Source organism: Salmo trutta, chromosome 20 (genome assembly GCF_901001165.1).
Source record: "Salmo trutta chromosome 20, fSalTru1.1, whole genome shotgun sequence".
Lineage (NCBI taxonomy): Eukaryota > Metazoa > Chordata > Actinopteri > Salmoniformes > Salmonidae > Salmo > Salmo trutta.
Genome location: NC_042976.1, coordinates 18,957,356 through 19,101,534, shown reverse-complemented (window position 1 = coordinate 19,101,534; position 144,179 = coordinate 18,957,356). Strand labels below are relative to the sequence as shown.

The window sequence follows — 144,179 nt, the reverse complement described above, 5'->3', positions numbered from 1 at the left end:
TGAAAATAGTCAATGTAGGTAAAAAATGTATATTGATTTAAATATTTTGTGTTGTCTTGATCTAATATTCTAATCTACAATTAAATATGCATTAAAGATTAGTCTGAACATTCTCACTCTGCACATGCTTTGGGAGGGGTTTCCCAATAGCACTCTGGCTCTCTGATCATCTTTTGTCCTTATCTGTTCAGAATTCTCTCCCTCTCTCTCACTCAGATTAAGGAAGAGTTCAGAAGAATTACAACTGTTACTCTTGAGTCCACCTTTATCCAGAAGCTGGATGAATTTACACCAAAACTATTGGACTTGTTTAAGTCAAAAGGAGGTGCTGTAAAGGCAGACATGCAGAAAATCCTTGAAGTTCTGTACGGGGTATGCACAGTAACACCTTTACAATAGTATATAGGTTATACTGTATATTTATTTGCCGGTATTAAATGCAATTATTTGTATAACATCATATTACAGTGCAACACCATCCAGGAAAGAAGAGACAGTGTGATCCGTGGCCTGATCATATAACTCTGCGAGAGGGTTGAAGACCTTATCACAGAATACAAGGTAAAGGTTTTTATTTTTATATCCTTATTAATCTCTAAATGAGGTATCTTCCCTCTCTCTCCTCTCAAGTTGCACAGTTAATCTAGTAGCCTAGTCTGTTATTTCTTATTTTTTTCACTCAGGATGCAGACGACACCATGATCCGAGAGGACCTCGTTCAGCATGTGATGAATGTGTTCACTGTGAAGGATCTGCACCAGAATATAGAGCATGGGATCTGCATCGAAGGAGCAGAGGTCCTGGCTGGTATTCCCAGTGTTACAGTCATGTACGTTGCTTATGGACCTCATCTATGGCTTAAAACTAAGGTACCCCAAAGAACTGAAATATACCTTTGATGTGTTCCAAAAAGTATTTTTGGAACTTGATGATCTCAGGACCTCCCACGGGTCCAAACTCTAAAGATTAAGTTACTTGTTTTCAGAGATATCTAAAGATATCTATGAGACCTCTCAAAGGGTCACTCACAAACTGTGGTCTAAACCCTACTCACTAAGCTGAAAAGCTAGTTGCTAGGTGGTATAGGAGCTACAGTTTACATCATGCTCTTTGTTAGGTGAAGTCATAAGAGACATTGTCAATTCCTGTTTAAGAAAACAGCTTTGTTTTAAAACTTACTCCACATGCACTAGTGGATATCTGAGATGAATTGTCAGGTGCAAGCTATCTGGACGTAACTTTACCTAAGGAAGCAAGGTGGAGTTACACCCAGAATGCTTATACCTGTCAAAATAATATGTCCATATGGGCTTCACTAGTGCATATGGTTTAGGTTTAAGGGAGAATTTGGCATATATTTTGTAACAATATGTGCAATGTATGTTTTGAAAACCCATGTTTTGATTAATCTTTAACAGTTTGAATGAGGTTGTATTTGAGTTAAAGTTCGTATTGTGTTTTGTGTAAAGTCTATTAAGACAAATGGTTGATTAACGTTTCTGTTAAAATATCAGTTTGTTGTTAAGGGGCACACAGACCACCAGAAAATTCTTGACAAACTGTACAAGATGTGAGGTCAAAGTGCTAATCCCAAACTATCACCTAAACTTTTTGAAGTTGTGAAGATCTAAAATGATTTGTAGTCAGGTGCAAGCTATCTGGATGTAACTTTACCTAAGGAGGCAAGGTGGAGTTATACCCAGAAGGCTTACAGATTACAAAATACGATTGCCTAAGGAGTAGGGTTTCAGGGGCAATTTGAGATTGAAGTTTGAAGAAATTATAAAATGATAACATTTATTTTATTCAAAATAAAGGTGTGGAAGTTTGAAGTTGAACACTGTTGTTTCTTTTTGCATATTCCCTTGTATAGAAATAATATTTTTTTTGTAAATGATCCCATATATTATCCCATGTATATTGAGGTAACTATTTACATCAGCTTTTTAAGTATAGTTGTGAGTATATATTTGAGTAGTAGGAACCCAATTTAAATACATTTTACTAACCTGAGTACCATAAGTAACTGAGCAAATAGAATATAATTTATGATACTGAGTAAATTCTGCAAATTAAACGTACAATATTAGTTCTGTAACTGATTACATTAAGTATATCAAACTTATAACATTAGTTCTGGGACTTGAAGGATTTAAGCAGGTCAACAACAAAAAACTGTTCTGAACCTGATAAAATTAAGTTGAATGAAAGGAATTTTTGAGATCCAGTTAGTTGATTGCACTTCATATATTTGAGTTTGTAATGTACTAAAAGCGAAGTATATTATACTTAAAATATCCTCCTTGTTGGATTTACTTAAAAAGCTGATGCAAATATTTACCTACATTTTTTTAAAGTAAAAGGGACACAATATTTTGTACAGCGTAGGAGGAATTAAACTGGATGAGGAACAGCCAAACTCAGCTAACACAGTGAGGTTTCTGAAGACAGTTTACTGTCAAAAGTCATACACCATGTCAAGACTGAGCACAGAAACAAGACACAAGGTAGTTATACTGCATCAGCAAGGTCTCTCCCAGGCAGAAACTTCAAGGCAGACATGGATTTCCAGATGTGCTTCTTCAAAGAGCTTGGACAGCACAAAGAAACAGGCAACGTTGAGGACCGTAGACACACTGGTCGTCCAAGGAAACTTACTGCAGCAGATGAAAGTCACATCAAGCTTACTTCCATTTGCAATCGGAAGATGTCCAGCAGTGCCAGAATTGGAAGAATTGGCACCCATCTACTGTCCGGAGAAGTCTGGTCAGAAGTGGCCTTCATGGAAGACTTGCAGCCACAAAGCCATACCTCCAATGTGGAAACAAGGCCAAGCGGCTCAACTATGCATGAAAACATAGGAACTGGGATGCAGAAAAATGGCAGCAGGTGCTCTGGACTGAAATTTGAAATATTTGACTGTAGCAGAAGGCAGTTTGTTCACCGAAGGCCTGGAGAGCGGTACACAATAGAGTGTCTACAGGCAACAGTGAAGCATGGTGAAGGTTCCTTGCAAGTTTGGGGCTGCATTTCTGTAAATGGAGTTGGGGATTTGGTTGGAATTAATGGTCTCCTCAATGTCTAGAAGTACAGGCAGATGCTTATCCATCATGCAATACCATCAGGGAGGCATCTGATTGGCCCAAAATGTATTCTGCAGCATGACAACTACCCCAAACATACAGCGAAGTCACTAAGAACTATCTTAAGCATAAAGAAGAACAAGTTGTCCTGGAAGTGATGGTATGGCCCCCACAGAGCCCTGATCTCAACATCATCGAGTCTGTCTGGGATTACAAGGAGAGAAGCACCTGAGGCTGCCTAAATCCATAGACGAACTGTGATTAGTTCTCCAAGATGTTTGGGCCAACCTACCTGACGAGTTCCTTCAAAAGCTGTGTGCAAGTGTACCTAGAAGAATTGATGCTGTTTTGAAGGCAAAGGGTGGTCACACCAAATATTGATTTTATGTAGATTTTTCTTCTGTTCACTCACTTTGCATTTTGTTAATTGATAAATATAATCTATTAACATATCTATTTTTGAAAGCATTCTTACTTTACAGCATTTTTTCACCTGCCTAAAACTCTTGCACTGTACTCTATATTTAAATGCTAATAAAATACAAATAAAATGTACATGAAATGTATTAAATATAACATTTGTAAAATATGTTCATGAAGTACAATTTAAGTATATTTAAATATATATATTTTATTTATATTTTATATTTTGGGACTAACGAGTATTGCGATACTGGAATCCCGGTCCTACTATAGGTCGAAATAACACTCTGAAATGGTGAAAACTATGATAATGCGCTTTTGTGTAAGAGCTGTTTGAAAAAAATGCCTAGAATTTCAGCCTGTTCAGGTGGGATGGAACTTTTGGCCCACATAATGACGTCACAGCGTGATCTGATTACAATAGACCATATTTACAATGTGTAGGAATGCTGGATTGATGGAGGTAGATATAGTCCTATATATATATATAGGACTAAGGTGGCTAGGCGACAGGATATACTGTAAGATAAAGTAGCAGCAGCACTTGTACTGTATGTGAGAGTGTGTGCGTGTGTGTAGAAAGGTATAATGCATTTGTAGGGCCCTTTGCAAAATTAAAGGTCAATAAAAACATTTTTAAGGTCAATAAATATACAAAGTCAACTCAGATAGTCCGTGTAGCAATTTTGTTAGCTATTTATCAGTCTTATTGCTTGGGGATTGAAGTTGTTCAAGAGCCTGTTGGTGTCAGACTTCATGCACCGTTACTGCTTGCCGTGTTGAAGCAGAGACAATAGTCTGTGGCTTGGGTGTTTAGAGTTTTTTATAATTTTCCGGGCCTTCCTTCCAGTATGATATACTGTAGATGTCCTGGATGGCAGTGAGCTCAGCCCCAGCGATGTACTGGGCTGTCCCCACTACCCTCTGTAGTGCCATGCGATCGAGGGCAGTGCTATTGCCATACCAGGCAGTGCTGCAGCCAGTCAAGATACTCTCAATGGTACAGCTGTAGAACCTTTTGAGGATCTGAGGGCCCATACAAAACTTTTTCAACCTCCTGAGGGGGTTCACGACTGTGTGCGTGTGTTTGGAACATTTTAAGTATTTAATGGTTTGGACACCGAGGACCTTGAAGCTCTTGACCTGCATCTCTGCAGCCCTGTTGATGTGGCTGGGGGCGTGCTCGCCCCCCCCCACCCCCCCCACCCCCCAGTTTCCTGTAGTCCACGATCAGCTCCTTGGTCTTACTGATGTTGAGGGAGAGGTTGTTGCTCTGGCACCACATTGCGAGGTCACTGAACTCCACCCTGTAGGCTGACTCATCATCGCCGGTGATCAGGCCTACCACCGTCATATTGTCAGCAAAATGTATAATGGTGTTGGAGTCGTGCCTGGCCATGCAGACGTGGGTGAACAGCGAGTACAGGAGGGGACTAAGCACACACCTGTGGGGCCCCTGTGTTGAGGATCAGCATGGCGGAGGTGATGTTGCCTACCCTCACTACTTGGGCTCAGCCCGTCAGGAAGTCCAGGATCCAGTTGCAGAGGGAAGTGTTCAGACCCAGTCCTAAGCTTTTTGACAAGCTTGGAGGGGACAATTTTATTGAAGGCTGAGCTGTATTCAATGAACAGCATTCTCATATAAACTCAGCAAAAAAAGAAATGCCCTTTCACTGTCAACTGCATTTATTTTCATCAAACTTAACATGTGTAAATATTTGTAACATAAGATTCAACAACTGAGACAAACTGAACAAGTTCCACAGACATGTAACTAACAGAAATGGAATAATGTGTCCTTGAACAAAAAAGGGGGGTCAAAATCAAAAGTAACAGTCAGCATCTGGTGTGGCCACCAGCTGCATTAAGTACTGCAGTGCCTTTCCTCCTCATGGACTGCACCAGATTTGCCAGTTCTTGCTGTGAGATGTTACCCCACTCTTCCACCAAGGCACCTGCAGGTTCCTGGACATTTCTAGGGGGAATGGCCCTAGCCCTCTCCCTCTGATCCAACAGGTCCCAGACGTGCTCAATGGGATTGAGATCCGGGCTCTTCGCTGGCCATGGTAGAACACTAACATTCCTGTCTTGCAGGAACGAGCAGTATGGCTGGTGGCATTGTCATGCTGGAGGGTCATGTCAGGATGAGCCTGCAGGAACGGTACCACATGAGGGAGGAGGATGTTTTCCCTGTAACGCACAGCATTGAGATTGCCTGCAATGACAACAAGCTCAGTCCAATGATGCTGTGACACCCGCCCCAGACCATGACGGACCCTCCACCTCCAAATTTATCCTGCTCAAGAGTACAGTGGTGTGGGTCTAGGCCACCCCTGGGGCAAAAGTGTGACACCAATCAGGCCCCTGAGGACTGGAGTTGCCCAGGCCTGGTCTAGTGTCTGGAATGGTGGAGTTAATGTGTGGCATAACCAGCCTCTCAAAGCACTGCATGATTACAGAAGTGAGTGCTCTAGGGCAATAGTCATTGTGGCATGAAGCCTTAGAATTCTTGAGGACAGGAATGATGGTAGTCATCTATTAAAACATACAGAGATTACAGGTAAACATTTCTGTGAATAATGTTTATTTATTTAACTAGGCAAGTCAGTTATGAGCAAATTCTTATTTACAGTGATGGCCTAGGAACAGTGGGTTAACTGCCTTGTTCAGGGGCAGAACAACAGATTTTTGCCTTAGGGATTCGATCTAGCAACCTTTCGGTTACTGGCCCAATGCTCTAACCACTAGGCTACCTGCCGCCCAATATGCCTGCCAGCTGTTCTGTGCATGTTCTGAGAGCGCGCTCTGGAACTGGAATACCGTCTGACCCTACAGCCTTGTGGGTGTTTATCTGATCAAAGACCTTTCTCACATCGTCCTTGGAGAGCGAGATCACCCAATCCTCTAGGTCGGTGATGGCCCTCACACCCGGCACGATGTTGTTGTTGTCAAAGCGTGCATAAAATGTATTGAGTTCGTCTGGTAGAGAGGCATCGTTGGACAGATCACGGTTGGGTTTGCCAGGATTCTGCTGAGGACATAGCGGGACTTCTTGTACTTATTCCTGTCCTCGGCCATAGCCTCAGGGTGGTAGCCCTGTCCTTTAGTTTAGCTCCAACTTCTGTGTTAATCCAAGACGTTAGATTGGGGAAGCGAACCCTCACTGTGGGGACAACGTCACATTTTTTATACCCATTTTATACCCAGTTTACCCAAATACTTATTTCCCTCATTAAAATGCAAATCAATTTATAACATTTTTGACATGCGTTTTTCAGGATTTTTTTTGTTATTCTGTCTCTCACTGTTCAAATAAACCTACCATAAAAATTATATACTGATCATTTCTTTGTCAGTGGGCAAATGTACAAAAGCAGCAGGGGACAAATACTTTTTTCCCCTCACTGTATGAGATTTTTGTTGTTTTGAATTTGGCGCTCTGCTATTTCACTGGCTGTTGGCGAGGTGGGACGCTACCGTCCCATATGTCCTAGAGAGGTTAACCCAGAAGCCAGCCGCACCAATGTGTCAGAGGAAACACAGTACAGCTGGCGACCGAAGTCAGATCGCATGGGCCCGGCTGCCACAAGGAGTCGCTAGAGCGTAATGGGACAAAGTCATCCCAGCCGGCCAAACCCTTGCATAACCCAGACGACGCTGGGCCAATTGTGCGCTGCCTCATGGGTCTCCTGGTCGCGGCCGGCTGCGACACAGCCGGGATCAAATCAGGATCTGTAGTGACGCCTCTAGCACTGCGATGCAATGCCTTAGACCGCTGCCCCACTCGGGAGGCCTCGTCGATGCATTTTCTAATGAAGCCGGTGATGGAGGTGGTTAGCTCGTCAATGTTATTGACAGAATCTCAACACATATTCCAATCAGCACTAGCAAAGCAGTCCTGTAGCATAATCTCTGATTCTGGTGACCATTTCTCAACGGAGCGAGTCACAGGTACTTCCTGTTTGAGTTTGATCTGGTCAACAGAATCAGAGATTATGCTACAGGACTGCTTTGCTAGCGCTGAGTCATGATCTGATTTGCCGAATGACAGACGAGGTAGGCCTTGTATGCTTGCTTGTGGGTAGAATAACAGTGGTCTAGGACTTTATTGCCCCTAGTGGCGTTGGAGACGTGTTGATGGATGTTGGGCATCATGCGTCTCAGTGACGTAGAATTAAACTCATTGGCACCCAGAAAAGCAGCCTCTGGATGTAGGTTTTCTTGTTTGTTTTTAGCCTTGTACAGTTCATTAAGACGGGTGAACCATGGGTTGACACTTCCACCACACTGGAGTTAGCACACCAGTTGGTGTTGATGTAGAGGCAAATGTCCCCCCTCGATTTCCCCAACTCCACTGTCATATCCGCTCGGTGAATGGAGAATCCATTCATAGCCATGGGATGTATCTTGTCCGAGAGCCATGTTTCAGAAAAGCAAACAGTATTGCACCTACGAGAGTCTCGTTGGTAGCAAATCCTCGATCGGAGGTCATCCTTCTTATTATCAAGTGACTGGTCAGTAGAATGGAGTGAAGAGGTGGCCGGTTTTCCCTTTGCCTTAACCTCGGCAAGACTCCTCTCTTACCTCTTTAACACTGCCGGATTTCGCTGGAAAGCAAACAATTCACTGTTTGACTTCAAAACTGTGGAGCTGTACAACCATACAGCGAGAGCACATTGTGGAGTTGACCAGTGAGGTGCGCAATGTTAATTAGCGGCATGGGACCCAGCTTCTGCTGCCCAAAATGATTGCTCATGAAGGAAGTTGGGTTTTCCATTTCAACACCAGTTTCCTGGAACCCGCACATTGAATTTACGGGAATGATTTTCGAGTGATTACATTTTCTCTTTTAGGAGTTTGATTATCCCGTGCAACTGAGCTTGCGCTGTTTCCAGGTCATGGAGTCGTACCTCTGTCACATTTCCTGTCTTCTCCAGACTTTCCAATAGTTTAATAGGTATCCACTTTAGCAGTGAGCACTGTCAATGATTCATTTAACGTTTTTAATTTTAAGTGAGGGAGAGCTAATCTCCTCATGAATAAAATCTTGTATAGTAGCGGCCAGCTTTTTTGTTGTTTTCTATGTTCCCAGTATGTTCCCACAGTTGAATTGTGGACAGACAAATTGTAGCTGCTGAAGCGAAATGCACCTGGTAGTTTTTTCTTGTCACACAATGAATGTCCCACACCTTAATATGATGTTTATTATTGATAAGTTTTAGGAAATAAGTCAGTTAATTCATAGAAATTTGCAAAAGAAAGCCACTACAAGGCCACGCATTTCAATGCATGCCACCGGTACAGGTATCGAAATTGCGATATTGACATGCGCAATATCCATATCGCAAGAGGCTGAGATATTTTGAAATGCCACTTAGCCGTAATTTCAGTTTTTTTTAAACTTCTGATTTATTGCTCAAGTTGACAGAGTTCTCTCTCTGTCTCACCTTTTCCACTTTCCACTTTGCTTCTTAACCTCTCTGGGGTATGTGGGACGCTAACCAGTGAAATAGCAGGGCGGCAAATTCAAAACAACAAAAATCTCACAATTCAAATTTCTCAAACATACAACTATTATATCCAATTTTAAAGATACACTTCTCGTTAATCCAACCACATTGTCCGATTTCAAAAAGGCTTTACGGCGAAAGCATAACATTAGATTATGTTAGGACAGCACCTAAAGAAGAAAAACCACACAGCCATTTTCCAAGCAAGGAGAGGCGTCACAAAAACCAGAAATACAGCTAAAATTAATCACTAACCTTTGATGATCTTCATCAGATGGCACTCATAGGACTTCATGTTACATAATACATGTATGTTTTGCTCGATAAAGTTCATATTTATATCCAAAAAAAACCATTTTACATTGGCGTGTAATGTTTAGAAATGTTTTGCTTCCCAAAACCTCCGGTGAACGAGCACATCAATTTACAGAAATACTCATCATAAACGTTGATAAAATATTCAACAGTTATTTAAAGAATTATAGATACACTTCTCCTTAATGCAACCGCTGTGTCAGATTTCAAAAAAGCTTTACGGTGAAAGCAAATTTTGCACTAATCTGAGTTCAGCGCTCAGTTATCAAAACAAGCCATACAGATACCCGCCATTTTGGAGTCAACAGAAATGACAATTACATTATAAATATTCACTGACCTTTGATCTTCATCAGAATGCACTCCCAGGAATCCCAATTCCAGAATAAATGTTTGTTTTGTTCGATAAAGTCAATCATTTATGTCCAATTAACTCCTTTTTGTTCGCGCATTTAGTCCACTACTCCAAATGCAAGAAGCGCGCACAAATGTCACGACGAAAAGTCAAAAAAAGTTATATTTACGTTCGTAGAAACATGTCAAACGATGTATAGCATCAATCTTTAGGATGTTTTTATCATAAATCTTCAGTAACATTACAACCAGACAATTCCAATGTCTTCAAAAAAGAAAAGGAACACCGCTAACTCTCACGTGAGGGCGCGCCACTGAACTCATGTCATTCTCTCAGTCATCTGACTCCAGGACCTCTTATTCTCTCACAGTAGAAGCATGAAACAACGTTCTAAAGACTGTTGACATCTAGTGGAAGCCTTCGGAAGTGCAAAATGAACCCTAAGTCACTGTATACTGTTTAGGCAATCAAATGAAAAACTACAAATCTCAGATTTCCACACTTCCTGGTTGGATTTTTCTCAGGTTTTTGCCTGCCATATGAGTTCTGTTATACTCACAGACATCATACAAACAGTTTTAGAAACTTCAGCGTGTTTTCTATCCAAATCTACTAATAATATGCATATCCTACCTTCTGAGCCTGAGTAGCAGGCAGTTTACTACGGGCACACCTTTCATCCGGACATCAAAATACTGCCCCCTACCCTAGAGAAGTTAATATGAATCCATATTTTCTATATTATACTATTAATTTGTTTAAATTGCTCTCTACAAAACGCTAGTTAGTTAGTCTTAGCAATCGGCAAATGTGCCTAAAGAAATGTGCTAGCCCCTAATGCTAATCGCTGGCTAACTAAATCCACTGAGATGGGGCAAATCTTGCTAGCAAACTTTTTCTCTAATACAGGCCGGTACCAGGGGGGAGTGTATCACTATTGTTAGAGGAACAGGTTGTTCATAATCAGAGAGGTAAAGGAAAATCATATTCTAAATTATTTGTCTGAAATGTACTTTCCTCCCATATCTTTTAATTTGTTGTCATGCCAAAAAAAGCTGCATTCCAAGTGCGTGCTGTATTCCAACCACAAAATTAGAATGAACATTCTATTTCTATGACTCCAACAGTTTACCCAAGTGTTTTGAGCTACACTGAGTGTCCGAAACATTAAGAACTCCTGCTCTTTCCATGACAGACTGACCAGGTGAACCCAGGTGAAAGCTTTGATCTCTTATTGATGTCACTTGTTAAATCCAACAGTCAGTGTAGATTAAGGTTAGGAGACAGGTTAAAGAATGATTTTTAATACTTTTTTTAAGCCTGTCATGTATTAATTATGCCAGTGTTCATTTCTCCGATCAATGTTAGATATAGTCTAATGAAATAAACATTTATATTGAATTGAACCGACAATCTTGGTGCAGCTAGCCTAGCACCACCCAATCTTTACCTACCGAATCACAAACCCAGGACACAATCACCTCATCATGCAGTAACCACACTCTCAGCCTCATAGACTGTACTCTCACGACCACAGGTGTGAGATGAACGGAGGGAGGGAGCGAGTGAGGAATCCTTCATTAAACACAGGATTAAATTATTGATGCTGGTAGGATGTATTAAGAGGTAATGGGCCAAATCGTATCAAGCTATGAGATGTCAATAGTACTCAAGTTTAGCCTGTTGGCACACTGTTTAGAGAGGAGAGACCCTTTGTGTATGTGTGTGTGGTGTGTATTTGCGTGGTGTGTGCGCGTGCGTGTGTGTGTAATTTCAGCGTTTTGTTCTCTCTGTGCCTAATATCATTGTGAGCTGGTTAGGTCTTCTACTAGAGAGACAGGCCGTCTCTGTGTATCACACATGGCTGATAGACACCAGTTAGTGCTGTGTGTGTCCTGCTGCCTTGTGCTACATCCCACACATAGACAGGAAGCAGACAGAGGGCCGGAGTGAATGTGTGTGGCGTGAGTGTGATTCAGCATTTGTGCGTGTGTGTGTGTGTGTTGGAGCAGGGCCCGTAATGGCTCATTGGGCCCTGCTTTATATTCAGAAGGCACAGCAGCAGACACACTGCTCACAATTACACTGCATCATTGCCTTGAGAACGACTCTGCTCAACAATGCCTGATTACTCCATCACACAACTCAACTGAGTAGGTGTTCTTATGTTCTGAATAGGCAGGGTTTTTTTAATCTTCATGGCTTTTATGCAACTTAATTTGTCAGTTGTAAAACTTGAAAGTGTCATCATCAAGACCATCAAGACCTTAACAGCAGGTGGTAGCTACTTGTTCATTTAAAAGCACAGGGATTAGAACAAACAAGATTGAATTGTGTTATTATCATGAGAGTGTTTATAATGATTTTGTTCTGAGCGTGTGTGGGTGTGAGTTGAGACGAGTCAAGCTATATTGTATATCTCATCTTAAGTTATGAGTGTGACCAGTGATACTAGGGCCCAATCCCAGATGACCCCTAGACCCTACACACTATGCACTTGTTCAGATCTAAGAGAGCCAAGGTGGAGCTAGGGGGTTAATTTGGGATTGGAGCTAGGGCGTAGGGTCTGGGGGTTCATTTGGGATTGGAGCTAGGGCGTAGGGTCTGGGGGTTCATTTGGGATTGGAGCTAGGGCGTAGGGTCTGGGGGTTCATTTGGGATTGGTGCTAGGGCGTAGGGTCTGGGGGTTCATTTGGGATTGGGCTTAGACCTAATGACTGACCCTCTCTTTGCAACTCTCTCTAGGCCTTCCACAGTGGTGTGACTGTAGACCAGATCCACCATCTGACTGCCACAGACAAGACACTAGCTACGACGCATCACAGAGCTGGAGCAGCACCTGAGCCAGTTCAACAGGTAGAAAATCACACACACGCAGGCACGGCGGCACACACATACACACACACGTGCATGCACAGTGGCATACAGTGGCTCCACCTCGTTACTGTTATGAAAATAAACTTGATGCAGTGAACACTTCCACCACTAGGTGGTGGTATGAGAACATAGTTGAACTGAAACTGTCAGTCCAATGTGTCTTCCTTCTTTTTCTTTTTGCATAAACATTTTATTTCATTTTTTTCGTCTTTAGCACAAAACAACCAATGCATTAAACAAAACCAACGCATTAAACACAAATACATAGGGAGTTTTTTTTCCTGATAAATGAAATGTTATTCCATGCCCATGATATTATTTTACGTGCCCTTAAGGAAACACAGGAATCGTTCCCATTTATTTTTGGAGTCTGTATTATTTTTTATCCAGCCTCTTTGCTAACATAAATTCACGCGATGTTGTTTTGACAAACATATTCATCAACTCCGTGAACACTGGGTCATTAGAGGTTTTCTAATGTTTCAGGACCAGCCTTAAGAAAGACACAATACCTAAACATAATATTTACATTTCCTTCTGGTTAATCCCTCTTATTTTAGACTTGTCACTCAACAGACACAGTCTTGGTGACCTAGGTACTTGCAATCCAAGGCCGTCTCCTATGCACTGTAAGGCTTTGTCCTGTAGGGGGTAAACAACGGCATTCCCATAGTACATGTAGGAGTGTTCCTTTGGCCCTTCACATGGCCAACACACATTATCCTGCGAGAAACCCATCCTATGTAACCTTAGGGGAGTGAGTACATTTTTTTTTTAAACATTAAATTGTATGCCTTTTCTCTTGGATTCTCAGACATTTTGCACAATATTTGAAATAATATAGAACCATGTTTTCTTCTCTATCTTGTAAATCCCTTTGCCACACAATTGTCAGATTTTCACAGATATCATTATTAACAATTAACAGCATTTTGTAACATAAAGAAACTTACAGTGAAAATAAATATTTTACAACATTGTTGCCTTTTGACATAATGGCAGCACCTAGTGTTGACACACAGCTTTTAATGTCCATATATAGGATCTCCATACATCATTATAGCAAATGTTATACTTATTCCCCATTTGGTTTTCCTAATTCTTGTGCAGGTCTCTCTTTTTGAGATATATATATATATATATATATATATATATATATATATATATATATACTGCTCAAAAAAATAAAGGGAACACTAAAATAACACATCCCAGATCTGAATGAATGAAATCATCTTATTAAATACTTTTTTCTTTACATAGTTGAATGTGCTGATAACAAAATCACACAAAAATAATCAATGGAAATCCAATTTATCAACCCATGGAGGTCTGGATTTGGAGTCACACTCAAAATTAAAGTGGAAAACCACACTACAGGCTGATCCAACTTTGATGTAATGTCCTTAACACAAGTCAAAATGAGGCTCAGTAGTGTGTGTGGCCTCCACGTGCCTGTATGACCTCCCTACAACGCCTGGACATGCTCCTGATGAGGTGACGGATGGTCTCCTGAGGGATCTCCTCCCAGACCTGGACTAAAGCATCCGCCAACTCCTGGACAGTCTGTGGTGCAACGTGGCATTGGTGGATGGAGCGAGACATGATGTCCCAGATGTGCTCAATTGGATTCAGGTCTGGGGAACGGGCGGGCCAGTCCATAACATCAATGCCTTCCTCTTGCAGGAACTGCTGACACACTCCAGCCACATGAGGTCTAGCATTGTCTTGCATTAGGAGGAACCCAGGGCCAACCGCACCAGCATATGGTCTCACAAGGGGTCTGAGGATCTCATCTCGGTACCTAATGGCAGTCAGGCTACCTCTGGTGAGCACATGGAGGGCTGTGCGGCCCCCCAAAGAAATGCCACCCCACACTATGACTGACCCACCGCCAAACCGGTCATGCTGGAGGATGTTGCAGGCAGCAGAACGTTCTCCACGGCATCTCCAGACTCTGTCCCGTCTGTCACATGTGCTCAGTGTGAACCTGCTTTCATCTGTGAAGAGCACAGGGCGCCAGTGGCGAATTTGCCAATCTTGGTGTTCTCTGGCAAATGCCAAACGTCCTGCACGGTGTTGGGCTGTAAGCACCACCCCCACCTGTGGACGTCAGGCCCTCATACCACCCTCATGGAGTCTGTTTCTGACCGTTTGAGCAGACACATGCACATTTGTGGCCTGCTGTAGGTCATTTGGCAGGGCTCTGGCAGTGCTCCTCTTGCTCCTCCTTGCACAAAGGCGGAGGTAGCGGTCCTGCTGCTGGGTTGTTGCCCTCCTACGGCCTCCTCCACATCTCCTGATGTACTGGCCTGTCTCCTGGTAGCACCTCCATGCTCTGGACACTACGCTGACAGACACAGCAAACCTTCTTGCCACAGCTCGCATTGATGTGCCATCCTGGTTGAGCTGCACTACCTGAGCCACTTGTGTGGGTTGTAGACTCCGTCTCATGCTACCACTAGAGTGAAAGCATTGCCAGCATTCAAAAGTGACCAAAACATCAGCCAGGAAGCATAGGAACTGAGAAGTGGTCTGTGGTCACCACCTGCAGAACCACTCCTTTATTGAGGGTGTCTTGCTAATTGCCTATAATTTCCACCTGTTGTCTATTCCATTTGCACAACAGCATGTGAAATGTATTGTCAATCAGTGTTGCTTCCTAAGTGGACAGTTTGATTTCACAGAAGTGTGATTGACTTGGAGTTACATTGTGTTGTTTAAGTGTTCCCTTTTTTTTTAGCAGTATATATATATATATATATATACACAAAAGTACACTACCGTTCAAAAGTTTGGGGTCACTTAGAAATGTCCTTGTTTAAAGAAAAGCATTTTTTTTGTCCATTAAAATAACATAAAATTGATCAGAAATACAGTGTAGACATTGTTAATGTTGTAGATCACTATTATAGCTGGAAACGGCAGATTTTTTTATGGAATATCTACAGAGGCCCATTATCAGCAATCATCACTCCTGTGTTCCAATGGTACGTTGTGTTAGCTCATCCAAGTTTATCATTTTAAAAGGCTAATTGATCAGTAGAAAACCCTTTTGCAATTACGTTAGCACAGCTGAAAACTGTTGTTCTGATTTAAAGAAACAATAAAACTGGCCTTCTTTAGACTAGTTGAGTATCTGGAGCATCAGCATTTGTTGGTTCCATTACAGGCTCAAAATGGCTACAAACAAAGACTTTCTTCTGAAACTCGTCAGTCTATTCTTGTTCTGAAAAATGAAGGCTATTCCATGCAAGAAATTGCCAAGAAACTGAAGATCTCGTACAACGCTTGTACTACTCCCTTCATAGAACAGCGCAAACTGTCTCTAACCAGAATAGAAAGAGGAGTGGGAGGCCCCGGTGCACAACTGAGCAAGAGAACAAGTACATTTGTGTCTAGTTAAGAGAAACAGACGCCTCACAAGTCCTCAACTGGCAGCTTCATCAAATAGTACCCACAAAACACCAGTCTCAACGTCAACAATGAAGAGGCGACTCCGGGATGCTGGCCTTCTAGGCAGAGTTGCAAAGAAAAAGCCACATCTCAGACAGGTCAATAAAAATAAAAGATTAAGATGGGCAAAAGAACACAGACACTGGACAGAGGAACGCTGCCTAGAAGGCCAGCATCCCAGAGTCGCCTCTTCACTGTTGACGTTGAGACTGGTGTTTTGCGGGTACTATTTAATGAAGCTTCCAGATAATTCAGTTCATAAAATGTATGCCCTGCTAGAGCTGACCCGGGCAGCTGTATGTGCTGTTATTGTGAAGTGGAAACATGTAGGAGTAACAACGGCTCAATGCGAAGTGGTAGGCCACACAAGCGTAAAAATCATCTATCCTCGGTTGCAATCCTCACTACAGAGTTCCAAATTGCCTCTGGAAGCAGTCAGCAACAAGAACTGTTCGTTGGGTGCTTTATCAAATGGGTTTCCATGGCCGAGCAGCCGCACACATGCCTAAGATCACCATACGCATTGCGCACTCCTCCACCTCATCTCTCCTCCACCTCATCTCTCCTCCACCTCATCTCTCCTCCATCTCATCTCTCCTCCACCTCATTTCTCCTCCACCTCATCTCTCCTCAACCTCCTCTCACCTCCACCTCATTTCTCCTAACCTCATCTCTCCTCAACCTCCTCTCACCTCCACCTCATCTCTCCTCATCCTTATCTCTCCTCCAGTGCTTAGCCATTCTGGATAGCTCCAAAGCCAGATTGTACAGTTCCATATCTCGGAGTCCTAACCCCGCTCTTTCTATAGGTGCGTTACTTTTCTGCATACTGATGCGTGGTCTTTTTCCCTCCCATATAAAGTATTTAATAATACCACTTTACTACTTAAAAATTTATGATGGAAGGCATATCGGTAGCATCATTGAAATATAGTTAAACTTAGGAACAGCCATCATTTTAATAGATTTTTTTCCCCCATAAACTAAGATTTAACAACTTCCACTGGTCCATGTTTAGTCAAATAAATTTGAGGACTGGACGTATATTAATATCCACTTACTTATCTAATGCTGACGTCAGTAGAATTCCCAGATACTGTAGGGATGTCATCATGATGCCCTCTAGTTGATTCCCACTACTCTGTCCCTCCTGCTATAGTAATACACTCCACCTCCTTTCCATCCCTCTCAGCCCGTCCTCATCTCCTCATCCATTGTCTTAGCACAACTCTCTCCACCTCACTCTCTCTCTATCTCCCTCTCTCTCTTTCTCTCTCTCTTTCTTTCTCTCTCTCTCTCTCCCTCCTCCAGTCTTTGTCACACTATCCATCTACCTCTCCTCTCCTCTCTTCTCATTTTTCATTATGACCCTCTTGCCATAGCTCTGCCCAGGTTGTTACTATAGGGGGATGGAGATATGGAGCAGCTGATGCAGAGCAGACACAGGTGTGCTTCAGGCATGTCAATTACCTGAGTCACACAACCCATGGCTTGGCTGTGTCGTGTGTGGTTGTCTGTATTCTACCAGCAGAGAGCCCCTACCTTTACACACCCAAAGAAACACACACACACACACACACACACACACACACACACACACACACACACACACACACACACACACACACACACACACACACACACACACACACACACACACACACACACACACACACACACACACACCACTATACCACCAGGGATATTCACATAGTCTACTCTTAAACATGTCTTGTGATTCACTCTTACTGGAATTTAAAACACTCTTGACATTTTCAACATGGTTATGCTGTGAGCTCTTTAATAATTCAGCCGTGAAGGAAAAGAAAAGCACAAGCAAGGTTTTCTTTCCTGTTTTTTGCTTTCTCAGTCTTGGTGGACCCTCACACATTTCTCAGTCTTGGTGGACCCTCACACATTTCTCACATAAAACTTGTATTGATTAGAATGTGTTTTTAAGCGGTTCCACTCACTGACCTTGTGCAGAGGGAGGGGCTCTGGGATGGTTTATTTACGTGTTATTGATTAGCTCTCCGGCTCTCCTCTCTGGATGAATATCTTCTTACCAAATTGCACCCTATTCCTTTTAGTATCTCTATAAAGGGAATAAGATGCGTAGACATTGGTCAAAAATAGTCTGCTATGTATGGAATAGGGTGCCATTTGGGATGCCTCTGTTGACTCTGTAGTCAACACCAACAAACAGGTGTTAATGCCCAGGTTATTGTTGGGGAGATGATTATTACTTAGTGTGTTTAGTTTTTGAGACGGTCAGCATGGACTTTGACGAATCTTGGAATGAATCTTGGACATCACACAACAAGAGGTGAGAGGTCAACACACACGTGCAAACGCACACACCACATACATACAGTCAAAAGTTTGGACACACACCTACTCATTCGAGAGTTTTTTTTGATTTTTTACAATTTTCTACATTGTAGAATAATAGTGAAGACATCAAAACTATGAAATAACACATATGGAATCATGTAGTAAACAAAAAAGTGTTAAACAAATAAAAATATATTTTATATTTGAGATTCTTCAAAGTAGCCACCCTTTGCCTTGATGACAGCTTTGCACACTTTTGGCATTCTCTCAACCAGCTTAATCTGGAATGCTTTTCCAGCAGTCTTGAAGGAGTTCCCACATATGCTGAGCATTTGTTGGCTGCTTTTCCTTCACTCTGTGGTCCAACTCATCCGAAACCATCTCAATTGAGTTGAGGTCGAGTGATTGTGAAGGCCAGGTCATCTGATGCATCACTTTCCTTCTTGGTCAAATAACCCTTACATAGCCTGGAGGTCTGTTAGGTCATATGTCCTGTGGAAAAACAAACGCTAGCCACTAAGGGCAAACCAGATGGGATGGTGCATCGCTGCTGAAAGCTGTGGTAGCAATGCTGGTTAAGTGTGCCTTGAATTCTAAATAAATCACTGACAGTGTCACTAGCAAAGCACCCCCAAACCATCACACCTTCACATGCAAAGATCATCCGTTCACCTACTCTGCGTCTCACAAAGACATGGTGCTTGGAACTAAAACTCTGAAATTTGGACTCATCAGACCAAAGGACAGATTTACACTGGTCTAATGTCCATTGCTCGTGTTTCTTGGCCCAAGCAAGTCTCTTCTTCTTATTGGTTTCTTTGCAGCAATTCGACCATGATCAGACCATGGCTGAATTGCCATGCCTGCCTGATTCATGCAGTCTGCTCTGAAAAGTTGATGTTGAGATGTGTCTGTTACTGGAACTCTGTGAAGCATTTATTTGGGCTGCAATCTGAGGTGCAGTTAATTGCTGATTTCTGAGGCTGGTAACTCTAATGAACTTATCCTCTGCAGTAGAGGTAACTCTGGGTCTTCCTTTCCTGGGGCGGTCCTCATGAGAGCCAGTTTCATCATAGCGCTTGATGGTTTTTGCGTCTGCACTTGAAGAAACTTTCAAAGTTCTTGAGATTTTTCGGATTGAATGACCTTCATGTCTTAAAGTAATGATGTACTGTCATTTCTCTTTGATTATTTGAGCTGTTCTTGCCATAATATGGACTTGGTCTTCTACCAAATAGGGCTATCTTCTGTATACCAAACCTCCGTCCCATCATCCATAAAACATGACAACACTCAGACCATGTTTCTGTCACGGACAGAGACAATAATGATTACATTATGATACAGCCTATGGGCCCTTAATAAGGAATGGTGTGCTATTTGGGATGCGATCTCTAACCCTACCGTCACACTCTGGTCAAAAGTAGTGCACCATGTAGAGAATTTGGTACAATTTAGGATGCAGAGAGAGAACACTGTGAAGCTGGGATAGAGAATTAGTGACGGACAAATAGGCTACAACCATGGTGAGGAATGTCTAATGTATTAACCTCACTTCTTCATGCAAGCCTTTCAATAATTCAGACTGTACTCTCAATAGTTGCAACCAGCGTGTGTGTGTTTGTGCTTGCGTGTGTGTGTGCCCGCCATCATGCATGTGCATACGTGTGTATTAATGTACAATATCACAATCACATTTAAGATGGAAGCAATAGCACATTGTTTGGTTTCTCTCTAACGTACCTGTTGGATGTGTTTTGATGAAAATATGCTGCCTGAAAAATAACCAACTGAAAATGAACCTGCGGCAGAGGAATGAAATATGAGAGAGAAACGGAGAGAGAGAGGGGTGGAGAGAGAAAGAAAGAGAGAGAGTGAAATGGTTGCAGCTTATTACCAAGTTAGTTTTCATGGAGATAACGAAGACCCTAAGCTATTCATCCCCAAACCCAGGGAAATGTAATTAATTCACCACTCATAGTGATGCACACACACATTGATTGCATAAATTCACTGCTCACCGACTCCACTCTTCCATGGATGAAACATCTTTCCAGTCCCGCTGTTGACTTCCATTTATACATAACACTGAAAACTGCATGCTTTCCTGCTTTCCACCCTCAATTAATGCTGTGAAAAGTAGCCACGACTCTCTCTCTCTCTCTCTCTCTCTCTCTCTCTCTCTCTCTCTCTTCTCTCTTTCTCTTCTCTCTCTCTTCTCTCTTCTCTCTCTCTCTTCTCTCTCTCTCTCTCTCCTCTCTCTCCTCTCTCTCCTCTCTCTCTCTCTCCTCTCTCTCCTCTCTCTCTCTCCTCTCTCTTCTCTCTTTCTCTTCTCTCTCTCTTCTCTCTTCTCTCTCTCTTCTCTCTCTCTTCTCTCTTCTCTCTCTCTTCTCTCTCTCTTCTCTCTCTCTCTCTCTCTCTCTCTCTTCTCTCTCTTCTCTCTCTCTTCTCTCTCTTCTCGCTTTCTCTTCTCTCCTCTCGCTTTTCTCTCTTCTCTCTCTCGCCTTTCTCTCGCTTTTCTCTCTTCTCTCTCTCGCTTTTCTCTCTTCTCTCTCTCTAAGCAGTGAGATGAAAAAAGGAATTGTCATGTCCTCTTAATGATCACGGTGTTATGTTGACGCAGTAGAAAGTTCTTCCTTACACACATACACACACACACACAGCAGATGAGAGGGGGTTGGACTGGTGGTGCTGTCACTGATCCTCTGGTTAACACACACACACACACACACACACACACACACACACACACACACACACACACACACACACACACACACACACACACACACACACACACACACACACACACACACACACACATACACACAAAATGTTTCTTAGTTGGATATCCTGACTCAAAGATTTATTTCTCTGCTCTTTTTCCTAATGCCTCATTATATTAAATACGTTTTTAGATATATTTTAAAGTGCTATCAAAAAAAACATTGGAACCCAATGTTTGTTTTGATAGCACTTTTGTGCCTAATTGCACCCTATTCCCAGTATAATGCACTGCTTGTCCCCAGATCCCATAGGAAATGGGGTGCCATTTGTGACGCTCTGTGTCTGGCTGTCTGTAGCGGTGGCGTTGGCGCTGCATGTTTAGTTCGTAGCTGAACTGTATTGGAGCCCAGAGGAGAACGTGCTCAGAGCATTAAACCAAAGCCTTGTAGCCTGGTTTTAGTGAGCAGATGTAATACCCGTTGTATGAGTCTTGAATGGCACCCTATTCACTATATAGTGCACTACTTAATACTGCAATAAATAAGAAATAGGTTGCCATTTGGGATGCACACATTGATTTTTTCCATCCAGAGGAATGTAATCCAGTTAAAGTGGAGATGGGATCATCCTGGTGATTAACTGGTTGTTGATTCAGAGAGATAACAACCATCATCTCTCCTCTCCTCTCCTCTCCTCTCCTCTCCTCTCCTCTCCTCTCCTCTCCTCTCCTCTCCTCTCCTCTCCTGGCGTGCAGCTGTTTCAATTGTTGAAATTCATGATGAAACCTTTCTGAACCTTTCAGGTCGATATTGTAAAACTTACCTGGTTTAATGAAATATATTAAACATTTTAACAGCTCAACAACCACGCAGTAGCCTATTCACAACCAATAGTACATTTATTTCACCTCATTATAAAAGTAAAACATATTTTTGTGTGATTCAAGAGACATTCTGGATATAAATAATGTTGTAAACTGACTACATTCCTACTTCTCTACCATGAGTCTCCAGGGCTGAAAAGGCAGCATTGTATCTGTAGGTGGTCAAATCCCCAATAACCTGGCCATGCCTCTGCACCTGAACGGGGCCAAGATCCTAGGAACCAAACCCCCTGCAGATTGACTGGGTTGAGCAGTGATCTGTGTTCTCCACCATCCCGGATGAACTGGGGGTTGCCCAGGCCCTATGGAAAGCCTTCAATCAAACTGGCCACTTAGTATCAGAAGTGCCGAGACGTGTGGACATAGACTGTAGTGCTGAAACGTGTCTGAATATCTGCTTCATTAGTGTTGCACTGTTGCTGGCTCTCAGCTGGGCCTACAGGGAGAGAAGTGGAGAGGGGATAGGCTGCCTTGGCTTAGACAGAGCTACTGTAGAAGAGAGAGGGAGAGAGGGGGGGAAAAGAGAAAGAGAGAGACAGACAGAGGGAGGGGGGACAGACAGAGAGAGGACAAGTCTTCCCCCTAGATACTTTCTACACATTCCATCTTTCTACCTCCATTTCTCTCACTCTCCTTCCATCTCTCTTCAAATCTCTCTCTCGCTCTCTCTCTCGCTCTCTCTCTCGCACGCTCTCTCTCTCTCTCGCTCTCTCTACCGATGCAATACATTTAATAAATACCAATGCCACTCTATATGTCCAAATAGAAAACAAATGTTAGAGTAATTGATTGCATCTCAGAAGAATAAATAAATACCACAGTCAGCGTAAAGGAAACAAAATGAAATGCAAATTGAAATATGAAGGAGAGGTATAAAAAGCAACGAGAGACTGATTAGCTAAAGCTGAGGCTCAATTTAGCTTTTAATATTTTGTCATGGCTACCACTGCTGCTCAATTACCAGAAAAGATGCATCCTGGGAAGAACACAACTCAACAGTGTTAACAATGTGTGTGTGTGTGCGTGCGTGTTAATGTGGTGCTGGTATTGGAGAGATCTGGATTGCTCATTTACACATAATCAAGCAACAGCAGGTGTTGGTTTTAATAGGCGTTGGAAGCGTATTGGGCGTAGATCTCCAGTATGTATCGGGGGCTAGGCTCAGCCTGTCTGGTGTAACTCTCCTGTCTTATTCAGTGTCCTGTGTGATCTTAAGTATGTTCCCTTTAATTCTACCATCTCTCTCTCTCTCTCCCGGAGGACCTGAGCCCTAGGACCATGCCTCAGGACTACATGGCCTGACGACTCCTGGCTCTCCTCGTCCGCAGTCCACCTGGTTGTGCTGCTGATTCAGTTTCTGCTGTTCTGCCTGCGGCTATGGAACCCTGAACTGTCCATCGGACGTGCTACCTTGTCCCTGACCTACTGTTTTTGACCCTCTCTCTCTCCCTCTCCCTCTCTCTCCCTCTCTACAGCATCTGCTGTGTTGACCTCTGAATGCTTGGCTATGAAAAGCCAACTGACATTTACTCCTGAGGTGCTGACCTGTTGCACCCACTACAATCACTGTGAATATTATTTGACCGTGCTGGTCATCTATGACATCTTGAAGAACAATCTGGCTTTAATGGCCATGTACTCTTATAATCTCCCCCCGCCACCCCTCAGAGCCTGGTTCTTCTCTAGGTTTCTTCCTAGGTTCCTGCCTTTCTAGGTAGTTTTTCCTAGCCGCCGTGCTTTTATTAAACTGCATTGTTGGTTAGGGGCTTGTAAGTAAGCATTCCATTGTAAGGTCTACATCTGTTGTATTCGGCGCATTTGACTAATATAATTTGATTCGATTTGACACACTCACACACACACAAATGCTGCAGATTGTCTTGTTTGTGTCCAAGGTCCTCAGTGTGTGTGTGTGTGTGTGTGTGTGTGTGTGTGTGTGTGTGTGTGTGTGTGTGTGTGTCTGTCCTGTTGTCGTCCTCCTCTCCCACTCTCTGCTCTATACTGCAGGGCCTCAGGCCGGGCTAGTCTGGCCCCTCAGATCTTTTCGTCCCCTTTGAACTTTCCCTCTGACATGTCAGTCAATGGTTTTAGTGTGTTCTCTTCTCAAACACAATCTACACACCACACACCACACACCCAAACCACACACACCACTCACCACAGACCACATAGTGAATAGGGCTGTGACGATACAAGTATCGCAATATTTTTATCCATTAAAAAAATGGAAAAAACATGACGCAGACCAAACACTTTGGTCCTTTAAAAACCTGTTGTATGTAAAATATTACTTGCTATGGCTTTGAATAGAAATAAATGTGACTCTGAATGACAACATGTTTCCAACATTAAGGCTGTTTTCTTAAAGAAGTTAAATAATGCGTCGTGTTTTGTTTCCTTGTTACGATACTAATGAGTATTGCCATACTGATATCGTCCCAGCCCTAACAGTGAAGTGTAGGAGCTCACTGTCTGTCTGTCCGCCTGTCTGTCTCTATGTATAACTAATCATTATTAGCTTGGATGATGATGCAGTTTGGACTCACACTAGACATACATTGTTTGAGTTAGTCGTAATTCAAAGGATGAAAGCACTAAGACAAGGATTGATTGTGATATATGCCCATTTAACAAATGCTTTTGTCCAACGCGACTACAGTCAGGCGTGCATACATTTCATACGGGTGGTTCCAGTGGGAATCAAACCCCTAATCGTGACATTGCGACCAACTGAGCCACAGAGGAATCTCTGCACCTTGAAACTCCTATAAAGTACGTAGCTTTTTAAAGACAGGTGGCTGGTTGGTTGGCCATATGTGTGCCTGGCAGCAAATCAAAATCAAATCAAATGTATTCATATAGCCCTTCTTACATCAGCTGATATCTCGAAGTGCTGTACAGAAACCCAGCCTAAAACCCCAAACAGCAAGCAATGCAGGTGTAGAAGCACGGTGGCTAGGAAAAACTCCCTAGAAAGGCCAAAACCTAGGAAGAAACCTAGAGAGGAACCAGGCTACGAGGGGTGGCCAGTCCTCTTCTGGCTGTGCCGGGTGGAGATTATAACAGCACAGTCAGGCCATAGCAGTTGTGACTGACCCTCTCCTGTCTCTTTAGTTTATGGCTACATCCCAAATGGCACCCTTTATAGTGCGTTACTTTGGACCAGGGCCTATGGGGAAACCCATAGGGTTCTGGTCAAAAAGTATTGCACTATGTAGGGAACAGGGTGCCGTTTGGGACACAGAATATCCCCTCTCCCCCTGGCTGCGTTCAGCAGCAGCTGGATGCCCAGCTACCTGGCCAACAGAAGAAGGGAGAAAAACATAAATACAACCAAATACTTATTATACATTCTAAAGACGGAATCTCTTTTCTCTTTTTCTTTACTTTTTTGTTTTGCTGTTGAATTTTTTTCTCCTCCTAATAATAATGATGCAACTGGGAGATATCAACAATCGAGCGAAAAACCTTGTTATGTTTCCAATTATTTTCCTCTTGTTTTCTTTCTTTCTCGCTCTCCTTTTCTTTTTTTCTTTTTTTCTTTCTTTCTTTCTTTCTTTCTTTCTTTCTTTCTTTCTTTCTTTCTTTCTTTCTTTCTTTCTTTCTTTCTTTCTTTCTTTCTTTCTTTCTTTCTTTTTTTCTGTCTGTCTGTCTGTCTGTCTGTCTGTCTGTCTGTCTGTCTGTCTGTCTGTCTGTCTGTCTGTCTGTCTGTCTGTCTGTCTGTCTGTCTGTCTGTCTGTCTGTCTGTCTGTCTGAACCAACCAACCAACCAACCAACCAACCAACCAACCAACCAGTGAACATATCGTGAAGAAGAGATGAGTGGCTTCTTGGAGGCTACTTAGGGGTCTCAGGTAAGCCAAGGAATGTATTTAACTACTTCCAAAATGGTACCCTACTTCTTGTACATGTTTCCATAGTAGCTAGGTGAGAAGACCATTAGATGGAGCATGCATCCCAAATGGCACCCTATTCCCTATTTAGTGCACTACTTATGACTGGTTAAAGTAGTGCACTAAATAGGGAACAGGGTGCCATTTGGGGTACAGCCTCTGTCTAATGGTCTACTCACCTAGCTACTGTGGACACACACGTACGCACACACACACTCCCTCTGAATGCTGGTGGTCCACTTGGCCCCTCAACATGCCCCTGCCTGGGGTTTACAGAGCAGCCGGCCTCCCTGTCGTGCTGCCCACACCACATCAGGCCTGGTCCTTCTCTTCCTCCCTCTCAACACATTCAGCTCTGAATTCAAACTGAGTGAAGCATGCATGCACAAACGCACAAACACACACATCAGACACGCATGCAAGCAAGTACCCACCCACACATGCGTACACACATACAACAGGAACGCAAGTACACACACATGCATTTTTTGACCTGCGACAGAGCACACCCCAAGAGCACGTCTAAAATGATATCTTATTCCCTACATAGTCCACTACTTTTGACTAGAGGCCTATGGCCTATAGGGATTAGGGTGCCATTTGAGACACACACTGTATTTGTTATATCTGATATGCCCTGCTGCTGCTGTTCTTATTCCTACATGAGCATCTAAGGGTCATCACCAAGTTCATCTATAGAGCCAGAGGTGGATGATGTGGCCAACATGGGACAAGTGAGCCAGTTTGATGTATCACACACATCACTACAGTGCTATGTGCACTATATGCTACTCAGCAGAAACTTTTTCCCCAGTGCCTTGCAGTTCAGTGAGTTCATGTCTATATTTTCATTATGTGCATGTGATCCCTGCTGGAACTGAACCCACAACCTTGACATTTGATCAACTTAGTCACACATGACCTAGATGTGTGATCTCTCTGCCTCACATGATGGAGCAGGTAGAACAAGTGGGGGCTTTTATAAAAGCTCTCCTCTCCTCCCGTTCCTCTCCTATCCTCCCCTTCCTCTCCTCTCCTCTCTTCTCCTCTCCTCTCTTCTCCTCTCCTCTATTTCCTAAATGAAGTGCAAGGTGAAGGTGAATGATTTGTATGCTTCAACAAGCAAAATACTGACATAGCGTCACACTTAGACTGTAATGAATTTGATTAATTCCACATCAACATAGTATGCCCTAATGATAGTACTACAGTCTGGCTATTTTGTATTTTTACCTCCACATTTGTCTCATTATATCTTCTTTTATCCATGACACATACTACATGCCATTTAGCGACTTGCATTGTAGTAAGTGTGTGCATTCATACATTAGTATGTCTATGTGACCAGACAACCATGTTGGTCTGTCTTCCCTTAACCTTTTACTGTAGTAGGCTAAATCAGGGTCACACAGAGTGATTATTGGTAGTCTTAAACAAATCTACTTTGAAACAAAAGTATACACCAAACACACATGGTTATAGGCTTAAAAAGAAGAAGACATGTACCATGTCAGATATACACTCTTAGAAAAAAAGGGGTTAACTAGAACCTAAAAGGGTTCTTCATCTGTCCCCATTGGGGACACCTTTGAAAACCCTTGTTTGTTCCAGGTAGAACCCTTTTGGTTCCAAGTAGAACCGTTTTGGGCACCACATAGAGGTTTCTACATTAACTTCTTTGGGATCTGGGGGCAGTATTGAGTAGCTTGGATGAATAAGGTGCCCAGAGTAAACTGCCTGCTACTCAGAAGCTAGAATATGCATATAATTAGTAGATTTGGATAGAAAACACTCTGAAGTTTCTAAAACTGTTTGTGAGTATAACAGAGCTCATATGGCAGGCAAAAACCTGAGAACAAATTCAACCAGGAAGTGGGAAATCTGAGGTTTGTAGTTTTTCAAGTGATTGCCTATCCAATATACAGCATCTGTGGGGTCATATTGCACTTCCTAAGGCTTCCACTAGATGTCAACAGTCTATAGAACATTGTTTCAGGCTTCTACTGTGAAGGGGGAGAGAATAAGAGCTGTTTGAATCAGGGGTCTGGCAGAATGTCATGAGCTAAATCACGCGCACTGCCGTGAGCGTGAGCTGCGTTCCCTTTCATTTCTAAAGACAAAGGAATTGTCCGGTTGGAATATTATTGAAGATTTATGATAAAAACATCCTAAAGATTGATTCTATACATCGTTTGACATGTTTCTACAAATTGTAATACAACTTTTTTGACTTTCCGTCTGGACTTAGTGCCTGTACATTTGGAATAGTGAACTGAACGCGCAAACAAAAAGGAGGTATTTGGACATAAAGATTAACTTTATCGAACAAAACAAACATTTATTGTGGAACTGGGATTCATGGGAGTGCATAACGATGAAGATCATCAAAGGTAAGTGAATATTTATAACACTATTTCTGACTTTTGTTGACTCCACAACATGGCGGGTATCTGTATGGCTTGTTTTGGTGGCTGAGCGCTGTACTCAGATTATCGCAAGATGTGCTTTCGTCGTGAAGCTTTTTTGAAATCTGACACAGCGGTTGCATTAACTTCTATGGGCGACGTGGGATGCTAGCGTCCCACCTGCGGGACACAGCCAGTGAAATATCAGGGCGGCAAATTCAAAACAACAAAATGTCATAATTCAAATTTCTCAAACAGACAACTATTTTACACCATTTTAAAGATACACCTCTCCTTAATCCAACCACATTGTCCAATTTCAAAAAGGCTTTACAGCGAAAGCATAAAGTTAGATTGTGTTAGGACAGTGCCAACACAAGAAAAACCACACAGCCATTTTCCAAGCAGGAGAGGGGTCACAAAAACCAGAAGTACAGCTAAAATTAAGCACTAACCTTTGACGATCTTCATCAGATGACACTCCTAGGACTCAATGTTACACAATACATGTATGTTTTGTTCGATAAAGTTCATATTAATATCCAAAAAACCCATTTTACATTGGCGCGTGATGTTCAGAAAATATTTTGCCTCCAAAACTGCCGGTGAATCAGCACAACAATTTACAAAAATACTCATCATAAACATTGATAAAATATTAAACTGTTATTCAAAGTATTATAGCTAAGAAGCGCTCGTCCCGCATGCGAGATCAACATCCAGCGAAAAATCATATCGCCATATTCATAACCGAACCATAGCAAAATGTAATAATTTTTTTTTCTCAAGTATAGGACTATTTTATATCGTTTTATAGATACACCTCTCCTGAATCGAACCACATTGTCCGATTTCAAAAAGGCTTCACAGCAAAAGCAAAACATTAGATTATGTTAGAGGAGTATATCGTCAAAGTAGCCACATAGCCATTTTCCGACCAACCACATGCATCACCAATAACCAAAACACAGCTAAAATTAAGCACTAACCTTTGACGATCTTCATCAGATGACACTCCTAGGACTCAATGTTACACAATACATGTATGTTTTGTTCGATAAAGTTCATATTAATATCCAAAAAAACCATTTTACATTGGCGCGTGATGTTCAGAAAATATTTTGCCTCCAAAACTGCCGGTGAATCAGCACAACAATTTACAAAAATACTCATCATAAACGTTGATAAAATATTAAACTGTTATTCAAAGATTTATAGCTAAGAAGCGCTCGTCCCGCATGCGAGATCAACATCCAGCGAAAAATCATATCGCCATATTCATAACCGAACCATAGCAAAATGTAATAATTTTTTTTTCTGAAATATAGGACTATTTTATATCGTTTTATAGATACACCTCTCCTGAATCGAACCACATTGTCCGATTTCAAAAAGGCTTTACAGCAAAAGCAAAACATTAGATTATGTTAGAGGAGTATATCGTCAAAGTAGCCACATAGCCATTTTCCGACCAACCACATGCATCACCAATAACCAAAACACAGCTAAATGCAGCACTAACCTTTGACAATCTTCATCAGATGACACTCCTAGGACATCATGTTACACAATACATGCATTATTTTGTTCGATAAAGTTCATATTTATATATAAAAACAGCATTTTACATCGGCGCATGACGTTGAGAAACTATTTCCCCTCAAATGCATCCGGTGGATCAGCACTACAATTTACTAAATTACTATTCGAAAACATTTTTAAAATGTAACATTGTCATTCAAAGAATTATAGATTAACATTTCGTGAAAGCACCCGCATTGCCAGATTTAAAAATAACTTTACTGGGAAATCACACTTTGCAATAAAAGGGGATGCTATACTCAGAAAAATAGGCTAGCGATACAGGTCAGCGCCATCTTGGAACAATCGAATATCAAATCTACTCTTGTATACTATTGTAAATATTCCCTTACCTTTGATTATCTTCATCAGAAGGCACTTCCAGGTATCCCAGGTCCACAACAAATGTAGTTTTGTTCGAAAAAGTTAATAATTTATGTCCCAATAGCTTCTTCTTGTTAGCGTGTTCCAAAGGCTACTCAAAATGTACCGTAGTGCGCGGGACTTCTCGTCACGAAAGTGCAAAAAAAAATATTTAAGTTGGTTCAAACATGTCAAACGTTGTATAACATAAATCTTTAGAGCCTTTTTCAACCAGAGCTTCAATAATATTCAAGGGGGACGGTTGCATTGTCTTTCTAAACGTTTCAAAAGGGGAGGGTAGCCAGGGGCGCCCGCGTCATAATGGTAATGGCCCTCCCCCTATGACCAAGTTCCACAGCCTCTCATTCGGTCAGTTTGTACTGTAGAAGACTCAAACCACTTTGTAAAGACTGGGGACATCTAGTGGAAGCCATAGGAAGTGCTCAATGAATCCTAACTCACGGTGTGTTTTATAGGCAAAGTGCTGAAGTTGAGTCCGCAAATCAGATTTCCACTTCCTGTTAGGATCTGTCTCGGGGTTTTGACTGCCATATGAGTTCTGTTATACTCACAGACACCATTCAAACAGTTTTAGAAACTTTGGGGTGTTTTCTATCCACATCTACTAATTACATGCATATCCTAGCTTCTGAGTTTGAGTAGGAGGCCATTTAAAATGGGCACGTATTTTTTTCAAAAATCGCTGTAGCGCCCCCTATCCTTGGCGTGCGTCAAGAGGATAAACATCTCCTTTATGCTACCGCTGTGACATATTTTTTTTAAACTTCATGGGGAAAGCACACTTTGCAATAATCTGAGTACGGCGCACAGAATAATACATCAGGCAATACAGATACCCGCCATTTTGGAGTCATCTAAAATCCTAAATAGCATTATAAATATTCACTTACCTTTGATGATCTTCATCAGAAGGCACTTCCAGGAATCCCAGGTCCACAATAAATGTTGTTTTGTTCGATAAAGTCCATAATTTATGTCCAAATACCTCCTTGTTGTTTGCGCGTTCTGTAAGCTACTCCAAATGTAGGAAGTGCGCCGAAAATTTCACGACGAAAAGTCTAAAAAAGTTATATTTACGTTCGTAGAAACATGTCAAACGTTGTATAGCATCAATCTTTAGGGCCTTTTTAACATAAAACTTCAATAATATTCCAACCGGACGATTCTAATGTCTTGAAAAACATTATGGAACACTGTGACCTTATCACGTAAAAGCGCGCCAATGAACTCATGTCATTTTCTGAGTCACCAACTTCCCGGCCTTCTTGTTCGCTCTCTGTTCACTGCAAAAGCCTGAAACAAGGATCTAAAGACTGTTGACATCTAGTGGAAGCCTTAGGAAGTGCAAAATGAACCCTATGTCACTGTGTGTTAGATAGGCAATGACTTGAAAAGACTACAAGCATCAGATTTCCCACTTCCTGGTTATATTTTTCTCAGGTTTTTGCCTGCCATATGAGTTCTGTTATAGTCACAGACATCATTCAAACAGTTTTAGAAACTTCAGAGTGTTTTCTATCCAAATCTAATAATAATATGCAAATATTTGACTCTGGGCCCGAGTATTAGGCAGTTTACTCTGGGCACGCTTTTCATCCGAAATCGAAAATACTGCCCCCTATACCTTAAAAAGTTAAGGAGAAGTTTATCTATAATCCTATGCATAACACTTGTATTTTTCATCAAAGTTTATGAGTATTTCTGTAAATTGATGTGGCTCTCTGCAAAATCACCGGATGTTTTGTAGGCAAAATATTACTGAACATAACGGGCCAATGTTAACTGAGATTTTTGGATATAAATATGAACTTTATCAAACAAAACATACATGTATTGTGTAACATGAGGTCCTATGAGTGCCATCTGATGAAGCTCATCAAAGGTTAGTGAATCATTTTATCTCTATTTATGCTTTTTGTGACTCCTCTCTTTGGCGGGAAAATGGCTGTATGTTTTTTTGTGACTAGGCGCTGACCTAACATAATCGTAAAGCCTAACATCACCGTAAAGCCTTTTTGAAATCAGACACTGTCACTGGCTTAACAAGAAGTGTATCTTTAAAATGGTGCATAATACTTGAATGTTTGAGAAATTTTAATTATGATATTTCTGTTGTTTTGAATTTGGCGCCCTGCAATTTCACTGGCTGTTGTCGAGGTGGGACGCTAGCGTCCTACATATCCCGGTTAACAAAAAATGCTTCTACCTGAAACCAAAAAGGATTTTACTTAGAACCAAAATTGATTCTCCTATGAGGACAGCCGAAGAACTCTTTTGGAACCCTTTTTTCGAAGAGTGTACAGTTGACATTCATTCAATTTTGAGTTTGCATCTCAATATTACACTTTATATACATAAAATAAGACTGAAATATAACAAAACTGTTTGACACCGGATTTTTGTAGTTAAAAAAAAGTTTGTCAAAAAAATATTAATATCCCACCTATGAGGCCAAAGAGGGTGTTTTTGGTTACTGACTGCAGGGCTACCTTGGGACATGTTAAACTATGAATCTGGTTGTTCAATCCTGTTGCTTTCTTCCTTAAGAGCAGTTCATTGATTGATTGATCGATTTGATCATTAAAAGTAGTAGACTGCCCAAGCCAGAGACAACATCACATACATTAAACGTGATTGAGGAAAAAAACACCATAAAGCCCAATGTTAATTCCAATGTGGGCCTCTTTTACAATGCAATGGTCCATAATGAGATACTGTAATATCCCATGGTTAGCATATGTGGAAATCTCAACAATTAAATACAAATGTCAAAGCTAGTGATTAGTTAGGGATGAAACATGATAACAGAGGTATGGGTCTCAGGGGAGGTTTGGCCTCATCTTTAGTTCAATCGGAATATCTCAGCATTATTCCCCTAGTGTTATGTCTTCATTGGATCTGCCATTGTAATGTTTTGATGTTCATGCATTATTAAGACTCTCTCTCTCATGGCACCGATGCAATACATTTAATAAATACCAATGTTTTGGTATTCATACATACCTCTTTTACCTTCTACATGACCGATTCATTCCATTGACTGAATGAACCAAACAGGTCACATTATTCACTGTGTGTGTGGGTGTGTGTGTGACCATGAGCAGAGCTGGCAGGGATCTCATTATGTCTTCCCCCATCTTAATTACAGGCTTTTGTCAAGAATGTGTGTGTGTGTTCCTCAGGAAGCTGTGTGTGTGTGTGTGTGTGTGTGTGTTCGTCAGGAGTGTGCTGCTAATGAGTGCAGCAGTTAGTGGGTGTTTAATATGTACTAACAACAGCACAGTTCATTGAAACACTACTCCCTTTGATTGGTGTGAAGGGGAGGGGGTGGGAGAGGTAATCTGTTAGCTAATAGTTTCAGTGGTAAATTGGCAAAACAGATACTTTGTGTGCATTCAAAATGCCTCCCCATATAGTGCACTAACTTAGACCAGAGCCCTATGGGACCTGGTCAAAACTTGTGCACTACATACCCACCGTAACTTCTCCACTATGCAATCTGGTTTCCGAGCTGGTCATGGGTGCACCTCAGCCACGCTCAAGGTCCTAAACGATATCATAACCGCCATCGATAAAATACAATACTGTGCAGCCGTCTTCATTGACCTGGCCAAGGCTTTCGACTCTGTCAATCACCACATTCTTATCGGCAGATCAACAGCCTTGGTTTCTCAAATGACTGCCTCGCCTGGTTCACCAACTACTTCTCAGATAGAGTTCAGTGTGTCAAATCGGAAGGCCTGCATTTTGTTTGACTTGCATTTAAGAGCAGTTAGAGGCCATGGAAGGAGTGTTGTATGGCATTGAATCTCGTCTGGAGGTTTGTTAGCACAGTGTCCAAAGAATGGCCAGATGTATACAGAATGGTGTCGTCTGCATAGAGGTGGATCAGAGAATCACCAGCAGCAAGAGCGACATCATTGATATATACAGAGAAAAGAGTCAGCCCGAGAATTGAACCCTGTGGCCCCCCATAGAGACTGCCAGATGTCCGGACAACAGGCCCTCCAATTTGACACACTGAACTCTATCTGAGAAGTAGTTGGTGAACCAGGCGAGGCAGTCATTTGAGAAGCCAAGGCTATTGAGTCTGCCGATAAGAATGTGGTGATTGACAGAGTCGAAAGCCTTGGCCAGGTCGATGAAGGTGGCTGCACAGTACTGTCTTTTATCGATGGCGGTTATGATATTGTTTAGGACCTTGAGCTTGGCTGAGGTGCACCCATGACCAGCTCGGAAACCAGATTGCATAGTGGAGAAGTTACGGTGGGATTCGAAATGATCGGTGATCTGCTTTATTAACTTGGCTTTCGAAGATTTTATAAAGGCAGGGCAGGATAGATATAGGTTTATAACAGTTTGGGTCTAGAGTGTCTCCCCCTTTGAAGAGGGGAATGACAGTGGCAGCTTTCCAATCTTTGGGGATCTCAGATGATATGAAGGAGAGGTTGAATAGGCTAGTAATAGGGGTTGCAACAATTTCTGTGGATAATTTTAGAAAGATAGGGTCCAGATTGTCTAACCCAGCTGATTTGTAGGATCCAGATTTTGCAGTTCTTAGCTGTCTGAATTTGGGTGAAGGAGAAGCGGGAGGGGGGGCAAGTTGCTGCAGGGGGTGCTGAGATGTTGGCCAGGGTAGGGGTAGCCAGGTGGAAAGCATGGCCAGCTGTGGAAAAATGCTTATTGAAATGATCGATTATCATAGAGTTTTCGTTGGTGACAGTGTTTCCTATCCTCAGTGCAGTGGGCAGCTGGGAGGAGGTGCTCTTATTCTCCATGAACTTTACAGTGTCCTAATTTTGGGGGGAGTTAGTGCTACAGGAAGCAAATTTCTGTTTGATAAAGCTAGCCTTAGCTTTCCTAACTGGCTGAGTATGTTGGTGCCTGACTTCCCTGAAAAGTTGCATATCGTGGGGGCTATTTGATGCTAATGCAGAACGCCCCATGATGTTTTTGTGCTGCTCAAGGGCAGTCACGTCTGGGGTGAACCAAGGGCTATATCTTTTCTTTGTTCTACATTTTTTGAATGGGGCATGCATATTTAAGATGGAGGGGAAAGCACTTTTGAAGAGCAACCAGGCGTCCTCTGATGATGGGATGAGGTCAATATCCTTCCAGGATACCCAGGCCAGGTCGATTAGAAAGGTTTGCTCACTGAAGTGTTTTAAGGAGCGTTTGACAGTGATAAGGGGTGGTCGTTTTACCACGGACCCATTACGCACGCAGGCAATGAGGCAGTGATCGCTGAGATCCTGGTTGAAGACAGCAGAGGTGTGTTTAGAGGGCAGGTTGGTCAGGATGATATCTAAGAGGGTGCCCATGGTTATGGATTTAGGGTTGTACCTGGTAGGTTCCTTGATGATTTGTGTGAGATTGAGGGCATCTAGCTTAGATTGTAGGACGGCCGGGGTGTTAAGCATATCCCAGTTTAGGTCATCTAACAGTACTAACTCTGAAGATATATGGGGGACTGTCAATTCACATATGGTGTCCAGGGCACAACTGGGGGCCGAGGAGGGGTCTAAAACAAGCGGCAATGGTGAGAGACTTGTTTCTGGAAAGGTGGATTTTTAAAAGTAGAAGCTCGAATTGTTTGGGCACAGGCCTGAATAGTATGACAGAACTTTTTGCCCCTTTCTGCCCCTTTGGCAGTTCTATCTTGGCTGAAAATGTTGTAGTTGGGGATGGAAATTACAGGATTTTTGGTGGCCTTTCTAAGTCAAGATTCAGACACAGCTAGGACATCCGGGTTGGCGGAGTGTGCTAAAGCAGTGAATAAAACAAACTTAGGGAGGAGGCTTCTAATGTTAACATGCATGAAACCAATGCTTTTATTGATACAGAAGTCAACAAATGAGAGCGCCTGGTGAATGGGAGTGATGCTGGGGGCTGCAGGGCCTGAGTTAACCTCTGCATCACCAGAGGACCAAAGGAGGAGAAGGATAAGGGTACGGCTAAAGGCTAAAAGAACTGGTCGTCTAGTGCGTTCGGAACAGAGAGTAAAACGAGCAGGTTTCTGGGCACAGGAAGAATAGATTCAAGGCATAATGTACAGACAAAGGTCTGGTAGTATGTGAGTACAGTGGAGGTAAGTCTAGGCATTGAGTGACGATGAGAGAGGTTTTGTCTCTAGAGGGACCATTTAAGCCAGGTGTGGTCATCGTATGTGGGGTGTGGAACATAAGGGCTAGCTAAGGCATATTGAGCAGGCTGGAGGCTCTACAGTGAAATAATACAAAAATTACTAACCAAAACAGCAATATACAAGACATATTGACATTAGGGAGAGCCATGTGTAGCCGAGTGATCATAGGGTCCAGTGAGTACCTATGCGAACTGGAGGCACGGCGATTCAGACAGCTAGCAGCAGGCTAGCAGGTGGGCCTCAGGGGGACGTCGCAACAGGAGAATCTGTTGAAACCCCCTCGGATGGTAACGTCGGCAGACCAGTCGTGATTGATCGGCGGGGCTCCGTGTTGGCAGCAAAGGGTCCAGGCCAATTGGCAGAAGAGGTATTGAAGCCCAGGAATTATCTGATGGAATTCTTTAGCTAGCCGGGAGAATGGCCTAGCTCGAGGCTAGCTCCAGGCTAGCCTCGAGTGCCTCCAGTGCTTGCTTCCGAACAGAGACGTTAGACAGGGGTAGCCACTGGGATAGCAGCTAGCTAGCTGCGATGATCCGGAGTAAAGGTTCAGAGCCTGTGGTAGGAATCCGGAGATGTGGTAGTGAAAAGCAGTCCGATATGCTCTGGGTTGATATCGCGCTGTGCAGGCTGGCAGGAGTTGCCCGTGCTGAGGCTGGCAGTCCACGTTAATGGTGATGACCGCTAGCAGTGGTTAACTGACTACTAGCTAGTTAGCTGGCTAGCTGCTGAAAGGGGTTCCGGTTCAAATGTGTAAAATAGCAGATTCATACCACATTGGGTGAGGCGGGTTGCAGGAGAGAGAGTATGTTCAGTCCGTAGATGGAAAATGAGATTAAAAAATAATACAAATATATACGAATAAAAGCAATATATACATGGGACGAGACAAGACAATCAAAACAGACATCCCCACTGCTACGCCATCTTGGAATTTTGCTGGTCGGAACAGGGGAACAGAAAGAAAAGAAATATGGTTTGTTCTGGTTGTAAACTCTTCTCAGGTGCTGGCCCATGCTATAACATGTTATAACCTCTTTTCAGGTGCTGGCCCATGCTATAACATGTTATAACCTTTTCTCAGGTGCTGGTCCATGCTATAACATGTTATAACCTCTTCTCAGGTGCTGGCCCATGTTATAACGTGTTATAACCTCTTCCCAGGCCTCACCATGCTATAACATGTTATAACCTCTTCTCAGGTGCTGGCCCATGCTATAAGATATTATAACCTCTTCTCAGGTGCTGGCTCATGCTGTAACATGTGTTATAAGCTCTTCTCAGGTGCTGGCCTTGCTATAACATGTTATAACCTCTCCTCAGGTACTCGCCCATGCTATGAAAATAAATAAAGAGAGTCGCACACTCATATATATATATAACTCCCAGTAATTTATTGGATCAAACACCAACGTTTCGGCATCACTGTGCCTTCTTCTCAGGTACTGGCTCATGCTATAGCATAGGATGTGGAGGTTGCTGCGGTCCACTCTGGAGATGCCACCCTTACACTGCCTACCCAGAGTATCAGCCAGGGGGCCCTAGAGAAGGTCAGTGTGTCTGTCTGTGTGTGTCTGTATGTGTGTGTGTGTCATTCTGCTTCCTTACCATCCTACTAAGGGCTCATTCACTCAAAAAATGCCTCTCATCAATCATGAAAGTGTGGGTGGTGATGAAAAGTTTGTAAGATGTTAGATTGTAGGCCTGCCTATATTTAGTGGCACTCCCTGACAGGGAATACATTATTTGGCAGTGGTTTATACTGACATACCACTACTGTAATCCATTGCCCAGGCTGAATATGCAGAAAATGTATACTGAGTTAGAGGTTTATCTTTGATGGAAGCGCCATATTTAAGGTTGCGTTCCAAATGGTACCCTATTACCTATAGTGCACTATCTTTGACTAGGGCCCACAGGGTAGTGAATAGTAGTGCATGTTGAGAATAGGGTGTCATTTGGGACACTACCTTAGTATTTGTCCCCCATTACTCTCAGGTGAAGACTGCCACATGGAAAATTGCAAAGGCTTTTGAGATCTCTGGACCATTCAATACTCAGTTCCTAGTGAAAGTCAATGACGTCATGGTAAGAAATGGTTTGTGTGTGTGTGTGTGTGTGTGTGTGTGTGTGTGTGTGTGTGTGTGTGTGTGTGTGTGTGTGTGTGTGTGTGTGTGTGTGTGTGTGTGTGTGTGTGTGTGTGTGTGTGTGTGATACATGACAGAATGCATTTCAGCGAGCAACATATGATGGATTGACGTTTTCACAGTCACAGTCGTGGAAAAATTATATTTGGTCATGAATTGAAATACGGAACCTCAGTGTGGGAGGGTCACAGTGAATTACAAAGGAGAATAGATAGATAGATTTAATTATGAATACTGTTCTGAAATGTCATTTGTCAAATGTGTCTATTTGCTGGGTTAAACAGGTCACATCTCTGTATTGGGTTCATCGTTTTCTTTTTTAAAGTGTTCTTTTAGTCATTCAATAAACATGTAAAATAAACTTGGAAATTTTAAAACGAGAGGTGACCTAATACTCTTTTTACAGTATGGTTCAGGTTGGCACTATAGTTATCACTGTAGTGGGGAAAGGGTATACATACACTACAGTATGTATGTAAACCCTGGGTAATAGTTTAAAGCTACATCCACACAGACCATCAGAGACAAAACAGACAAAGAATCAGAAACTCATTCAAAATAATAATCAATCAATCAATCAATCAATGAAGCCCTTTTTACAGTCTTTTCGAATGAGAATCTCAGTCATAATGTGTGTGTTCCTTCCCTCTTTGGCAGGTGATAGTGTAACCTGAGAGAGTCCTGCTCCATCGGCGTGGACTTGATTAGCATGGCTACACTGGTCATGGTGGGTCAACCCCAGGACGAGGTTGCTCTGCCCTCTCAGGAGAACCCCATCGCTGTCCACTATGTGGGAATCAAGGTGAGTAGAGTTTCAAAATGCCAGTAACCTTCCCAAAATTCCCAGGTTTTCCTGACATCCCAGTTGAAGGTTCCTGGATTGCCTGCTTATTACCTCCTGATTCCAGGAATCTTCCAACCGGGATTTCTGGAAAAACCTGGGAATTTGGGGAAAGTTAGTGCAATGTAGCAACCTTAAAGTTGAGACTGCACGGCTCTGTCCCAATAACCACGCTAGCACACTACTTAGGTTTCTTCAGTGACGGTAGCTATCATCCCTGTCTACTATGTGGGAATCAAGGTGACCGACTGTGTGTCTTTGGGCTGGTGTCCCTCAAAATAGGATCAACAGAGCTGGAGCACAGTGGATAAAATGGCCAAAGACTGACAGAAATGGATATTTCCTATGTTAACATAACATAATGCCATTTAGCAGAGACTTTTATCCAAAGTTATTTAAAGTCATGGGCGGCCCCAGCGGGAATCAAACACACTACACACTTGGCGTTGCAAGCGCCATGCTCCACCAACTGAGCCACACAAGACCACACATACTCTCGAAACTGCGACAGGGATGAGTGACTGAGTGAGATTAAGACTATTCTTCGAATACAACACTTTCAGTGTAAATTCCTTAAGTAGCATGTGTTTTAGTCTAGAAGTGGGTTTAATCTTGGTCGGAGGAACCGGCCCTTAGTGTCTTACCTTGCAATACAGTCTTTTGAATAGTCTTAGAGACTAAATACTAAAGAGGAGACAAGAACCTCTCCTATTGCCATTTCTACCTATTCTAGCCTCTATAGTAGTTTTAATAATGTCCATGTCTTCCTTGGCCTGGCATGGCCTGGCCTGGCCTGCAGTGAACTGCTGGGGACTATTGTAATGCTTTATTAAGCAGGATAGAAAGCTGCTTCACCCTATTGTAAGGCTTTATTAAGCAGGTTAGAAAGCTGTTCCACGCTATTGTAATGCTTTATTTAGCAGGGTAGAAAGCTGTTCCACACTATTGTAAAGCTTTATTAAGCAGGTTAGAAAGCTGTTCCACACTATTGTAATGCTTTATTTAGCAGGGTAGAAAGCTGTTCCACACTATTGTAAAGCTTTATTAAGCAGGGTAGAAAGCTGTTCCACACTATTGTAATGCTTTATTAAGCAGGGTAGAAAGCTGTTCCACACTATTGTAATGCTTTATTAAGCTGGGTAGAAAGCTGCTTCACACTATTGTATTGCTTTGTCAAGCAGGGTAGAAAGCTGCTTCATACTATTGTAATACTTTATTAAGCAGGGTAGAAATCTGTTTCACACTATTGTAATACGTTATTAAGCTGGGTAGAAAGCGGCTTCACACTATTGTAATACTTTATTAAGCAGGGTAGAAAAGTTCCAGGAGGTGTGATAGATGTACAATACCATTAGACACAAGTATTATTAGCCACATGTAGACTATTAGGTTATATGACACTGATGCTTCCAATGAATAGGGGTGGAAAAGAGACAATTAAGATAAGTATATCCCTGTATTTCTGTGCTGAATTCCTTAGACCCTAAGGGTGCTTCCCAAATGGCAACTGGCCTATTCCCTGCATAGTGCACCCAATGGGCAGCTGTGTATAGGTAACAGGGTGCCAGGGCCCTGGACAAAAGTAGTGCACTATATAGGGAATTTGAGACTCTTAATTTGAGACTCTTAAGTGTTAAAGCAGTGTGACTAACTAAACTAATCTGGTAGATTGGAATGTGTGAGTGGTGTGTGAGTGTGAAGCCAGCCAGCCAGCCAGCCAGCCAGCCAGCCAGCTGGTGCTCAAACACTGTTTTCTCCCAAACTAATTTCCTGTTGTAATTACAAAGGAGAGGCAGCACAATAGCTGTGGTGGGGAGGGAAGGAGGGGGGATGAAATAGGCAAGGTATAATCCCTGTCTCCTCTCCTCTCGCTAACTTCTTAATATCCAAGCGAGTGTTGAGGAGAATTTTAAACGAAGTCTCGCTTTCGCTCTATGTCCATCCCTCTCCTCTTTATCCTTCACCTCTATCTCTGTCTACCACTTCTCTCTCTCTCTCCTTTCTCTCCCTCTCTCTCTCTCGCCTCTCTCTCTCCCTCCCAGCCAACCCAAGTCCCCTCCTCACTATCACATTGTCACTGAACGAGGCATCCTGTCTCCACAACATCCTCTCAACCTCGTACACACACCAACCCTCACCAGACAGACAGACAAACCAGCAGTCAGACCGACAGGCTAGCTAAACGGTGTGCCTGTTAACATATGCTCCCATCTCGATGGCAAGCAGAGACAGTAAACACAATGAAATGCGTCAATACATTATGCAGTCTTCTCCCACTCTCATCTCCCGTCCAAGACGATCTCACTTCTCTCGACTCCTCTCTCAGCTTCTCTGCTGATACCGACAAGCAACAAAACTCTCCCTCCACCCTGAGAGACCAGCAAGGCTGTGTTTTAACTGTTTTTCCTCTTCTCCTTCTCTCCCTCCCTAAATCCCATCCTCTCTCCCTTCCCTTCCCTTCCCTTCCCTTCCCTTCCCTTCATCCTCCTCTACCCTCCTCTACCCTCCTCTCCTCGTCCTCCTGTTCTGTCCCACCCATCATCCCCTCCTCCCCTCCCTCCATTCCTTCATCCCATCTTCTCTCAAGCTCAAGAAAGATGCTAGAACTAAGAAGCTGGGTATTTTCTTGAACCTATTAAGTCACTGTTGTGTAATCAAATGTCAGCCTATTCCCTATATAGTGCACTACTTGTTATAGACTCTGGTCAGCATTAGTGAACTATACAGTAAACAGTGCATTCAGAAAGTCGATGAGATTGGGAGCATGCTCGGTCCTCGTTTTCCTGTAGTCCACAATCATCTCCTTTGTCTTTATCACGTTGAGGGAGAGGTTGTTGTCCTGGCACCACACGACCAGGTCTCTGACCTCCTCCCTATAAGCTGTCTCGTCGTTGTTGGTGATCAGGCCTTACACTGTTGTGTCATCGGCAAACTTAATGATGGTGTTGTAGTCGTGCCTGGCCATGCAGTCATGAGTGAAGAGGGAGTACAGGAGGGGACTGAGCACGAACCCCTGAGGGGCCCCTGTGTTGAGGATCAGCGTGGTGGATGTGTTGTTACCTACCCTTACCACCTGGGGGCAGCCAGTCAGGAAGTCCAGGATCCAGTTGCAGAGGGAGATGTTTAGTCCCAGTATCCTTAGATTATTGATGAGCTTTGTGGGCACTATGGTGTTGAAGGCTGAGCTGTAGTCAATGAATAGTATTCTCACATAGGTGTTCCTTTTGTCCAGGTGGGAAAACGCAGTGTGGAGTGCAGTAGAGATTACATAGTCGGTGGATCTGTTAGGGTGGTATGCAAATTGGAGTAGATCTAGGGTTTCTGGGATAATAGTGTTGATGTGAGCCATGACCAGCCTTTCAAAGCACTTCATGGCTACAGACGTGAGTGCTACGAGTCGGTAGTCATTTAGGCAGGTTACCTTAGTGTTCTTGGTCACAGGGACTATGGTGGTCTGCTTGAAACATGTTGGTATTACAGACTCGGACAGCTAGAGGTTGAAAATGTCAGTGAAGACTATTGCCAGTTGGTCAGCGCATGCTCGCAGTACACGTCCTGCTATTCTGTCTGGCCCTGCAGCCTTATGAATGTTGACCTGTTTTAATTTCTTACTCACATCGGCTGCGGAGAGCGTGATCACACAGTCTTCTGGAACAGCTGGTGCTCTCATGCATGTTTCAGTGTTATTTGCCTCGAAGCGAGCATAGAAGTAATTTAGCTCGTCTGGTAGGCTCGTGTCTCGGCTGTGCTTCTCTTTGTAGTCTGTAATGGATTGCAAGCTCTGCCACATTCGACGAGCATCAGAGCCGGTGTAGTACGATTCGATCTTAGTCCTGTTTTGATGCTTTGCCTGTTTGATGGTTCGTCGGAGGCCATAGCAGGATTTCTTAGAAGCTTCTGGGTTAGAGTCCCTCTTTTTGAAAGCGGCAGCTCTAGCCTTTAGTGGATGTTGCCTGTAATCCATGGCTTCTGGTTGGGGTATGTACGTACGGTCACTGTGGGGACGACTTAATAGATGCACTTACGGATGAAGCCAATGACTGATGTGGTGTACTCCTCAATGCCATCGGAGGAATCCCGGAACATATTCCAGTCTGTGCTAGCAAAACAGTCCTGTAGTTTAGCATCTGCTTCATCTGGCCACTTTTTTTTTTGATCGAGTCACTGGTGCTTCCTGCTTTAATTTTTGCTTGTAAGCAGGAATCAGGAGGATAGAATTATGGTCAGATTTGCCAAATGGAGGGCGAGGGAGAGCTTTGTACGCATCTCTGTGTGTGGAGTAAAGGTGGTCCAGAGTTGTTTTCCCTCTGGTTGCACATTTATCATGTTGATAGAAATTTGGTAAGACCGATTTAAGTCTCCCTGCATAAAAGTCCCCAGCCACTAGAAGCGCCACCTGTGGGTGAGCATTTTCCTGTTTGCTTATGGTGGATTACAGCTCATTTAGTGCGGTCTATGTGCCAGCATCAGTCTGTGGTGGTATGTAGACAGCTACGAAAAATATACATGAAAACTCTCTAGGTAGATAGTGTGGTATACAGCTTAACATGAGATACTCTACATCAGGTGAGAAAAACCTTGAGAATTCCTTAGATATTGTGCACCAGCTGTTATTTACAAAAATACATAGTCCGCCGCCCCTTGTCCTACCAGACGCCGCTGTTCTATCCTGCCGATACAGCGTATAACCAGCCAGCTGTATGTTGATAATGTCGTCGTTTAGCCACGACTCCTTGAAGCATAAGATATAACAGTTTTGAATGTCCCACTGGTAGTTTAATCTTCCGTGTAGGTCATCACTTTTATTTTCCAAAGTTATTTTCGGTCTTGAGAGATGGTAGCAGCAACATTATGTACAAAATAAGTTACAAAAAATGCAAAGAAACAAAAAAAGAAACACAATTGGTTAGGAACACGTAAAACGTCAGCCTTCTTCTCCGGCACCATCTTAGCACAAGATGATCATCCTGGAGATGTTTCTACAACTTGATTGGAGTCCACCTGTGGTAAATTCAATTGATTGGACATGATTTGGAATGGCACACACCTGTCTATATAAGGTCCGACAGTGGACAGTGCATGTCAGAACAAAAACCAAGCCATGAGGTCGAATTAATTGTCCGTAGAGCTCCGAGACAGGATTGTGTCGAGTCACAGATCTGGGGAAGGGTACCAAAAAATGTCTGCAGCATTGAAGTTTCCCAAGAACACAGTGGCCTCCACATCATTCTTAATTGGAAGATGTTTGGAACCACCAAGACTCTTCCTAGAGCTGGCCGCCCGACCAAACTGAGCAATCGGGGGAGAAGGGCCTTGGTCAGGGAAATGACAAAGAGCCCGATGGTCACGCTGACAGAGCTCTGGAGTTCCTCTTAGGAGATGGGAGAACCTTCCAGAAGGACAACCATCTCTGCAGCACTACACTAATAAGGCCGTTATAGTAGAGTGGCCAGACAGAAGCCACTCCTCAGTAAAAAGCACATGACAGCCTGCTTGGAGTTTGCCAAAACGCACCTAAAGGAACTGTCTGATGAAACCAAGATTGAACTCTTTGGCCTGAATGCAAAGTGTCACATCTGGAGGAAACCAGGCACCGCTCATCACCTGGCCAATACCATCCCTACGGTAAAGCATGGTGGTGGCAGAATCATGCTGTGGAGATGTTTTTCAGAGGCAGGGACTGGGAGACTAGTCAGGATCGAGGGAAAGTTGAACGGAGCAAAGTACATAGAGATCCTTGATGAAAACCTGCACACAGCCAAGACAGATTGGCTTCGAGACAGGTCTCTGAATGTCCTTGAGGGGCCCAGCCAGAGCCCGGACTTGAACCAGATCAAACATCTTTGGAAAGACCTGAAAACAGCTGTGCAGCGACGCTCCCCATCCAACCTGACAGAGCTTGAGAGGATCTGCAGAGAAGAATGGGAGAAACTCCCCAAATACAGGTGTGCCAAGCTTGTAGCATCATACCCAAGAAGACTCGAGGCTGTAATCGATGCAAAAGGTGCTTCAACAAAGTACTGAATAAAGGGTCTGAATATGTTTTTTATTTTTAATAAATTTGCAAAATTTTCTAAAAACCTCTTTTTGCTTTGTCATTGTGTGCTATTTTGTGTAGATTGATGAGATTTAAAAAAAATCTATTTAGAATAAAGCTGGAATGTAATAAAATGTGGGAAAATTCAAGGGGTCTGAATGTTTTCCGAATACACTGTATATGGGGATAGGGTGCCATTTTGGACATAGAAGAACTAACACACCCTGGCTGGGAGCTTCCAGAGTGGTGTTTCTGAGTGGATGAGATAACCTTAATCATTACCTACAACTCCATTCACTCTCCAGGATGGATATAGTCTAGTCAGTGCATTTGAATACATACATAGACATGTATATTTAGATATCTGACGCCTTGCACAAAAGCACAAATCAGAAAAAAATATATTGTTTTCCGACTTTACTGTGTGGATCGAGGCTCTGCTGGAGCGTGTGGGTGTGTGTTTGTATGCATGTGTATCCAGCTTGTTATTGTGATATTATTCACTGCTGTGTCGTATACAGTTGACCCCTTGCGGTCGGGTTGGGAGGATGGGGCAGGAAGGAAGACCTGGTTTCCATGACAACCACGGTCATCTCCGAGAGACAAACGTTTACATAACCCCATAGAAATTGAATTAATCGAACGGGGGTAAAAAGACCCTAGGAACACGGCATATGTATTTTCTAGTATTTATATTTCTACGCACCCCTTACTCACATAGCAGCTACTTTTCTTTTCCACAATTCTTTGGATGTCTGTGAATGGGAAAAAAAAGGGACTAGACCAGTTGGACTTTCTGAGTGTTACAAAGCTTAATGAAACCTCTCTCTCCCTCTCTCTCTCTCACTCTCTCTCTCTCTCTCTCGCACTCTCTCTCTGTTTCTCTCAACAAAGCATCAATAGGCAGATGAATCAGAGTAGTGCTAGTGTGTGATCCCCTCGTCATTCCACATCTATCTCTACATTAGCATGCAAATGCACAGTGTAGCGCGGCATATTGAGGGAAGATTAGATAGCTAGCGTGGTTCAAGGATGAATCCTCCCCTGTGGACTGTAATGCACAGAGACAGAGGAGTGTGTGTGTGTAGGACTCATGTTCTCATGATGAGGTAGCCCTGCCTATGTTCAAAATCAGTGTCACCCCCTGCCCAAGAGGGAATATGCTCTTGGCCAAGTCGTTAAGACATTGGTTTCCTGAGTGTGACGTGCTGCATGATTGATCCAAGAGTTTGAGATATTTTCCACCTCTAGTTGGCAGCCTTGTCATAAAATGTGTTTATTTGAAAGCACGTCCTGGTGCTCCATCTCCTCTCTGTTGTTGGGTGTATTAAATGAGTGTTATTGCTTTTCCACTCACAGGTAACCTGACAATGCTGATATAAGGATTTAAATCACCAAAACATACAGTACCAGTCAAAAGTTTGGACACACCTACTCATTCAAGGGTTTTTCTTTATTTGTACTATTTTCTACATTGTTGAATAATAGTAAAGACATTGAGACTATGAAATAACACATCTGGAATCATGTAGTAACCAAGGAAGTGTTAAACAAATCTAAATATATTTTATATTTTAGTTTCTTCAAAGTAGCCACCCTTTGCCTTGATGACAGCTTTGCACACTCTTGTCATTCTCTCAATTAGCTTCATGAGGAATGCTTTTCAAATCAAATTAAATCAAATGTTGTTGGTCACATACACATGTTTAGCAGATGTTGTTACGGGTGTAGCGAAATGCTTGGGTTTCTAGCTCCAACAGTGCAGTAATATCTAACAGTTTCACAACAATACACACAATACACACAAATCTAAAGTAATGGAATTAAGAATTTAAATATTTCCAACAGTCTTGAAGGAGTTGCCACATATGCTGAGCACTTGTTGGCTGCTTTTCCTTCTCTCTGCGGTCCGACTCATCACAAACCATCTCAGTTGTGTTGAGATCGAGTGATTGTCGAGGCCAGGTCATCTGATGCAGCACCATCACTCTCCTTCTTCGTCAAATAGCCCTTACACAGCCTGGAAGTGTGTTTTGGGTCACTGTCCAGTTGAAAAACAAATGATAGTCCCACTAAGCGCAAACCAGATGGGATGGATTTATCGCTGCAGAATGCTGTGGCAGCCATGCTGGTTAAGTGTGCCTTGAATTCATTGACAGTGTCACCAGCAAAGCACCCCCCACACCATCACAACTCCTTCTCCGTGCTTCCCAGTGGGAACCACAAATGTGCATGTCATCCGCTCAGCTACTCTGCATCTCACAAAGACAAGGTGGTTGGAACCAAACATCTCAAATTTGAACTCATCAGACCAAAATACAGATTTCCACCAGTCTAATGTCCAGTTGATGTTGAGATGTGTCTCTTGAACTCTGTGTAGCAATTATTTGGGCTGCAATCTGAGGTGCAGTTAACTCTAATGAACTTATCCTCTGCAGCAGAGGTAACTCTGGGTCTTCCTTTCCTGTGGAGGTCCTCATTAGAGCCAGTTTCATCATAGCACTTGATTGTTTTTGCGACTGAACTTGAAGAAACTTTCAAAGTTCTTGAAATATTCTGGATTGACTGACCTTCATGTCTTAATGTAATGATGTTCTGTCATTTCTCTTTGCTTATTTGAGCTGTTCTTGCCATAATATACTGTATACCACCCTTACTGTACCTTGTCACAACACAACTGATTGGCTCAAATGCATTAATTAACTTTTAACAAGGCACACCTGTTAATTGAAATACATTCCAGGTGACTACCTCATGAAGCTGATTGAGAGACTGCCAAGAGTGTGCAAAGCTGTCATCAAGGCAAAGGGTGGCTACTTTGAAGAATCTCAAATATAAAATATTTGTTGATTTGTTTAACACTTTTTTGGTTACTACATGATTCATATGCGTTATGTCAAAATGTTGATGTCTTCACTATTATTATACAATGTAGAAAATAGTAAAAAATAAAGAAAAACCCTTAAAAGTCTGTCCAAACTTTTGACTGGTACTGTGTGTGTGTGTGTGTGTGTGTGTGTGTGTGTGTGTGTGTGTGTGTGTGTGTGTGTGTGTGTGTGTGTGTATATATATATACTGCTCAAAAAAATAAAGGGAACACTTAAACAACACATCCTAGATCTGAATGAAAGAAATAATCTTATTAAATACTTTTTTCTTTACATAGTTGAATGTGCTGACAACAAAATCACACAAAAATAATCAATGGAAATCCAATTTATCAACCCATGGAGGTCTGGATTTGGAGTCACACTCAAAATTAAAGTGGAAAACCACACTACAGGCTGATCCAACTTTGATGTAATGTCCTTAAAACAAGTCAAATTGAGGCTCAGTAGTGTGTGTGGCCTCCACTCGCCTGTATGACCTCCCTACAACGCCTGGGCATGCTCCTGATGAGGTGACGGATGGTCTCCTGAGGGATCTCCTCCCAGACCTGGACTAAAGCATCCGCCAACTCCTGGACAGTCTGTGGTGCAACGTGGCGTTGGTGGATGGAGGGAGACATGATGTCCCAGATGTGTTCAATTGGATTCAGGTCTGGGGAACGGGCGGGCCAGTCCATAGCATCAATGCCTTCCTCTTGCAGGAACTGCTGACACACTCCAGCCACATGAGGTCTAGCATTGTCTTGCATTAGGAGGAACCCAGGGCCAACCGCACCAGCATATGGTCTCACAAGGGGTCTGAGGATCTCATCTCGGTACCTAATGGCAATCAGGCTACCTCTGGCGAGCACATGGAGGGCTGTGCGGCCCCCCAAAGAAATTCCACCCCACACCATGACTGACCCACCGCCAAACCGGTCATGCTGGAGGATGTTGCAGGCAGCAGAACGTTCTCCACGGCGTCTCCAGACTCTGTCACGTCTGTCATATGTGCTCAGTGTGAACCTGCTTTCATCTGTGAAGAGCACAGGGCGCCAGTGGCGAATTTGCCAATCTTGGTGTTCTCTGGCAAATGCCAAACGTCCTGCACGGTGTTGGGCTGTAAGCACAACCCCCATCTGTGGACGTCGGGCCCTCATACCACCCTCATGGAGTCTGTTTCTGACCGTTTGAGTAGACACATGCACATTTGTGGCCTGCTGGAGGTCATTTTGCAGGGCTCTGGCAGTGCTTCTCCTGCTCCTCCTTGCACAAAGGCGGAGGTAGCGGTCCTGCTGCTGGGTTGTTGCCCTCCTACGGCCTCCTCCACGTCTCTTGATGTACTGGCCTGTCTCCTGGTAGCGCCTCCATGCTCTGGACACTACGCTGACAGACACAGCAAACCTTCTTGCCACAGCTCGCATTGATGTGCCATCATGGATGAGCGGCACTACCTGAGCCACTTGTGTGGGTTGTAGACTCCGTCTCATGCTACCACTAGAGTGAAAGCACCGCCAGCATTCAAAAGTGACCAAAACATCAGCCAGGAAGCATAGGAACTGAGAAGTGGTCTGTGGTCCCCACCTGCAGAACCACTCCTTTATTGGGGGTGTATTTGCTAATTGCCTATAATTTCCACCTGTTGTCTATTCCATTTGCACAACAGCATGTGAAATGTATTGTCAATCAGTGTTGCTTCCTAAGTGGACAGTTTGATTTCACAGAAGTGAATATATATATATAGCAGTGTGTGTATATATATATATATATATATATATATATACACACACTGATGTTATGGATGAGTGACTCAGGCCTGGTCCCAGCCAGCTACACTAAAGCTGAATTGAAGGATCTGTAAAAGGCTGATGCATTAATATCATAAAGGATCATTGATCCAAGGACTAGCCTCCCATGGCTGTGACAACACTTCTGATGGAAAATTAAAAGTGTGTCTGTGTGTATCTGTGTGTACCTGAGTGAACTACAGAGAGGGCTTGTATTGAGTAAGGAAGGCCTTTCTCTTCTATATGTGTCTGTGTTTTTATCGTGTAAAGGGAGATATGGATGAACAGGGTGTTATGAGCTCTCTGTAGAATCTGAAGCCCCACACCCCCCCTCTTCCTTTTCCCTCTCTCTCCTCCCTCTACATCTTCTCACTCTCTCTCTTCCCCTCTCTTTCTCCCTCTCTCTCTCCTCCCTCTACGCACTCTCAATCTTCAACCTCTTTTTCCGCTCTCCCCTTTCCCCCCTCTCTCCTCTCTCTCCTCCCTCTACATCCCCCCACTCTCACTCTTCAACCTCCCCCTCTCTCTCACCCTCTCTCTACCCCCTCTCTCCTCCCTCTACATCTCCCCACTCTCACTCTTCAACATCTCCCTCTCTCTTCCCCTCTCTCTACCCCCTCTCTCCTCCCTCTACATCTCCCCACTCTCGCTCTTCAACCCCCCCCTCTCTCTCCCCCTCGCTCCTCCCTCTAGATCTACCCACTCTTGCTCCCTGTCTCTCTTCCCCTCTCTCTCTCCCTCCCTTTCCTTTCCCCCTCTCTCTTCTTTTTCCCTATCTCTCTTCCTCCTCCCTTCTCTTCACCTCTCCTCTCTCGCCCTCTTCCTCTTCCCCTCTCCTCTCTCTCTCCCACTCTTCCTCCTCTCTCTCTGGTGACATTGTGGCTCAGACTCAGACTCAGACTAAGCTGTCTGTCTGTGTGGAAGTCCTTTAAGGGTGATAAGAGATGACAGGGGTTATTTCTCATCATGGCGTCCAGCTCCACATGTCACTCGTGCTCAGTGCAGGTCTGATGGGAGAATACGTCTCGCTTTATGAAGGCCTAGTACCCCCCCAGGAGAATATGTCTATCATTATGAAGGCCTAGTACCCCCCAGGAGAATATGTCTAGCGTTATGAAGGCCTAGTACCCCCCAGGAGAATATGTCTAGCATTATGAAGGCCTAGTTCCCCCACAGAATAATGTCTATCATTATGAAGCCCCCCCCCCGCCCCAAGATAATATGTCTATCATTATGAAGGACTAGTACCCCCACAGGAGAATATGTCTAGCTTTATGAAGGCCTTGTACCCCCCAGGAGAATATGTCTATTCTCCTATTCTCCTCGCCACTATGGAACATACTGGGGCTGCACTGGCTTGTCTTCACCCACAAACACACACACACACACACACACACACACACACACACACACACACACACACACACAGAGAGAAAACAATGCAGTGAAGAAAACACTCTGAGTTGATAACAACTTCTTTCTTCCTAAACTCTTAGTTTTTTGTTTTTAACAAAGACAATATTTTCAATGAAAAGTAGGCATTGGTCTGAATCCAAAAAAGAAAGGAAATTCACATGAGCGCCACAATGCCTACTCCACCCATGCTCTACCAAGGTTTTCCAACAAATTAGGACAATTAGGAGGCCTGCGTCTTGTGACCGTAGCGTACATGTAGGTATGTACGGCAGGACCAAATCGGAAAGATAGGTAGGAGCAAACCCATGTAATGCTTTGTAGGTTAACCGTAAAACCTTGAAATCAGCCCTTGCCTTAACAGGAAGCCAGTGTAGGGAGGCTAGCACTGGAGTAATATGATCAAATCTTTTGGTACTAGTCAAGATTCTAGCAGCCGTGTTTAGCACTAACTGAAGTTTATTTAGTGCTTTATCCGGGTAGCCGGAAAGTAGAGCATTGCAGTAGTCTAACCTAGAAGTAACAAAAGCTTGGATTAATTTTTATGCATCAATTTTGGGCAGAACATTTCTGATTTTTGCAATGTTATGTAGATGGAAAAAACCTGTCCTTGAAACAATCTTGATATGTTCGTCAAAAGAGAGATCAGGGTCCAGAGTAACGCCGAGGTCCTTCAGTTTTATTTGAGACGACTGTACAACCATCAAGATTAATTGTCAGATTCAACAGAAGATCTCTTTGTTTCTTGGGACCTAGAACAAGAATCTCTGTTTTGTCTGAGTTTAAAAGTAGAATGGTTGCAGCCATCCACTTCCTTAAGTCTGAAACACAGGCTTCCAGCGAGGGCAATTTTGGGGCTTCACCATGTTTCATTGAAATGTACAGCTGTGTGTCATCCGCATAGCAGTGAAAGTTAACATTATGTTTTCAAATGACATCCCCAAAAGGTAAAATATATAGTGAAAACAATAGTGGTCCTAAAACGGAACCTTGAGGAACACCAACATTTACAGTTGATTTGTCAAAGGACAAACCATTCACAGAGACAAACTGATATCTTTCCAACAGATAAGATCTAAACCAGGCCATAAGTTGTCTTTGTATGCCTATTTGGGTTTCCAATCTCTCCAAAGAATGTGGTGATTGATGATATCAAAAGCAGCACTAAGGTCTAGGAGCACGAGGACAGATGCAGAGCCTCGGTCTGACGCCATTAAAAAGTAATTTACCACCTTCACAAGTGCAGTAAACTTCTGACCCACTGGGAAAGTGAAAGAAATACAAGCTGAAATAAATCATTCTCTCTACTATTATTCTGACATTTCACTTCCCTAAAATAAAGTGGTGATCCTAACTGTGGTGATCCTAAAACAGGGAATTATTACTAGGATTATATGTCAGGAATTGTGAAAAACTGAGTTTAAATATATTTAGCTAAGGTGTATGTGTATGTAAACCTCCAAAAATCAACTGTGTACAGTTGAATTCGGAGGTTTACATATACCTTAGCCAAATACATTTAAACTCAGTTTTTCAAAATTCCTGACATTTCACAATTCTTAAATGTGTTCATATTATGGCAATAACAGCTCAAATTAGCAATGAGATACGACAGTCCTTCATTACTTTAAGACATGAAGATCCGTCAATGTGTAATATTTCAAGAATTTAGAACGTTTTTTCAAGTGCTGTCTCAAAAATGGTTAAGGGCTGTATTGATCTGGCTCTCATGAAGACCGCCACAGGAAAGGAAGACGCAGAGTTATCTCTGCTGCGGAGGTTAAGTTCATTAGAGTTACCACCTTCAGAAATTGCAGCCCAGGACGAAGGCCAAACAAACATGTCCACAAAACACAGGGTTGAAACCCAAACAAGAGAGTCAGGAGTACCTCGAATAAATAACACAAACTCACAGCACAGGTAACCACATGCACCAACGGACATGGGAACAATAATGGACAGCACCATGGTGAACAAAGGGCACAGATATACAAATACAATCAGTGGGAATAGGGGCCAGGTGTGTGCAATGAAAGTTCCAGCAGGATCCGTGACACAGACACATCTCAACATCAACTGTTCCAATGAGACTGCGTTAATCTTGCCTTCATGGTTGAATTGCTGCAAAGATTCCACTATAAAAGGACACCAATAAGAAGAAGAGAATTGCTTCGGCAAAGAAACACGAGCAATGGACATTAGACAGGTTTAAATCTGTCCTTTGGTCTGATGAGTAGGTGATCTTCGCATCAAATCATTTATTTGTCACATACACGTGTTTAGCAGATGTTATTGTGAGTGTAGCGAAATGCTTGTGTTTCTAGCTCCAATGGTGCAGTAATATCTAAGAAGTAATATCTAACAATAGACACAATCTCAATTAAAGGAATGGAATTAAGAATATATAAATATTTGGACGAGCAACATCAGAGTGGCATAGACTAAGATACAGTAGAATAGGACAGAATACAGTGTATACATATGAGATGAGTAATGCAAAATCTGTAAACATTATTAAAGTGACTAGTGTTCCAATTATTGAAGTGGCTAGTAATTTCAAGTCTACGAATTGGGCAGCAGCCTCTAATGTGCAAGTGATGGCTATCAGTCTGATGGCCTTGAGATTGAAGCTATTTTTCAGTCTCTCGGTCCCAGCTTTGATGTACCTGTAGCCTTGTGCTTAGAGTGTTGGGCTTGTAACCGGAAGGTTGCAAGATCAAATTCCCGAGCTGACAAGTTAATTATCTGTCATTCTGCCCCTGAACAAGGCAGTTCCTAGGCTGTCATTGAAAATAAGAATTTGTTCTTAACTGACTTGCATAATTAAATAAAGGTAAATAATAGTGGGGTAAACAGGCAGTGGCTCGGGTGGTTGTTGTACTTGGTTATATTTTTGGCCTTCCTGTGACATCGGGTGCTGTAGGCGTCCTGGAGGGCAGGTACTTTGCCCTTGATGATGCATTGGTCAAGCCACACCAACCTCTGGAGAGCCCTGTGGTTTCGGGCGGTGCAGTTGCCGTACCAGGCGGTGATACAGCCCGGCATGTGTAGTTCCCATAGTTAAGCATGCAGGAGGACGTGTGATGGTGTGGGGGTGCTTTGCTGGTGACACTGTCAGTGATTTATTTAGAATTCAAGGGACACTTAACCAGCATGGCTACCACAGCATTCTGCAGCAATACGCCATCCTATCTGGTTTGCGCTTAGTGGGACTAACATTTGTTTTTCAACAGGACAATGACCCAACACACCTCGAGGCTGTGTAAGCATTCCAGGTGAAGCTGGTTGAGAGAATGTCAAGTGTGTGCAAAGCCTTCATGCTTCTCATCGGACTGGTGTTAGCTAGGTAGCTACAGCGGCTAGCCTGTTACTAGCTTGCCACTGCAATTGCACAGCAACCGAGTTGTAGAGCTCTGCACGCGCATTAATTTTAAGCCCTACCCAAATCCCGCGACATTCAGGCCCTCCCTTACACAGGCCCGGAGGCTTCTGGCAAATATAAAGCCTGGCACTGCCCAAAATCCAAAATAACTTCCTCCATTAGTAAATCAGTCACTTTCTCCCTGCGTGCAGGCACCTCACTCTGCATGCACTCTGCTCATGGTGGCTCAGAGTCTGTGAGTAACCATAGCAATGGCTCCTCTTGGGCTGTTCAATGAGACATTAGAGCAGTGGGGTGTTAGCTACTTGTCATTCTAAACTCAGAAAAAACTCAAGGAAGATTATTATTTTCTGTGAAATAATCTCTCCTGTGTTATATTTGACAAGGTTGACACACTTCTGATACCTTGTTATGATCTTAGTCAGATACTGTATGACTGTACAGTGCAGCTGAGCACGATCAAATGGTTCAGCTTCAAAATGTTAGTGATGAATTTAGTGATAACCGAGCCCTACCCGTATCCTAGTTATTGATGAAAAAAAACAGGCCCTACCCGGCCCTAACTCAATGTATAATGTCGGGGCCCGTCGGGCTTGGGTTGAGTAGCAGAGCTCTACCGAGTTGCTGGTCCCTGTTTTAGAACTCTGAGACTCTGTTGAAAATATATTAGCATTGTCAGAAATGCTACAAAAAGGTAGCACATCGTTGTTCTCAATGGACAGAAATGAGCATGTGAGAACAATAAATTATACATTTAATAAAAACTGTCGCACCCCTAAAAGTAGTCAATCTGAAATGTATTCGGATTGGAATAATATTCTGACTCAGGAGGCGTGCAGATCATCCACCGCTTCTGAGTATGTTATTCGCTAATTTTCACTTTATGAACACTATAGTCTCGTTTTAATCCGACACCAGAATTTGAGCTACTTAGGTGCAGAAAATACTCTGAAAACTCAATTGCTGATGACCCTATAAAAAAATCTGGTATGTGGTTCTCGGCCAGACGGCTCTGGGCGGCAGGGACAGACATGGACAGACATGGCGCCAACAGACATGGCAGCTCTGCATTTAGTTCCAAAGCAACTTTGCAGTATTTGTTTTTTTTTGTGTTATTTCTTACATTATTAGCCTCGAATGTTTTTTGTGTTATTACATACAGCCGGAAATAACTTTTGGATATAAGAGAGCGGCGGTAACTCACCAGCATTCGGACCAGGAATACGACTTTCCCGAATTGGATCCTTTGTTCCAAGACACCGCCAATGGAGATATTCGGATTGGACTTCTATTCTGACTCAGGAGGCGTGCACATCATCCACCGCTTCCGAGTATATTACTCGCTAATGTTCAGTCTTTTGAGTATATTACTCGCTAATGTTCAGTCTCTGGACAATAAAGTAGATGAGCTCAGGGCGAGGATCTCCTTCCAGAGAGACATCAGACTGTAACATACTCTGTTTCACGGAATCATGGCTCTCTCCGGATATACTGTCCCTGTCCACACAGCAAGCTGGGTTCTCAGTACATCGCACAGACAGCAATAAAGAAATCTCCGGGAAGAAGAAAGGCTGTGGTGTGTGTATCATGATTATCTCATAATGGTGTGATTGTGATAATGTACAAAACTCAAGTCCTTTTGTTCACCCAACTTAGAATACCTCACAATCAAATGCCGACCGTATTACCACCCAATTCTCTTTGGTTATAGTCACAGCTGTGTTTATTCCCCCTCAAGCTGATACCACGACGGCCTTTAAGGAACTACACTGGACTTTGTGCAAACTGGAAACCACATATCCTGAGGCCGCACTTATTGTAGCTGGGGATTTTAACCTGTTAGGGTATAGGGGGCAGTATTGAGACTTTTTTGAAAAAAGATGTGCCCATTTTTAAATGCCTCCTACACCTACCCAGTAACTACAATATACATATACTTATTATATATGGATAGAAAACACCCTAAAGTTTCAAAAACTGTTTGAATGGTGTCTGTGAGTATAACAGAACTCATTTGGCAGGCAAAACCCTGAGACAGATTCTGACAGGAAGTGGATACCTGATGTGTTGAATTGACTTTGAGCCTATGCCATTGAAAAACAAAGGGGGTGAGGTATATTCTGGCACTTCCTATTGCTTCCACAAGATGTCCCCAGCCTTTACAAAGTGTTTTGAGTGTTCTACAGTGAGATCTGACCGAATAAGAGCCACGGAACGTGATGGTCCATCATTCACCCTGGCGCGCGATTTGATGGTGGGTACTCTCATTCCGAAACGTTTTAAAAGAAAACCCAATGGTCCGCCTTGAATTTTATTCATGTTCTGGTTAAAAAAGGCCCTAATGATTTATGCGATACAACGTTTGACATGTTTGAACGAACGGAAATATATTTTTTCCGTTCTTGAAGTGAAGTGAAGTCCGGCTGGCTTAGATCATGCGCTACAACACGGAGGTTTTTCGACATAAATGATGAGCTTTTTTGAACAAAACTACATTCGTTATGGACCTGGGACTCTTTGGAAGTGACATCTGATGAAGAGAATCAAAGGTAATGGATTATTTATATAGTATTTTAGATTTTAGATTCCTCCAACATGGCGGTTAGTCTGTATCGCGATGCGTATTTTTCTGGCGCAGTGCTCAGATTATTGCAAAGTGTGATTTCCCAGTAAGGTTAATTTAAAATCTGACAAGTCCATTGCGTTCAAGAGATGTAAATCTATAATTCTTTGAATGACAATATAATATTTTAGCAATGTTTTCTAATATTAATTAATTATTTTGTCGTCATGACTTGACTGCCGGTATTGGAGGGAAACGATTTCCTGAACATCAACGCCATAGTAAAACACTGTTTTTAGATATAAATATGAACTTGATAGAACTAAAAATGCATGCATTGTCTAACAAAATGTCCTAGGAGTGTCATCTGATGGAGATTGTAAAAGGTTAGTGCATAATTTTAGCTGATTGTATGGTTTTGGTAAAGCCTGTCTTTGAATCGACAATGCATTGCACACCGCTATTGTCAATGTACTCTCCTAACATAACCTAACTTTATGCTTTCCCCGTAAAACCTTTTTGAAATCGGTAAACGTGGTTAGATTAAGAAGATGTTTATCTTTCAAAGGCTGTAAGTTAGTTGTATGTTTATTTGTACATTTATTTGGTTTCAAATTTGCCGCTCTTGAAATGCACCTGCTGTTGATAGGGTGCGCCACAGGTGGCACGCTAACGTCCCAGGTAGCCTCAAGAAGTTTTAACAAAGCAAATTTGAGGAAAATGCTACCAAAGTTCTATCAACACATTGACTGTAGTACTCACTCTGCTAAAACGCTCAATCACTGCTACTCCCCCTTCCGGGATGCCTACAAGGCCCTCCCTTCGGGAAATCGGATCACGACTCCATTTTGCTCCTCCATTCCTATAGGCAGAAACTCAAACAGGAACGGCCCGTGCTAAGGTCTATTCAATGCTGGTCTGACCAATTGGAATCCATGTGGACTGGGAGATGTTCTCGGTAGCCTCTGAGAATAACTTTGACGTATACACGGACACGGTGACTGAGTTCATCTGGAACTGTATAGGAGATGTTGTTCCCACTGTACCATTAAAACCTACCCAAACCAGATACCTTGTATAAACGGCAGCATTCGCGCAAAACTGAAAGCGTAAACCACCTCATTTAACGATGGCAAGGTGACTGGGAATATGGTTGAATACAAACAGTGTAGTTATTCCCTCCGTAAGGAAATCAAACAGGCAAAACTTCAGTACAGAGACAAAGTGGATGAATGTGGCAGGGTCTACAGACAATCACTGATTACAAAGAGAAAACCAGCCACGTCGTGGACACTGACGTCTTGCTCCCGGACAGGCTAAACACCTTCTTCACCTGCTTTGAGGATAACACAGTGCCACCGACATGGCCTGCTACCAAATCAAATCAAATCAAAGTTTATTTGACACGTGCGCTGAATACAGCAGGTGTAGACCTTACAGTGAAATGCTTACTTACAGGCTCTAACCAATAGTGCAAAAAAGGTATTAGGTGAAAAATAGGTAGGTAAAGAAATAAAACAACAGTAAAAAGACAGAATATATACAGTAGCGAGGCTATAAAAGTAGTGAGGCTACATACAGACACCGATTAGTCAGGCTGATTGAGGTAGTATGTACATGAATGTACAGTTAAAGTGACTATGCATATATGATAAACAGAGTAGCAGCAGTGTAAAAAGAGAGGTTGGGGGGGCACACAATATAAATAGTCCAGGTAGCCATTTGATTACATGTTCAGGAGTCTTATGGCTTGGGGGTAAAAACTGTTGAGAAGCCTTTTGTCCTAGACTTGGCACTCCGGTACTGCTTGCCATGCTGTAGTAGAGAGAACAGTCTATGACTGGGGTGGCTGGGGTCTTTGACAATTCTTATCGCCTTCCTCTGACACCGCCTGGTGTAGAGGTCCTGGATGGCAGGCAGCTTAGCTCCAGTGATGTACTGGGCCGTACGCACTACCCTCTGTAGTGCCTTGCGGTCAGAGGCCTGAGCAGTTGCCGTACCAGGCAGTGATGCAACCAGTCAGGATGCTCTCGATGTTGCATCTGTAGAACTTTTGAGGATCTCAGGACCAATGCCAAATCTTTTATGTTTCCTGAGGGGGAATAGGCTTTGTCGTGCCCTCTTCACGACTGTCTTTCGTGTTTGGACCATTCTAGTTTGTTGCTGATGTGGACACCAAGGAACTTGAAGCTCTCAACCTGCTCCACTACAGCCCCGTTGATGAGAATGGGGGCGTGCTCGGTCCTCCTTTTCCTGTAGTCCACAATCATCTCCTTAGTCATGGTTACGTTGAGGTATAGGTTGTTATTCTGGCACCACCCGGCCAGGTCTCTGACTTCCTCCCTATAGGCTGTCTCGTCATTGTCGGTGATCAGGCCTACCACTGTTGTGTCATCAGCAAACTTAATGATGGTGTTGGAGTAGTGCCTGGCCATGCAGGGTGAACAGGGAGTACAGGAGGGGACTGAGCACGCACCCCTGGGGAGCTCCAGTGTTGAGGATCAGCGTGGCAGATGTGTTGCTACCTAACCTCACCACCTGGGGGCAGCCCGTCAGGAAGTCCAGGATCCAGTTGCAGAGGGAGGTGTTTAGTCCCAGGATCCTTAGCTTAGTGATGAGCTTTGAGGGTACTATGGTGTTGAACGCTGAGCTGTAGTCAATGAATAGCATTCTCACGTAAGTGTTCCTTTTGTTCAGGTGGGAAAGAGCAGTGTGGAGTGCAATAGAGATTGCATCATCTGTGGATCTGTTTGGGCGGCATGCAAATTGGAGTGTGTCTAGGGTTTCTGGGATATTGTTGTTGATGTGAGCTATTACCAACCTTTCAAAGCACTTCATGGCTACAGACGTGAGTGCTACGGGTCTGTAGTCATTTAGGCAGGTTGCCTTAGTGTTCTTAGGCACAGGGACTATGGTGGTCTGCTTGAATCATGTTGGTATTACAGACTTAATCAGGAACATGTTGAAAATGTCAGTGAAGACACCTGCCAGTTGGTCAGCACGTGCCTGGAGCACACGTCCTGGTAATTCGTCTGGCCCCGCAGCCTTGTGTTTGTTGACCTGTTTTAAGGTCTTACTCGCGTCGGCTACGGAGAGTGTGATCACACAGTCGCCTGGAACAGCTGATGCTCTCATGCATGCCTCAGTGTTGCTTGCCTCGAAGCGAGCATAGAAGTGATTTAGCTCATCTGGTAGGCTCGTGTCACTGGGCAGCTCGCGGCTGTGCTTCCCTTTGTAGTCTGTAATAGTTTGCAAGTCCTGCCACATAAGATGAGCGTCGGAGCCGGTGTAGTATGATTCAATCTTAGCCCTGTATTGACGTTTTGTCTGTTTGATGGTTCGTCGCAGGGCATAGTAGGATTTCTTGTAAGCTTCCGCACCTTAGAGTCCCGCACCTTGAAAGCAGCAGCTCTACCCTTTAGCTCAGTGCGAATGTTGCCTGTAATCCATGGCTTCTGGTTGGTGTATGTATGTACAGTCACTGTGGGGACGATGTCCTCGATGCATTTTTTGATAAAGCTAGTGACCTATGTGATGTACTCCTCAATGCCATCGGAAGAATCCCAGAACATGTTCCAGTCTGTGCTAGCAAAACAGTCCTGTAGTTTAGCATCTGCTTCATCTGACCACTTTTTTATTGACCGAGTCACTGGTGCTTCCTGCTTTAATTTTTGTTTGTAAGCAGGAATCAGGATAGAGTTGTGGTCGGATTTACGAAATGGAGGGCGAGGGAGAGCATTGCACGCGTCTTTGTGTGTGGAGTACAGGTGTTCTACAATGTTTTCCCTCTGGTTGCACATTTAACATGTTGATGGAAATTTGGTAGAACTGATTTAAGTGTCCCTGCATTAAAGTCTCCGGCGGCTAGGAGCGCCGCCTCTGGGTGAGTGGTTTCCTGTTTGCTTATTTCCTTAAGCAAGGACTGTGGGCTCTCGTTCTCCATTGCCAACATGAGTAAGACATTTAAGCGTATTAACCCTCGCAAGGCTGCCGGCCCAAACGGCGTCCCTAGCCGCGTCCTCAGAGCATCCGCAGACCAGCTGGCTGGAGTGTTTACGGACATATTCAATCTCCCCCTATCCCAGTCTGCTGTCCCCACTTGCTTCAAGATGTCCACCATTGTTCCAGTACCCAAGAAAGCAAAGGTAATTGATCTAAATGACTATCGCACTCACTTCTGTCATTATGAAGTGCTTTGAGAGGCCAGTTAGGATCATATCACCTCTACTTTACCTGACACCCTAGACCCACTTCAATTTGCATACCGCCCCAATAGATCCACAGACAATGCAATCGCTATCGGGCTGCGCACTGCCCTATTCCATCTGGACAAGAGGAATACCTATGTAATAATGTTGTTCATTGACTATAGCTCAGCATTCAACACCACAGTACCCTCCAAGCTCATCATTAAGCTAGGGCCTTGGGCCTGAACCCCGCATTGTGGGCTGCCCCCAGGTGGTGAAGGTAGAAAACAACACCTCCACTTCGCTGATCCTCAACACTGGGGCCCCACAAGGGTGCGTGCTCAGCCCCTTCCTGTACTCCCTGTTCACCCATGACTACGTGGCAACGCAGGCCTCCAACTCAATCATCAAGTTTGCAGACGACACAACAGTAATAGGCCTGATTACCAACAATGACGAGACAGTGAGGAGGTGAGGGCCCTGGTGGAGTGGTGCCAGGAAAATGACCTCTCCCTCAATGTCAACAAAACGAAGGAGCTGATCGTGGACTTCAGAAAACAAGAGAGCACACCCCTGTCCACATTGACGGGACCACAGTGGAGAAGGTGAGAAGCTTGACGTTCCTCAGCGTACACATCACTGAGAATCTGAAATGGTCCATCCACAGAATGTGGTGAAGAAGGCACAACAGCGCCTCTTCAACCTCAGGAGGCTGAAGAAATTTGGCTTGGCAACCGCAACCGCAGGGCTCTCCAGAGGGTAGTGTGAACTGCCCAATGCATCACTGTGGGCACACTGCCTGCCCTCCGGGAAACCTACAGCACCCGATGTCACAGGAAGGCAAAAAAGATCATCAAGGACATAAACCTCCCCGAGCCACAGCCTGTTCACACCGCTCCCATCCAGAAGGCGAGGTACGCACAGGTACATCAAAGCTGGGACCGAGAGACTGAAAAACAGCTTCCATCTCAAGGCCATCAGACTGTTAAATAGCCATCACTAGCTGGCTACCACCCGGTTACTCAACCCTGCACCTTAGAGACTGCTGCCCTGTATACATAGACATGGAATCACTGGCCACTTTAATAATGGAACACTAGTCATTTTAATAATGTTTACATACTGCTTTACTCATTTCATATGTATATACTGTACTCTATTCTACTGTATTTTAGCCAATTCCAATCCGACATTGCTCGTACTAATATTTATATATTTCTTAATTCCATTATTTTACTTTAGATGTGTGTGTATTGTTGTGAATTGTTAGATACCACTGCACTGTTGGAGCTAGGAACACAAGCATTTCGCTACAACCGCAATAACATCTCCTTAAATGTGCATGTGACCAATAACATATGATTTGATTTGTTGTGTACCTCCAATCAAGTTGATTTGCAAATTTTCTTTGACATTGGTGTCACATTTGCTTAGATATGATGGTAGTGAGATTCGAAGTTAACATAGAGCTTTAACCAATGCATATTAATTTGCCTGCCTGCATCCGGCTGGTTGGCTAGCTGTTTGTAATTCAATCCCAATAGCGAATCATACATTTTTTGGAGTGGTGGTGTAATTTAATAGTTATGTTGTAAGGGTCATTGTCCGTGATATTACTGCCTTGTTTTTCTCTAATCAGACTGAAATTAGAGACGGACGCTAGTGTGAAGTCAGCATCTATCTCTGTGTGTATGTGTGTGTATGTGTGGGTGGGTGGGTGTGTGTGGGTCTGTGTGTGTGGCTGCAGGTACTAGGGACAGAGCTGGGGGAAGTGTGAAATCAGCATCTATCTCTGTGTGTGTAAGTGTGGGTGTGGGTGTGCGGGTGCAGGTACTAGGGACAAAGCTGGGGGTAGTGTGAAATCAGCATTAGACTGAGGATGTGTTTCTCTTCTACCTTGACCTTCTAATGACCAGCCTACATGGCTGTGAATCTGACATGCTTTTACAAACCTGATTACTTGGTCCTGGTTAATCACACAACTCTGCTGTTGATCTGGCTACGGAACACAGGATGGGAGGGGGAGGGGAAGGAGAGGAGAGAAAGGGGAGGAGAGGAGGAAATAACGCACAGATTGAATCCTAGAGAGGTGTTTCTTCTGTGCCTCCGTCTCTTGGCGGTCGAAAGCAAATCAAAGGCTACCAATAGTCAGAGACTTAGTCTGCATCCCAAATGGCTCCCTATTCCCTATGTAGTGTACTACTTTTTACCAGGCACACTAATCCCTATGTCTTTTTTAAAATGTTATTAAACCTTTATTTAACTAAGCAAGTCAGTTACGAACAAATTCTTATTTACAATGACGGCCTACCAGAAGGCAAAAGGCCTCCTGCGGGGACGGCGGTTGGGATTAAAAATATAATTTTTAATAAAAATATAGGACCAAACACACATCATGACCAGAAAGACACCACAACACTACATAAGTGAGAACAAAGACAACAAAATTCCAGAAAATGATGTCATGGCTTTAGAAGCTTCTGATAGGCTAATTGACATCATTTGAGTCAATCAGAAGCTTCTAAAGTCATGAGATCATTTTCTGGAATTTTCCAAGCTGTTTAAAGGCACAGTCAACTTAGTGTATGTAAACTTCTGACCCACTGGAATTGTGATACAGTGAATTATAAGTAAAATAATCTGTCTGTAAATAATTGTCGGAAAAATGATTTGTGTCATGCACAAAGTAGATGTCCTAACCAACTTTCCAAAACTATAGTTTGTTAACAAGAAATTTGTGGAGTGGTTGAAAAACAATTTTTAATGACTCCAACCTAAGTGTATGTGTCAGGCGTGTGCGTACTTGTGCTGAAGTCAGGTGCAGGAGAGCAGAGAATTGTGAACTATATTTCGGCAGGAGAGATATACAGACGGACGCAGCTGCGTCCAAAAACCTCCAGCCAACAAGGCAAAGTGTAAAACGCGCAAAACAGTCACAACACATCAAATGTATACACGGGAAAAACACACGCAAGCCTAGTGCGTACAAAAACACATAACACACAAACAATCTTACACAAAGACATGAGGGGGAACAGAGGAATAAATACATGTAGTGTGATTGGGGAATGAAAACCAGGTGTGCAGGGAACAAGACAAAACAAATGGATACATGAAAAATGGAGCGGCGATTGCTAGAAAGCCGGTGACTTCGACCGCCAAACGCTGCCCGAACAAGGAGAGGAGCCGACTTCGGCGGAAGTCGTGACAGTACTTAAACTTCCGACTTCAACTGTATATATATACATGTATATATTTGTCATGTGAATGCTGTATATAAAAGTACGATGTATGTAAAATGTAATTTGTCAAATGTATGTAAATGTAACAAAAAAGCTGTAGCACATTGTGATTGTTTATAAAAAATGTTGTTTTGCTCGTGTTTCTCTATTTGTATTTCTGCTTTTATGTTTTATATTTTAATGATCTGCTATTAATAAAATAAATAAAAATAAACCAAGTACAATTGTTAAAAACTAATCAAATTAATCAGTTGTGAAACTGAGGAATCAAACAATAAGTGCTATTGGTTTTTACTAACTAGTTACTCTTTTGGTTGAAAGAAGTGTTCAGAAGAAAATAACTCTGATAACAACCACAGGTTAATGGGCTCTACCCAAGGGTAACTATTACCAGACCATATTGTGGGAACCTAAGGGGAAACCTAAGAGGAGCTCTGGGGTAACTGTGTTAAAGGCACACTTAAAGAGGCGTTGGAAGTCTAGGCTGCATAGCTTCAGTCCTCCACCAGACGAAGTGCCGAACTCGTGCTTTTAACAGAAAGCCAACTTGGTTAAAGCCCCTTACAACTTGGTTAAAGCCCCTTAACAGAAAGCCAACTTGGTTAAAGCCCCTTACCTGACGGGTTGGCCCATCCTTATGTACCACCTCCCCCTTACCAAAACTCAGGGCCTACAGAAACTCCTCTGAGTCTAGTGGGACCTCCCAAAAGGAAAAGGGAGGCCACAGGACCGAAAAGGGGGATTGTGCCCAATAGTACAGAAATGCCTCGAAGTCTAGTGGGTCCTCCAAAGAGGAAGAGGGAAGCTGCAGGACTCATAAGGGGGAGTATGTTTCTGGGTGAGAGGAGAGTGAGAAAGGGAGTGAATTGAACGAGGAAGGATGGAGGGGGAAGTGGGAGACGAGCCGTCAAACCACAGTTTGGTGGGCACCCAGCCTTGGCACGGAACTCGAATCAAACAGACAAGAGACAAACAAAGGCAGAGGGAGTGATAAGGACAAAAGGCCATTGACAAAAGGGGCCCACCCCAAAAATAAATCTCACTACTGTGCCCCTAGAGATAAATGTGGAACCACATACCTAGGAAATGAAATTAACACGAAGGAAGTGGGGGTCCCCTGATGTATGTTCAGGGCCAAGGGTCAGTCCAGGGGTATGCTCAAGGACAACCTCAGGAACCCACTACCCCTAGTGTGGCATATTATACAAACAAGGACGACCCTGATGATGATGTGGATAATGACAGACAGGACAGAAGGAGACGTCCACGGCGCAGACAGGGTGAAAATGGGGGACCCTCCAAGACCCCCGAGATGCCCGGGCACTCCTTTGCCCTCTGAAGAAGAAAAGGAGGAGGAAGAGAGGGACGTAGGAGAGGAGGTACTAACAGATTCCAATGAAGAAATCTTGGGTACCCCTGTAGGCGATTGCCGCTCCATCATTAGGGGTGCTACTAAGGCAACATCAAAATATAAATAGCAAAACCCTAAATGACTAGTAGGAAACATGCACTTAATGCCTACCTGGGGACGGGGATGGCACCGGACGGTACACTCTTAGAAAAAAGGGTTCCAAAATGGTTCTTTGGCTATCCCTATAGGAGAACCCTTTTTGGTTCCAGATAGAAACATTTTGGGTTCGGTGTAGAACCCTCTGTCGAAAGGTTTCTACATTGAACCCAAAAGGGTTCTACATGGAACCAAAAAGGGTTCTTCTATGGGGACAGCCAAAGATAGCACCTTTTTTTCTAAGAGTGTAGGGAATACTAAATATGTTTCCAGAACCGAACAGCCCATTATTATCCCTCCTAGATCATGGGTAAATAAGATGGATGGAGGAACTTGTGAAACAAGGTTTACATATTGTAATCATGTGTATTTTGCCGAAGGCGAAGGATGGGTTGAGGTCCAACATGATTATTGTTTTTCTTCAGATTGATTTGATTTTGTAGTGTTGGGTTCTAATTTTTCTGAGTAAATAACTCACGGACAGTAGAGAAGCTTAACCAAGTTTAATTCTTCCCAAAGGGTTGACACAGCTGTATTCAGACAAATACATGTTCCCACCATCACAAGTACATATACTCCACGCAACATGCTTCTTTACAGAGGCGTCTGTGTCCCCTTTCCCCTGAAGTGTGCACTCGCATGTGTAAGACTATGGGATGGGCCATGGTCAAAATTAGTGGGATATATATAGGGAATAGGGTGCCATTTGGGACTCAGTCCCTTTGTTGTGTTGTTGGCCAGTTCTGAAGGCTTCAACTTTCTTACTACAATAGCAATGTGAATGTTACAAGGACCTCAGTTGTGATATTGAGCACAGTAAGGGTTGAATATCCCAGAATCGGAAGAAAACCTGGGAATTTCCGGACAATCTGTACCTAGGAGAAACTTGACCCCAGAGGATTTAATAGGCAGCCGTAGCCCTTTCCTGCAGTCTAATGACCAAATGGCCCTCTAATGGCCTCGTGGTTGGAACGTTATTCATATTTTTCATAATTAATAAACATTAAAAACAAAATAAACACAGAAAATCTGGTGTTTCTATGCCAAACTATTTTGTTATATTTCAGTCTTTTGTGATGTATATAAAGTGTTGTATTGGGATGCAAACTCAAAATTGAATACAATTGAATCAACGATATATATTTTTAAGCCCATAACCATGTGTGTGAGGTGTATACTTTTCATTCCAAGTAGATTTGTTTAAGACTACCAAAAAACACTATGTGTGACACTGGTTTAGCCCATTGCACTAAAAGGTTAAAGTAACGCTTCTATACCAAGATATTAATTTATCTAATGAGCTTCAGTCTTAAAAAAAGGATATAAAAATGTACAGTTATTTTGGTGACAATGTTAATTATGAACAATGCTAGCAGCAGATTAGTTATATTAGTTATATTTTAGATGTATTTGCGTGTCCATGTTTAGAAATAATGTCAGTTTACATTTCATACTGCTCTCTCTTTTAAAAACATCTACATTCTGCAAACATATTCCAATAAAATAAAAACAGTATTGACCTTGTTTGAGTTGCAGTCCATTTTTTCCCTAATGTGTATATTATCCCTGTATATAGGAAGTTTTAAGGCCCTGCCTGGTGCATGTTTTGTGTAAGGACAGACGCTGGGAGACGATAAGCATGTACAGGGAGTCAATATTTAATAAATAACTGACATGAAACAAAACACGGACAGTGTCTGGACAAGGGAAACATGACATTCATTCTGACAGCAATATTAGAAGCATCAGGGAGTTTTATTGTTTTGGTTGGTGACGTCGGGTCCGGGTGCCGCTGCCAAGGAACCGGGGATGTCTCAGCTGGCTTGTCAGGGTTCCATGCCTTAGCTGGCTCGAGAGGTGTCGCCCATCTTCCCCATTATCCCCAGTGTATTCATACCTGTGTTCTCTGTTTGTCTGTTGCCAGTTCATTTTGTTCGTCAAGCCTACCAGCGTTTTTCCCCTTCTTTCTGTCTGTTTCTAGTTTTCCCGGTTTTGACCATTCTGCCTGCCCTGACCCTGAGCCTGCCTACCATTCTGTACCTTGTCAGCATTCTGTAAGGACAGACGCTGGGAGACGAGAAGCAAGTACAGGGAGTGAATATAAATAACTGACATGAAACAAAACACGAACAGCGTCTGGACAAGGGAAACATAACGACATTAATGCTGACACGGGGATGAAACTGAGGAATAGACAGATATAGGGGAGGCAATCAATAAAGTGATGGAGTCCAGGTGAGTCCAATGAAGCACTGATGCACGTAACAATAGTGACAGGTGTGCGTAATGATGGGCAGCCTGGCGCCCTCGAGCGCCAGAGAGGGGGAGCGGAAGAAGGCGTGACAGTACCCCACCTCTCTAGGGGCGCCACCCTGTGTCCCACCTGGACGAGCCTGATGGGCCGGCCGAGGCATAGGACCCGGACAAGCCGGCTGAGGCATGGAAGCCCGACGAGTCAGCTGAGGCGTGGGAGCCCGACGAGCCGGCTGAGGCATTATGTGGGATGGGAGCCTGCCGAGCCAACCGAGGCAAGAGGGGCTGCAGGAGCAGGCGTGACGTTTTGCATGTTTTAGTCGTATCTCCCCTGACCTGGAACAAACTACTAACCAGGTGTGTACATGATTGATTGATTGACTTGTTATTAAAATGTCTTGCATCTTTTAGATACCTAGCCCATATGGGCTTCCGTATTTCTGTACCAAATGTAGATGACTGTGTACTTTGCCTGGAGCTGGGAGGAGATGACTAAATCACTAAGCCACAAATACCACAAGGCATGAATATTCAGAGGGATGGTGTGACGCGTATGAGAGAATATGCTGGTGCTGCATTGGTCTCTAGGTTTCAAGGAATGTTTTTACGTTTGTAATGGTATTCATGTATGTCTATCACTTCACTACAGTTCAACTTAGACAGGGCAACATGTGGTGACAGGAGTCTCAACATGTTCAGTTAAAGTCTGAGTTCCATCCCAAATGGCATAGTACACCAGAGCCCTGGTCAAAAGTAGTGCACTGTATAGGGAATAGTGGCTTTGTCTCTTCTAGTAAATATATTTATATGACTGTCCCCTTTCTTCGAAAGAGACATGAGAAGGTACTGATCTTAGCGCTCTGTTTGTGCCGCTGCTTTTCCAAGAAAGGAAAATAAGATCTGCTAATTGATATTTGTTTTTCACGCTGAGCAAAGTTAATTAGGGGAGATTAAGTTGAGCCAATGGGGTAAATTGAGCCAACCTTGTTTCTAGGAAATCATATACAAAATGTATAATTTGACCAAATATACTGCTCAAAAAAATAAAGGGAACACTTAAACAACACATCCTAGATCTGAATGAAAGAAATAATCTGATTAAATACTTTTTTCTTTACATAGTTGAATGTGCTGACAACAAAATCACACAAAAATAATCAATGGAAATCCAATTTATCAACCCATGGAGGTCTGGATTTTGAGTCACACTCAAAATTAAAGTGGAAAACCACACTACAGGCTGATCCAACTTTGATGTAATGTCCTTAAAACAAGTCAAAATGAGGCTCAGTAGTGTGTGTGGCCTCCACGTGCCTGTATGACCTCCCTACAACGCCTGGGCATGCTCCTGATGAGGTGGCGGATGGTCTCCTGAGGGATCTCCTCCCAGACCTGGACTAAAGCATCCGCCAACTCCTGGACAGTCTGTGGTGCAACGTGGCGTTGGTGGATGGAGTGAGACATGATGTCCCAGATGTGCTCAATTGGATTCAGGTCTGGGGAACGGGCGGGCCAGTCCATAGCATCAATGCCTTCCTCTTGCAGGAACTGCTGACACACTCCAGCCACATGAGGTCTAGCATTGTCTTGCATTAGGAGGAACCCAGGGCCAACCGCACCAGCATATGGTCTCACAAGGGGTCTGAGGATCTCATCTCGGTACCTAATGGCAGTCAGGCTACCTCTGGCGAGCACATGGAGGGCTGTGCGGCCCCCCAAAGAAATGCCCCCCACACCATGACTGACCCACCGCCAAACCGGTCATACTGGAGGATGTTTCAGGCAGCAGAACGTTCTCCATGGCGTCTCCAGACTCTGTCACTTCTGTCACATGTGCTCAGTGTGAACCTGCTTTCATCTGTGAAGAGCACAGGGCGCCAGTGGCGAATTTGCCAATATTGGTGTTCTCTGGCAAATGCCAAACGTCCTAGACGGTGTTGGGCTGTATGCACAACCCCCACCTGTGGACGTCGGGCCCTCATACCACCCTCATGGAGTCTGTTTCTGACCGTTTGAGCAGACACGTGCACATTTGTGGCCTGCTGGAGGTCATTTTGCAGGGCTCTGGCAGTGCTCCTCCTGCTCCTCCTTGCACAAAGACAGAGGTAGTGGTCCTGCTGCTTGGTTGTTGCCCTCCTACGACCTCCTCCACGTCTCCTGATGTACTGGCCTGTCTCCTGGTAGCGCCTCCATACTCTGGACACTACGCTGACAGACACAGCAAACCTTCTTGCCACAGCTCGCATTGATGTGCCATCCTGGATGAGCTGCACTACCTGAGCCACTTGTGTGGGTTGTAGACTCCGTCTCATACTACCACTAGTGTGAAAGCACCGCCAGCATTCAAAAGTGACCAAAACATCAGCCAGGAAGCATAGGCACTGAGAAGTGGTCTGTGGTCCCCACCTGTGTCTTGCTAATTGCCTATAATTTCCACCTGTTGTCTATTCCATTTGCACAACAGCATGGGAAATGTATTGTCAGTCAGTGTTGCTTCCTAAGTGGACAGTTTGATTTCACATAAGTGTGATTGACTTGGAGTTACATTGTGTTGTTTAAGTGTTCCCTTTATTTTTTTGAGCAGTGTATTTAGGAAGAGGTCATCATTTCATGGAGCCTGTGAAGGAAGAAAACACATGGAAAAAGGGGTAAGCAAGTTAGGACCAAAAAACTGATTTTCCCGAAGTCAAATACATTTATTGTGTTAGAGGTTTCATAATGCTTGTGTCTAAATTCTCTAAAGTAGATCATTTGAAGATTGTTCCATACATCAGTTGGGGTCTCTCTATAAGCTTCAATATGAGGCCCTAAACCTAGCATGAAAGTGCATCCTTGTAGCTGTGAGGACAAATAGAGTCAAAATGTTTGCTTTGGGTAAGTTGAGCCAATGGTCATGGGGTAAGTTGAGCAAATGGCAAGTTGAGCAAATTGAAGTGTTTTCATCCCAGGTGTAATGCAAGGCGTTATCGCTGGGATATGAGGTAACAACAGGGCCTGGCCTATGTTAAAAGTACAAAATGTTAGTTAGGTGTTAAGCCTGCTTCAAATGATTAAAATACAAAGAAAGTGGTTGTGATTATGTTGAATTGTGTTTGGGAAATATAGATAGACATGATTTTAAAAACATAGCGTTAATATTTCATTCAATACAGACATTTGTAGGCGGCTCAACTTACCCTGTCCCGCGGCTCAACTTACCCTGTCCGCGGCTCAACTTACCCTGTCCCGCGGCTCAACTTACCCAGTCCCGCGGCTCAACTTACCCTGTCCCGTGGCTCAACTTACTCAGTCCCGCGGGTCAACTTACCCAGTCCCGCGGCTCAACTTACCCTGTACCGTGGCACAACTATCCAGCGGCTCAACTTACCCTGTCCCGCGGCTCAACTGTCCCGCGGCTCAACTTACCCTGTCCCGCGGCTCAACTTACCCTGTCCCGCGGCTCAACTTAGCTCGTGGTAAGTTGTGCCAAGAGACCACTTTTTTTTTGGACAAGCCATGTTTAAAAACTGTAATGTTTACATCATGATTATTTCCAGGAATACACAACATCCTGAAATATATGTAGATATCTTTGTTAGAAAGAATACTATATTTACATTAATGGAGTGATGCTGAATGTAAAAATTCTCAACTTACCCCACTAGGAGAGGAGGGAGAGATGGAAATGTACGTGGGGCCCTGCCGGGCCTAGCTACTGAAATGGCCCCTGCTTCATGCAGATTTGATTGGCATGCAGCTAGAAAAGGTGTGTGTGCTAAAGGGTAGATTATAATTATGCATAAAACATACATTAAGAGGAAGTGGTATGCATGTAGGTCTATGTGTGTGAGGGTACAAATTAGTGGATAGCAGGTCACACACACAGTCGGGCCTGAATTACAGTTGAATACAAGAGCATGTATATTTCCACGGACTGTAATGTTCCATGTGGGTTTTGTCGTTGTCATCTGTGTAAGACTCGTTATGTTCTCAGTAAGTACCTCCTCTGACTGTGAGACACTAGCCATTAGCTTTAATGCTTTCCCTCAGCAATGATGATTGCACAGCTTAGAGTGTGTTCCAAATAGCACTCTGTTCCATATATAGTGCGCCTTTGACCAGGGCCCTATGGTTAAGTATTACAGGGTAAAGGGAATAGAATGCATTTGGAATACAACTGTTTCCCCAGCTGCCGTGGGGTTACACTTTCCATCACATTTACCTACGCAAAGGGAGGTTTGCCATATGCCTGAGTCTCTCTGCTGTTACAATACAGCCATCTGTTGTCTGACAGGTTATATGCAGCTCAACTAATGTTTCCTGACATCGTTAACACACACACACGCACGCACGCACACACGCACGGCACACACGCACGCACACGCACACGCACACTCATCAGCTGAGCCACACGGACCACCATCTTTCTACTACACTCACCATCACTATCAATATCATTAGATAGGCCCACCAGTGAACCGACCCAATTGTTGAAGACCTCTCAAAGGCAAGCTGAAGCTGGGTAAAAGGGGGAATCTGGGATTCAAACAACAAGAAAGGCTCACTTTTTTTAGTAATAAGTTGAGCTTCAAATAATTGAGTAAAACAAGCAGATTTTTGGGATTCGGATGGGTTATGACAGTTGAACTAAGCTCATGATGCATTTTTAAGTTATATTCTTCAAGAATCAATGTCTATATACTGTATCATTTATTTGAAAGTCCATAAATGGATGTATCAATCCCAGATTGCTCCTTTAAGCCTTATTTAGATTTAGCTCTCTGTAATGCTGTCTGTGCCCCAAAAGGCACCCTATTCCCTATGTAGTGAAGTAGTGCACTATATAGTAGTGAAGTAGTGCACTACATAGAGAATAGGGTGCCATTTGGGACGCCACCGGGTCTTATATTTTAGCTAAGCTACAAAAGCGGGAATCAGAATCATGACTAAGAAGCTCATTTAGGCTACCTTTATTTAACACAACCTAAAAACCCACCAAGTCTCTTGACTCCTTAGTAGAATCTTACTTACAGGAGAATAGAGGAACTGGCGATCCTTTCTGTGTATCCTCTAGCCCATCCAGATCCATACTTCACCCCCCTGATTCGTTACACTCTACCCATGTCCAAAATGGCACCCTATTCTCTTTATATTTAGGCAATAGGGTGCTATTTTGGACAATACACTCTATGTTTGTTCACATGTTACTGTAATTACCTCTGAATCAAATCATGTACCAAGGTAGAATCTTATTTAGCTCGCTTGACGTGTACACTTAAACGACTCGCCGTTTCAAATTACAGTCTTTGTGTTTACGTTCCATTCTAATTAGCTGTACTTTGTGGGGAGACAAGCAAGAAGATGCGTTCAGCCATTTCCCTTTGTAAAGTTTCAAGGCGAGGGTTTTTAAAATTGTGCATTTTGCAATTAGCATGACAAAATGGTGTTGGGGTTTGATCAAGTCCCTTCTTTAGCTGGAAAAGGTGCAATTACACATAATAGAGAATGTGTTTTAGTATTCAGATGACGATGGATTGAGTAAGATATTTCACTACATGCTCCTGTAAGGCCTTATATACCTCAAGCCTCTCCTGGAATGCCAAAGACCAGCTGTGCTCTGTGTTCTCTGTTCTTAACTCTAGCAGGGAGGGCCAGTGCTGTGTAAAATTATTACGTTTTAGGCTGGTAAAACTGTGGTAATTCTGATGAAGGTCATTGAAGGACTAAATGCCATGATTTCAATGTCTGGATTTTAAAAAGTATCAAAAAGTCTGCTATCCTGCTCACCCTAAATTGTACTAGCTCTGATGATGATGACGGTGGTGAGGATTATCTTTAAGTTATTTTTATATGTGTCAAGCGGTACTGTAGGTAAACTGAGGACTCATTGTCTTGAACTAACAATAATAATGTGATCATTGGACAGAATGGGTGAGATGAGCTCATATGAAGAAAAGACTACCCAGCTAGCACATTTGGTTCCTTCGAAGTTGTGGGAATGTACATTTTTGGTTTCATTTGGTTCTGTGAACAAAGCCATATGTTTCCTGACTAGTACGAAAAAGGAACCTTTTTTTAAATTCTGAGAACAGAACTGAAAATGTTTAGGTTACAGGAAGGTTCTGAGAATGTTTTATTATGGCTCCCTGAAAGCTTTCCTGGTAGGTTTTATTGACACTCTGAGAACGGATATTATAGGTTATTTGGATGTTTTTGAAAAACTTCCTTAGAACTTTCACTGAATGTTTCAATAAGACTGCTAGCTTAGTTTGCAGGAACTTGTTTTTAACTTAATCACAAATATGACACATGGAAATTCATTTCCTGTAAACACATGTTTTTTGTATTGTGACATGGCATCAGTGAGATTCAAACCTGTAATCATCTGTTCTCTATCCATGGAATTAGTCCACTTTACCTTTTTTTAATTAGGTAAGTCTGTTCTTATTTACAATGACGGCCTAACCTGGCCAAACCCGGACGACGCTGGGCCAATTGTGCGTCTACCTATGCCACTCCCAATCACAGCCAGAAGTGATACAGGGGCGGCAGGGTAGCCTAGTGGTTAGAGTGTTGGGCTAGTAACTGAAAGTTTGCAAGTTTGAATCGCCGAGCTGACAAGGTACAGATCTGTTGTTCTGCCCCTGAACAAGGCAGTTAACCCACTGTTCCTAGGCTGTCATTGAAAATAAGAATTTGTTCTTAACTGACTTGCCTAGTTAAATAAAGGTAAAATAAATAAAAATACACCCTGAATTCAAACCAGGGACTGTAGAGACACCTCTTGCACTGAGATGCAGTGCCTTAGACCGCTGCGCTACTCAGGCGCAAGATTGATTGTAGGGTGCGTTCGTAAATTCGCTCTGGCTACCTACTCTGATTTCAGAGCACTCTCGTCTGAGTGTGCTAGAGCACAGAATAACTGATGAATTCATGAATGCTCAACACCTGTTGAATATGGCCGGTGTCAGTAAACTTCTGCTAAAAGTATTAATTCAATTGTTGCCAGCAGCACAGTTACAGTCACACAGCCTAACCAGCTCTGAGTAAAATGGTCAGAGTGAGGTGTTCTCCCATTTGTTTCTTGAAGTAGCTAGCAAGCTAGCCATTGTTAGCCAGTTAGCTTGGGTGCTTTACTGCCATTGTGAGGTCAGAATGCTCAGATCAACCCTACTCCTCGGCCAGAGCTTCCAGTGTGAGCTCTGAACGCTCCAAGAGTGAAATGCTCTGAATTTACGAACGTACAATCTGACAATGCTCTGAATTTATGAACGCCCAGAGTACGCTCTGAGCACACTCTGGCACTACAGATTGAATTAACGAACACACCCATAGAGGGAATTTTGTTGATGCTGATAACAGAATGTTTAAGTTTTTAAATAACATTCTTAGAACATTCTCTGTTGTCTTGCGGTTTTTACGTAAAGTTTTATTAACATTCTCGGAACAGTTTGAGAACATGACTTTAAATAGAACCATGAGGAAACATGTAGGAAAGTACTGATATTCCCACAGAAGAACGTTGTTAACATTCTATGAACTATTTGAGAACATTCCCAATGTCAAACCAGTTGGAGAGCATTCCTAGAACATCACCAAATGTACATTAAATGTAACCATGTTTGATCTTTTAAGTTCCTTAAAAGTGCTGTGAAAGTTACAACGCCAAGCACTTATCCTGCACCATTCCCAGAAAGTTGTGGGCTGGTTGTATGCAAAATTACCATAGGACAACAATGGTCTCACCAAGCTCTAAGAAACATATGGTTCTCAGAACGTTATGTGATAGCTGGGTACTTTGTGTGTCAGTGCAAGTGGTGAGTTCAGAACACCATAGCATATTAAATATTCAACAGGATCCCACTTACGTAACTGTCAAAAGAGGCATTTTTCTTTTTTTAAACTCATTAGATATGAATCCAGGGCAAGTAAATATTTCACCGACCATAGGATACTGTTGTGTCTGATCTGTCCCTCCATCCATCCCTCTCTCCCTCCATTCCTCCAACCTTCCCTTCATTTCACCCATCCCCCCATCACTCCATCCCAAATCCAAATCAAAGTTTATTGCTCGTATACACAGATATGTAGGTTTTATCACAGGTGCAGCGAAATGCTTGTTTTTTGCTCCAACCTTCCCTCCGTCCCTAAATCCCTTCATCCATCCCTTTATCCCTCCATTCTCCTCCTTTGTCCCTCCAACCCCCCATCCCTCCATCATTCCCTTTAACCCTCCCTCCATACCTCACCCCCTCCTCCTTTGTTCCACTTTAGCCAATCCCTACTCTTCAGAGGGGGCTCGGCTCAATCGGATGTCATTTTCAAAGTATGTCAGTGATTGTGGTTGGTAGTAACTCCGCTACTATTTTAAGCATTTACCTCACTTACGGTATTGAGGAAAAACATTGAAATAGCTTTCTTTAGACTGGCGTACTAGGAGGAAATAACACTCTTGTCATCATGGCACAACTCAGTGGCCTTGCCTTGCTCAGTGCTAAGCTCAAAGGCCTTGTGGTTAGAGTGTTCGTCCTGAGATTGGAAGGTTGAGGGTTTGAACCTCTGAAAACAAAAAGAAATGGGACCTGATGCCTTTGCTTGGCACTCAGCATTAAGGAGATCGATTGGGTGTAAGCCCTGCGACATACTAGCGTCCTGTCCAGGGGGTGTACTTGTACATCAAGCTGGCTAACGCCACAGAAACAGGAGAGGCTCCTGCACTATGGAGTGTTCTGGCTCTGACAAGGCTTATTTACTTACATCATTTCACAATGTCACATCGGGGGTCATATGTGCATACCAAGCTTCAAAGAGTAGGATTACTGATCTAGGATCAGGTTCTCCCCTGTCCATCTCATCTTATCCATTATGATCTAAAAGGCTAAACTGATCCTAAATCAGCACAATTTTTATGCGCTACGCGCTTCAGCACTCGGTGGTCCCGTTGTTTGAGCTTGTGTGGCCTACCACTTCACGGTTGAGCCGTTGTGGCTCCTAGACATTTCCACTTCACAATAGCAGCACCTGCAGTTGACCGGGGCAGCTCTAGCACGGAATACATTTGACAAACTGACTTGTTGGAAAGGTGGCATCCTATGACGGTGCCATGTTGAAAGTCACTGAGCTATTTAGTAAGGCCATTCTACTGCCAATGTTTGTCTATGGAGATTGCATGGCGGTGTGCTCAATTTTATACACCTGTCAGCAACGGGTGTGGCTGAAATAGTTGAATCCATTCATTTGAAGGGGTGTCCACATACTTGTGTATATAGTGTATGTCTCTTTGGTTCTACTAAAGGACAAAACAATACAATTGAATATCGTGTTACAAAACTCTGAAGAGTTAAAAGAAAAAAAGAAAAAGGGAATGGAGGGAAAAGCAGCATCCTCCATTTCCACAGCAGGCAGATAGTCTCAGACATTTTCAATTTAACACTCCCTGGCTATGAGGAACAATAACATTTATAACACCTCCCAACGCCATAGCAATGGGGTGGCAGGCCCAGGAAGGTACTATATGACAGGGCAGTGTAGCACAGCGAGGCGAGGCAGAGGGTGAGTAGTGCCCTGCCTGGAGGAGAGTAATGGCTGCTTGCAGACAGGAATGAAAGTCTTAATGAGATCGGATTGCTCATCGATTACTCTCGTTAAGATACAGATGATACTCACTATTCATACTCAGCACTCCCTTCCCAGTAGAGGATGAAATATAAGATGTCAGTCAGCACAGCAGCACCTAGCGCTCTAATATACACCCCAATCCCCTTACTCCTCTCCTTCCCTCCCCTTCTCTCTTCTCTCCTTTCATCTCCTCTGATGCAAATGTTTTTTTTCTGTTATTGAAGAGGTGCCTGGATCCATTCAATTATAAGCAAAAAGTTTGTCTCAGACAGTGTTTGCCCTGCGTGTCTGCCCAGAGCAGGAGGAGGAGGGAGAGAAGGAGGATGGAGAGAAGGAGGATGGAGAGAAGGAGGATGGAGAGAAGGAGGATGGAGAGAAGGAGGATGGAGAGAAGAAGGAGGCCCAGCTAGCACATTTGGTTCCTTGGAAGTTGTGGGAAGGTACGTTTTTGTTTTCCTAATGGTTCTGGGAACGAAGCCAAGTATCCTGACCGGTAAAACTGATCGTTTTTTCAAACATTCTGAGAACCAAAGTGAACATTTCACCGGTTCTGGCTGCAGTGAGGTTCTGAAAACGTTTTACTATGGTTCCCTGAAAGTTTTCCTGGAGGTTTTATTAATGTTCTGAGAATGGAAATTATAGGTTATTTGAAGGTAATTAAATAATGTTCTGAAAGCATGTTTCAATAAGACTTTCAATAACACTGCTAGCTTAGTTTGGGTTAACTGTTTGAACTCCAAGCACAGATAGGATGCTGAGAACAGAATGCATTTGTTTTTAAATAACATTATTAAAACGTTCTCTGAATGTTACTAAAGTTGTCTTGTGGTTTCTATGTAAAGTTTTCTTAACGTTCTCGTAACAATTTGAGAAAATGACTTTAAATAGAACCCTGAGGAAACCTGTAGGAAATGTTCTGCTGAAGTACTGAAATTCCCACAGAAGCAGTTTTCCTCTCATTTCTCCCCCATCTTTCCATCTCTTCTTCCTTCTTTCCATCTCTCTTCTCCCCTCTTCATTTCCCTTCCCCTTTCTCTGCCTCTCTTCACTTCTCCCCTCTCCTCCCCTCTCTTCACTACTCTTTCCATCTCTCTTCTCTCCTCTTCTCTTCTCCCCTCTCTCCAATTCTCTTCTCCCCTCTCCTCCCCTCTCTTCACTACTCTTTCCATCTCTCTTCTTCCCTCCTCTCCTCTTCTTCCCTCGCTTCACCTCTCTTCTCCCCTCTTCTCCCCTCGCTACACCTCTCTTCTCCTCTTTCCACCTCTCCTCACCTCTCTTCTCTCCTCTTTCCAACTCTATTTTCTCTTCTCTCCTCTTTCCACCTTTCTTCTCTCCTCTTTCCATCTCCCTTCTCTCCTCTTTCCACCTCTTTTCTGTCATCTTTCCACTGCTCTTCTCCCCACTTCTCTCCTCTTTCCACCTCTCTTCTCGCATCTCTCCTCCCCACCTCTCTCCTCTTTCCACTTTTCTTCTCTCCTCTTTTCACCTTTCTTCTCTCCACCTCTCTTCTCCCCACTTCTCTCCTCTTTTCACCTCTCTTCTTTCCACCTCTCTTCTCCCCACTTATCTCCTCTTTCCACCCCTCTTCTCTCCTCTCTTCTCCCCACTTCTCTCCTCTTTCCACCTCTCTTCTCCAGACTCTGTCTATTGTGCTAAGTGTGTGTAGCAGCTGATGGATTGTGTCAGATAATTGACCGTAGAGCAGGTAATCAATGCCTGCACAACAACACTTTCAAGAACACTGTTCCCTGACATGAGACAGTCACTCCTTCACTTCACACACATGCATGTGCATGCAACCTCTCTCTCTCTCTCTCTCTCTCACACACACACACACACACACACACACACACACACACACACACACACACACACACACACACACACACACACAATCAAATCGTCTATATTTTCCTGCCATCTGACATAGTAAAGACAATATTTAATCATATAGATTGGCATCATGACAATTTAAATCACTTACAGTACATGTTGGACTTTATCTAATGTGAATATACTGTATCTTACTTCCTTCATCGTGGATTTATTTTTCCTTTCACACAGCAACGTTTGGAAATAATATTGTTGCCGGGTTTCTATATTAATTGCAAAGAAAACATGTTGGCGTTGCAGAATAGAATTTTTGTCCGTTTTGAATAACAAAATGATGACATTGCTATAACAGACCCCTATTGCTTTACTCTGAGAACTGCCAATGCATTATTGGAGAGAGAGAGAGAGAGAGAGAGAGAGAGAGAGAGAGAGAGAGAGAGAGAGAGAGAGAGATGCACTATATAGGGAATACAATAGGGTGACATTTGCAACATTGATTTCTCTTCTCATTGACTGCGGCCCAAATGGCACTCTATTCCATATATAGTGCACTACTTTATGGGCCCTGTTCAATTAGTGCAATGAATATAGGGAATAGGGTGCCATTTGGGACACAGCCTTTCTCTCATAGCAATGTTGTAGTTGAGTCTCCCATCAAATGGTCTCCCGAGTGGTGCAGCGGTCTAAGGCACTGCATCTCAGGGCTGGAGGTGTCACTACAGACCCTGGTTCGATTCCAGTCTGTTTCGCAACCGGATGTGAAGTCCCATAGGGCAGCACACAATTAGCCCCGTGTCGTCCGGGTTAGGGTTTGGCCCGGGGTAGGTCGTCATTGTAAATAAGAATTTGTTTTTAAATGACTTGCCTAGTTAAATAAAATAAAATAAAAAATCTCTAGCCCTGCTGCCTCAATTGGTTGAGGGAAGACCTGTTTTTAGACTGTTAAAAATAACATTATATGCGTTTCTCTGTCCATGTGCTTGGAGAAAGGAAAGAGTAGGGCATGTGTAGAGCAGGCTGAGGTGAAGTGTGTTTTGTAGGTAGGTAAACATTAGACCTGGGTACAAATCAATCTTTCAATTACTTTGAATGTTAGCTTGAGCCCGCTTGGAGTCCCAGATGGGCATGGTCCAATTTCAATCAAGCATAGTTGAGGATTTTAAATACAATTCTACCCCAGGTCTGGTAAGCACCGGGGAATATACACTAAAACAGAGACATATATCTCTATATTTGACTCTGCCATATAGACTATGTGTGCTATGAAGGGGAGATATGAACTAATATGCAGTTTTAAGTGTCTAAATGTTGACATAATTAAGATTATTGTTTCAAATATAATATGCCATCCTAGAGTTAATTACTATTACATATTAAAGAACTGGAGTATATCTGTGTGTTTCTCTCGGTTTCCTTGCACCCTTTCTCATGGCACTGGTACTAGAAGACCAGGGGACCACACTTCCTGTAGTGATCCCAGCAACACCGTATTTGTGACTGAATAAACACATTTATTAGATAAAGAAGAAAAAATACTGAATAAATGCCTAATAGGTTACATAATAATATAATATAATAATTATAATACCTTATAAAATCCTAACTAATTATTTTTTTAATTATTGCCTGGCTGTCATCAAATCAAACCACAGTTTATTGGTCACATGCCCAGAATACAGGATGTGAACGTTGCAGCCAAATACTTACTCACAGGCTCTCCTCAACAGTGTAATACAAAATAAATAAAGATATAAGGTAGGTGGGATGAGGCGAGATCAGGTGCGACCATTCAAGACCATTCTGTGTTGTTGTGCGTCTCTTTCTCTGTTTTCTTCCTACCTCGACTGCACTACTGTCACAGACAAATCACTCGGACCAGCATAACTAGAACCTTTTGCAGAAATGTAGGTTAATTTCAGACATTTAGCAGAATCGACCTAAAGAGCCCTTTCTTTGGTCTCTAACTTTTTGGGCACCACCTTTACGTTTTTTTATGATCCATGACCTTCTGTTATGACAGAGCGGATCTCACTCTTTTTGATGATGCGTGTTATACTTTGAATTACAATTTGCGTCACTTTTGCTTAGCCAATCAGAATACCGGGCCGGACCATCTTGGTAGGGGTGCCGTTAGTTGCCCACTGGTCAGCCAAATGCTCAATTTAGATCGTTATGACAACAGAGAAATTGCGCAAAAGTCATGAACAAAAAACATACCCATGGGCTGCCGGCCGTGTCACACGTTGTTTTTATAATAATAAAATATATTTATATAACTAAATTATATATTTACAGTACCAGTCAAAAGTTTTGACACACCTACTCATTCAAGGGGTTTTCTATATTTTTACTATTTTCTACATTGTAGAATAATAGTGAAGACCTCATAACTAAGAAATAACACACATGGAATCAAGTAGTAGCCAAAAAAGTATTAAACAAATCAAATATATTTTATATTTGAGATTCTTCAAAGTAGCCACCCTTTGCCTTGATGACAGCTTTGCACACTCTTGGCATTCTCTCAACCAGCTTCATGAGGAATGCTTTTCCAATAGTCTTGAAGGAGTTCCCACATATGCTGAGCTCTTGTTGGCTGCTTTTCCTTCACTCTGCGGTCCAACTCATCCCAACCCATCTCAAATGGGTTGAGGTCGGGTGATTGTGGAGGCCAGTTCATCTGATGCAGCACTCCATCACTTTCCTTGGTCAAATAGCCCTTACACAGCCTGGAGGTGTGTTTTGGGTCATTGTCCTGTTGAAAAACAAATTATAGTCCCACTAAGCACAAACCAAATAGGATGGCGTATCGCTGCAGAATGCTGTTGTAGCCATGCTGGTTAGGGCTAGGCGTCCCGCTAACTTCTGGTGAAACTGGAAGCCACGCAATTCAAATAAATAATCATAAAAATTACGGATATTCAACATTTAGGTACATACAAGTGTCTTGCATCAGTGGAAAGCTTAAATTCTTGTTAATTTAACTGCACTGTCCGATTTACAGTAGCCATTACGGCAAAAGCATGCCATGCGATTGTTTGAGGACAGCGCCCCACATCAAAATATTTTTCACCAGCACATTTTTCATAAATTCACAAATTGCGATTAAGTAGTCACTTACTTTTTGAAAATCTTCCTCTGATTTGTCATCCAAAGGGTCCCAGTTATAACATGTAGTGTCGTTTTGTTAGATAAAATCGTTCTTTATATCCCAAAAAGTCTGTTTAGTTGGCTCCATCGATTTGAGTAATCCACTCGTTCAACATACAGAGAAGGAAATCCAAAAATCTACCCCTAAACTTTGTTTCAACAGGTCAAAATACGTTTCTATTTACTCCTCAGATAGCCTAAAATGTAATCAAACTATAATATTTCTTACAGAAAGAAGTATGTTCAATAGGAAACCAATTTTAGCAGGTGCGTTCTGTCTTCATCGGGTGCGCATACACGAATTTCCAAGACTGTGTCCCTGTACTAAAACTGATATTTCTTTTTTGTTTTGGAATATACAAGCCTGAAACCTTGAACATAGCCTGCTGACACCCTGTTGAATCCATAGGAATTGCATTCTGGGAGCTAGAATTCAGTATGCCCCTATACTTTCCATTATAAAAGCATGGCCTCTCAAAAAGACAAAATCTGGTTGGTTTTTCTTTGGATTGTCTCTTACCATATCTATTGTGTTATATTCTCCTACATTATTTTAACATTTCTACAAATTTCAAAGTGTTTTCTTTCCAATGGTACCAATTATATGTATATCCTGGCTTTGGGGCCTGAGCAACAGGCAGTTTACTTTGGGCATGTCATTCAGGCAGAAATTGAGAAAAAGGGGCCTAGCCCTACTAAGTTTTTTTAGTGTGATTTGACTTCTAAATAAATCACTGACAGTTTCACCAGCAAAGCACCCCCACACCATCACACCTCCTCCTCCATGCTTCACAGTGGGAACTACACATGCGGAGATAATCCGTTCCCCTACTCTGCGTCTCACAAAGACATGGGGGTTGGAACCAAAAATCTCTAATTTGGACTCACCTGACCAAAGGACAGATTTCCACTGGCCTAATGTCCATTGCTCGTGTTTCTTGGCCCAAACAAGTCTCTTCTTATTGGTGTCCTTTTGTATTGGTTTCTTTGCAGAAATTCCACCATGAAGGCCTGGTTCACACAGTCTCCTCTGAACAGTTGCAACAATTGAGATGTGTCTGTTATTTGAACTCTGTGAAACATTTATTTGGGCTGCAATCTGGGGTGCAGTTAAATCTAATGAACTTATCCTCTCCAGCAGAGGTAACTCTGGGTCTTCCTTTCCTGTGGCAGTCCTCATGAGAGCTAGTTTCATCATAGCGCTTGATGGTTTTTGTGACTGCACTTGAAGAAACTTTTAAAGTTCTTGAAATGTTCTGTATTGACTGACCATCATGTCTTTAAGCAGTGATGGACTGCCATTTCTCTTTGCTTATTTGAGCTGTTCTTGCCATAATATTAACTTATTTTACCAGATAGGACTATCTTCTGTATACCACCCCTACCCCTAACTGATTGACTCAAAACAATTAAGAAGGAAAGAAATTGCACAAATTTACTTTTAACAAGGCACACCTGTTAATCGAAATGCATTACAGTTGAGTACCTCATCAAGCAGGGTTGAGAGAATGCCAAGAGTGTACAAAGCTGTCATCAAGGCAAAGGGTGAATAATTTAAAGAATCTCAAATAAAAAATAGATTTTGATTTAACTGGTACTGTAAATATAACATAATTTTTTTTTTGTCAATTACGACTAGCCCACTGCAATAGAAGATGAACCGGCCCTTCTGGCATTTGCCAGAATTGCCAGATGGCCAATCCGCCCATGGGGGACAGAGGTATAAACATGCCCTCCTGAAGTTGACTAGTTCCCACAACTCAGTAAGATTAGGAGCAGGGCAAGTTTCATTCCTTTGGCCATCAGACTGTTGAACAGTGGGTTATGCAGATGTAGGATATTTTTTATTGATTTCACCTTTATTTAACAGGTAGGCCAGTTGAGAACAAGTTCTCATTTACAACTGCGACCTGCCCAAGATAAAGCAAAGCAGTGCGACACAAACAACACAGAGTTACACATGGGATAAAGAAATGTACAGTCAATAACACAATAGAAAAAATATATATACAGTATGTGCAAATGAAGTAAGATTAGGGAGGTAAGGCAATAAATAGGCCATAGTCGCGAAAAAATTACAATTTAGAAATTAAAGACTGGAGTGATAGATGTGCAGAAGATAAATGTGCAAGTAGAGATACTGGGGTGCAAAGGAGCAAGAAAATAAATAATATGAGGATGAGGTAGTTGGGTGGGCTATTTACAGATGAGCTGTGTTCAGGTGCAATGATCGGAAAGCTGCTCTGACAGCTGATGCTTAAAGTTAGTGAGGGAGATATAAGCTTCAGAGATTTTTGCAATTCGTTCCAGTCATTGGCAGCAGAGAACTGGAAGGAAATATGCCTGCTGGAGCGCTTGCTATGGGTTGGTGCTGCTATGGTGACCAGTGAGCTGAGATAAGATGGGGATTTTCCTAGCAAAGACTTATAGATGACCTGGAGCCAGTGGGTTTGGCGACGAATAGGAAGTGAGGGCCAGCCAACGAGAGCATACAGATCGCAGTGGTGGGTAGTATATGGGGCTTTGGTGACAAAACAGACGGCACTGTGATAGACTACATCCAATTTTCTGAGTAGAGTGTTGGAGCCTATTTTGTAAATAATATCGCCGAAGTCAAGGATCGGTAGGATAGTCAGTTTTACGAGGGTAGGTTTGGCAGCATGAGTGAAGGATGCTTTGTTGCAAAATAGGAAGCCGATTCTAGATTTAATTTTGGATTGGAGATGCTTAATTTGAGTCTGGAAGGAGAGTTTGCAGTCTAGCCATACACGTAGGTATTTGTAGTTGTCCACAAATTCTAAGTCAGAACCGTCCAGAGTAGTGATGCTAGACGGGCGGGCAGGTGCGGGCAGCGATCGGTTGAAGAGCATGCATTTAATTTTACTTGCATTTAAGAGCAGTTGGAGGCCACGGAAGGAGTGTTGTATGGCATTGAAGCTTGTCTGGAGGTTTGTTAGCACGGTGCAAAAGAAGGGCCAGAAGTATACAGAATGGTGTCGTCTGCGTAGAGGTGGATCAGAGAATCACCAGCAGCAAGAGCGACATCATTGATGTATACAAAGAAAAGAGTCAGCTCGAGAATGGAACCCTGTGGCACCCCCATAGAGACTGCCAGAGGTCCGGACAACAGGCCCTCCGATTTGACACACTGAACACAAGTAGTTGGTGAACCAGCCGAGGCAGTCATTTGTGAAGCCAAGGCTGTTGTCTGCCGATAAGAATGCGGTGATTGACAGAGTCGAAAGCCTTGGCCAGGTTGATAAAGATTGCTGCACAGTATTATCTTTTATCAATGGTGGCTATGATATCGTTTAGGACCTTGAGCGTGGCTGAGGTGCACCCAAAACCCAGGAAACCAGATTGCATAGCGGAGAAGGTACGGTGGGATTCTAAATGGTCGGTGATCTGTTTGCTAATTTGGCTTTTGAAGACTAGAAAAGCAGGGTAGGCTAGATATAGGTCTGTAAAAGTTTCGGTCTAGAGTGTCTCCCCCTATGAAGTGGGGGATGACCGTGGCAGCTTTTCAATCTTTAGGGATCTCGGACGATACGAAAGAGAGTTTGAACAGGCTAGTAATAGGGGTTTCAACTATTGAGGCGGATAATTTTAGAAAGAGAGGGTCCAGATTGTCTAGCCCAGCTGATTTGTAGGTGTCCAGATGTTGCATCTCTTGCATCTCTTCTGATCCCTCCTGTCTCAGCCTCCAGTATTTATACTGCAGTAGTTTATGTGTTGGGGGGCTAGGGTCAGTCTGTTACATCTGGAGTATTTCTCTTGTCTTATCCGGTGTCCTGTGTGAATTTAAATATGCTCTCTCTAATTCTCTCTTTCTCGCTTTCTTTCTTTCTCTTAGAGGACCTGAGCCCTAGGACCATGCCTCAGGACTACCTGGCATGATGACTCCTTGCTGTCCCCAGTCCACCTGGCCGTGCTGCTGCTCCAGTTTCAACTGTTCTGCCTGCGGCTACGGAACCCTGACCTGTTCACCAGACGTGCTTGTTGCACCCTCGACAACTACTATGATTGTTATTATTTGACCATGCTGGTCATTTATGAACATTTTAACATCTTGACCATGTTCTGTTATAATATCCACCCAGCACAGCCAGAAGAGGACTGGCCACCCCTCATAGCCTGGTTCCTCTCTAGGTTTCTTCCTAGGTTTTTGGCCTTTCTAGGGAGTTTTTCCTAGGGAGTTTTTCCTAGCCACCGTGCTTCTTTCACATGCATTGCTTGCTGTTTGGGGTTTTAGGCTGGGTTTCTGTACAGCACTTTGAAATTTCAGCTGATGTATGAAGGGCTATATAAATAAATTTGATTTGATGATTTCAGAACATCAGCAATCTGGATTTGGGTGAACGAGAAATGGGGGAGGCTTTGGCAAGTTGCTATGGGGGGTGCAGAGCTGTTGACCGGGGTAGGGGTATCCAGGTGGAAAGCATGGCCAGCATGATTTGGGCACAGACCTGGATAGCATGACAGAACTCTGCAGTACGTTGCAACTCCGCCCCCTTTGGCAGTTCTATCTTGGCGGAAAATGTTGTAGTTGGGGATGAACATTTCAGAATTATTGGTGGCCTTCCTAAGCCAGGATTCAGACACGGCTAGGACATCAGGGTTGGCGGAGTGTGTTAAAGCAGTGAATAAAACAAACTTAGGGAGGAAGTTTCTGATGTTTTAACATGCATGAAACCAATTATTTTATGTTACAGAAGTCAACAAAAGATACCGCCTGGGGAATAGGAGTTGAACTGGGGGCTACAGGGCCCGGGTAACCTCTGTATCACCAGAGGAACAGAGGAGGAGTAGGATAAGGAGTAGGATAAGGGTACGGCTAAAGGCTATAAGAACTGGTCGTCTAGCGCTTTGGGGACAGAGAATAAAAGGAGCAGATTTCTGGGTGTGGTAGAATAGATTCAGGGCATAATGTACAGACAAAGGTATGGTAGGATGTGAGTACAGTGAAGGTGAACCTAGGTGTTGAGTGACAATGAGAGAGGTTTTGTCTCTGGAAGCCAGGATAGGTCTCCACATGTGTGTGGGGTGGGACAAAAGAGCTATCTAAGGCATTTTGAGTGGGACTGAGGGCTCTACAGTGAAATAAAACAGTAAGAGCTAGCCAAGACAGCAGTAGACAAGGCATATTGACATTAGAGAGAGGCATAAAGCAAACACAGGTGTTGATCAGGAGAGCTAAGACAACAATGGGTAAATGGCGTTGAATGGGCAGAGCGGGTTAGTTAGGTACATACAGGACTTGAGTTTGAGGCTGGGGCCGACAGGTAAAAAAAAATAGGTACCGTGTTATTGAAACGGTCCAGAGGGCATCAGCTGTGTAGCCGAGTGATCATAGGGTCAAAGGAGCAGCAATAGGTGAGTTAGGGTGCCATTCAGCAGTCACTACTGCGCTAGGTGAGCAGTCGACACAGCGTTCAGAAAAGCTAGTGAGCCGGGGCTAGCAGATGGTTCTTCGGTGACATTGTAACAGAATAGCCTGTTGAGACACCCTCGGACGGTTACGTCGTGATGGCGGGGCTCCATATCAGCAGTAAAAGGGTCCAGGCCAATTGGCAAAATAGGTATTGTAGCCCAAGAATTGGCTGAAGGACCTCTTCAGCTAGCTGGGAGATGGGCCTAGCTCAAGGCTGGCTCCAGTCTAACTGGTGCTTGCTTCAGGACAGAGACGTTAGCCAGGAGTAGCCACTCGGATAGCAGGTAGCTAGCTGCGATGATCCGGTGCTAAGGTTTAGAGCTTGCAGTTGGAATCCGGAGATGTGGTAGAGAAAAAGCAGTCCGATATGCTCTGGGTTGATATCGCACTGTGCAGACTGGCAGGAAATTGACCGGGCTGAGGCTGGCTGATGTCCGAGTTAACGGTGATGACCGCTAGCAGTGGCTAACTGACTACTAGCTAGTAGCTAGTTAGCTGGCTAGCTTCTGATGGGGGTTCCGGTTCTAAAGTGTAAAAAAAATAGCAGATCCATACCACATTGGGTGAGGCAGTTTGCAGGAGAGTATGTTCAGTCAGTAGATGGAAATTGAGATTAAAAATATAAAAAAGATGTCCGAAATATATCTGAAGAAAACGATATATACATGGGACGGGATGGGACAAGACAAATAGACGTCCGACTGCTATGCTATATTAATTTGATCACTCTTTTGTTGTTGAGAATTTTCCTTTAAAGTGCAAACTTGTATTGTATGCAAGGTTTTAAAAGGCTTCGAAAGTTTGTAATTTCCACTTTAAAATGTCAGACTTGATTTTTCCTGTAGAAGAATGTATCAACCTCTACAACAAGGACAATTATTAATAATCCACATAATAATTCACATTTCCTGTTGCTGCAGGATTACATCTGTAGGATATAACGTGAGCTCAATACATGGCCAGACATTTTATCACAGGGACTGTGTGTGCGCTCACTTTCCAACGTTGTTGTATTGCAGTATATGTTGTGTTATAGTGTATTGAATTTGGGTATTTTGTATACTGACTTCACAAAATGTATTTCCATGTAAATGGACAATAAAGTTACTATATCGTCGTAGCATGCAACTTGCTTTCCTTAAATAGGCCTACATTAGCATTTGCTTGGATCTAAATGTCCTAGTGGTGAGTGGTGGAAGTTATGGATGGATTCATTTTGCAGGATTTGAGGCTAGGGGCCAGAGAACTGTCAGAGTGAAGATGGGGATTGAGAGGGGAGAGAGAGGCTGGAGGGGGAGAGAGAGAGCGGTATCGAGGGTGAGTGAGGCTGGAAGTGAGAGGGACAGAGAAAGAAAGAGAGGGGGGAGAAAGAGGGTGGGAGGGGTGGGGCCTGGCTATAAAGTATGGTCAAAGCCAAATACAGCATAATACTGTGTTCCATTAACAGGGAAACTCTGGAGACAATGCTGCCTGAGTTTTGCACAGATGACACAGTTTGGATGAAGTAGGCTACATGAATAACCGTACAGGACCACTGGTACATAGTTAGCAAGTAAGCGAACCAGAGTTTGTTGAGGTTAGCATGGTCCCATTTTTAATTCTCTTTGCAGCTCCAGTGATGTTTGATCGAGAGTGAAAACGCAGCACATTGTTGATGTCATACTATTTCATATGTAATATGCTTTATATACAGTAGTTCCGGTGAGAGACATTCTATATGTGTAATATTAAGCCAATACAGTGTGGGACAATAAAGTTGTGGTGTGTGTCCCAAGTGGTACCTTATTCCCTACTTAATGCACTACTTTTGACCAGAGAACTATATATAGAATAGGGTACAATTTGGGACGAAGCCTTGATAAGAGGTGCCAGTTTCAAAAGGTGTGCTAAGGCTGGGTTTTTTGTGCACAATGTTGTGTATCCCTCTTAAAACTTCTTTGGGATACCCCCCCCTTCTCTCAATTTCCGCCTGAAGACATACCCTAATCTAACTGTCTGTAGCTCAAGCCCAGAAGCAAGGATATGCATTTTCTTGGTATCATTTGAAAGGAAACACTCTGACGTTTGTGGAAATGTGAATTGAATGTAGGAGAATATAACACAATAGATCTGGTAGAAGAAAATAAACATACATTTTCTGTTTTTTATTGTTGTTGTATCATCTTTCAACTGAACAAGAACAGCCAAACATTCAGATATGATGCTGGGGATATCTTCAGGAATGAGTGAGCTACATGACATTGAGCATGTAGTCACCCAGGTGTCCCACACAAGTTGCCCAAACATACCCAAGTGGCCACATTGGTACAGTGATACATTTTGATGTAAATAACTATATACAAAATACAAAAATTATATTCTAACACACCCCCTCCCAAAAAAAGACAAAATAAATTAAAAATATGAACATTTGAAAAAATTACAAATAAGAAGGGTAACTATTTACACACATTCAATGTATAATGTACAATATGGTGAAGACCCTCAGTCCTCCACACAATATTGTGCTGCTGGTGCCATGGCCCATAGCAGTCTTTTTCTGCTGTAAAGCATAGGGTTACTGAACAGGTGGTGCAGGTGATGGGGCATTTCCTGTGACAAAGGGCACAACGTCGCCTCCCCACTGTGCCCTTTTTGCCCTGAGGCACATTCATGCCTGCAGAGATGAATTTGGGCAGGTGAACACCACTGGTTGAAGGAGCAGAAGGGACAGAGGTAGAGGGGGCAGAAGGTGCTGCAGTGGACTTGCTGTAGCTACCAAGCTCCTGGATGAGAAGCTCCCTGAAGGCTAGCTGTGAGATGGGGGTCTTTCCACAGCTCTTAGCCATTTCCTTATGGAGGATGAAGGAATTCACCACAGCAATGTCGATGAAATTATTGAAAAATGTCTTGTGCCATTTCATGGTCTTGAGGAGAACATTGTAGTAGCCTATCAGCGCATCTGACAGGTCCACACCTCCCATGCCCTTGTTGTAGTCCTTGATAGCTGCAGGAAAGGGGACATTTTTTGTGGTCCATGCCCCAGTAGCGCCCTTCACACGCCTGACGACGTGATCTCCACTGAAGGACTTGTGGATACTGGAGCACATGACCACCTCTCTGGTATCCATCCACTTCACAAAGAGCAGGCCATCTTGGCGAATCCATCTCATGGTACCCCGCTCAGCCCGCTTAGGCATGTCATTCACCTTGGTTTTCGGAAAGCCCACTCTGCTGGTCTGAATGGTGCCACAAGCCCACACATCCAGCTTCCTCAGGTCTGTGAACAGGGTAGGGCTTGTGTAGAAGTTGTCCACAAAAAGTTTGTAGCCCTTCCCCAGCAGTTGAAAATCTAATAACTCCATAACGGAATCATAACTGAGTCCCTTACCGGTCGCAAAACTGCTCTTCCCCTCGTAAACAAAAAAATTGCATGTGTATGCACACACAGAATCAGGCAAAACAAACATTTTGTAACCCCATTTAGTTGGTTTGTTACGCATGTATTATTTTAAGCCAATTCTGGCCTTTGAGGCTACCATCCTCTCATCGATGGAAAGGTTCTGGGCGGGCTGAAAATACCACACTGTGGTAGAGAGGTTTTATTTTGCAGAGCCTATCAAACCTTGCTGTGCCTTGCTTCTTCTCGTTGTCCTCATCAACTTCTGGGTCACTGATATGAAGATGTATCTTTTCCCCACCTCCGCTTCTTTGTCACAGACTTCACACCTGGCCGGGCGGGGGTAGGTGTGGAGCCGGAGACAGCAGGGGTCCGGCTAGATGAACCAGCTCCTGTGGGGGATGGGCACCTTGGCAGTGGGGGCTCCCAATCAGAATCGGAGGGACTGTGAAATAACGACACAGACACACAGATTATATATAGAGTAGGGAGCCTCAATCACTATGGTGAGGTGCTGTTCCATTCCATGTTTAGATAAAATACATGTAAAATTATATAATATATACAGACAGACACACAGACACACACTCATAATGTTTAGCCATGTGTACTTCACACATTTCATTACTGATTATATACATGTCAAATAAAATATATAATTTTATTTTTTAATATCTCCAAAACAACTCAAATTAATAATATTTGATATTATTAATTTCAAACAATGGCATGAGAGGTACTTATCAATCCAAAATTGAATCCTCTCCATGCAAAAACATTTCTTCAAATTGGGAGTCCAAACTTGTCTCACAATCTGACTCATCTTCAAGTAACTCTGTTTCACTTTCTCTATCAGTTTCATCAATAATATCATGTAGATCTGTATACCTGGACTTTGCCTTTGATTTTCCAGATTTACTCGCCATTATTCTTTCGATAAAATAGCGGAAAATGATCTCGACTCAATACTGCTAACCTGTTATGGATAGGGGGCAGTATTTTCACGGCTGGATAAAAAACGTACCCGATTTAATCTGATTATTACCCCTGCCCAGAAACTAGAATATGCATATAATTATTCGCTTTGGATAGAAAACACTCCAAAGTTTCTAAAACTGTTTGAATGGTGTCTGTGAATATAACAGAACTCATTTGGCAGGCCAAAACATGAGAAGATTCTGTTCAGGAAGTACCCTGTCTGACCATTTCTTCCCCTTGTTGATTCTCTCTATCCATTACAAAGGATCTCTGCTGTTACGTGACACTTCCTACGGCTTCCATGGGCCCTCAGAGCCCGGGAAAAAGCTGAATGACGTAATTCAAAGCCCTGGCTGAAACACACGAGCGCTTTTGCTAAGTGGTCTATCAGAGGACAAAGGGCTTCATGCTAGTGCCCGATTCGACCCCGTGATTTATTTTCTTTCGGGTGTTTACCTAATTGCAGATTCCCGGTCGGAATATTATCGCTTTTTTATGAGAAAAATGGCATAAAAATTGACTTTAAACAGCGGTTGACATGCTTCGAAGTACGGTAATGAAATATTTAGAAATCTTTTGTCACGAAATGCGCCATGCGAGCGACCCTTATTTACCATTCGGATAGTGTCTAGAACGCATGAAAAAAACGTCGCTGATGGAACATAACTATGGATTATTTTGGACCAAACCTACATTTGTTATTGAAGTAGAAGTCCTGGGAGTGCATTCTGACGAAGAACAGGAAAGGTAATAACATTTTTGTTATAGTAAATCTGATTTTGGTGAGTGCTAAACTTGGTGGGTGTCTAAATAGCTAGCACTGTGATGCCGGGCTATCTACTGAGAATATTGTAAAATGTGCTTTCACCGAAAAGCTATTTTAAAATCGGACATATCGAGTGCATAGAGGAGTTCTGTATCTATAATTCTTAAAATAATTGTTATGTTTTTTTGTGAACGTTTATCGTGAGTAATTGAGTAAATTCACCGGAGGTTTGCGGGGGGTATGCTAGTTCTGAACGTCACATGCTAATGTAAAAAAGCTGTTTTTTTATATAAATATGAACTTGATTGAACAAAACATGCATGCATTGTATAACATAATGTCCTAGGGTTGTCATCTGATGAAGATCATCAAAGGTTAGTGCTGCATTTAGCTGTCTTCTGGGTTTTTGTGACATTATATGCTAGCTTGAAAAATGGGTGTCTGATTATTTCTGGCTGGGTACTCTGCTGACATAATCTAATGTTTTGTTTTCGCTGTAAAGCCTTTTTGAAATCGGACAGTGTGGTTAGATTAACGAGTCTTGTCTTTAAAATGCTGTAAAATAGTCATATGTTTGAAAAATGGAAGTTTTCGGATTTTAGAGGAATTTGTATTTTGCGCCACGCCCATCATTGGATATTGGAGCAGGTGTTCCGCTAGCGGAACATCTAGATGTAAGAGGCTAAGCGCAAACAATGTGGCTCCTTCAGGTAGAAATTTCAATGGCGAATGGCTGTGTTACGCTCGACTTTCGTTCAAGAGCTGGTCTTCCCGCATATAACCATTAGATATTGCCAATTACCTCAGCTCATTGGCTATATACCAAGCTAGATTTCAAGACGATCAGTGGTCATTGGTCCGAAATACAGTCAATCAACGAAGCACTGGTCATATCATTGGCGCGCAATGAGGTCATTGTTTGGTGTGTTCAAATCACTTCCTTTCGGTCAATACGTCCCGCAAAAAGAACCATCAAGTATGGTTGTGTTACTAACAAACAGAGGATTGCAATGAAACCAACCATGACTGGATAAACGTAAGTTTAGTGTGAGTAATTACATCGAATGTTTCGTCAAAAGTTGAAGGAGACGTAATTCATGACACAAGCCATTTACAAAATGTTTCGTGTTATGCTATAAAAATGGATTTTATCGAATAAAACGACCATTTATTGTGAAGATTGGGCCTTTTGTATCGCCAAAAGAAGATCTTCAAAGGTAATTGATTATTTTATTGCTATTTCTGACTTTAGTGACGCTAATACTTGGTTGGAAAATGCAAGTAATGCTTGTGTGTGCGGGGCGCTGTCCTCAGATTATTATAATGTATGCATTCGCCGTAAAGCCTTTTTGAAATCTGACACAGTGGTTGGATTAACAAGATGTTAAGCTTTTAAATGATGTAAGATACATGTATTTACAAGAACGTTTAATATTACGAATGGTGTATTTAGTATTTTTGCGCTCTGCTATTTCCCCGGATGTTAGCCTGGTGGGACGCTAACGTCCCACTTAGCCTAGAGAAGTTAAACAGGTCAACATTCACAAGGCCGCAGGGCCAGACGGATTACCAGGACGTGTGCTCCAGGCATGTGCAGACCAACTGGCAGGTGTCTTCACTGACATTTTTGACATGTTCCTGGTTGAGTCTGTAATACCAACATGTTTCAAGCAGACCACCATAGACCCTGTGCCCAAGAACACTAAGGCAACCTGCCTAAATGACTACAGACCCGTAGCACTCACGTCCGTAGCCATGAAGTGCTTTGAAAGGCTGGTAATGGCTCACATCAACACCATTATCCCAGAAACCCTATACTCACTCCAATTTGCATGCCGCCCAAACAGATCCACAGATGATGCAATCTCTATTGCACTCCACACTGCTCTTTCCCACCTGAACAAAAGGAACACTTACGTGAGAATGCTATTCATTATCTACAGCTCAGCCTTCAACACCATAGTACCCTCAAAGCTCATCACTAAACTAAGGATCCTGGGACTAAACATCTCCCTCTGCAACTGGATCCTGGACTTCCTGACGGGCCACCCACAAGTGGTGAGGGTAGGTAGCAACACATCCGCCACGCTGATCCTCAACACTGAATCCCCTCAGGTGTACGTGCACAGTCCCCTCCTGTACTCCCTGTTCACCCATGACTGCGTGGCCAGGCACGACTCCAACACCATCATTAAGTATGCAGATGACACAAGAGTGGTAGGCCAAATCACTGACAACGATGAGACAGCCTATAGGGAGGAGGTCAGAGACCTGGCTGGGGGGTGCCAGAATAGCAACCTATCCCTCAACGTAATCAAGACAAAGGAGATGATTGTGCACTACAGGAAAAAGAGGACCGAGTACGCTCCCCATTCTCATCGACGGGGCTGTAATGGAGCAGGTTGAGAGCTTCAAGTTCCTTGCTGTTCTCATCACCAACAAACTAGAATGGTCCAAACACACCAAGACAATCGTGAAGAGGGCACGACAAAGCCTATTCCCCCTCAGGCATCTAAAAAGATTTGGCATGTGTCCTCAGATCCTCAAATGGGTTCTACAGCTGCAACACTGAGAGCATCCTGACACGTTGCATCATAGCCTGGTACGGCAACTGCTCGGCCTCCGACTGCAAGGAACTACAGAGTGTAGTGCATATAGCCCAGTACATCATTGGGGCTAAGCTGCCTGCCTTCCAGGACCTCTACACCAGGTGGTGTCAGAGTAAGCCCCCCCCAACCAACCCCTCTTTTACTGTACTGCTACTCTCTGTTTATCATATGTGCATAGTCACCTTAACTATACATTCATGTACATATAACCTCAATTAGCCCGACTAACCAGTGCCTGTATACAGCCTCGCTGTCACGAGTGCTGTCTTCGAATTCCCTGCTCTACATCAGCCAAGGCGCAGCATGCCGGTAGTTCCACATATTTATTTAGTGAACCTGAAGAAAACAAGAAACAGGTGAAACAGAAACAAACGTGACGTTCTGGGGCTGCAATAAAACACAGCTGCACAAAAACAAGATCCACGAAAACAAAAGGAAAAACAGGCTGCCTAAGTATGGCTTCCAATCAGAGACAACGATGCCTCTGATTGGAAACCATACCCGGCCAAAACATAGAAACAAAAACATAGAATGCCCACCCACCTTTCACACCCTGGCCTAGCTAAACAGAGAAAACACAGCTCTCCTAGGTCAGAGCGTGACAGTACCCCCCAAAGGTGCAGACCCCCGGCCGCAAACCTGAACCTATTGGGGAGGGTCCGGGTGGGCATCTATAATTGGCGGCGGCTCTGGTTCCGGGCGTAGCACCCCCCCCCCTCCCGCCCACTGATCCTCCCCGCTTCTGTGTGTCCAGAGGAACCAGACTGTGGATCATCGCCGGAGGCTCTGGAACGCCAACCGCCACTGAAGACTCTGGGCTGAAGGCCGCCGCTGAAGACTCTGGGCTGCAGACCGCCGTTGAAGACTCCGGGCTGCAGACCGTCGCTGGAGGCTCCGGACTGGGGAGCGCCGCCGGAGGCTCCGGACTGGAGAGCGTCGCCGGAGGCTCCGGACTGGAGAGCGTCGCCGGAGGCTCCGGACTGGAGAGCGTCGCCGGAGGCTCCGGACTGGAGAGCGTCGCCGGAGGCTCCGGACTGGAGAGCGTCACCGGAAGCTCCGGGCTGAGGATCGTCGCCGGAGGCTCCGGGCTGAGAAGCGTCGCAAGAGGTTGCGGACGGAGGAGCGTTGCTGGAGGCTCCAGACTGAGACGCGTCGCCGGAGGCTCCGGACTGGAGAGCGTTGTTGTAGGTTCAGGACTAGGGACCGTTGTTGCATGCTCCATGCCTTGGATCATCAATACAGGTTCCGTGCCCTGGATTATCACTGGAGGCTTCGTGCCATGGATCATCTCTACAGGTGCCGGGCCATGGATTATCCCTACAGACTTCATGCCATGGATAATCCCTACAGGCTCCGGGCCATGGATCATCACTAGAGGCTTCCTGCCATTGATCATCTCTACAGTCTTCGGACCATAGATTATCACTGGAGGCTTTATTTGTGGAGCTGGAACAGGTCTTACCGGACTGGGGAGACGCACTGAGGACCGAGTGATCAAAGCAGGCACCGGCTGTACTAGGCTATGGAGGCGTACTGGAGGAAGAGTGCGAGAAGCAGGCACAGGATGTAATGGGCTATGGAGGCGCACTGGAGGGCAGGAATGCTGAGAGGGCATACTCCAAGCTGGCTGAGTGCCAACCTTAGCACGACAACGGTGAGGAGCTTGCACCGAGCGCACCGGGCTGTGAGAGCGCATGGGCGACACCGTGCTCACCACCGCATAACAAGGTGCTTGTACAGTCACAAGCTCCCCACGGTAAGCACGGGGAGTTGGCTCAGGTTTAAAGCCGCCTTAGCCAATCTACCCATGTGTCCCCTCCAAATTTTTTGGGGGCGCTGCCTCTCGGGCTCCTCCTGCTCTCTTAGCCGTTCTTCCCAGTATCGTCGTTCCGCCTTCGTTGCCTCTATCTTCTCCGGCGGGCGGCGATACTCTCCCAGCCTTGTCCAAGGTCCTGCCCCATCCAGGATCTCTTCCCAGGTCCAGTCCTCTGATCTGCACTGCTTGGTGCCGCTCATCCTCCTGGTGAGCGCACACTGCTTGGCTTTCTTTTGGTGGGATCCTCTGTCACGAGTGCTGTCTTCGAATTCCCTGTCATACATCAGCAAAGGCGCAGTGTGCCGGTAGTTCCACATATTTATTTAGTGAACCCGAACAAAAAAAGAAACAGGTGAAACAGAAACAAACGTGACGTTCTGGGCTGCAATAAAACAGCTGCACAAAAACAAGATCCCACGAAAACAAAGGGAAAAACAGGCTGCCTAAGTATGGCTTCCAGTCAGAGACAACGATAGACAGCTGCCTCTGATTGGAAACCATACCCGGCCAAAACATAGAAACAAAAACATAGAATGCCCACCCACCTATCACAACCTGGCCTAGCTAAACAGAGAAAACACAGCTCTCCTAGGTCAGAGCGTGACACTCGCTACTGTTATAGCCTCGCTACTGTTATTTTTCACTGTCTTTTTACTGTTGTTTTTATTTCTTTACTTATCTATTCACCTAATACCTATTTGTTACTTCAAAATTGCACTGTTGGTTAGGGCCTGTAAATCAGCATTTCACTGTAAGGTCTACACCTGTTGTATTCAGGGCATGTGACAAATACACTTTGATTTGATTCGGAGGCGAAATGGAATCCCTGGACGTGCGAGCGAAATATAAATACCTCTCCATCTGTCGTTCCCGCAATTGCCCATTGATGCGGATGGTCAAAGTGATGAGGGAGTCAAGATACGTGGGTAACTCCCAAGCAACAAGCTCGTCCTTAACCTCCTCCGAGATGCCGTGTAGGAATACGTCGAACAGTGCTTCCTGGATCCACGTACTCTCCACTGCCAACGTGCTGAAATCCACCGCATAGTCGGCCACCCTACGGGCGTCCTGCTCGAACTGGATTAGCTTCCGGGCAGCTTCTCTCCCAGAGAATGGAGCATCAAAAACCTTCCTCACCTCTCCCTCGAACCTCTCCCGACTCAATCACATGGCCGGCTGTTGTTCCCATACGGCGGTAGCCTGGATGAGAGCCCTCCCAGACATCAGCGTGATGAGGTAGGCTATCTTGGAGCGATCTGATGGGAAGGAGGCGAGCTGAAGCTCAAAAATGAGGGCACACTGCGCTAAAAATGCCCGACAGGTGCTCGGCTCTCCATTAAAACGTTCCGGGGGAGGTAAACGGGGCTCCCAGGAAGGTGGAGTGGACGGTGGGGCGGCTCTGCTAACCGTCGAGTTACTGAGGGGCGGTGGGGTTACCACCATGACAGGCTGCCCCCCAGACAACCCTCGGAGTTGCTCCAGCAGCGTGTCCAACACTCAGCCAAAGTTTGGACCCCCTCCATAAAACCACAAAGCAATTCCTCGTGCCTAACAATGGAGGCTCCTTGGGAGGAGATGGCATTGCGCAGCTGGCCCGGCTCTGCTGGGTCAGTCATGGCCAGTTCGTACTATCAGGAATGAAGGTAAGACCCAGCAACAGACAACGTCGAATTAACAATGGTTTAATAATCCAACAGGGGCAGGCAATAGACAGATCAAGGCAGACAGGGGTCAGTAAACCATAGGTGAGGCAAAGGTACAGGTTGGCAGGCAGTGTCAGAGTGTGCACAACTGGTCGAAGGAAGTCAGGTGCAGGAGAGCAGAGATGAGTGAACAGGCACACTTTATTCAGGCAGAGGAAAACAGCAGGATGCAACTGAGTCACAAAACTCCGGCCCAAGGAAAAAAGCGATAGCGCACAAATTACACAAATAGGTATAAATAACAAAACCACGGGTTAGAACAATACCCGGCGCAAAACCAGCCTGTAGAGTCACACACGTAACGAACAAACAATACCACACACAGACATGGGGGAAACAGAGGATAATATACATGTAGAGTAATGAGGGGATGTACACCAGGTGTGCGGAAAAACAAGACAAAACAAATGGAAAATGAAAGGTGGAGCGGCGATCGCTAGAAGACCGGTGATGTCGACCACTGAACGCCGCCTGAACAAGTAGAGGGACCGACTTCGGCGGGAGTCATGACAGTACCCCCACTTGACGCGTGGCTCCAGCAGCGTGCCGACACCGGCCTCGGGGATGACCCGGAGGGCGAAGTGCAGGGCGATCCGTACGGCGATGGTGGAACTCCTGCAGCAGTGAAGGGTCCAACACGTCCTCCACCGGAACCCAGGATCTCTCCTCCGGACCATACCCCTCCCACTCCATGAGGTATTGAAGGCCCCTCGCCCGATGCCTTGAATCCAGGATGGAGCGAACAGAATACGCCAGGGCCCCCTCGATGTCCAGAGGGGGCGGAGGAACCTCCCGCACCTTAGACTCCTGGAACGGGCCAGCCACCACTGGCCTGAGGAGAGACACATAGAACGAGGGGTTAAAACGGTAATCAGGGGGAAGCTGTAAACTGTAACATACCTCGTTCAGTCTCCTCAGGACTTTAACCTCTGGGCTAGGTGGGACGAAATCTTCCCACCTACGCAACAGCCAGTGTAATCCCGTGGCGCGATATTCAAATACCTTAGAAATGCTATTACTTCAATTTCTCAAACATATGACTATTTTACACCATTTTAGAGACAAGACTCTCGTTAATCTAACCACACTGTCCGATTTCAAAAAGGCTTTACAACGAAAGCAAAACATTAGATTATGTCAGCAGAGTACCCAGCCAGAAATAATCAGACACCCATTTTTCAAGCTAGCATATAATGTCACATAAACCCAAACCACAGCTAAATGCAGCACTAACCTTTGATGATCTTCATTAGATGACAATCCTAGGACATTATGTTATACAATACATGCATGTCTATTCAATCAAGTTCATATTTATATCAAAAAACAGCTTTTTACATTAGCATGTGACGTTCAGAACTAGCATACCCCCCGCAAACTTCCGGTGAATTTACTAAATTACTCACGATAAACGTTCACAAAAAAACATAACAATAATTTTAAGAATTATAGATACAGAACTCCTTTATGCACTCGCTATGTCCGATTTTAAAATAGCTTTTCGGTGAAAGCACATTTTGCAATATTCTCAGTAGATAGCCCGGCATCACAGGGCTAGCTATTTAGACACCCACCAAGTTTAGCCCTCACCAAAGTCAGATTTACTATAAGAAAAATGTTATTACCTTTGCTGTTCTTCGTCAGAATGCACTCCCAGGACTTCTACTTCAATAACAAATGTTGGTTTGGTTCAAAATAATCCATAGTTATGTTCAAATATCCTCTGTTTTGTTCGTGCGTTCAAGACACTATGCGAAGGGTAAATAAGGGTGACGCGCCTGACGCGTTTCGTGACAAAAAAAATTGAAATATTCCATAACCGTACTTTGAAGCATCTCAACCGCTGTTTAAAATCAATTTTTATGCCATTTTTCTCGTAAAAAAGCGATAATATTCCGACCGGGAAACCGTGTTTTAGTTCAAAGACAGAGAAAATAAAAACATGGGGTCGCCTCGTGCATGCGCCTCAGTCTCATTGTCCTCTGATAGACCACTTACCATAGGCGCTAATGTTTTTCAGCCAGGGGCTGCAAAGACACCATTCAGCTTTTTCCCGGGTTCTGAGAGCCTATGGGAGCCGTAGGAAGTGTCACGTTACAGCAAAAATCCTAAGTTTTCAATAAAGAGAGTCAAGAAGCCCAAGGAATGGTCAGAGAGGGCACTTCCTGTACAGAATCTTCTCAGGTTTTTGCCTGCCATATGAGTTCTGTTATACTCATAGACACCATTCAAACAGTTTTAGAAACTTTAGGGTGTTTTCTATCCAAAGCCAATAATTATATGCATATTCTAGTTTCTGGGCAGTAGTAATAACCAGATTAAATCGGGTACGTCTTTTATCCGGCCGTGTAAATACTGCCCCTTAGCCCTAACAGGTTAAACTGCGGCCCCAGCTTCCGGCAGGGCAGGCAGAGGGGCGAGAGCCAGACCCGGTCTCCCGGTGCGAACACCGGGGCCTCACTGCGGTGATGGTCTGCGCTGGCTTTCTGGCACAACAAGGCCTGCTGGAGGTGAACATGGGCGGCATCTCATGTCTCCTCCGTGTGCCTGAACCAGTCGTCCACCGCAGGAGCCTCGATCTGACTCTGATGCCAAGGCCCCAGAACCGGCTGGTACCCCAGTACGCACTGGAAGGGGGAGAAGTTAGTGGAAGAGTGCCAGAGCGAGATCTGAGCCATCTCGGGCCAGGGCACGAACTCTGCCAACTCCCCCGGCCGGTCCTGGCAATAAGACTGCAGAAACCTACCCACATCCTAGTTCACTCTCTCCACTTGCCCATTACTCTCGGGGTGAAAACCCGAGGTAAGGCTGATCGAGACCCCCAGATGTTCCATGAACGCCCTCCAGACCCTCGACGTGAACTGGGGACCCCGATCAGACACTATATCCTCAGGCACCCCGTAGTGCCGGAAGACGTGCGTAAACAAGGCCTCCGCAGTCCTGCCGTCTCCGCAGTGAGGAGACGGCAGGACTTAGAGAAACGATCCACAACGACCAGGATCATGGTGTTCCCCTGTGAGAGGGGGAGATCGGTGAGGAAATCGTCCTACAGGTGCGACCATGGCCGTTGTGGAACGGGTAAGGGGTGTAGCTTACCTCGTGCCTAGGAGCCTTACACTGGGTGCACACAAGAGCAGGAGGAAACATAAACCCTCACGTCCTTGGCCAAGGTAGGCCACCAGTACTTCCCATTCAAACGGTGCACCGTCCGACCAATGTCTGGATGACCAGAGGAGGGTGGCGTGTGGACCCAATAGATCAACCAGTCACGGACAGCAGACGGAACATACAGACGCCCAACGGGACACTGGAGGGGAGCGGGCTCTGCACGTAACGCCTGCTCAATGTCCGCGTCCAGCTCCCATACTACCGGCGCCACCAGGCAGGAGGCCGGGAGTATGTGGGTAAGATCCATGGGCCGCTCCTCTGTGTCATACAGCCGGGACAGTGCGTCTGCCTTCACATTCTGGGAACCTGGTCTGTAGGAAAGGGTGAAAACAAAACGGGTAAAAAACATGGCCCACCTTGCCTGACGAGGATTCAGTCTCCTCGCTGCCCGGATGTACTCCAGGTTGCAGTGGTCAGTCCAGATGAGAAAAGGGTGTTTAGCCCCCTCAAACCAATGTCTCCACGCCTTCAACGCCTTGACAACAGCCAACAACTCCCGGTCCTCGAGAAGAAGGCACAGGGGCGGAGCTTCGGTGGCGTGCCCGAGCACTGAGAGAGCACGGCTCCTATCCCAGCCTCGGACGCGTCCACCTCCACTGTGAACGCCAAAGAGGGATCCGGGTGGGCCAGCACGGGAGCCGAGGTAAACAGTGCCCTTAGGTGACCAAAAGCCCTGTCTGCCTCAGCCAACCACTGCAAATGTACAGGGCCCCCCTTCAGCAGTGAGGTAATGGGAGCTGCTACCTGAACAAAACCCTGGATAAACCTCCAGTAGTAATTGGCAAACCCTAGAAACAACTGCACCTCCGTTGGTGGGTGTCAGCCAATTACGCACGGCTGAAATGTGGTCACTCTCCATCTCCACCCCTGAGGTGGAAATGCGGTACCCTTGGAAGGAGATGAACTGCTGGAAGAACAGGCATTTCTCAGCCTTGAGGTACGGGTCATGCTCCAACAGTCGACCAAGCACCCTGCGCACCAGGGACACATGCTCAGCGTGTGCAGCGGAGTATATCAGAATGTCATCAATATACACCACTACACCCTGCCTGTGCAGGTCCCAGAAAATCTTGTCTACAAAGGCTTGGCAGACTGATGGAGCATTCATCAACCCGTATGGTATGACGAGGTACTCATAATGCCCTGAGGTAGTACTGAACGCCGTCTTCCACTCGTCTCCCTCCCGGATACGCACCAGGTTGTAAGTGCTCCTGAGATCTAGTTTAGTGAAGAAGCGCACCCGTGCATTGACTCAATCGCTGTGGCTATGAGAGATAGCGGGTAACTGTACTTCACAGTGATCTGGTTCAGGGCTCGATAGTCAATACACGGGCGCAGACCTCCCTCCTTCTTCACAAAAAAGAAACTTGAGGGGGCGGGTGAAGTGGAGGACCTACGGGATACGCAGGAGAGTCAATAAGGAAGAGACTGATTCTCTCCTCGTGACCCCCCTGCGTCACCATGCCCAGGGGAGTGGTGGCCACCCTAATCGATCCGGACCCTAATGGTCGACTGTCCAGAGCGTGAACTGGGAAGGGCCTAACCACTGGAACAATAGGGATCTCTAAACTATGGGCGAATGCTCTGTCGATAAAATTCCCAGCCGCGTCTGAATTGATGAGCGCCTTATGCTGGGAATGCAGGGAAAACTCATGAAAGTTAACATACAAAAACAGGTGTGCAACAGAAGGCAATCTAACTTAAGCAGATCTTAGTCTGAGTCATAACTGTTGATGGCAGAGGCTAAGAAAGACAGTAAAGGGACTTTCAAGGGACTTTAAGGATTCAATAACCTCTTTTCAGGACAAGCAGCCAACGAGGTATTTTGTTCTACATATAGAACTTTGTTCATAGTCGCGCCAAGTTCCATTTGTATTGTTGCACCGAGCGCCATTTGTATTTCTTTGTTTCAGTACTGTATAATTTATCAACGTTAATGTGTTCATTCAAACATATAGTTCTCACGGCGTGACGTGGATGCATCGGAGAAAAAGACCTGCAATGCAATAAACGCCCGTTTCAAGGAACCAACCTGTGTCTGTTGTCGTGAAGAGAGCTACAGACCCCCTACCTACTCTCACTAGGCTTTCCCAATCTAAGGACACGGTCAGCATCCTGTGGTCTGAGAAGTGCACCGCTTGGCTTGTCAGGGAGAACATTCTCAGATGATTGATTGTAGTTCATGTGTGCAACAGTCTCTCCTGGGCCTTTGTCTCGGAGGGCACAGTTGAAGACTCCCCCCACCAGGACTGGTGTGGGGGTGAGCAGGAGTAACCGAAGCTGTTTGAAGAGGGTTACTTTCTCGGCCACGTTGGTGGGGCTGTACACATTGATGACCCTCAGGGGACGAACCCTGAATCTTGAGTTCAAAGACGAGGATTCGCCCGCTCTTGACTACCCTGCTGGACTTCAGTTTGAGGTGGGAGGATGTATCAAATCAAATTTTATTGGTCACATACACATGGTTACCAGATGTTATTGCGAGTGTAGCGAAATGCTTATGCTTCTAGATCCAACAGTGTAGGTAATATCTAACAATTCCACAACAAAACCTAATATCTAACAAATTCCACAACAAAACCTAATACACACAATCTAGTAAAGGAATGAGATAAGAATATATCAGTATAAAATATATGGATGAGCATTGACAGGGCGGCTAAGATGCAATAGATACAGTTGAAGTTGGAAGTTTACAAACACCTTAGCCAAATACCTTTAAACTCAGTTTTTCACAATTCCTGACATTTAATCCTAGCAAACATTCCCTGTCAAAGGTCAGTTAGGATCCCCACTTTATTTTAAGAATGTGAAATGTCAGAATAATAGTAGAGAGAATGATTTATTTCAGCTTGTATTTCTTTCATCGCATTCCCAGTGGGTCAGAAGTTTACATACACTAAATTAGCATTTGGTAGCATTGCCTTTAAATTGATTAAATTGGGTCAAATGTTTTGGGTTGCCTTTTTGGGTTGCCTCCTTGCTCGCACACACTTTTTCAGTTCTGCCCACAAATTTTCTATAGGATTGAGGTCAGGGCTTTGTGATGGCCACTCCAATACCTTGACTTTGTTGTCCTTAAGCCATTTTGCAACAACTTTGGAAGTATGCTAGGGGTCATTGTCCATTTGGAAGAGCCATTTGCGACCAAGCTTTAACTTCCTGACTGATGTCTGGAGATGTTGCTTCAACATATCCACATAATTTTCCTACCTTTTCCTGCCATCTATTTTGTGAAGTGCACCAGTCCCTCTTGCAGCAAAGCACCCCCACAACATGACGCTGCCACCCCCGTGCTTCACGGTTGGGATGGTGTTCTTCGGCTTGCAAGCTTCACCCTTTTTCCTCCAAACATAACGATGGGCATTATGGCCAAACAGTTCTATTTTTGTTTCATCAGACCAGAGGACATTTCTCCAAAAAGTACGATCTTTGTCCCCATGTGCAGCTGCAAACCGTAGTCTGGCTTTTTTATGGCGGTTTTGGAGCAGTGGCTTCTTCCTTGCTGAGCGGCCTTTCAGTTTATGGCAATATATGACTCATTTTACTATGGATATAGATACGTTTGTACCTGTTTCCTCAAGCATCTTCACAAGGTTCTTTGCTGTTGTTCTGGGATTGATTTGCACCAAAGTATATTCATCTCTAGGAAACATAACACGTCTCCTTCCTGAGCGGTATGATGGCAGCGTGGTCCCATGGTGCTTATACTTGCGTACTATTGTCTGTACAGAAGAACGTGGTACCTTCAGGTGTTTGGAAATTGCTCCAATGGATGAACCAGACTTGTGGAGGTCTAAAAAAAAATTCTCAGTTCTTGGCTGATTTCTTTTGACTTTCCCATGATGTCAAGCAAAGAGGCACTGAGTTTGAAGGTAGGCCTTGAAATACATGCACAGGTACACCTCCAATTGACTCAAATGATGTCAATTAGCGTATCAGAAGCTTCCAAAGCCATGACATCATTTTCTGGAGCTTACCAAGCTGTTTAAAGGCACAGTCAACTCAGTGTATTTAAAATTCTGACCCGCTGGAATTGTGATACAGTGAATTATAATTGAAATAATCTGTCTGTAAACAATTGTTGGAAGAATTACTTGTGCCATGCACAAAGTAGATGTCCTAACCAACTTGCCAAAACTATAGTTTGTTAACAAGAAATGTGTAGAGTGGTTGAAAAACGAGTTTTAAATACTCCAACCTAAGTGTATGTAAACTTCCGACTTCAACTGTGTCATAGAACACAGTATATACATATGAAATTAGTAATGCAAGATATGTAAACATTCTTAAAGTGCCATTATTAAGGTGACTAGTGTTCCATTTTTTAAAGTCTCTCTGATATCCAATAGTTCTCCCAGCTGTATGTAATAACACTTAAGGTTTTCTGGGCTTAAAATGTAAGAAATAATACATATAAAAACAAAATACTGCACAGTTTCCTAAGGACTAGAAACGAAGCTGCCATCTTGCTTGAGAAGGACGGGAAGGGTGCTGGTTCTGGTCTGGTTCTGCTTGTCTAGTAATGATCTGTTTGAGTGGAGGAAGGACAACCTCAGAGCGAGCAGGCGCAGCCTGAAGCCCTCGACCTGAAGGTCGACTGTGACACTCCCCTGTAGCCTGCTCACTTCCTGGCATAGATTAGTTTCTTTAGGTACTTCCTCTGCACCTCAGCGATGGTAGCTGTCATGGGGGTTGTCTGGTCACAGGTCTGCTCCGGTCCTGCAGGGGGAGGAAGGATAACTTCAGAGTGAGCAGACACACCTGGTAGCCCATGACCCAGAGGTCAATGGAGGCACTCCACTGTAGTCTGCTCGCTCCAGGTGTGCTGGTGTCTTTTGTCCTTCCTTCCTTGTCCACTGGACCAGAGAGACAGAGCAAGTCGCGGTCAAGCCACTGTTACCATTGCTGCCTCCTGGTCCTTCCAAAGAAAGCATAGTGGAATATGAGTGTAGAGCGAGGGACACAACCCTAGAAAATCTCCATCACGCAGGGTTGTGGGTAATAAAGAGAAAACACTACCACATATCACCTAAATTGGTACAGCACTCTCACTAACGGGTGCAACAAACATAGCCTCTTACAGGACATGCCTTGACATATTACTGAGTGACAAACAACAATTACATGCAACTACTATTGTTTGCAAGGTTTGTGATGCTCCAGAAATGTAGTATCGTACTGTATTCAGCTTTTAAGTAATTTACTGACAGCAATTGGCTAATTAACTAATATAGAGTTTCAGGACAAGCTATGTAGCATTTGTAAAGCACAGTATGTTACCATATTCTGTGGGGGAGGAGCATTCCCACTAACGGGTGCACCAAATACAACCTCTTACAAGACATGCCTTAAAATATGTTCATGAGCCATAGACTCTTTCCCCACGCACAACATTTTCCCCCAATGCACTGTGCATTCTACTGTGCAATTCTACTGTGCATTCTTCTGTGTTTCACTGTTGAAATTACAGAGAGGTCTTACAGTGTGCTGTAAAACAAATGTATGACATTTTACTGTCCATTTAACGGTAGTATATTGTTGATTAATACAGATAAAATAAAACAATGTGTCATGACTGTCCTAATCAGGTCAGGGTACAGGAGACCACCACCCTACAGATTATCTCCCAAACCCCATCAGAGGAGGAGAGATGTAGGGGTCTGAAGATGTGGGGGTTTTATGACACCTCACGCCCATAATAAAACTTAGGCCACAGAGAAATTCCTTTGTCCTAACAATGGAGAACTGGCCTCAGAACATTAAACATGCAATAAAGGGACTTTGGAACAATGGTTTCCGTCAGCCACAATGGTGGTTATGACGAAAAGTGGAATATTAAAATGTATGTAACTTTTGTATTTGTTTTTAAAGGTTAAGAGATGACGTTATTATGAAAACATTGTACCTTTAAGAGTTTTCCCCGTATGTGCCTGATGTTTATACATTGTACGTTGAGTGGAAAATATCCAAATCAAACAGAATGTTTTGGTAAAGATGAAATGTGAAGTTAGTGTCTAAAAGTGGAATATTAAAATGCCGTGCCCCTTTACTTGGTCCGCCCAGGGAATTGCCCTAAAGGCGGTTACACCCACTTCTGCCCCGAGGGTATAAGACAGGAGAGTGAAGACTTAACATAGGAGACTATTGACCCCAAGCTGCAGCTAAGGTCTAACAAAGTCGACGAACCCCAAAACGAAACACAAGGTTGAAGACAAAGAAATATTTTTCTACACGAGCTACGGACGAGTAGCTGTGTCTAAGCGGGTGAATTCAAGCCGAACCACCCAGCCTCCACTCTCCATTGAATCGTGGTATCGACCCCGTTCGGGCCGAAGCTGTGAGCTCTGAGCTACAGAGCTGTCTGTCCTCAGAAGACCCCTTTCAGATCAAGGGCGAGGGATCAGACCATTTAGCCAAGAAGGACACTGACATCGTGAGGACAACCAGAGAGTTGCGCCGGAGAAGTGCGTCATTTAGAAGCCTAAACGACCCACGCGGAGCTTCCCACCTGAGACCTCCAACACGTAATTACATCATTATATTCTGACCCATAAGAGCGGCAGTTCGGGGCGAGGCTAGTTAAATAAGCATGGCTGACAAATGAACCCAAATGTATATTTCTCTCGTGTACTTCCTTTATTTCTCTCTCTTTAAAATCCCCATTTTGGGTAACAAGCGCCATAGTGTGTTGGCCCGTTATACTAAGTCCTAATCAATAGCTAGACTGTGTTTTGTGTATGTGTATTTTTATCATCATTTTAGCTTGCTAGTAAATAAATAATCAACTAAGATTGGTGTGGTAAATTCAGTGGTAAAGCCCGGGTCCGTGCAGATTCCCGGATTGTACGACGTTCAGATTATGAGACTGTAGAGGAAATTGATTAATTTAGCGACTGTTGTAATCGATATTCTGATATCCTTTGAGTTAATTTGGGAAATAGAAACTCAATCAAAACAATGTTCCCATGGTGCCCCAGGTTAATGAGTTAATAATTGCTTGATTCATTGCTTAATTCATTTAATCACGCAATTATAAACCGTTAATCATTCGATGAGCAGCAGTCGTCACATTAACTAATACAACATCACGACAAATGGCTGCCTGTGTGATTATAGACACCTTCAAAGTCCTGAATCCTGCAACTCTTTTTCCTGTGGATGTGTGCCCCGTGGAGGTGGTAGATTGGCACGGCTGTGGTCTGGTGCACGCTGGTTAATCCTGCCATTCACGCGTGTGAGCGTGTGTGGGGGAGAATATGTCTGTGGTCTGGTGCCTGCTGGTTACTCCAACCAGTCACACATAGTGGCGTGCCATAATCCCCTACCACGCTCACATGTAACACGCACGTTACCAGGACGACATTTCCGCACCCCTGCTAAACAAAAAGATAACACACTTGCAACTTCAGGCTACACACACACACACACACACACACACACACACACGCACACACACACGCACACACACACACACACACACACACACACACGCCTTGGTACTGACATTGCTCATTACTCCCCTCTACACCAGATTGGCTCCAGTCCAAATCAGTGTCCACATAGGTCCAGGTAGCATCCTATTATATGGTTGGATTTCATGGACACGTACCGCAGTATTAAGCAGCCGACAGGACTCTGAAAAAGTATAATTGCGTCCTGATAATTCCAAATAACCATTTCTAAATTAATGAATCGCCTTTCAGGCACCATTTGATTCAATCAATCATCTTTGTGCACATTTGATACCAAATCTGTGTGTAAATATGGAACAGAAACATTCACAGCAACAAATCAAATGGCACTATATATATATCACTATATATTGCACTTCATAGAGAATAGGGTGCATTTGGGATGCAGCAATGAAGAACGATTCTCAAAATATGAAGTTTGTGTGTTATTTTGCCTTGTCATTCCACAAGTCAGTCAGTTACAGTATTAACACAGCTCCCATCTACTGCTGTGACAATGATGAATATAAAAAAGTTTCATGGAAGGAATAGAATGAGCCCTGTCGTTGCCTTGTCAGTAATGAATAAACCATTTTTTAAATCAGTGTGTGTGTGTGTGTGTCTGTGTTCTTAATTGGAGAAAACCTGCTCCCCTACCAGCCTGTGACCTTGGCTCATTGGTAGCCAATTAGAGTAGCGTTCAACTACAGGCATCCTCCAACCATGTTTTCACTCATTACAAACCACCTGAACAAAGAACAACTTCGATACCTCACCAGGTCTCATCACTTCAACAACAATGGTGTAATGAGAACCCATGTTGCTTACCGTCGTGTTCAATGAAGTCACTTGTTTTTATCAAGCTCTTGATTTGTGTTGGTGATCTGTATCCTGACGTTTTGCTGCACTGGAGCTGCAGTAACTAAAACAATACAGAGAACGATCAAAACTGTACACCTGTAATTTTATAGTAATGCAACAATGAAATTCTGTCACTTGTATTCTTGAATTTGAACATTTTTGATTTCGAACATCTGACCAACGTCTAAGGAACATCAATCAAGCCTAAAGCGTTTGCTTTTACTTAAACTGTTTTACTTAACCTTCCTCACCATCTTAAATAAACATGCCCCACTCAAAAAATGTAGAACTAGGAATAGATATAGTCCTTGGTTCACTCCAGACCTGTCTGCCCTTGACCTGCAAAAAACATCCTGTGGCGTTCTGCATTGGCATCGAATAGCCCCCGCGATATGCAACTTTTCAGGGAAGTTAGGAACAAATATACACAGGCAGTTAGAAAAGCTAAGGCTAGCTTTTTCAAACAGAAATTTGCATCCTGCAGTACTAACTCAAACAAGTTCTGGGACACTGTCAAGTCCATGGAGAATAAGAGCACCTCCTCCCAGCTGCCAACTGCTCTCAGGCTAGGAAACACTGTTACCACCGATAAATCTACTATAATTGAACATTTCAACAAGCATTTCTCTACGGCTGGCCATGCTTTCCACCAGGCTACCCCTACCCCGGTCAACTGCCCGGCACCCTCCACAGCAACCCGCCAAAGCCCCAACCATTTCTCCTTCACCCAAATCCAGATAGCCAATGTTCTGAAAGAGCTGCAAAATCTGGACCCATACAAATCAGCCGGGCTAGACAATCTGGACACTTTCTTTCTAAAATGATCTGCCGAAATTGTTGCAACCCCTATTACTAGCCTGTTCAACCTCTCTTTCTTATTGTCTGAGAATCCCAAAGATTGGAAAGCTGCCGCAGTCATCCCCCTTTTCAAAGGGGGTGACACTCTAGACCCAAAATGCTACAGTCCTATATCTATCCTACCCTGTCTTTCTAAGGTCTTCGAAAGCCAAGTTAACAAACAGATTACCGACCATTTCGAATCCCACCGTACCTTCTCTGCTATGCAATCTGGTTTCAGAGCTGGTCGTGGGTGCACCTCAGCCACGCTCAAGGTCCTAAACGACATCATAACCGCCATCGATAAGAGACATTACTGTGCAGCCATATTCATCGACCTGGCCAAGGCTTTTGACTCTGTCGATTACCACATTCTTATTGGCAGACTCGACAGCCTTAGTTTTTCAAAGGATTGCCTTGCCTGGTTCACCAACTACTTCTCTGATAGAGTTCAGTGTGTCAAATTGGAGGGCCTGTTGTCCGGACCTCTGGCAGTCTCTATGGGGGTGCCACAGGGTTCAATTCTCGGGCTGACTCTTTTCTCTGTATACATCAATGATGTTGCTCTTGCTGCTGGTGATTCTCTGATCCACCTCTACGCAGATGACACCATTCTGTATACTTCTGGCCCCTCTTTGGACACTGTGTTAACAAACCTCCAGACGAGCTTCAATGCCATACAACACTCCTTCCGTGGCCTCCAACTGCTCTTAAACGCAAGTAAAACTAAATGCCTGCTATTCAATCCATCAGTGCCCGCACCTGCCCGCCCGTCCAGCATCACTACTCTGGATGGTTCTGACTTAGAATTTGTGGACAACTACAAATACCTAGGTGTCTGGTTAGACTGGAAACTCTCCTTCCAGACTCACATTAAATATCTCCAATCCAAAATTAAATCTAGAATTGGCATCCTATTTCGCAACAAAGCATCCTTCACTCATGCTGCCAAACATACCCTCGTAAAACTGACCATACTACCGATCCTCGACTTCGGTGATGTCATTTACAAAATAGCCTCCAACACTCTATTCAACAAATTGGATGCAGTCTATCACAATGCCATCCATTTTGTCACCAAAGCCCCATATACTACCCACCACTGCGACCTGTATGCACTGGTTGGCTGGCCCTCGCTTCATACTCATCGCCAAACCCACTGGCTCCATGTCATCTACAAGTCTCTGCTAGGTAAAGCCACACCTTATCTCAGCTCACTGGTCACCATAGCAGCACCCACCCGTAGCATGCGCTCCAGCAGGTATATCTCACTGGTCACCCCCAAAGCTAATTCTTCCTTTGGCCGCCTCTCCTTCCAGTTCTCTGCTGCCAATGACTGGAACGAACTGCAAAAATCACTAAAGCTGGAGACTCTTACCTCCCTGACTAGCTTTAAGCACCAGCTGTCAGAGCAGCTCACAGATCACTGCACCTGTACATAGCTCATCTGTAAATAGCCCATCCAATCTATCTCATCCCCATACTGTATTTATTTATTTATCTTGCTCCTTTGCACCCCAGTATCTCTACTTGCACATTCATCTTCTGCACATTCTACCATTCCAGTGTTTAATTGGTATATTGTAATTACTTCGCCACCATGGCCTATTTATTGCCTTTACCTCTCTTATCCTACCTCATTTGCACATGCTGTATATAGATTTTTTTATTGTATTATTCATTGTATGTTTGTTTATTCCATATGTAACTCTGTGTTGTTGTATGTGTCGAACTGCTTTGCTTTATCTTGGCCAGGTCGCAGTTGCAAATGAGAACTTGTTCTCAACCAGACTACCTGGTTAAATAAAGCTGAAATCAAATTAAAACATTAAAAAAAAATCTTTCCATTTTGATTAAACTGTTTAGATACTACAGATGATTTTGTGAGAAGACTGATTTTCGCGATGTCTCATTGTCTGACAAACACCGCTCTAGCTCTGTCAGCTTTCACCGCAGATGCGGAAGTGATACAGTACATAGGCGGATTCGGTGTATTATGCTAATTAGATTTCTGCAAGGACATCTACCTTATTAAGAACCGATCATAGAAACACGCTGTTTTCACATATATAGACACTGGTTTGCTGCTAGAGATAATGAATGAGGTTGAAAGGGGTTGCCAAGTGACACACTATCAATAACATTTCAAGTAACTAACTACTAATCCCTGTGGCTCAGTTGGTAGAGCATGGTGTTTGCAATGCCAGCGTGGTGTGTGCAACGCCAGGGTTGTGGGTTTGATTCCCACAGGGGGCCAGTACAAAAAAAAAAATGCATGAAATTAATGAAATGTATGCAATCACTACTGTAAGTCACTCTGGATAAGAGCATCTGCTAAATGACTAAAATGTAATATGTAAATGTAATCCTAAACTTAACCCTTACCCCTAACCTTTATTCTAAACCTAACCGTAACCTTAGAAATAGTTTGTTGATAGTATGACCATCTGTAGAGGAGGGATTGGAAGACCATGAACTGACATGTTGTCCATCCAATCAAAGGATCAGAGAATTAATCTAGTACTGAAAGCATAAACTAAAGCTAGCTGGCACTGCATAACATGTCGTGAGTAGTTGACTCAGAGAGAAAGTTGAAAAATAATTTATTCCAAAATTAAGTAGAAGCAAAAGAGAGAGAGATATATTTGGTTGTATTTTTTTAAACTTTCACTTAGATAGCAAATGCAGCTAGTTTAGCCTACTGAAACACCTGGATCAAACAGAGGGATGCTTTGTCAGCTAGCTGGCTTTGACTATTCAACAGAACACGGGAACTCTTCAGAGTCAAGGTAAAGTTTTGGTTTTAGTCATTTATTGCCGCTTGGGCTTGCCGGTGTAACTGCTAAAGAGCTTTCGGACTATACACTGCACTGCATGATTGTAGCGGTTTATTAACTAGTTGAGTAGGACATGACAATGATGTAGGCTGTGTGTAACGGTTAGCGGTTATGGCTTGGAAAGTTTTTTTTCGCCTGGTCACAGAAAGCTGATGTGCCATGCACTGAAGTCCACAAGAGAAGGGAAAAGGTGAGAGGAGGAAACCACGTTGATAGTTGTGAGAAGGAATGACTGTATATAGTGCATTCAGAAAGTATTCAGACCCCTTCACTTTTTCCACATTTTGTTACTTTACAGCCGTATTCTGAAATTGATTAAATCATATTTTCCCCTCATGAATCTACACACAAAACCCCATAATGACAAACAAAAACTGTTTTTATTTTAGCATATGTACAAAAACCTACTGAAATATCTCATTTACATTAGCATTAAGACCCTTTACTCATTACTTTGTTGATGCACCTTTGGCAGCAATTACAGCCTCAAGTCATCTTGGGTATGACACTACAAGCTAGGCACACCTGTATTTGGGACGTTTCTCCCATTCTTCTCTGCAGATCCTCTCACGCTCTGTCAGGTTGGATTGACAGCGTCACTGCACAGCTATTTTCAGGTCTCTCCAGAGATGTTTGATCGGGTTCATGTCCGGGCTCAATGTGCTGGGCCACTCAAGGGCATTAAGAGACTTGTCCCGAAGCCACTCCAGCATTGTCTTGTCTGTGTGCTTAGGGATGTTGTTCTGTTGGAAGGTGAACCTTCACCCCAGTCTGAGGTCCTGAGCGCTCTGGAGCAGGTTTTCATCAAGGATCTCTCTATACTTTGCTCCATTCATCTTTCCCTCGATCCTATCTACTTTTCCAGTCCCTGCCGCTGAAAAACATCCCCACAGCATGATGCTGCCACCACGATGCTTCACCGTAGGGATGGTGCCAGGTTTCCTCCTAACGTGACGCTTGGCATTCAGGCCAAAGAGTTCAATCTTGGTTTCATCAGACCAGAGAATCTTGTTTCTCGTGGTCTTAGAGTCCTTTAGGTGCCTTTTGGCAAACTCCAAGCGGGCTGTCATGTGCTTTTTACTGAGGATTGGCTTCCATCTGGCCACTCTACCATAAGGCCTGATTGGTGGTGCTGCAGAGATTGTTGTCTTTCTAGAAGGTTCTCCCATCTCCACAAAAGAACTCTGGAGATCTTTCAGAGTAACCATCGGGTTCTTGGTCACCTCCCTGACCAAGGCCCTTCTCCCCCGGTTGCTCAGTTTGGCCGGGCGGCCAGCTCTAGGAAGAGTCTTAGTGGTTCCAAACTTCCATTTTAGAATAATGGAGGCCACTGTGTTTTTGGGGACCGTTTTTGGTACCTTTCCCCTTTGACCTCATGGCTTGGTTTTTGCTCTGACATTCAATTTCATCTGTGGGACCTTATATAGACAGGTGTGTGCCTTTCCATATCATGTCTAATCAATTGAATTTACCGCAGGTGGTCTCCAATCAAGTTGTAGAAACATCTCAAGGATGATCAATGGAAACAGGATACACCAGAGCTCAATTTCGAGACTCATAGCAAAGGGGCTGAATACTTATGAAAATAACGTATTTCTGTTTTTATTTTGAACGAATTTTCAAATATTTCTAAAACCCCTTTCTCATCATGGGGTATTGTGTGTAGATTGATGAGGAAAAACATTACTTTAATCAATTTTAGTATAAGGCTGTAATGGGGTCTGAATACTTTCCGAATGCACTGTACATTTATACTGACTCTACACACATGCACACCCACTCACTTACAAGCTGAGGCTTCTCTGTTTATCTTATAGCCTGTTGCCTAGTCACCTTACTCCTATACATATCTACCTCCATCACTCCAATATTCCTGCTCATTGTAAACATGGCATTGGAACTGACCCTCTATATACAGTATATACAGTAGTATGCTTACTTACTTACTTATTGTGTTCTTCATATTTCTTCTTATTTTTGTTGTAATACATTGTTATTGATTATTGCATTATTGGGTTTTGAGTTTGCAAGAAAATACATTTCACTGCACTTGTGCATGTGACATTAATACTTGAAACTTGATTCTAGTTTAGAGTTACATTACATTGGTTGGAATCAACAAAGAATGCTCCATATCATTGGATTTAGGTTGCAAGTTGGGTGAAAAAAATACAAAATCCCTTACCTTGATATCATTAGCAAAAATTACATGGAAACAATTTTTTTTAACCAGCTTTTGCCCAGTAGGCAGCATGGTGTTTCATACATTTTTGTACTTGAGAAATACCGCACTGAACATCTTAGCTAGATGTAAAATGTATGGCTAAAACCTCTTCAGCAAAAACATACAAATTAAATATAGTTGTGAGCAGCAATGAACGGGGTTCACGTAATGACTGAAAGAACACAAGATTAGTTGGATAACTAATCAATCACTATATCATGTAGGAACTACAGTGCCTTCAGAAAGTATTTATACCCCTTGACGTATTTCACATTTTATTGTGTTACAGCCAGAATTCAAAATGGATTACATTTATTTACTTTCTCACCCATCTACACACAATACCCCATAACATGTTTTTAAAAATGTTTGCAAATGTATTGAAAATGAAACACATAAATATATAATTGGTATAGTATTCACAACCCTGATTCAATACATGTTAGAATCCCCTTTGGAAGTGACTACAGCTGTGAGTCTTTCTGGGTAAGTCGAAGAGTTTGCACACCTGGATTGTTGAATATTTGCACATTATTCTTTGAGAAATCCTTCAAGCTCAGTCAAGTTGGCTGTTGATCATTGACCAAGTCCTGACATAGATTTTCAAGCCAATTTATGTCAAAACTGTAACTCGGCCACTAAGGAACATTCAGTGTCATCTTGGTAAGCAACTGCAGTGTCTATTTGGCCTTGTGTTTTAGGTTACTCTCCTGCTGAATGGTGAATTTGTCTCCCAGTGTATGTTGAAAAGCAGACAATCAGGTTAAGGAGGCCTTACCTGTGCTTAGCTCTATTCCATTTTTTTTTATCCTAAAAAAATTCCCTAGTCCTGGCCAATGACAAGCATACCTATAATGCAGCCACAACCAAGCGTGAAAATATGAAGAGTGGTACTCAGTGATGTGAGGGATTTGCCCCAAACATCAGATTTTCTATTCAGGACAAAAAGTCAATTTCTTAGCCATATTTTTTGCAGTTTTACTTTTCTGCCTAATTGCAAACAGGATACATGTTCTTGAATATTTTTATTCTGTACAGGCTTTCTTTTCACTCTGTCATTTAGATTAGTATTGTGGAGTAACTACAATGTTGTTGATCCATCCTCAATTTTCTCCTACCACAGACATTAAACCCTGTAACCTTTTTAACCTCTCTGGGCTAGATTAACCTCTCTGGGCCACGGGATTCAACAGCCAGTTGAATCCTGTGGCGCGTTATTCAAATACCTTAGAAATGCTATTACTTCAATTTCTCAAACATATGACTATTTTACACCATTTTAAAGACAAGACTCTCGTTAATCTAACCACACTGTCCGATTTCAAAAAGGCTTTACAACGAAAGCAAAACATTAGATTATGTCAGCAGAGTACCCAGCCATAAATAATCAGACACCCATTTTTCAAGCTAGCATATAATGTCACATAAACCCAAACCACAGCTAAATGCAGCACTAACCTTTGATGATCTTCATCAGATGACAATCTTAGGACATTATGTTATACAATACATGCATGTCTGTTCAATCAAGTTCATATTTATATCAAAAACCAGCTTTTTACATTAGCAGGTGACTAGCATGTGACTAGCATTCCCACCGAACACTTCCGGTGAATTTACTAAATTACTCACGATAAACGTTCACAAAAAACATAACAATTATTTTAAGAATTATAGATACAGAACTCCTCTATGCACTCGATATGTCTGATTTTAAAATAGCTGAAAATGTTATTACCTTTGCTGTCTTCGTCAGAATGCACTCCCAGGACTTCTACTTCAATAACAAATGTTGGTTTGGTCCCAAATAATCCATTGTTATATCCAAATAGCGGCGTTTTGTTCGTGCGTTCAAGACACTATCCGAAAGGGTAAATAAGGGTTACGAGCACGATGCATTTCGTGAAAATATTTGTGACTAAATATTCCATTACCGTACTTCGAAGCATGTCAACCGCTGTTTAAAATCAATTTTTATGCCATTTTTCTCGTAAAAAAGCGATAATATTCCGACCGGGAAATCGTTTTTTATTACAAAGAGAGTGAAAGTCAAAGCATGCTATCCCCTCATGCACGAGCCTCAGTCTGATGGCCCTCTGATAGAGCACTTGCCAAACGCGCTAGTGTGTTTCAGCCATGGCCTTGAATTACGTCATTCAGCTTTTTCCCGGGTTCTGAGAGCCTATGGGAGCCGTAGGAAGTGTCACGTCATGCCAGAGATCCCCTGTTTTTGTTAGAGATGATCAAGGAGGGCAAGAAATGGTCAGACAGGCCACTTCCTGTAAGGAATCTTCTCAGGTTTTGGCCTGCCAAATGAGTTCTGTTATACTCACAGACACCATTCAAACAGTTTTAGAAACTTTAGGGTGTTTTCTATCCAAAGCCAATAATTATGTGCATATTCTAGTTACTGGGCAGGAGTAGTAACCAGATTAAATTGGGTACGTTTTTTATCCGGCCGTGCAAATACTGCCCCCTAGCCCCAACAGGTTAAAGTCACCATTGGCCTCATGGTGAAATTCCTGAATGGTTTCCTTCCTCTCCAGCAAATGAGTTAGGAAGGGCGCCTGTATCTTTGTAGTGACTGGGAGCATTGATGAACCATCCAATGTGTAATTAATAACTTCACCATGCTCAAAGTTATATTCAATGTCTGTTTTTTTTTATTTTATTTGATATATTATCTACAAATAGGTACCCTTCTTTGCAAGGCATTGGAAAACCACCCTGGTCTTTGTGGTTGAATTTTTCATTCAAATTGACTAAGGGTGTCACGTCCTGACCAGCAGAGGGAGTAATTGTATTATATTTGGTCAGGACGTGGCAGAGGGGTATTTGTTTCATATGGTTCGGGTTGTGTGTGTTATTTAAGGGGTGTTTGGTTTATGTAGTCTGGGGTTTGAGTAATTGTTCTAGTGTTGGTTTTCTATGGTTTATCTAGTTGTTCTGTTTCTTTGTTAGTCTGTGTGGCTCCCGATCAGGAACAGCTGTATGTCGTTGTTCCTGATTGGGAGTCATATATTAGGTGTGTTTTTCACCTGGGGTTTGTGGGTTGTTGTCTTTAGCACTGCTGCTTTATGTTAGCCTGCTAAACTGTACCTGTCGTTTCTGATTTTCTTGTTTTTCGTGTTCACGTTGTTTAATACATTTATGATGAGCACTCAACCCGCTGCGTATTGGTCCACCTTTTCTGACAGCGAATTCTCTATATCTTCAGACGAAGAGGAGCGTTACAGAACAACCCACCAAACAAAGGCCAAGGAGCGGAGAAAGGAGCAAGTGGATTATAAGGACTATCGAAAGAAATGGACATGGGAACAGATTCTGGATGGGGCTGGACCTTGGCATCAGGCTGGGGAATACCGTCGCCCAAGGGAAGAGATAGAGGAGGCCAAGGCAGAGAGGCGTTGGCATGAGGCCAGGAACACGCTGATGGAGAAGCACGAGAGGCAACCCCAATATTTTTTTTTGAGGGGGCACACGGGTAGTTTGGCTAGGCCAAGGAAGAGCCATAAGCCAGCTATCCGTGCCTACATGGAGGAACGTATGGAGTGGAGGGCGCCGAAGTTTGAGGAAGTGCGCACGATCTCGCCCATATGCTCGCACAGTCCGGTGCGAGCTATTCCAGCCCCTCGCAGATGTCGTGCTAGAGTGGGCATCCAGCCTGGTAGGAGGATGCCTGTGCAGCGCGTCTGGTCGCCGGTACGCCTCCTAGGACCAGGCTACCCTGCGCCCGCTCTATGCACGGTAACCATCAAGCCCCTGCACAGCCCAGTTCGCCCTGTACTAGCACCCCGCTCGTACAGGGCTGCTAGTTCCATCCAGCCAGGACAGGTTGTGCAGGAGGTGCGATCAAGGACACCTGTGCGCCTCCATGGCCCAGTTGTTCCAGTTCCCGCCTCTCGTGCTGACCCGGAAGTGCGAAACTCTAGTCTGGCACGTCCAGTACCAGCACCACGTATCAAGCTTCCAGTGAGTCAGCCCAGTCCAACTCAGCCTGTTCCCGCTCCTCGCACTAGCCCTGAGGTGTGTGTCCCCAGGCTGGTACCTACACTACCAGCCCCACGCATCAGGCTTCCAGTGCGTCAGACCAGGCCAGAGTGTCCTGCAACAGTGCCTCGTCCAGAGTGTCCGGCAACAGTGTCTCGTCCAGAGTGTCCGGCAACAGTGCCTCGTCCAGAGTGTCCGGCAACAGTGCCTCGTCCAGAGTGTCCGGCAACAGTGCCTCGTCCAGGGTGTCCGGCAACAGTGCCTCGTCCAGAGTGTCCGGCAACAGTGCCTCGTCAAGAGTGTCCGGCAACAGTGCCTCGTCCAGAGGATCCGGCAACAGTGCCTCGTCCAGAGTTTCCAGAACCAGGAGAGACAGCCCACAGTCCGGAACCAGGGGAGACGGCCCACTGTCCGGAACCAGGGGAGACGGCCCACTGTCCGGAACCGGGTGAGTCTGCCTGCGACCCGGAACTGGGTGAGAGTAAAATAAACTATGAACCGGGTGACTCTGCCCGTGACCCGGAACCGGGTGAGTCTGCCTGCGACCCGGAACCGGGTGAGTCTGCCTGCGACCCGGAACCGGGTGAGAGTAAAATTAACTATGAACTGTGTGAGTCTGCCTACAGCGTTGAACCAAATGAGTCTGCCTACAACCCAGAACTGAGGGAGTCTGCCTACGGTCCAGAACCAAGAGACTATGTCGTCAGTCGGGAGGACAGGAGGCCAGAACCAGAGCCTCCTCCAGTGTAGATGGGTTGGGGAGGGGGGGGGGGTGTAGCACAAGTGCCGTCGTTGACGGCAGCCACCCTCCCTTCCCTCCTTTTTTTGTTTAGGGGGTATTTGTTTTTTTTGTGGTATTCAGGGATTTTTGTGTTTTCTTTTGAGGTGCATTCCGGGGTCTGTACCTTTGGGGGGGGGGGGGGGGGTACTGTCACGTCCTGACCAGCAGAGGGAGTAATTTTATTATATTTGGTCAGGACGTGGCAGAGGGGTATTTGTTTCATATGGTTCGGGTTGTGTGTGTTATTTAAGGGGTGTTTGGTTTATGTAGTCTGGGGTTTGAGTAATTGTTCTAGTGTTGGTTTTCTATGGTTTATCTAGTTGTTCTGTTTCTTTGTTAGTCTGTGTGGCTCCCGATCAGGAACAGCTGTATGTCGTTGTTCCTGATTGGGAGTCATATATTAGGTGTGTTTTTCACCTGGGGTTTGTGGGTTGTTGTCTTTAGCACTGCTGCTTTATGTTAGCCTGCTAAACTGTACCTGTCGTTTCTGATTTTCTTGTTTTTCGTGTTCACGTTGTTTAATAAATTTATGATGAGCACTCAACCCGCTGCGTATTGGTCCACCTTTTCCGACAGCGATTTCTCTATATCTTCAGACGAAGAGGAGCGTTACAAAGGGATCTTACAGATAATTGTATGTTTCAGGTACAGAGACGAGGTATTCATTCAGAAATCATTTTTAACACTATTATTACACACACACACACACACACTGCAACTTATTATGTGACTTGGTAACCCATCAGAGTCTAAGCCTGGGGAGGGGTTCTACTAATTGTTTTAAGAGGGTCATACCAAGGATCATTTAGCTATTTTATTTTGAATTTTAGCCTCTACATGATCGGTGGGTCCACCGCGGGACAGTTGAGCTAACTTAGGCTAATGTGATTAGCATGAGGTTGTAAGTAACAGACATATCTGATATTGTTAGATATTACTGAACGGTCTGAACTAGAAACACAAGCATTTCACTACACTCGCATTAACATCGGCTAACCATGTGTATGTGACCAGTACAATTTGATTGGATTTGATTTGATTTATTGTTAGAAAGCTTAAATTCTTGTTAATCTAACTGCACTGTCCAATATACAGTAGCTATTACAGTGAAATAATACCATGCTATTGTTTGAGGAGAGTGCACAGTTATGAATGTCAAAATGTGTTAATAAACCAATTAGGCACATTTCGGCAGTCTTGATTAAACATTTTGAACAGAAATGCAATGGTTAATTGGATCAGTCTAAAACTTTGTACATATACTGTCATCTAGTGGCCAACATCTAAATTGTGCCTGGGCTGGAAGAATACATTATGGACTTCTTTTGCATTTCAAAGATGGTACAAAGAAATACAAAAAACATACATTTTTTCTTTGTATTATATTTTACCAGATCTAATGTGTTGTATTCTCCTACATTAGTTTAACATTTCCACAAACTTCAGTGTTTCCTTTCAAATGGTATCAGGAATATACAAATCCTTGCTTCAGGTCCTGAGCTAAAGGCAGTTAGATTTGGGTATGTCATTTTAGGCGAAATTTTTTAAAAAGGGCCAATCCTTAAGAGGTTTTAAGACCACTGGAAGTAAAAAAAAGAAAGTGTGTGTGTATATAAACTCAGCAAAAAGAGAAACGTCCTTTTTTCAGAAACCTGTCTTTCAAAGATAATTCGTGAAAATCCAAATAACTCAACAGATCTTCATTGTAAAGGGTTTAAACACTGTTTCCCATGCTTGTTCAATGAACCATGAATAATTAATGAACATGCACCTGTGGAACGGTCGTTAAGACACTAACAGCTTATAGACGGTAGGCAATTAAGGTCACAGTTATGAAAACTTAGGACACTAAAGAGGCCTTTCTACTGACTCTGAAAAACAACAAAAGAAAGATGCCCAGGATCCCTGCTTATCTGCGTGCATGTGCCTTGGGCATGCTGCAAGGAGGCATGAGGACTGTAGATGTGGCCAGGGCAATAAATTGCAATGTCCGAACCGTGAGATGCCTAACACAGCGCTACAGGGAAACAGAAGGGACAGCTGATCATCCTTGCAGCGGCAGACCACGTGTAACAACACCTGCACAGGATCGGTATATCCGAACATCACACCTGCGCTACAGGTACAGGATGGTAAAAACAACTGCCTGAGTTATACCACAAATGCACAATCCCTCCATCAGTGCTCAGACTGTCCGCAATAAGCTGAGAGAGGTTGGACTGAGGACTTGTAGGCCTGTTGTAAGGTCAGGTCCTCACCAGACATCACCGGCAACAACGTCGCCTATGGGCACAAACCCACCGTCGCTGGACCAGACAGGACTGGCAAAAACTGCTCTTTACTGACGAGTCTCGGTTTTGTCTCACCAGGGGTGATGGTCGGATTCGCGTTCATCATTGAAGGAATGAGCATTACACTGAGGCCTGTATTCTGGAGCTGGATCGATTTGGAGGTGGAGGGTCTGTCATGGTCTGGGGCGGTGTGTCACAGCATCATTGGACTGAGCTTGTTGTCATTGCAGGCAATCTCAACGCTGTGCGTTACAGGGAAAACATCCTCTTCCCTCATGTGGTACCCTTCCTTCAGGCTCATTCTGACATGACCCTCCAGCATGACAATGCCACCAGCCATACTGCTCGTTCTGTGCATGATTTCCTGCAAGACATGAATGTCAGTGTTCTGCCATGGCCAGTGAAGAGCCCGGATATCAATCCCATTGAGCACATCTGGGACCTGTTGGATCGGAGGGTGAGGGCTAGGGCCATTCCCCCCAGAAATGTCCGGGAACTTGCAGGTGCCTTGGTGGAAGAGTTGGGTAACATCTCATAGCAGGAACTGGCAAATCTGGTGCAGTCCATGAGGAGGAGAGGCACTGCAGTACTTAATGCAGCAGGTGGCCACATCAGATACTGACTGTTACTTTTGATTTTGACCCCTCTTTGTTCAGGGACGCATTATTTAATTTCTGTTAGTCACATGTCTGTGGAACTTGTTCAGTTTATGTCTCAGTTGTTGAATCTTATGTTCATACAAATATTTACACATGTTAAGTTTGCTGAAAATAAACGCAGTTGACAGTGAGAGTTCGTTTGTTTTTTTGCTGAGTTATATATATCTATACACACAGTATATATATATATATTATTTATTATATTTCTTATCGGTCTTACTGCTATTAGCGCATACAAATGCATTGAATAACAGATTCATTACATGGAACAACAGATAGTCCCCCCAAAAATATCAAAAGGAGGTTTGTTCTGAAGTGTCTCTCCTATATCTGAGAGATATAATAAAGATCAGCGGAAAAAATGAAATCTTTCATACATGTATTTGACCCCATGTTTTTGGCATTAAACAGTCTCAATATACTGTATACCTTTACGTCCATAACTTTTTTCAGCTGGTACCAGGGGGACTTTCAGACGAGTCTTGTGAGGCCTGTGGGCATCCTAGAGTAAAACAACAGACATGAACATGTTTGTGAGAGTCTCACCTTTTGCACAGACGTGGACACTACAGACAGAAGTTGGCAGATCGGCTGTACCCACTTCAGACAAATCTCCCGACACTTGTGGAGGTCGTGGTGTTTTCCATTTTGCTCTATCGTGTTCATGAGTTTCTCATCTTTCCATAGCGTTTGTAGGCCTAACCGTTCAGACGCTACAGACAATTTTGTGAAAATACATTTTTTGGTGATGTCTCATGCTCCGTAGATGCGGAAGTGCGACATAGGCGGATGCGGTGGATTGAGAAGCATCCAATGCAAACTGATATCTCTATCTTAAATGGATTTTTTTTAATGGGGATGTTTTTATTATGATAATTAGATTTCCACAGGGGTGTGGAAGTCGACTTTAGGGGGTTTTAAGCAAACTTTTACTCCTGAACTTATTTAGGCTTGCCATAACAAAGGTGTTGAATACTTATTGACTCAAGACATTTCAGATTTTCATTTTTCATTAATTTGTAAACATTTCTCATAACAGAATTCATTATGGGGTATTGTGTGTGTATTGTGTGTGTAGGCCAGTGACACATAATCTCAATTCAATCAATTTTAAATTCAGGCTGTAACACAACTGTCACAGGATCCAACGAAAGTGGCGCCCCTCCTCGGTCGGGCGGCGCTCGGCGGTCATCGTCGCCGGCCTATTAGCTGCCACCGATCGTTGTTTCTGTCGTTTAGTTTTGTCTGTCTTTTCCGCACCTGTTTTGTGTATGTCATTAGTGGGGACTTATTTAAGGTGTGTTTTCAGTTGGGATTTTGTGCGGGATTGTTTATTGTCCACGTTGTGTGATTTCGACAGTTTTGTTTTTGTATAAAGATTTACTGGGCTGCGCTCCTTACCTTAGGAATTATATTTTTTGTGTTGTACGGGCGCAGTTAACTATTATTGGAACTTTGTGTAGCGCCCTGTGCTTTTCGGCGTGTGTGTGAGTAGGATCATTAAAAGACACTCACCTCCAGCACCTCTGTCTCCTGCACTTGATTCCACCTATCAGCCAGTCCAAGTCCGACGTGACAGAATCCCGCACCAGAAACTGATGGAGTCAGCAGGAGCAGAAGCGCCATCCATGGCTGAGCAGGTCTCCCAGCATGCCGGCCTCCTCCACCGCCTAGGCTCGGCCATGGATCCGGTGTTGGCCCGATTGGAGAGATGGGAGAGAAGTGCCTCCCCAGCAGGACCAGCTCCGGTCCCTCACCCTGCGCCCCTACCCACATCCACTGAAGCGGGTGCAAGCGGGATCCGGATTTCACCTCCCAGGGAGTTCGATGGGACGGCCGCTGGGTGCAAGGGGTTCCTCCTCCAACTGGAACTGTAACTGGCGACCGTCCGCCCCCCTCCCTTCGACGAAGAGAGGGTGAGCGTCCTCGTCTCGTGTCTCACGGGTCGAGCACTGGAATGGGCCAATGCGGTCTGGGATGGTCCAGACTCGGCCCGGGGTGACTACCCTGAGTTCACCTGCTTCCGGGCGGTTTTCGATCATCCCCCGGAGGGCAGGGCGGCGGGTGAGCTACTATGCCATTTGAGACAGGAGACGAGGACCGCTCAGGATTTCGCGTTGGAATTCCGGACTCTCGCCGCTGGATCGGGGTGGAACGAGCGGGCCCTGATAGACCACTATAGGTGCAGCCTTCGCGAGGACGTCCGCCGGGAGCTGGCATGTAGGGACAACACCTCCACTCTGGACCAACTGGTAGATTTGTCCATTAGATTGGACAACCTGCTGGCTGCCCGGGGACGTTCCAGTCGGGGCCTGTTCTTTCCGCCTACCAGTCCTCCCGCTCCACAGCCCATGGAGATAGGGGGGGCTGCACCGAGGAGGACCGGAGGGAGGGGTCTCTCCTGCACCCGATGTGGACACAGAGGACACACTGTGGACCGGTGATGGAGAGGTCCCTCCGGGAGTTCGGAGGGCAGGCTGCTTCGGCCCCCCAGGTGAGTCCGCACCAGCCACACCCAGAGCCCCCTGTCGACCACTTGTACACCTCCGTTTGTTTCCCTAATTTTTCCCCTCACTTCCAGTATAAGGCGCTAGTCGATTCAGGTGCAGCTGGGAGTTTTATGGACCATGGGTTAGCGAAGAGGTTAGGGATTCCCCTGGTTCAGCTGGACCACCCCTTCCCCGTGCACGCCCTAGATAGTCGACCGCTAGGGTCAGGCCAAGTAGGGGAGATCGCAGTGCCACTGGTTATGCAGACGTGGGGGGGTCATGTGGAGCGTATCAGCCTGTTCATCATTGACTCCCCAGCGTTCCCAGTGGTACTGGGAATCCCCTGGCTAGACACACACAACCCCCAGATTTCGTGGGGGCAGAGGGCTCTAACGGGGTGGTCGAGGGAGTGCTCAGGTAGGTGCATAGGAGTTTCCATCGGTGCGACTACGGTGGAGAGTCCAGACCAAGTCTCCACCGTGCACATTCCCTCAGAGTATGCCGATTTGGCTATCGCCTTCAGTAAGACGAAGGCGACTCTATTACCACCCCATCAACGAGGGGATTGTGCGATAAACCTCCAGGCTGACGCGGTTCTTCCTAGGAGTCACGTGTATCCTCTGTCTCAGGAGGAGACAGTGGCTATGGATACATACGTCACTGAGTCCTTGAGACAGGGATACATTCGGCCCTCTAAATCCCCCGTCTCCTCGAGCTTCTTTTTCGTGAAGAAGAAGGATGGAGGTCTGCGCCCGTGCATTGACTATAGAGGTCTAAATGCTATCACAGTGGGTTTCAGTTACCCGCTACCTCTCATTGCTACGGCAGTGGAGTCATTTCACGGGGCGCGCTTCTTCACAAAATTGGATCTCAGGACTGCGTATAACTTGGTGCGTATCCGAGATGGAGACGAGTGGAAAACCGCATTTAGTACCACATCTGGCCATTATGAGTACCTCGTCATGCTGTATGGGTTAAAGAATGCTCCCGCCATCTTCCAATCCTTTGTGGACGAGGTCCTTAGGGACATGCTCGGGCAGGGTGTGGTGGTGTACATCGATGAAATCCTGATCTGCTCCGCCACATGCGCCGAGCATGTGTCCCTGGTGCGTAAAGTGCTTGGGGGGCTGCTGGAGCATAACCTATACGTCAAGGCTGAGAAATGTGAGTTCTTCAAAAGAGCCGTCTCATTTCTAGGATATCGCATTTCCACCTCGGGGGTGGAGGTGGAGTGTGACCGCGTGACGGCTGTGCGTAATTGGCCAACCCCAGCCACTGTGAAGGAGGTGCAGCAGTTCTTGGGGTTCGCTAATTACTATTGGAGGTTTATCCGGGGTTTTGGCCAGGTAGCAGCTCCCATTACCTCACTGATGAAGGGGGCCGGTGCGGCTACGATGGTCAGCAGAGGCGGACAGAGCCTTCCATCGTCTGAAGGCTCTGTTTACCAATGCACCTGTCCTGGCGCATCCGGACCCCTCTTTGCCATTCATAGTGGAGGTGGACGCGTCCGAGGCTGGGGTAGGAGCTGTGCTATCGCAGCGCTCGGGCGTTCCTCCGAAGCTCCGCCCATGCGCGTTCTTTTCTAAGAAGCTGAGCCCGGCGGAGCGCAATAATGATGTGGGTGACCGGGAGCTGTTAGCCGTGGTCAGGGCTTTGACGGTGTGGAGACATTGGCTTGAGGGGGCACGTCACCCTTTTCTCATCTGGACCGACCACCGTAACCTGGAGTATATTCGGGCAGCGAGGGGGCTTAATCCCCGTCAGGCGAGGTGGGCCATGTTTTTTACGAGGTTTAACTTCACTCTCTCGTACATTCCAGGTTCCCGGAACCGGAAGGCTGACGCACTGTCGCGTCTCTACGACACCGAGGAGCGGACCATCGATCCTACTCCCATACTTCCTGCCTCCTGTCTGGTGGCACCGGTGGTATGGGAGGCGGATGCGGACATCGAGCGGGCGGGTCGGTCAGAACCTACTCCGCCGCAGTGTCCCGTGGGCCTGAAATACATTCCGCTTGATGTTCGCGATCGCCTGATCCGATGGTCCCATACTCTACCCTCCTCGGGTCATCCTGGGGTGGAACGGACAGTGCGGGGCCTGAAGGGGAGGTACTGGTGGCCCACCTTGGCTGAGGATGTCCGGCGTTATGTCTCGTCCTGTTCAGTATGCGCTCAGTGTAAGGCTCCTAGGCACCTACCTCGAGGGAAATTACAGCCCCTCCCTGTTCCACAGCGGCCCTGGACTCACCTCTCGGTGGATTTCCTTACGGATCTCCCGCCGTCTCAGGGGAACACGGCGATCCTGGTCGTTGTGGACAGGTTCTCTAAGTCCTGCCGTCTACTCCCTTTGCCCGGTCTTCCTACGGCCCTGCAGACCGCAGAGGCCCTGTTCACTCACGTTCCACCCCGAGAGTAATGGGCAGGTAGAGCGCATTAACCAGGATGTGGGCAGGTTCCTGCGGTCGTATTGCCAGGACCGGCCAGGGGAGTGGGCACTGCCATGGGCCGAGATGGCCCAGAACTCTCAGCGCCACTCCTCCACTAATCTGTCACCCTTCCAGGTGGTGCTGGGGTATCAGCCGGTCCTGGTGCCATGGCAACAGAGCCAGACGGAGGCTCCTGCGGTGGAGGCATGGGTCAAGCGCTCTCAAGAGACATGGAACGCGGTCCAGGAATGTTTAAGGAGGGCGAGCGAACGGCACAAGGAGAGCGCTGACCGCCACCGCAGTGACGCCCCCGTGTTTAACCCGAGGGATAGAGTCTGGCTCTCGACCCGGAACCTGCCTCTCCGCCTGCCCTGCCGGAAGCTGGGTCCGCGGTTTGTGGGGCCGTTTAAAGTCCTGAGGAGGATAAACGAGGTGTGTTACAGGTTACAACTTCCTTCGTATTACCGTATTAACCCCTCGTTTCATGTGTCTCTCCTCAGGCCGGTGGTAGCTGGTCCGCTGCAGGACAGTGAGGTGCTGGAGGCCCCCCCGCCCCCCCTGGACATCGGGGGGAGCCCGGCGTACACAGTCCGAGCCATCCTGGACTCCCGACGTTGGGTAGGGGGCCTGCAGTACCTCGTGGACTGGGAGGGGTACGGTCCGGAGGAGAGGTGCTGGGTTCCGGCGGCGGACGTTCTGGACCCCTCTATGCTGCTGGACTTCCACCGTCGCCGACCGGATCGGCCGGCGCCTCGCCCTCCGGGCCGTCCCCGAGGCCGGCGTCAGGGGAGGGGTACTGTCACAGGAACCAAAGAAAGTGGCGCCCCTCCTCGGTCGGGCGGCGCTCGGCGGTCGTCGTCGCCGGCCTATTAGCTGCCACCGATCGTTGTTTCTGTCGTTTAGTTTTGTCTGTCTTTTCCGCACCTGTTTTGTGTATGTCATTAGTGGGGACTTATTTAAGGTGTGTTTTCAGTTGGGATTTTGTGCGGGATTGTTTATTGTCCACGTTGTGTGATTTCGACAGTTTTGTTTTTGTATAAAGATTTACCGGGCTGCGCTCCTTACCTTAGGAATTATATTTTTTGTGTTGTACGGGCGCAGTTAACTATTACTGGAACTTTGTGTAGCGCCCTGTGCTTTTCGGCGTGTGTGTGAGTAAGATCATTAAAAGACACTCACCTCCAGCACCTCTGTCTCCTGCACTTGATTCCACCTATCAGCCAGTCCAAGTCCGACGTGACAACAACAAAATGTGGAAAAAGTAAATTCAGCATGAGGAAAGACACCTATGAGGGTTTAAGTGAGACTGCTTGTAACAGCCCGAGTTATAGGCCAATCGGTGCCATTATTCTTCTCCATGTCACTGATGGCCTCTAGTTTCTGTGTGCCAAATTAGAAAAAAAGTGACCAATATATGCTTGAATTATTTGACCATGTCAAGAAAAAGAAATGCTAAGGATTCAGAGAATAACAACAGGTTTCACAGCTTCACTGTGAACCCCTAATTACAGATTTATTCAGTTATCTCAGATTCATTTGGAGGAATTCAACAAAAAATGTCACCATGCTAATGGATTTCGGTTAAAAAAAAGAGTACAAAATGCCCTTTGTTGATGACTTTTTGCAAATTAAATCAGTTTTCCACATTGATTCAACGTCATCACATTGATTTTTTTGGGTTGAAATTACATAATTCAACCAGATTTTGCCCAGTGCGAAGCCAGTGGGAAGCCAATGGTACGCGTTTGGGGTGGAGATCAAAGAAATGTAGGTGTGACGGAGGTGTCTACAGATATGCCGTATTATGCCCTTGACTTAAATCCACCACCATTACACACAAAGAAACAATGAATAAGATCAAGCAAACTGTCGGTTCCAAGTGGAAAAACATATACTTTCTTTTTTCCGATAGAAATAACAACAATCTCCATGCACTGTAATTTATAAATTGATAGGAGCTACTGATAAGAGCTAGGTAAATGAGTAATCCGTTTGGACAAGGGCACTGTAAATATAAATTACAATTGTTTTAGATCTATTTTACCTTACGGTCGCTAGAGACATATGTGAAACAAAACATATTTCAGGAAACTGAAAAGCATGTCAAAATGACAGGCATTTTGTAATCTTTTTCACAGTGAAGTATAAATAGCTGTGTCGTTATTCAGAATTGTAATTGTAGGCCTATGGCTTCGTAACTTTTCAGGCTGAAATTTGGAGACCCAAGCCTAGGCTGTAACCTATGGAAACCGGTGCGCACAGACAGTTGCACTGAACCTAACAAGTACAATGTTTTAATTATACTGCTCAAAAATAAATAAAGGGAACACTAAAATAACACATCCTCGATCTGAATGAATGAAATAATCTTATTAAATACTTTTTTCTTTACATAGTTGAATGTGCTGACAACAAAATCACAAAAATAATCAATGGAAATCCAATTTATCAACCCATGGAGGTCTGGATTTGGAGTCACACTCAAAATTAAAGTGGAAAACAACACTACAGGCTGATCCAACTTTGATGTAATGTCCTTAAAACAAGTCAAAATGAGGCTCAGTAGTGTGTGTGGCCTCCACGTGCCTGTATGACCTCCCTACAACGCCTGGGCATGCTCCTGATGAGGTGGCGGATGGTCTCCTGAGGGATCTCCTCCCAGACCTGGACTAAAGCATCCACCAACTCCTGGACAGTCTGTGGTGCAACGTGGCGTTGGTGGATGGAGCGAGACATGATGTCCCAGATGTGCTCAATTGGATTCAGGTCTGGGGAACGGGCGGGCCAGTCCATAGCATCAATGCCTTCCTCTTGCAGGAAATGCTGACACACTCCAGCCACATGAGGTCTAGCATTGTCTTGCATTAGGAGGAACCCAGGGCCAACCGCACCAGCATATGGTCTCACAAGGGGTCTGAGGATCTCATCTCGGTACCTAATGGCAGTCAGGCTACCTTTGGCGAGCACATGGAGGGCTGTGCGGCCCCCCAAAGAAATGCCACCCCACACCATGACTGACCCACCGCCAAACCGGTCATGCTGGAGGATGTTGAAGGCAGCAGAACGTTCTCCACGGCGTCTCCAGACTCTGTCACGTCTGTCACGTGCTCAGTGTGAACCTGCTTTCATCTGTGAAGAGCACAGGGCGCCAGTGGCGAATTTGCCAATCTTGGTGTTCTCTGGCAAATGCCAAACGTCCTGCACGGTGTTGGGCTGTATGCACAACCCCCACCTGTGGACATCGGGCCCTCATACCACCCTCATGGAGTCTGTTTCTGACCATTTGAGCAGACACATGCACATTTGTGGCCTGCTGGAGGTCATTTTGCAGGGCTCTGGCAGTGCTCCCTCTGCTCCTCCTTGCACAGGCGGAGGTAGCGGTCCTGCTGCTGGGTTGTTGCCCTCCTACGGCCTCCTCCACGTCTCCTGATGTACTGGCCTGTCTCCTGGTAGTGCCTCCATGCTCTGGACACTACGCTGACAGACACAGCAAACCTTCTTGCCACAGCTTGCATTGATGTGCCATCCTGGATGAGCTGCACTACCTGAGCCACTTGTGTGGGTTGTAGACTCCGTCTCATGCTACCACTAGAGTGAAAGCACCGCCAGCATTTAAAAGTGACCAAAACTTCAGCCAGGAAGCATAGGAACTGAGAAGTGGTCTGTGGACCCCACCTGCAGAACCACTCGTTTATTGGGGGTGTCTTGCCAATTTATTGGGGGTGTCTTGCCAATTGCCTATAATTGATTTCACAGAAGTGTGATTGACTTGGAGTTACATTGTGTTAAGTGTTCCCTTTATTTTTTTGAGCAGTGTATATTCCTGGATTTCTTTTATGTTAAATACTAGCCACTATCGGTAGCCACTTTCAGTAATACCCACATACATACTAACTTTCACTTTAGCGCAGTGATTGCTAGTTTCCTTCAATTTGTAGCCTATATTTTGCATGATTCAGTTACATCATTAGTTTAGCTTTTTTTTCTAACAGCGTGTGTGTGTGTGTGTGTGTGTATGTATGTGTATGTGTATGTGTGTGTGTGTGCATATTACTGATCAGCCTTGCTTCATTGCTTGACTTTCCCAACAGGTAGCTTTGCTGAGTGAGTGGCCAACATCTTATTCAGTTGCAAGGAGGAGTGGATGAAAAAAGAACACTCAGTTCCCAATAAATATTAGTCTGTGGATAGGCAAAATGTATTTTGACAGCGGAGGCAGTCATGACTGTCTCAAAGTTTTCTTCTGACCTTGAGAAAGAATGAGAGTGGTGGGAAAGAGGGAGAAAGAGAGAGAGGGAGAGAGTATTTATCTGTGAGACTGCAGCAGCTGCCAGTACTGTCTATGCATATTATTAGTAGATTTGGATAGAAAACACTCTGAAGTTTCTAAAACTGTTTGAATGGTGTCTGTGAGTATAACAGAACTCATATGGCAGGCAAAAACCTGAGAAAAATCCAAGCAGGATGTGGAAAGTCTGAGAGTTGTATTTCTTCTTTTGATTCTCTATCAAAACTACAGTGTCTGTGGGGTGACGTTGCACTTCCTAAGGCTTCCATTGGCTGTCTAAAGCCTTCAGAAAGTGGTTTTAGCCTTCTCCTGTCACTGGGCAGATAATAGGAGCTCAGTTACTGAGTGGTCTGCCTGGCAACAAAGGGATTGGATATGCGAGCAAGCGAGCACGCCGTTCCTTCTTTTTCTTCTTGAATGAATATGCTATTGTCCGGTTGGAATATTATTGCAACATTACGTTAAAAACACCATAAAGATTGATTTTAAACAGTGTTTGACATGCTTCTAAGTACGGTAATGGAACATTTTGACTTTTCGTCTCTCGTTCCGCACTCGTGCGTTATGCCTTTGGATAAGTGATCTGTACGCATTAACAAAACGGAGGTATTTTTACATAAATATGGATTATTATGAACAAAAACAACATTTCTTGTGGAAGTAGCAGTCCTGGATTGCATTCTGACGAAGATCAGCAAAGGTAAGAGAATATTTCTAATACTAATTCTGAGTTTAGGTTGCCCCGAACTTAGCGGTTGTCTGAATTGCTCACTGTGATGGCTGAGCTATGTACTCAGAATATTGAAAAATGTGCTTTCTCCGTAAAGCTATTTTAAAATCTGACACAGCGGTTGCATCCAGAAGTAGTCTATCTATAATTCTTTAAATAATTGTTATGTATTTTGTCAACTTTTATGATGAGTATTTTTGTAAATTGATGTGCACATTCACCGGGCGTTTTGGTGGGAATACATTTTCTGAACATCACGCGCCAATGTAAAATGCTGTTTTTGGAAATAAATATGAACTTTATCGAACAAAAAATACATGTATTGTGTAACATAATGTCCTAGGAGTGTCATCTGATGAAGATCGTCAAAGGTTAGTGCTTCATTTAGCTGTGTTTGGGGTTTTATTGTCACATGTCCTTGCTTGGAAAATGGCTGTGTGATTATTTTTGTCTATGTACTCTCCTAACATAATCTAAGGTTTTGCTTTTGCTGTAAAGCCTTTTTGAAATCGAACAATGTGGTTACATCAAGGAGAGTGTATCGTTAAAATGGTGTAAAATAGTTGTATGTGTCACGTCCTGACCAGTAGAGGGAGTATTAGTTATTGTAGTTTGGTCAGGACGTGGCAGAGGGTATTTGTTTATGTGGTTCGGGGGTTATGTGTATTGTAGAGGGGTGTTTTATTTATGTGTTCCGGGGGTTTTGGTGTATGTTCTGGTTTTTGTATTCAAGGGTTTTTCTAGTGGTTATATTTCTTTGTGGTCTGTGTGGCTCTCGATCAGGAACAGCTGTTCATCATTGTTCCTGATTGAGAGTCATATTTAAAGAGCTTGTTTTCGCTTGTTTGTTTGTGGGTAGTTGTTTTAGCACTGCTTTTAGTTAGCCTGCGAAACTGTTCCTGTCGTTCTTTCTTTATTGTTTTTTCGTGTTCACTTTAATAAATAATTATGAGTATTTACGTACCCGCTGCGCCTTGGTCTCATCTATACGACAGCCGTGACAGTATGTTTGAGAAAGTTGAATTATGACATTTTGTTGTTTTTGAATTTGCCGCCCTGATATTTCACTGGCTGTGTGGGAGCGTCCCACGTAGCCCATAGAAGTTAAGGTCATGCATAATATTCCATGCAACATATTTGTGAATGCTAAGATATCTATCATACAACTTACCCTGATTGGTTGGTCTCTGTTTCATAATTTATCAATTTTGGCAAATGTATTGCTAGGCCCCACTTTATTTCATCAATGTCATTCTATTAGAAACTTTTATTAGAAACGTTTTTTTTGTTAGTGTGATGTAGCCTACTTTCACTTTCACCACCATCTTTTTGTTTGTTCAACAACACAGTTCCAGGTCAAGCCCACACAAGTTGCAACAAATGCCTACAGGTATTTCCATGGAAATGGGGTGAAAAAGCAGATTACTCCCATCATGCACTGGACGGACAACAATGTACTGCAACGGCAGAAAAAAGTTCATAAAATCCAAGGGAGTATGTGGAAACAGGCGAATGACAAGGCAGAGAGGAAAACAATAGACAACCTGGGGCCAGATTCTCGGAGCTATTCAAATTGCCATATTTCATGCCCATAGACATGGCTATAGTGGACCCTATGCATAATATTTTACTGGGGACAGCAAAACACATTTTTACCATCTGGTAAAGTATTGGTGAGCTGGATAATGGATTACTAAGACATATTCATCTTAAAGTTGATAAACTGAAAGCACCTGCAGATATAAACCAACTACCTGCTAACGTCTCAGGATTTTCACATTTCAATGGACAAGAATGGAAAAATAGACATGCCTATCACAAAATGTAAAAGATGTATCACAATAGAGCTAGTTAGAGAGGCTCATCACCAATTGCAAAGCTCTCACAGAACAGTTGCAAGGTTGTTTGGAAAACAGTTTTGCACACCAAATATGCACCTCCATGGCTACTTGAAGAAATGCATTTTGGGCTATGGTCCAGTATATATATATATTTATTTTTTTATTTTTTTATTTTTATATATTTTATTTCACCTTTATATAACCAGGTAGGCCAGTTGAGAACAAGTTCTACTATGCAATTGCGACCTGGCCAAGATAAAGAAAAGCAGTGAAACAAAAACAACACAGAGTTACACATGGGATAAACAAACGTACAGTCAATAACACAATAGAAAACTCTGTATACAGTGTGTGCAAATGAAGGAAGGAGGTAAGGCAATAAATAGGCCAATAGTGGCGAAGTAATTACCATTTAGCAATTTACACTGGAGTGATATATGTGCAGATGAGGATGTGCAAGTAGAAATACTGGTGTGCAAAAGAGCAGAAAAACAAAAACAAATATGGGGATGAGGTAGGTAGTTGGTTGGTTGGGCTAATTACAGATGGGCTGTGTACAGCTGCAGTGATCGGTAAGCTGCTCTGACAGCTGACACTCAAAGTTAGTGAGGGAGATACAAGTCTCCAACTTCAGTGATTTCTGCAATTCGTTACAGTCATTGGCAGCAGAGAACTGGAAGGAAAGGCAGCCAAAAGAGGTGTTGGCTTTGGGGATGACCAGTGAATATACCTGCTGGAGCACGCGCTACGCGTGGGTGTTGCTATGGTGACCAGTGAGCTGAGATAAGGTGGAGCTTTACCTAGAAAATACTTAGATGACCTGGAGCCAGTGGGTTTGGCGACGAACATGAAGAGAGGACCAGCCAACGAGAGCATACAGGTCGCAGGGGTGGGTAGTATATGGGGCTTTGGTGCCAAAACGGATGGCACTGTGATAGACTGCATCCAATTTGCTGAGTAGAGTGTTGGAGGCTATTTTGTAAATGACATCGCCGAAGTCAAGGATCGGTAGGATAGTCAGTTTTGCGAGGGTATGTTTGGCAGCATGAGTGAAGGAGGCTTTGTTGCGAAATAGGAATCTGATTCTAGATTCAACTTTGGATTGGAGATGCTTAATGTGAGTCTGGAAGGAGAGTTTACAGTCTAGCCAGACACCTAGTTATTTGTAGTTGTCCACATATTCTAAGTCAGAACTATCCAAGTACTGATGCTAGTCGGGCGGGCGGGCGCTGGCAGTGATCGGTTGAAGAGCATGCATTTCGTTTTACTAGCATTTAAGAGCAGTTGGAGGCCATGGAAGGAGTGTTGTATGGCATTGAAGCTAGTATGGAGGTATGTTAACACAGTGTCCGGAGAAGGGCCAGATGTATACAGAATGGTGTCGTCTGCGTAGAGGTGGATCAAAGAATCACCCGCAGCAAGAGCAACATCATTGATATATACAGAGAAAAGAGTCGGCCTGAGAATTGAACCCTGTGGCACCCCCATAGAGACTGCCAGAGGTCCAGACCACAGGCCCTCCGATTTGACACACTGAACTCTATCTGAGAAGTAGTTAGTGAAGCAGGTGAGGCAGTCATTAGAGAAACCAAGGCTGTTGAGTCTGCCGATAAGAATATGGTGATTGACAGAGTCAAAAGCCTTGGCCAGGTCGATGAAGACGGCTGCACAGTACTGTCTTTTACCGATGGCGGTTATGATATCGTTTAGGACCTTGTACGTGGCTGAGGTGCACCCGTGACCAGCTTGGAAAACAGATTGCATAGCGGAGAAGGTACGATGGAATTCGAAATGGTCGCTGATCTGTTTGTTCACTTGGCTTTCGAAGACTTTAGAAAGGAGGGGCAGGATGGATATAGGTCTGTAACAGTTTGGATCTAGAGTGTCTCCCCCTTTGAAGAGGGGGATGACCGCGGCCGCTTTCCAAACTTTAGGAATCTCAGATGATACGAAAGAGAGGTTGAACAAACTAGTAATAGGGGTTGCAACAATGGCGGCGGATAATTTTAGGAAGAGAGGATCCAGAATGTCTAGCCCAGCTGATTTGTAGGGATCCAGATTTTGTAGCTCTTTCAGAACATCATCTGTCTGCATTTTGGTGAAGAAGAAGTGGAGGCGGGGCTTGGGCCAGTTGCTGCGAAGGGTGCAGAGCTGTTGGACAGGGTTGGGGTAGCCAGGTGGAAAGCATGACCAGCCGTAGAGATATGCTTATTGAAATTCTCGATTATCGTGGATTTATCAGTGGTGACAGTGTTTCCTAGTCTCAGTGCAGTGGGTAGCTGGGAGAACGTACTCTTATTCTCCATGGACTTTACAGTAGTTACATATGGTTTCTGGTGCTTCCATTTGAGCGAGCAAATGTTTTCATAGGTAAACAGCATAGGTAAACAAAAATCACAGGATCTAAATTCAGTTAATGAGTAAGGTTTTAACATTTTACATATTAACAGACACTCTTATCCAGAGCGACTTACAGGAGCAATTAGGGTTAAGTATCTTGCTCAAGGGCACATCGACAGATTTTTCACCTAGTCAGCTTGGGGATTCGAATGAGTGCCTTTTCCGTTATTGGCCCAACACTCTGAACCGCTAGGCTACCTGCCCTAGAAGTCAAGCGCATGGTCTGGCCAACTGACTTTGATGATATGAGAAACTTGTTAGCAGGCGGTCATGAGAGAGATGACATACATGTAGGTAGGTCCTAAGTTCTTACATGCCATTGATCAGAGTGAGAATAAGGATCTGACCAATTTTGAATTTGCAGTGTGTTGAGATGATATTTTCCTCACCCCTAAACAGCTGTTTGTCATAGCAAGTGAATATAGGAATGATCTGTAGAGTGTGTTCACATTAATGTATCCAAACAAGGAACTCACCATTGTTTAGCTGACAGAAAAACATGATAAGGTAGACATGCTGAGAGAGGTTATAAGCACTGATCAAAGTAGAAGGTTTCATCATGTGTACTTGCAAAGTGGTTCACCACTGACAGACAGATGGGCCTACCACACATTCAATTAGTTCAGACCTAACACCAGGCAAAGTAACACAGTTCTCTTGTGATGTGCTTGATGGTCCATGAAAACAGCCACATTTCTCATGTCAAGGCTTGTGTAAACTAGTTCCAGAAACATACGAATCAATATAATTTCAAGCCCCCTGTTGAGTTTTGTGGCAAGGCATTGAAATCTGTATCAGAGGTACAGTTTATTCCAGTTCAGAGAATTATGACATTTACATTTACATTTAAGTCATTTAGCAGACGCTCTGAAGCACTGTGTAAATTGCCGGTATAAAGTGCAGTTTGCCAGGACTACAGAGACAGTAACTGTGGTAGTACCAGTTTCAAGCAGGGCTGTTTTTTAGGCATTAGTCTACTTGGAGGTGGAACTATGAGAAATAAAGGGGCCTAGCATTGGGAATTTGAGAGCAAATCTAATGTTCATTTCTTAAAATGTAGCGATAAATAAACTTTGATTATTCATCATTTTGTTTATTGTATAAAGTGTATCATACGTACGTTTTATCATTTTTTATATAGAACTTTGCATTGTGCTGTGAAATCCCAATCCATGTTTAGCTTGGGCTTTAATCAATGACGCCTTTATGTTTTATGTTCTTTGATAACATTTGAATACTTATTGCCGTGCTTGTTTTTTCATTTTATTGTTCTCAGTGTGTTGCTATTTTAAATGCACTTCAAATATAGTTTGAATTGAAGTTTGATTTGATTTTGGATCTTTAATTGATGATTGTATGAATATACAGTAGACCATTAACTTTATAGTCTCATTCTTAAGATGTTTTTTAAAATGTCTGAACTAGGTTATAGGCCTACAAAAAAAACATTTTAGAGTAGATTGCTTGATGAGCTGAACTGCAAAGTGCCCAGCAATCTTTGGGCGAGCGTTCAACATACCCAGTAAAGCAGGAGTTACAGTGGATGTTGGCTGACAAGGCAGGATGTGGAGACAAAGGTGATGGCGAATTAGGTCAGGGGGCAGCAGGTAGCCAGGCGGGTAGAGTGTTGGGCCAGTAACCGTAAGGCTGCTTGTTCAAATACCTGAGCAGACAAATCTGTCGATGTGTCCTTGAGCAATGCACTTAACCCCCGTTGATAATGGCAGACCCTGGCTGTGACCTTGCTCTCCGAGGATTCCTCAGGGAGATTTGGGATATGCAAAAAAATATACATTTCCAATTCACACATGCATATTAATACACACCTGTACATGTGTGAAATAGGACAAATATAAACATCCACCAAATTATTATATGTTTGAGAACAGAGGGGCTATGTCCCAATTATCTCTTCTTTCTCCCAAATTGTGCATTTGTTCACTGATTAAGAATGGAAATGACTGGCATATTTTATTTAACCAGGCAAGTCAGTTAAGAACAAGTTCTTATTTACAATGACGGCCTAGAAACAGTGGGTTAACTGTCTTGTTCAGAGGCAGAACCACTGATTTTTACATTCTCAGCTCAGGGATTCGATCTCGCAATCTTTCGGTCACTGGCCCGACGCTCTAACCACTAGGCTACCTGCCGCCCCAATAATATACACGGTGGTAACTCCCACTATCCCAGTTTTAGATTTGTGGGAAGTAGTGAACAAGTGCACATTTCAGGAGAAAGTTTGCACTTTCTCCTATATCCCCCCTCTCCAGTGCCAGCGTCTAACAGGCCTCGTGGGTTCTGGTCAAAAGTAGTGAACCATATAAACAACAGGGTGCCATTTGGGACACAGACCAAGAAACGAACAGTACTAACAGGAAATATTACAATGAAGGTGAACATTTAAGAAACGAGTGTAATAAAACGTTAATACATACAATAAATCAAAAGGGGTGAATGAGAAACGGGTAAAGATAACTGATCAGTCATCTGAGTTAATAGATGTGTTTTTCTCAGTCAGTCACATGTAAAAATACATTATTATATGGTATGTAGTAAATAGAGGCAATGGATGTGTCCCAAATGGCATGCTATTTCCTATTTAGTGCACTAATTTTGACCAGGGCCCATAGAGAATATTGCCATTTGGGATGAACACGATGCAACGCTCCCTAGCAGCCTACCCAGCTCCTCCCTGATGCTGGGCTGTTGCCTCCCAGATATGTGAGGTCATTTGCGAACACATTAAAGAACACTGCACTTTAACTTAAAAGAATCTCAGCCTTTTGACTATTTTTCATTGTGAAATGTGTAAAACTCATTACAGGTGTTGACACTAGGGGATAGATCTAGCAGATAAATGTATTTTGGGGGATAGATCTGTGGGGTGAGCGTAAGGAAGGAGATCCAATACACCCCTGGATTAGATACCATCGCCATCACCATCATTTCAAGGGGAAAGGTTGTCAAGTTTTCCATGGTGATACAAGCTATACACCATTACGCCTCCCTATCCAAATAAATTGAATGACTGAAGTAGTAATTCACTCATGGAGAGGAGACACCAGCCTGCTGACTCCAGCCATGTGAATGCTCTGGGCTCTATTCAGCTTTACAGATTGAATAGAGCCCTATGTGTTGTAATAGGAGACACTTTTCCATAGTGCACTACTTTTGACAAGGGTACATACAGTAGGGTACCATTTGGGACGTAACCTTAGAGTCAGATGCCCTTTGAAGAGTTTTCCAATTAGTGAACACATCCCTACTTCTGATGTTTTTACCAAGGTAAGAGTCCAAAATGTCACGCACTACATAGGAAAAATGGTGCTGTTTGGGAGGCTTCCCAACACTTACACGTTTCCCAGCATACATCGTCACAACTTTTCAAAGCCAGACAATCCCCCTAACTCAGTTAACTGCTCTGAATGGGAGAGTGCCTGTTGCTGTGGAAGCTTTCCTCTTTCAGATAACCACTTGTTTTTTTTAGCTCTCTTTCACGTTACTGTCAGCGTACATTGTCTACCAGTTAGCGACATCCTGAATTCACAGGGTTTAAAAGCTCTTTTGTAGCTTGGCCAAGAGACAATTAGCAGAGACAATTAGAGAGCAGAGACCAGCCAAATGAACTGGGTAAACAAAGAGCATCATTACTCTGAATCCAAAACAGCACCCTACTTCCTTTATAGTGCACTTCTTTTGACCAGAGCCCATGATGCCTGTTAGTTGTGGGACTGCCTGGCGACACTGGCACTGGGGCTGATATAGGAGGAAGGTAGGAAGGAAATGGAAGGATGTTATGGAGACACACTGGCATGTTAAACAACTACCTTGATTTCTGGGACATAACTGACAAAAAATACAGTGAGAGATTGTCCTTGACGGTTGTCTGGAAAGATTCCATATTGATCCTTGGCACAGTATTATAGAATGAGATAATGTGTAACACTGGTGCTTAACTAACATACCGTAAGTGGATATTTCAAAGGTTATGTTCTTTACAGAGTGATGAGAAAGTAGGAAATCCTGAAAAGTGCTTGATAAATGTAGAAAATTCTTCTTTTTAACCTGTTGAATCAACATCCTACTGTATTTGTACTCCAGTACTCCCTTGTTCCATGAGCAGCCTCCCTCCTCTGACTGGTACTGTAGGCTAATGTACTATAGGTTATGTCCTTTTTGTGTGTGTGTGTGTGTGTGTGTGTGTGTGTGTGTGTGTGTGTGTGTGTGTGTGTGTGTGTGTGTGTGTGTGTGTGCGCGCGCGCGCGCTGGGAACTTAGAACTCCGAACCCTCATCACCTGTGAATCACACATGGAGCGTAATTGCCGGTCAGAGAGCTGTCAGCCCTGCATTCTGTGCTTCTACACTCCCTGACACCAAACAGATATTTACACATTAAATGAAATTACACTCCTTTCAAAACGCTGGCTGCCTGGCACAACACTGCATAGAGAGATGTTACTTTAATAGTCTGTCAAAACCTAGCGTCTCGGTTTGCTCCTACCTGTTTAACTAATCTCTGAGGAAGAGGCTTTGGTTAAAACCTCTTGAGCCTCTAGTCCCGTAAGCGGGATCAACATCCAACGAAAAACTCTGAGCGATATTAGCATAACAAAATGCAATTTTATTTTTTTCCAAATATAGGGCTGTCTCATATCGTTTTATAGATACACCTCTCCTGAATCGACCCACGTCGTCCGATTTCAAAAAGTTTTTACAGGAAAAGCAAAACATTAGATTATGTTAGAGGAGTACATGGGAAAAGTAGCAACATAGCCATTTTCCGACCAACCACATGCATCACAAATAACCAAAAAACAGCTAAATGCAGCACTAACCTTTTACAAACTTCATCAGATGACACACCTAGGACATCATGTTACACAATGCATGCATTCTTTTGTTCAATAAAGTTCATATTTATATATAAAAACAGCATTTTACATCGGCGCCTGACGTTGACTAACTATTTTCCCTCAAATGCATCCCGGGAAACAGTGCTACAATTTACTCAATTACTATTCGAAAACATTTTTAAAATGTAATATTG

General features: G+C 44.0%; 1 long non-coding RNA gene across 1 annotated transcript; it reads left to right on the top strand.

The window, feature by feature from the left end:
• Positions 1-104,762: 104,762 nt before the first annotated feature.
• On the top strand, positions 104,763-105,051 carry LOC115155342 (uncharacterized). Its single transcript, XR_003868030.1, has 2 exons — positions 104,763-104,844; positions 104,983-105,051. It is a non-coding gene; the product is annotated as an uncharacterized LOC115155342 (long non-coding RNA).
• Positions 105,052-144,179: the final 39,128 nt, after the last annotated feature.